The sequence below is a fragment of the Heptranchias perlo genome, chromosome 6 (assembly GCF_035084215.1).
Source record: "Heptranchias perlo isolate sHepPer1 chromosome 6, sHepPer1.hap1, whole genome shotgun sequence".
Lineage (NCBI taxonomy): Eukaryota > Metazoa > Chordata > Chondrichthyes > Hexanchiformes > Hexanchidae > Heptranchias > Heptranchias perlo.
The window spans coordinates 73,243,855-73,388,033 of NC_090330.1; the positions used below are offsets into that span (position 1 = coordinate 73,243,855).

Genomic DNA, 144,179 nt, shown 5'->3' on the forward strand with positions numbered 1-144,179 from the left:
TACCCATTGGGGACTGAGATGGCTCCAATCTAGGTTAGATTTCCGTGCTGAATACACACCAACTACTGCAATTGGTACATATTTATACATCTCGAGGGAGGTGCCTAAGCGCTGTCAGGTGACTTGATCTGAACCTATCAATTCTGCGATTATTGTCATGTGATCCTTATGCATCATATGCTACCGCATCAATCGGTGGCAATGTTGCACCACATATACTTAATTTTGGCTGGAATGTGGATGGCCTCATAAAGATAACTTTACACGGCTGTTAACATTTGTTCTTTTTCCAGGACATCACTATTTTGACCCATACATGCTGTCCCCAAATTAGTCCACAATTCTTTATAAAGACTCTTTGATGAATTTGTTTTTCTTCTTTGCCTTAAACTGACACCTCCTGCTTGCTTGGCTTTGGTTTAATCGAAACTATGTTAGCCTGTATCACTCAGAATAAATTCATAACACAAAGATATTAATACAGACTTGTGTATGATAAACTATTTTTTCTCATTTCACACCGGGTGTTCTGATTTTTGTACCAAATCATGTCCAGTATGTCCCTTCCTCTTTTACTGTAGCCCGCTATTCTAATTATCCCATCATGCATTTATCTATGCCAAGCTGTTAACCTATTATATTATACACTATCCTACATGATCCTATATAATACCACTTGTGCTATCACACCCCAAACACTCTGTTCCTCTAATTACGGCCTCTTGTGCACCCAATTCCCTTTGGCCCACTGTTAATAGCAGATCCTTCAAGCCCCTGGGTCCTTCTCTCTGGAATTCCCTTCCTAATCCCTCTTCCCCCTCACATCTGTCTCCTCCTTTATAAACCTCCTCAGAATGCATCTTGTTAGCAAGGTTTTAGTCATTCTTACTAATTTCTTCTCTCTGGGGGTTTGGCATATGTGTTCCATACGCCTATCTGTAAAATGCCATAGGATGTTGTTTACATTAAAAGCTCTCTATAAATGCAAGTTGTTGTCTCTCAACAGCAGCAAGTGCAAAGGCTCAGCTATCTTTAGGATTCTATATAAATACTCTATTGTAATCCTATTGGGCATATTTTTCTTGTGCATTAATGATGGTGAGAAATTTGGCTGGAGTATAAGGTGGGTTTCACTGTTTTCCACTTGTGTGGACTTTTCTGACAACGGTGAATGGGGGAAAATATACCTCCAATAGCAGATCTCCCTTGGCATTGCTCATGGGGGATCTGGGGTGTCGTGTGTTACGGTGATGTTTCAGGTGGTTACATTCCAAGGCACAAGAGAGGGGGCAGGCTTAGTGCAGGGCACTGAATTTTAAAATTAAAATCACTGGACTTGAAGAGAAATAGATGCTTATTATGGTTTTCCTTCAGGTAACTATTGACTTTAAAAATCTTTGTTTATAAGTGCATTTATATACTCATTTCCACATAATCTTTTTTTATTATTCATTCATGGGATGTGGGCATCGCTGGTAAGACAAGCATTTATTGACCATCCCTAATTGCCCTTGAGAAGGTGGTGGTGATCCGCCTTCTTGAACCGCTGCAGTCCGTGTGGTGAAGATTCTCCCGCAGTGCTGTTAGGTAGGGAGTTCCAGGATTTTGACCCAGCGATGATGTAGGAACGGTGATATATTTCCAAGCCAAGATGGTGTGTGACTTGGAGGGGGACATGCAGGTGGTGTTGTTCCCATGCGCCTGCTGCCTTTGTCCTTCTAGGTGGTAGAGATCAGGGGTTTGGGAGGTGCTGTCAAAGAAGCCTTGGCGAGTTGCTGCAGTGCATCTTGTAGATGGTACACACTGCAGCCACGGTGCACCGGTGATGGAGGGAGTGAATGTTTAAGGCGGTGGATGGGGTGCCAATCAAGTGGGTTGCTTTGTCCTGGATGGGGTCGAGCTTCTTGAGTGTTGTTGGTACTGAACTCATCCAGGCACTCCTGACTTGTGCCTTGTAGATAGTGGAAAGGCTTTGGGGAGTCAGGAGGTGAGTCACTTGCCACATAATACCCACCCTCTGACCTGCTCTTGTAGCTACAGTATTTATGTGGCTGGTCAATAGTGACCCCCCAGTACGTTGACGGTGGGGAATTCGGCGATGGTAATGCCGTTGAATGTCAAGGGGAGATGGTTAGACTCTAACCACGTGATGGTCATTGCCTGGCACCTGTGTGGTGTGAATGTTACTTGCCACTTGTCAGCCCAAGCCTGGATGTTGACCAGGTCTTGCTGCATACGGGTACAGACTGCTCCATTATCTGAGGGGTTGCGAATCAAAATCCTGGAACTCCCTACCTAACTGTGCAATCATCAGAGAATATCCTCACTTCTGACCTTATGATGGAGGGAAGGTCATTGATGAAGCAGCTGAAGATGGTTGGGCCTAGGACACTGCTCTGAGGAACTCCTGCAGCAATACCCTGGGGCTGAGATGATTGGCCTCCAAGAACCACAAACTTCTTCCTGTGTGCTAGGTATCTTTAGCACAGTTGTTACCTAGAATGCTTCAAAAGGGCTCCTAAGCAAGACCTATGTTAGTAGGCTAAGAAATGCCTGTGAGGAGATTAAATAGTGCCTGCCAAATCAATATACTGCAAGCCATATCTAATTATTAGCAGCAGGAACACTACAAATTATGGTGGCAGCATTTCTGAAAGAAATGCGTTTTTCCTGGATTGGATTTGCAGTCAGGAAATGGAGATGCATCTTCCAGGCACCTGAATCTTTCTTTACCCCATGATTGACAGCAACATTGGGCATTCACAGAGCGTGAAACAACTTCCTGTTTAGAACATCCTATAAGTTTGAGGAGAAACTGGTAACCTTATTCAGAAAACACAGTCGGGTGTATTTTATACTGCTGGATCTCCCATGGCATTTGTAATGGTGAGTTGAAGGATATACTTTTTTATATAATAACAGGAGCATTATGCCATTTAATGCACAATAAGGTTAAGCTTTCCTGTAACTAAGGCCAGTTGACTGGGACACGTGGCTAAGATCCATATAGCCAGATCTGCAGCACGTTGGTGGTGATCACGATTTTCCAGCAGGCATTTAGATCTAAAACAGTAGTCTTACTGGAAAAGAACTGTAGATGCACTTAAATATTATAATAGATCAAAACTTGCTGGATCAGGGCATCTCACAGCATGCACCATTAGTTAGACTTATTATACATCCTTCAGGTCAAAAAACGTTCGCTGGAAGTGCGAGCTGATAATGGCGTGGTGAGAGCAACAGGGCCTCAGAGAGTTTAGCGAATGGCAGGACCATCAGTGTATCTCCTTCACCAATGAGATTTAAGGATTAAGAAGTAAACAGAGGAACGACTGAAAAGGGGAGTGAATTAGAATGGGTGAATTAGAGTGGGTGAATTAGAGTGGATGAATTAGAGCCAAATCAGGTACAGAAAGAGAAATAAAAGAGGGAAAGAAAGATTGGATTAAGAGGGAGAGAAAAAAAGAGACAGAAAGGAAAAGTAAACAAAAAATTAAAAATTTAAAATTTGACATTTTTAAAATCTCCAACAACAATTCATTACCTGAAGGAATGAGACTCCACACTTTAAATTGTTCACTTTCTGGGCCAGAGGAGGTTGATTGGCAATCATTAACAATTATCCCATCGTTAAAAGGGTACTTACACTATTAATTACTAAACTTAACTTTCTGTGGCAAGTTTAATGGGCAAATCCAGAAAGTTCTTAAAAATAATGGGGAGGCTAAGGGTGAGATGCTGTTTGTGGGAAGCAAATGGCGAAATGCCGCAAATTGACCAGCAAGTTCTGGAAATTTGCAACTCATGGCATATCTCTTAATCCCCTGAACTTGCTGGCCACTTTGCACATCATGCATGTTCACATGCCATTATTTTTTCAGCAAGTTCCAGCACATTGTGTTTAAATGAAGCCTAGTGTAATTTTCTATCTGCTTAGGACAAGGTTAGGCTGTGCATTGCCTTCAACCATCTGGAGTGGTCCTAAGGGAAGAGATGGTGTCAAAGGTATTTTACTTTCCAGTGAGCGTTGGTCCTCTAGAGAGTGAGTCTGGGGAATTAATAATGGAGAATAAGGAAATTGCGGATGAATTGAACAGATATTTTACGTCCGTCTTCAGAGTAGAGGATACAAATAACATGCCAGAAATAATTGTGAATCAAGAGGTGAAAGGGAGGGAGCAACTTAAAACATTTACAATCACCAAGGAAAGGGTTTTGAAAAAAATATTGGAATTTAAAGCTGACAAATCCCCAAGTCCGAATGGATTTCATCCTAGGGTCTTAAAAGTAATGGCTGCAGAGATAATAGATGCATTGGTATTAATTTTCCAAAGTTCCTTAGATTCTGGAAGGGTCATATCAGATTGGAAAATAGCAAATGTAACTCTTCTATTTAAGAAAGGAGGGAGACAGAAAGCAGGAAACTACAGGCCAGTTAGCTTAACATCTGTCACAGGGAAAATGCTAGAATCTATTATTAAAGAGGTTATAGCAGGCCACTTAGAAAATCTCAATGCAATCAGGCAGAGTCAACACGATTTTGTAAAAGGGAAATCATGTTTGACTAATTTATTAGAGTTCTTTGAGGAAGTAACAAGCAAGGTGGATAAAGGGGATCCTGTGGATGTGGTGTACTTGGATTTCCAGAAGGCTTTTGAAGCCACATCAATGGCTACTACACAAAATGAGAGCTCATGGTGTAGGGGGTAACATATTAGCATGGATAAAGGATTGGTTAGCTAACAGGAAACAGAGAGTAGGCATAAATGGGTCATTTTCAGGTTGGCAAGATGTAACGAATGGAGTGCCACAGGGATCAGTGCTTGGGCCTCAACTATTTACAATCTTTATCAATGACTTGGATGAAGGGACCGAATGTATGGTTGCTAAATTTGCAGAGGACACAAAGGTAGGTAGGAAAGTAAGTTGTGAAGAAGACATAAGGGCCCTGATATTACCAGGGAGGCGGGATGACAGCGGGGGGGGGCGACTGGGCGCGTGGGTAATCTGCCCTGTGAAGTCCATCTGTTCCCCACGCAACCGGGGGTAAATTGAAGCCACTTAACGTGGCTTCCGGGTTTCCCGTCGGAAACCTGCGCAGCGGGCAGACTGCGCACCCACATCACAGGCTGTCAGCTGGAGGAGCTCTACTTAAAGGGGCAGTCCTCCAATGCTGCTCCTGCAGCAAACAACCAAAATTATAGAATGGAGCAGCCCAAGGGAAAGGCTGCTCCCAGATTTACTTATGCCTCACTTCAGGTCTTACGGGATGGGGTGAGGAGGAGGAGGGACATTTCCAACCCGGCGGACGGGAGGAAGTGGCCTGTCTCTGCCACCAAGAGGGCCTGGCTCGAGGTGGCAGAGGAGGTCACCAACAGCAGCAACGTCTCCCGCGCATGGATCCAGTGCAGGAAGCGCTTCAATGACCTAACTAGGTCAGCCAAAGTGAGTACACTTACTCATTCTCCTACACCCCGTCTTCCACATCACTGCCCCCACCCCACAACTCTTTCTGCACTGCCAACACTAAACTATCACATCACTCTTCACACCCACTCAAACCTCATCCTCAACTTACCTGCACTTACTCACCTCCCCAGTATTCATCCCACCACTACCACTCAACCCAATCCTCATACAATGTCATGGCTTTGTCTCATACTCACCCTCTGATTCATCTCTTTCACAGTCAGCCTCACCCAAACCAATGCAAACAGCGGTTGGCCACGTCACCATCCCTCATTCACGCCACTCTACTTTCTCCCCTTATAGGAGAAGAGAGCCCAGAATGCACGGGAGAGGGCGAAGACCGTAGGGGGGCGGCAACATCAGGTTGTCCTCACTGATGTGGAGCAGGAGGCTCTTGAAGTGAGCCACACCCTCGAGTACCTGTCCGTCGGGGACGCCGAGACTGCCACCCGTCAAACGGCTGGTGACAGATCTTTAACATTCAGCACTCACAATAGCAAATGATGTTAACATGCCTTGCCATCTTTAGCACCTCAACATCTGTCATCATGCTTAACATTGCCTTCTGTTCTCTTACAGGGCCTTCAGCGACCCCCATGACGGAGGGCGATTTCTCAGAGGACCTGCCAGTCTCTGAGGGGGCACCGTCACATCTGAGCGAGCCATCCACCAGCACAGATACACACACCTCGGTGGTTCCCTGTCCTCACTTAGTTGGGGTCGCACATGGTGAGTCACCACACACATGTGAGCACGAGCAGACACTGGTGGCAGGGACAGCTGTGGAGAGTCTGCGTCGGTGGGAGCACTCTTCTCCAGGCTCTGCTCAGCTGGACACAGATGCTGAAACCTGGGGGCCATTCTTTAAAATGAGAATGATCGAGGGGCAGCAGCACATTTGCGAGGTGCTGGAACAGGTGCCACATGCACTCTCCACAATCGCGCAGAGGATGGAGAAGTCCAACTCCTACATGAGTGGAATGGTGGCACAGGTACAGGAGGGCCTCTCTGTGATACTGTCACAGGGACGTGAGGGCATCTCTGAGATAGTGTTGTGGGTAGATGCGGGAATGTTTGCGACGGAAGGAAGGCTAGCCTCCATTGAGCTTCAAGCACGGCTCACCAATGAGTCCGTTGAGGCCCTGACAACGGCCCTTCAGACTCAGGGTGAGCAACTTTCTGCCGCCATAAACAGGCTGGCAGATACACTAACACTGGCCTTACAAGGCTTCACACGTGTCCTCCAAACTGTTGTCTAGCAGGGTGGTAGGAGTATGTGGGCCTGACCCAGGAGAGGGATGATGGCGAAAGGGGACTTGGAAGTGGGGACGCCACTCAAAGTGTCTCCACATCTCACCCGTTGCCCCCCTCTCAACCAGTACCCACAATGCTGCCTCCTCTCCAGGTGGTCGAGTCTGCCCCTGCACAGGTGTAGGTGGAGCAGTCTTTGGAGGGGCCCTCATGGGCACCAAAACCCAGAGGGCGTCAGCCCAAAGCATTTAATCAGTCAGGGCATGAACATGAGCAACCTGCCACTACCTCTGCTACAGCCACAGGGGATGCACCACGTAGGAGTAGTCATAAGCGTAAAGCAAAGGTTTTGTGAGCACAAAGGGGATGCACAAGAGTTGCTCGTCCTCGGATGAAGTGATGAATGCAGCCATGGTGCCCCCCATCCTAACGGTGTGAGTTTGAGGGGGTCCGCAAAGTGGGTAAATGTGTCTTCACAGCAGAGTTCTGGGTATAAATTAATAATTTTGAGCGGAAAGGCAAAGGTATTGCAGCCAAAACTTTGTCTGAAGTGACAAAGTGCCCTGCTGCAATTAATGAGGTAATCCCCCACCTGTCAAATAATCCTTTGCATCTCCCATTGGCTGCTGGCTGAAACACGTCTGCTCCAACAGGGAGTGTTTCCCACAGCACGGGAAACATGCTGAAGGTCCTTCAAAATTGCACCCCTGCCAAAATCTCCACTCAATGAGGTCTGCCAAGTACTTCAACTAGCTAAATAACTATCTAAATTATCATCCCACAGGCTTTAATTGCCGGTGGGCGTCCCACATGCTGGAGCTGCGCGTACAACCAGACGCGTCATTGGGGAACCCGGAAGTGAGTGGGATGGAGTCGTGCTCTGAACCTGCTCCAGGATTCCGCCATTTTCGGAGCCCCCTGGCCCCAACGCACCCGCTCGGCCATCCGAAAATCAGCTCCAAGACCTCAGCTAAACAGAAAAAGGCATGTCACAGGAAGTCAGCGGGTACCAGAACCAGACCGTCATCATGCAGTATTATGCTACCAATGCAAGCCCTAGCAAATCTACCTGGCAATGTTGTAGAAACCAGCTTTGCAGCTTTTAGATCAGGATGGAGCCAACTGAGTCTCTGTGTCATTTGCTGTGAGGATACTTACAGCCAACCTGCACCATAGAGATGGCACTACCAATGTTAGTCAAGGTCACCTCCTCCTGGAACTCTTTTGCCACAACATCCTTTCAGGCATGCTGCATTGTTGCCCTCTGGGGAGGGTGTCCTGAAGTGCCAAACAAGGCAACTCTGCTTACACTCAACCAATGCAGTAGCACCTCCACTTTGCTATCCATCTGATAGTGGATTTATGTGCTGTATCGCTCAATCTCTTTCGGACAAATTCTGTTTCCTACCTCCACATTTATTTTGCTTTCCGTTGGGTTTTGCCAGCTACTTCTTTTGCCCCATATACCCTTTGGAAATACTGAAAAATACATCGGGAATATTTGAAGCCCTAAGAAAGACTAACACCATTTTTAAACCCAGGGACCAGGTGGAATGGGTTGGGTGATACCTTTAGAGGGATGGTGGAAGGAACCAAAATGAAGAGGGGTAGGTTTGTTATGATTGATAGCAACAGGTTGGAAATAAGACATTTGGATACAAAAATGGTCGACAAAGCCTCACACAATAATTGAAGCTCCAGCCAAGTACTTCAAATTGATTCTCAGGCTCCTGATACAGAAGTAGGCAGTCCCGAGAAAACAATTTCCAAGGATTTACTACACCAAAGAGGCAATCTATAAGCCAGAAGAAATGTTTCATTTAGAAATGATAATTTTTTATGGGTTCCTTACATTATAAATGATAATTAGTAATTTTTTAGTTGTGTTAAAATTCAAAATTGCAGCTCAAACCAACTTTACAACATATTAATGTCAGTTGTGGCTCAGTGGTAGCACCCTCACCTCTGAGTCATGAAGGATATGGTTTCAAGTCCAACTCCAGAGATTTGAGCACATAATCCAGGCTGACACTTCATTGCAGTGCTGAGAGAGTGCCGTATTTCAGATGAGACATTAAGCTAATGCTCAAACTGCCCTCTCAAGTGGATGTAAAAGATCCCATAGCACAATTTGGACTCCTGGCCAATATTTAACAATATATAGTTCTTTTTTTCATTATTTACTGGATCACTTCCTGTTCCTTTCTGGTTCAGGATTGGTAGCTTTCAAAAAAAATTAAGCAATTTGATTATTCAGTTTTCTACTGCTTATTGATTCCTCGTTGGTAGTTTATCTAGCTTCTCGCAACCTTTTCAATTGTGGTTTGTTGCTGTTTCATGAATATAACATTTAAGCTAATCAGGTCCAAGAATGACACAGATATTTGCATATATCAATATGAAACCCCAAAATGTGACATGAGGAGTGTCACAAAACATATGTGATAAAGGCAGATTATAAAAAAATACACACACTCACTCAAAATCAACCTCCTATAGCATTGCACTGGGAACTCAAAGAATATAGTCACTATCTCACATATCTGATGTGTTTCTGGAGCTGTTTTTCTCTCTGTCTCATAGGAACATAGGAGTAGGAGTAGGCCATTCAGCCCCTCGTGCGTGCTCTGCCATTTGATGAGATCATGGTTGATCTGTGATCTAACTCCATTTACCTGCCTTTGGCCCATATCCCTTAATACCTTTGGTTGCCAAAAAGCTATCTATCTCACATTTAAATTTAGCAATTGAGCCAGTATCAATTGCCGTTTGCGGAAGAGAGTTCCAAACTTCTACCACCCTTTGTGTGTAGAAATGTTTTCTAATCTCACTCCTGAAAGGTCTGGCTCTAATTTTTAGACTGTGCCCCCTACTCCTAGAATCCCCAACCAGCAGAAATAGTTTTTCTTTATCCACCCTATCTGTTCCCCTTAATAACTTATAAACTTTGATCAGATCACCCCTTAACCTTCTAAACCCCAATTTGTGTAATCTCTCCTCGTAACTTAACCCCTGAAGTCTGGGTATCATTCTAGTAAACCTACGCTGCACTCCCTCCAAGGCCAATATTTCCTTCCGAAGGTGCGGTGCCCAGAACTGCTCACAGTACTCCAGGTGCGGTCTAACCAGGGTTTTGTATAGCTGCAGCATAACTTCTGCCCCCTTATACTCCAGTCCTCTAGATATAAAGGCCAGCAAACCATTAGCCTTATTGATTATTTTCTGCACCTGTTCATGACACTTCAATGATCTATGTACCTGAACCCCTAAGTCCCTTTGGACATCCACTGTTTTTAACTTTTTATCATTTAGAAATTACCCTGTTTTATCCTTTTTTGATCCAAAGTGGATGACCTCACATTTGCCGACATTGAATTCCATTTGCCACAGTTTTGCCCATTCACCTAATCTATCAATATCACTTTGTAATTTTATGTTTTCATCCACACTGCTTACAATGCCACCAATCTTTGTGTCATCGGCAAACTTAGATGAGACTTTCTATGCCTTCATCTAAGTCGTTAATAAATATTGTGCATAATTGAGGCCCCAAGACAGATCCCTGCAGGACTCCACTAGTCACATCCTGCCGATGTGAGTACCTACCCATTATCCCTACTCTCTGTCGCCTTTCGCTCAGCCAACTTCCTAACCAAGTCCGTACTTTTCCCTCGATTCCATGGGCTTCTATCTTAACTAACAGTCTCATATGTGGGACCTGATCAAATGCCTTCTGGAAGTCCATATAAATAACATCCATTGACATTCCCTTGACCACTACTTTAGTCACCTCTTCAAAAAATTCAATCAGGTTTGTCAGGCATGACCTACCTTTCACAAATCCATGCTGGATCTCTCTGTTTAACTGAAAATTCTCGAGGTGTTCATTCACCCTATCCTTAATTATGGACTTCAGCATTTTCCCCACAACAGATGTTAGGCTAACTGGTTTATAATTCCTTGGTTTCCCTCTCTCTCTTTTCTTAAAAAGCAGAGTGACATGTGCAATTTTTCAATCTAGAGGGACAGTTCTTGAATCTAGATAACTTTGAAAGATTATAGTTAGGGCATCTGCAATGTGCTCACCTACTTCCTTTAAAACTCTGGGATGGAAGCCATCTGGTCCTTCGGATTTGTCACTCTTTAGTGCTATTATGTTCTTCATTTCTGTTGTTTTAGTTATGTTAATTTTATCAAGTCCCTGTCCCCGATTCAATATTAGTTTTCTTGGGATTTCCGGCATGCTATCCTCTTTTTCTACTGTAAATGCTGACGCAAAGTAATTGTTCAACATGTCCGTCATTTCCCCATTGTCAATGACAATATCCCCACTTTCCTTTTTTAACGGGCCAACACTGCTCCTGACCACCCTCCTTTTCCTAATATAACTATAAAAGTTCTTCGTATTGTTTTTGATATCCCTTTTTCTGCTTCTGTCTGTCTGTTTTCTTTTCACTCCCCTTATCTCTTCCGTTTGCTTCTCTGTGTCTTTTTCTTCTTTCTTTTCAGGTGGGAGGTGGTGGTGTAATGGGGTGGTGTGGCAGAGAAAGGAGCCATGTACAGCAGCATGCCGCATTTGGGGGTTGAGGGGAAAATATGGCCCTTAGCGACTCCCATCCCATCCCCAAACACTCGTGTTCTTCCCTAACCTCCCATTGTGTTCATTGCTCTTCATCTTCCCGCTACCCAGTCCCCTTCCTTCAACACCCTCACTTCCATCATTACCACTACGTCTTCCATTTCCCCTTTAATCTGCCCAATCAACCCCTGCATCCTCCCTCCTCCTTACTCTTCTATTACCTCATCTTTAATCCTCTCTCCATTCTCATTCTCAAGGGCAGATGGCATGAGACCAGAGGCCTCTCCCCCTCAATCAGTTTTTCTTTCCCTCCACCCCCTAACCTCCCTTCCTAGGTGTTTCTCTCAGAGACTTTAATTAGTTTCAAAATTCAATGTAAAAAAAACCAAATGAGAATGAGGAAAGAAATACCAGAAATTACCGCAGTAATAACTGACTCAAAGTGAAAATATTACATACCTTACTGATACTGAAAGACACAACTTCACAGATACAATCTATAATATATTTACTTTCCACTTTACAAAACCTGTCTAAGGTGAAAGTAACTTTGCTCTTCTCTCCCCAAAAACTATTTATTATTTACAATATAATTTGTTTTCCTCTACCTCCCACAGTTGATTTGCCATATTTGCTTAAAATAAAAATACTTTTTTATTCTTCTCTCCTCAAAACCTTTCAATTATTTACATGATATTTTTCCTCATACTTACTTCTTAGTTCTGTAGTTCTATTACTGGTTTATCACTGCCAAGGGAAGGTTTTCCTGCTGTCGAGTCTCCAATGTCCAGCACCCGACCTAGTAGTCATTTGCCATGCTCCAGGACTGCGGCTGCAACATCTAAGGTGGGGATCAGAAAAACTCATCCCAAACAATAACTCATAAGCTTATTTAATTTTTCTGCAAATCACATCTCTCAGTTGTTACTTGTAAATTTTCTACCCAATTCACAGTATAGTGCAAATATTATTGCTCTGCAGGAGCAAAGTGAAACCACAACTCCCATCATGCATCTGCCTGACACACACACACACAATTTTCCATTGAAGCCAGAACACACTGGTCTTTTCTATTTGGTTATGATGTAATGTGAGCTGGTGTACAATGGGTAGTGGAATTCCACATGAGCAGGGTGATTGCAATTTCCATAATGGTTCTTTTTTTCACACACACACACACACAATTTATTCGCAGCAGCTGGAAATTTCAACAACCAGTCCCTCCCAGGTGAAATTCGCAATTCAAGCTGCGGACTTTAGACAGAAGGGTAGGCCAATCTGAGTTCCTGTAATGCTGATTAACCAATTTATGAGAATAGTTTGTGATTTTCTTTTTTTTGATATGTTGGTTATGTTATTTCGAGCATGTACACTTGCCTGCAACAATAATGGAAGAGCGGTGTACTAAACTTGGATGCAGAAGCTATGGGAATAGTTCAGACTTGAAACACCAGTGGCGGGGGAGGTTGTGTCGGTATCGGCCATTTGTGCCCTGAGGGTGCCCTGCTGCAGACTGGCCATCTAGCTTTCTGATACCAGGGCAGGTACTGAGCACTTGTGCTCAGTGAATCAACCAATGCAAAACCCTCTAACTCACTATCAATACCATGCAGGGTGCTGATTCCTATGATAGTGCTTGAAAGTGTGAGATTGAATGACAACTGTGTCTTGAGGAGTGTCGTCCCCTTCAATCTGTTGGACTTCAAGGTCTGATGGATCTATAAAAAAGAAGAGGAACAAGGGCTAGCACATAGTGGCAAGCATAAACAGTAGCAGGAGTGGCAGTGCAATGCACCATCAGCATGTCACACTGAGTGAGAGTGACAGAATTAAGTAGAAAGCCAAAAGGAAGGGAAGATGCCCAAACACCTGTTGTGCTTGGCCATCTCCAATGCTGTGAGCCTCCTCTCTATATCTCCAATACGGTGCCCTCTCACGGCATCTCCAAGTACACCTACGGATTCTCCTGCATTCCGTGGTGCACATCAAACGCCCCCCCACCCCCCCACCCTCCTCACATTCTGCCCTGCCAAGACTACTCCATCACATCACTCCTCACAAGTCATCGTCAACTTACCTTCACTTCCTGAGTACTTCCTCACCTCTCCATTTGTGAACCCACCAATCCCACTCACCCTAATCCTGATCCAATGTGATTTATCTGACTGACAGTCACCCTCTGATGCATCTCTTTCATGGTCAGCCTCACCCAAAGCAATGCATTCATCGGCTGACCACTTCACCATCACTCACTCACACATCTTTTACTTTCTCCCCTTGTAGGAGGAGAGAGCTCGGAATGCACGGGAGAGGGCAGTGATGATTCTTAATAATTGCTTTCTGTTCTCCTCCACGCCCTTCAAGAACAGAAGTGATGGAAGAGGGTGATTCCTCAGAGGAGCTCCTGGCACATCTTAGTGAGCCATCCACCAGCGCAGATACTCACACCTCGGTGGGTCCTAGTGGTCAGTTAGTTGGGTTAGCACATGGAGAGTCACCACACACAAGTGAGCGTGAGCAGACACTGATGGCAGGGGCAGCTATCCTCTTCACTATCAACTACACGGCCAATTTTTGTGTCGTCTGCAAATTTGCACATCATTCAAGTCCAAATCATTAATATATACCACAAACAGCAAGGGACCCAACACTGAGCCCTGTGGCACACCACTGGAAACAGATTTCCATTCGCAAAGACATCCATCGACTTTTACCCTTTGTTTCCTGTTACTAAGCCAATTTTGGATCCAATTCACCACATTTCCCTGTATCCCATGGGCTTTTACCTTTCTGACCAGTCTGCCATGTGGGACCTTGTCAAATGCCTTACTAAAATCCATATAGACAACATCCACTGCATTCTCTCGTCAATCCTCCTTGTCACTTCCTCAAAGAATTCAATCAGATTTGTAAGGCATGACCTTCCCTGAACAAATCCATGCTGACTATCCCTGATTAAACCATGCCTTTCCAAGTGACAGTTTATCCTATCTCTCAGTATTGATTTTAATAGCTTGCCCACCACCGAGGTAAGACTGACCGTCCTATAATTGTTCGGCCTTTCCCTCGTACCCTTTTTAAACAATGGTACTACATTTGCAGTCTTCCAGTCCACCAGTACCTCCCCTGTATCTAGTGACGATCCTCAGAGCATCTGTTATTTCCTCCATGGCTTCCTTCAATAGCCGAGGAAACAATCCATCTGGCCCTGGTGACTTATCAACTTCCAAGGATTCCAGTCCCTCTAGTACTTCCTCTCTCGTTATGTTTACCTTATCCAATATTTCACACCTCTCCTCTTTAACTACTACGTCCGGATCATCCCTTTCCTTTGTGAATATGGAGACAAAATATTCATCTAAAACCCTACCCACATCCTCTGCTTCTACACACAAGATACCCTTATCATCCCTGATAGGTCCCACCTTTTCCTTAGCTATCCTCTTGTTCTTAATGTACTGATAAAACATCTTTGGGTTTTCTTTAATCTTACCAGCTAATATTTTTTCATGCCCTCTCTTTGCTTTCCTTATTTCCTTTTTTACGTCATCCCTGTACTTTCTATACTCCTCTAGGCTTTCTGCAGTATTTCGTTTTCTATGACAGTCATAAGCTTTCTTTTTCTGCTTTATCTTGCCCCGTATACTTCTAGACAACCAGGGGGCTCTAAATTTGGCAGTGCCACCCTTTTTCTTTGAGGGGAAGTATCTGCGTTGTACCCATAGAATTTCATTTTTTAGTGCCTCCCACTGGCTTGCCACTGATTTCTCCTCAAGTAGTTGTGTCCAGTCCACTTCTGCCAAATCACCTCTTAGTTCTGTAAAATTTGCCTTCCCCAATTTAAAACATTTACTCCTGATTTAACTCTGTCCTTTTCCATAATAATGCTAAAACAAAACTGAATTGTGGTCACTATCCCCAATATGATCACCCGCTGTCACTTCACCCACTTGCCCATCTTCATTTCCCAGGACTAAATCTAGAATTGCATCCCCTCTTGTTGGGCTTGTCACATACTGGCTAAAAAAGTTCTCCTGAACACCGATCAAGAATTTTGCGCCCTCTGTGCCCCTCACACTGTTTGAACCCCAGTTGATGTTAGGGTAGTTGAAGTCCCCTACTGCATGCTGTCTCTCCGCATCTCCAATGCTGCATGCCCTCTTATTTTTGCACTCAGAAAGTTGCCCACATATTTGTTCTTCTATCTCCCTTTTGCTATTCGGGGGTCTATAATACACTCCTAGTAGTGTGACTGCCCCTTTTTTTATTTCTTAGCTCAACCCAGTGCTCCAATGCTGTGCCCTATCTCTATAACTGCAATGCTGCGTGCCCTCTCTCTGTGTCTCTAATGCTGTGTGCCCTCTCTCTGTATCTTCAATGCTGTGCCCGCTCTCTATATCTCCAATGTTGGGTGCTCTCTCTATATATCACCAATGCTGCGTGCTCTCTCTCTATATCTCTAATACTGCGCCCCCTCTCCATATCTCCAATGCTGTGTGCTTTCTCTCTATATCTCTAATACTGTGCTCCCTCTCCATATCTCCAATGCTGTGACCCCCTCTCTCTACATCTCCAATCCTGTGCCCTCTCTCTGCATCTCCAATACTGTGTCCCCTCTCTGCATCTCCACTGCTGTGTCCCCTCTCTGCATCTCCACTGCTGTGTCCCCTCTCTATATCTCCACTGCTGTGCCCTTTCTCCACAGCTCCAATGCCGCGTGTCCTGTCTCTATATCTCCAATGCTGTGTGCCCTCTCTGTATATCACAAATGCTTTGAGCCCACTCTCTGTATCTTCAATGCTGTGCCATCTCACTATATCTTCAATGCTGTGCCATGTCTCTATTTTTCCAAAGCTGTGTGCCCTCTCTCTGCATCTCCAATGCTATGTGCCTTCTCTCTGCATCTCCAATACTTTGCGCACTCTCTCTGCATCTCCAATGCGACGTACCCTCTCTCTATATCACCAATGCAGTGCCCCCTCTCTATATATCCAATGCTGTGCCCTCTCTCACTACATTCCAAACGCTGCATGCCCTCTCTCTGTATTTTCAATGCTGTGCCATCTCACTATACTCCAATGCTGTGCTATATCTCTATATTTTCAATGCATCTCCAATGCTGTGCCCTCTCTCTGCATCTCCAATACTGTGTGCCCTCTCTCTGTATCTTCAATGCTGTGCCATCTCACTATATTTCCAATGCTATGTGCCCTCTCTCTGCATCTCCAATGCTGCATGCCCTCTCTATACCTCCTATGCTGCATGCCCTCTCTCTGCATCTCCAATGCTGCATGCCCTTTCTCTATTTTACCAATGTATTGTGTAATCTCTCTGCATCTGCAACATTGTGTGCCCTCTCTCTATATCTCCAATGCTGCATGCCCTCTCTCTATATGTCTAATGCTGCGTGCCCGCACTCTTTATCTCCAATGCCTTGCTGTCTCTATATCTCCAATGCCGCATGCTCTCTCTGCATCTCCAATGTTGCGTGCCCTCTCTCTATATCTCCAATGCTGTACCCTTCCTCTGTAGTTCCTATGCTGTGTGCCCTCTCTCTATATCTGCAATGCTTCGTGCCTTCTCTTTATGTCCCCAGTGCTGTGCCCATAGAATCATTAAGAATCATGGAATGGTTACAACAAAGAAGGAGGCCATTCAGCCCATCGAACTCATGCCGGCTTTTTGTAAGAGTAATTCAGTCAGTCCCATTCTGCTGTTTTTTCCCGTAGCCCTGCAAATTTATTCCCTCCGATTAGTTCTCCAATTCCTTTTTGAAAGCCACGATTCCATCTGCTTCCACCACACTTTCAGGCAGCGCATTCCAGATCATAATTACTCAATGCATAAAAAAGTTTTTCCTCATATTGCCTTTGGCTCTTTTGCCAATCACCTTAAATCTGTGTCCTCTTCAACAGTTTCTCTTTATTGATTTTATCTAAACCCTTCTTGATTTTGAACACTTCAATCGAATCTCCTCTAAACCTTCTCTGCTCTAAGGAGAAAAATCCCAGCTTCTCCAGTCTATCCACGTAACTGAAGTCCCTCATCCCTGGAATCATTCTAGTAAATCTTATCCTCCCCCGGTGCTCAGTGCCCTTTCTCTCCACTCCGCTCCCCTCCCGCTCCTGTACTGATACCTGGGGCTCCTCCCCCGGTGCTCAGTACCCCTTCTCTCCACTCCGCTCCCCTCCCGCTCCTGTACTGATACCTGGGGCTCCTCCCCCGGTGCTCAGCATCGCTTCTGTCCCTTACAGTCAGAAATGGGGGAAATTATAATGGGGAACAAAGAAATGACAGAACAATTAAACACATACTTTGGTTCTGTCTTCACAAAGGAGGACACAAATAACCTCCCAGAAATGTTAGGGAACCAAGGGTCTAGTGAAAGGGAGGATCTGAAGGAAACCAGTATTAGTAAAAAATAGTGCTAGGGAAATTAATGGGGCTAAAGGCTGACAAATCCTCACGGCCTGATAATCTACATCCCAGAGTACTAAAGGAAGTGGCCCTGGAAATAGTGGATGCATTGGTGATCATCGTCCAAAATTCTATAGACTCTGGAACAGTTCCTACAGATTGGAGGGTGGCAAATGTAACCCCATTATTTAAAAAAGAAGGGAGAGACAAAACAGGGAATTACAGACCAGTTAGCCTAACATCAGTAATGGGGAAAATGCTAGAGTCTATTATAAAAAATGTGATGACAGAACACTTGGAAGGCATTAATGGGATTGGACAAAGTCAGCTCGGGTTTATGAAAGGGAAATCATGCTTAACAAATCTACTCCAGTTTTTTGAGGATGTAGTCAGTAGAATAGATAGGGGAGAATCAGTGGATGTGGTGTACTTGGATTTTCAGAAGGCTTTTGATAAGGTCCCACACAAGAGGTTAGTGTGAAAAATTAAAGCGCATGGGATTGGGGGGAATATACTGGCATGGATTGAGAATTGGTTGACAGACAGGAAACAGAGAGTAGGAATAAACAGGACTTTTTCTGGGTGGCAGGCAGTGACTAGTGGGGTACCGCAGGGATCAGTGCTTGGGCCCCAGCTATTCACAATATATATCAATGATTTGGATGAGGGAACTTGATGTAACATTTCCAAGTTTGCAGACGACACAAAGCTGGGGTGGAATGTGAGCTGTGAGGAGGATGCAAAGAGGCTCTAATGTGATTTGGACAAGTTGGATGAGTGGGCAAGAACATGGCAGATGCAGTATAAAGTGGATAAATGTGAGGTTATCCACTTTGGTTGTAAAAACAGAAAGGCAGATTATTATCTGAATGGTGATAGATTGGGAAAAGGGGAGATGCAATGAGACCTGGGTGTCCTTGTACACCAGTCACTGAAAGCAAGCATTCAGGTGCAGCAAGCAGTTAGGAAGGCGAATGGTATGTTGGCCTTCATTGCAAGAGGATTTGAGTACAAGAGCAGGGATGTCTTACCGCAGTTGTGCAGGGCCTTGGTGAGACCACATCTGGAGTATTGTGTGCAGTTTTTGGTCTCCTTATCTGAGGAAGGATGTCCTTGCTATGGAGGGAGTGCAACGAAGGTTTACCAGACTGATTCCTGGGATGGCAGGACTGATGTATGAGGAGAGATTGGGTCGACTAGGCCTATATTCACTAGAGTTTAGAAGAATGAGAGATGATCTCATCGAAACATATAAAATTCCAACAGGACTAGACAGACTAGATGGAGGATGTTCCCGATGGCTGGGGAGTCCAGAACCAGGGGTCAGGATACGGGGCATGCCATTTAGAACCATGATGAGGAGAAATTTCTTCACTCAGAGGGTGGTGAACCTGTGGAATTCTCTACCACAGAAGGCAGTGGAGGCCAAGTCATTAGATGTATTCAAGAGGGAGATAGATATATTTCTTAATGCTAAGGAGATCAAGGGATAGGAGGAAAAAGCGGGAACAGGGTACTGAGTTGGACGATCAGCCATGAATGGCCTACCCTTGCTCCTATTTTCTATGTTTCTCTCCACTCCGCTCCTCTCCCGCTCCTGTACTGATTCCTGGGGCTCCTCCCCTGGTGCCCAGCACCGCTTCTCTCGACAAAATAATCTATTTATTTATAGATAATTACTTTTTAGTCTGCATTGGGTTTTTTTTGCAATTTTTTATTTAGCATCTCCTTCTCCCTCTACACCTAATTCCCACTCTCACCAAATTCCCAAGTTCGTACTCGGTTCATGATCCACTCTGATCGATGTGCTCTGTCTATATCTGTCCACTCTCTATATCTCCAATGCTGTGTGCCCACTCTCAAAATCTCCAGTGCTGTGTCCTTGTTCTATATCTCAATGCAGCATGCCCCCTATTTGCATCTCAAATGCTGTGTGCCCTCTGTCTGCATTTCTGATGCTGCATGCAATCTCTCTATATCTCCAATTCTGTATGCCCTCTCTCTATATCTCCAATGCTGCTTGCCCTCTCTGCATCTCCAATGTTGCATGTCCACTCTCTGCATCTCCAATGCTGTGTGTGTCCTCTCTCTTCATCTCCAATGCCATGTGCCCTTTCTCTGCATCAACAATTCTGTGTGCCCTCTCTCTGCATATCCAATGCTGCATGCCCTCTCTCTATATCTCCAATGCTGTGCCCTCTCTTTGCATCTCCAATGCTGTGTGCCATCTCTCTATATCTCCAATGCTGTGTGCCCAGTCTCTGCCAATGATGTTGAATGCCGCCTCTTCCTTTCATGTCATAGTCAGTATAGAGGCAAAGCCACCTCCTGTTCTCGCGCTCTCCTTTCTGTTGTGTGCCAGCTTCAACTGAAAATAAGTGGGTATGTGCTCTGTTCAGGGGTTTTCAAGATGTACAAGGCAGCAAAGTGCAGTATGCGTGATGACAGAAAGAAGCAGCAAGTGTATCCGTGAGGATGCAGTAATTGGGAGATGAAGGATTATGGACTTTTTAATATCCATTTTAAGGAAACTAAAATGAAATCCTGGATTGCTCAAAAAGCAGAATTTGGTTAAAAGTATTACCAACAAAGGATAGAACACTATATTGTCAACCTAACTGCTTGGAATGCTAACTAAGACAATGTACTTTTGCAAAGATAAGGGATGAGATTGAAGAAGACAGCTGCCCAGCTAGAATTGAAAGACTGTGGGAACATGAGAAACTGTTCTTGCAGGAGAGAGACACAATGGAATTTTACTGAGAAGTTTGGTTTGCCAGCAGCCAGGGTTTGAACCTAAAATTTATAGACATTGGAGTAAAATCCTACAAAGTGGGTAAAATCCTACAAATGGCAGTAGCTGGTTTTGAAGATGTGAGTGCAAGCAGGAAGTGAAATGAAATGTTCTGTGCTGACCCGAGGAGATGTGAGTGAAGTGGGGAAGAAAAGGATTGGTTGTGCTAGGATTAAAGGAGGATCATAAATGGCTGTGTAGAGAGTAAGGGAAGTGTGAAGGGGAGTCTTAGCTTGGCAGTCCTTTTGAAATCTTTAAATTTTTTTCCTGAGCAACAATGGTTGTCCCATTTATATGCTCTGCCACCTCTTTCCATTTCTGATGAGTAATTTGTCAGGATAACATCGGCCATCAGAGGGGAAGATGACCTCCTTCCTGCTGCTCAATTGATCTATGAGTACCTGCCTGCTGCATTGGAGCATCTAGGAACCATGGCTGAAGTTGTGCTGTCTGCTGCTCCACAATATTGCTGTTTGGTATCCCCACTCAAAAAGATGCTGCAGGCTACTGTTTACTGTGCCAGATATCCCCCTTCCCAAACAGCGAGCTGCCTATACGGAGTGCATTTCATGCTGGCAACTCACCGATTTAACTTAAATTAGGCTCGCCCATAAAAATGCAATAGGCCCCATGCCAATTCTTTCAGGCAGGCGGACCACACAGCCGGCCCAATTTATGCTATGTATGAAAGTCACCCTCGGTTTGTAGATTAAAGTGGTGTAGAAAAGGCCTATGAGAGAAAAAGTGTAGGAGCAGTTGGGGACTGGGAATGGAGGACAGGCAGGGGTGGAAACTTTTAAAGGCTTGGAGTGGGATATATATATTTTGGGGGGGAAAGGGGGTGGGGGGGCAAGGAGGGGGCCAAGGGGGTGGGGGGGGCGAGGGAGACAGGACCAGTGAACAGCAAAGAGGAAAAGAGACGTTGAGGCACAGATGTAACAGCTGTTGGGGTCAATAGTTGCAAATATATACTGTGGCAGCAAACAAGACTGTGGAGTGGAGGGAACTCAAGAGGGAGGCCTGTGAACAGCAGACTTAGGAGAGGTTAGAGGTTAGAAGAGGTGGATGAGCAGTGGGAATGGTGAGGGCTAGCAGCCAGAGTTTGAGGTGGGACCTTTTTAAAAGATAAAGCTCTGTGAAATTCCTCCACCCACCCCATCCTCCATGCAGACTGGCAGAACAGGCAGGATGAGCTCATCCATCCGAAATCCTGCCAGTTCCAATTTTTTTTTATTTGTTCATGGGATGTGGGCATCGCTGGCAAGGCCAGCATTTATTGCACATCCCTAATTGCCCTTAAGAAGGTGGTGGTGAGCCGCCTTCTTGAACCGCTGCAGTCCGTGTGGTGAAGGGTCTCCCACAGTGCTGTTAGGTAGAGAGTTCCAGGATATTGACCCAGCGATGATGAAGGAACGGCGATATATTTCCAAGTCGGGATGGTGTGTGACTTGGAGGGGAACGTGCAGGTGCTGGTGTTCCCATGTGCTTGCTGCCCTTGTCCTTCTAGGTGGTAGAGGTCGCGGGTTTGGGAGGTGCTGTCGAAGAAGCCTTGGCGAGTTGCTGCAGTGCATCCTGTGGATGGTTCACACTGCAGCCACAGTGAGCCGGTGGTGAAGGGAGTGCTGGATGGGGTGCCAATCAAGCGGGATGCTTTGTCCTGGATGGTGTCGAGCTTCTTGAATGTTGTTGGAGCTGCAATCATCCAGGCAAGTGGAGAGTATTCCATCACACTCCTGACGTGTGCCTTGTAGATGGTGGAAAGGCTTTGGGGGCTCAGGAGGTGAGTCACTCGCCGCAGAATACCCAGCCTCTGACCTGCTCTTGTAGCCACAGTATTTATATGGCTAGTCCAATTAAGTTTCTGGTCAATGGTGACCCCCAGCATGTTGATGGTGGGGGATTTGGCGATGGTAATGCTGTTGAATGTCAAGGGGAGGTGGTTAGACTCTCTCTTGTTGGAGATGGTCATTGCCTGGCATGTTTCGTGTGCAGTGAACACACGATGCAGGAAAACCTATGTTCCAGGATCAGATCTTGGCAGAAGTAGGGCCCATAAATGCATCAAATGTTGGTTTTCTAAATGCAATCAAAGGCAGAGCTATCACTTGCTGTTAGGTAAGCAGCACACTTAAACTTCAGAAGTTTTCTGCATTTTTGAAAGTATCTTTGGCCGGTCCAGTTACGTTGCAGCACTGTGCCGCTCTGACATGCTTTGTTGCCTGCTGGAGCAATGCTGAAATGTTGCCGCATATGAGAGAGGCAGCTTCATCCTATGCAAATGAGCCCATCCCTGGGAACAGGCTCAAGGCCACATTGGAAGTAACGTTCCTCTGTATTTCTAGCAGTGAAAGAGATCCAGGAACTTTGAGTTCATACTTGCAGTCCTGGACACATTGTGAAAAACCTTCCCCATTGTTATTTACGGAATCTTACAACACCAGGCTATAGTCCAACAGTTTTATTTGAAAATCACAAGCTTTCGGAGATTACCTCCTTCGTCAGGTGAGTGAGTGACGAAGGAGATAATCTCCAAAAGCTTGTGATTTTCAAATAAAACTGTTGGACTATAACCTGGTGTTGTAAGATTCCTTACATTTGTCCACCCCAGTCCATCACTGGCATCTCCACATCATTGTTATTTACATCACTTTTACTCCAGTATTTCTTTGGGTAACTCAATGGGCCGGATTTTGCTATGGGCGGCTAACGAACGATGCCTGGCCATAGAATTTCTATGAATTTTTTCACGGCAACTTCCTCTAAATTAGATAGCCTAAAAGGATGGTGCCTTCTACAAGGCATCTGGGACCTGTATAAACAGGGCAAACAACTGTGTATCCCCTTAACCAACCAGATTGAAGCATTGTTAATAAGCAGAGACTGAACCAGGAAGTGTAAGTTAGAATAGTGAATTCAATGTCAAATAAGGTACAGAAAGAAAAATAAAGAGGGTAAGAAAGATTGAATTAAGAGACAGAGATAAAAGAGACAGAAAGTCCAAAAAACTTAAAGTCTCACAATTAAAATCTGAAGGAATGAGACTACACACTTGTTAAAGTTAATTTTTAGTGCCAGAGAGGTTGTTTGGCAGTCATTGAGACATATCAGGCGATTAAAAAGGTACTTATATCAGAATGGATAAGGCCTAGCTTTTTCTGGTGAGATTAGTTCGTATCTACGACGTCAGTGCAGGAACATCACGCTGTTCCATTCATTTGAACGGGGAGTCAGACAGCGAGATGGCATTTTCGCGGAGCTTAACGCAAGAATATAACGAATAAGCTGATCTTCTATCTCAACTCCACTTTCCCGCCCTATCCCTACATCTCTTGATTCCCTTCGTGTCCAAATATCCATTGATCTCAGTCTTGAATATACTCAACGACTGAACATCCACAGGTCTCTGGGGTAGCGAATTCCAAAGATTCACAATCTAAGTGAAGAAATTTTTCCTCATCTTGGAGGAGGATCGCATCTCGTACAGCAACTTCCGGATTTCTGCGTTTAACTGCGCATGTGCGCTCGCCGGCAGTTGATGTACGATTTGCACAGAAATAACGGTGAGTGCTGTTAGTCTCACTGTTATTTTTACAGCAAAATCTGGCCCATTATTATAGCCCCATTTTACTAATTTGTTTACATGTCCCATCCTTTATCTCCTTTCCTGTTCCTGCAGCCTATAATATACTCCTTATAAAGTAATAGTTCCCTTCTTATTCCTCAACTATAACTAGATTCAGCATCTGCACCATCCCTTGTATCATTCTGATGCTGGAATCTTTGATTAATACCATCATCCTTCCTTCCTATTCTATCGCTCGTGAATACTTTGTTGCCTGGAATATTCATTCCCACCCGAAGCCTAAGCTACGTCTTTGGTAATGCTACTACATCATTCTCCCAATAGCAATAAATGCCTTCAGCATATGCTAAAATAAAATTTCTAACAAGCACAAAAAATTATATAATTCAAAACAAAAATTACCTATGCAGTTTTGCTTTCTGTGATTAAAATAAGTTTCTTCCATAGGCCTATCCCTTTCTTGAAGATATGGAGGCAATCAGACAACTTCCAGAATGCACCAGTGTCACTCTATATCAGAGAATAACGTTGCTGGTTCCAGTTAATAAAGAACTTGGTCTGCATATGGAAACTATAATCTAGTCGTGAATACAGAAAAAATGCTGGGAAAAGCTTGAACTGTAACAATGCATTCTCTAGACTACCAGAGTGATGCGCACAGACCCAGCAAGTTTAAAAAAGAGACTAAAGCTTCCAAATGTTCAAGCTTAAGTGAAGGGGAGGGGCTTGGAATTTGTGTGTGTGGTGGAAGGAAATTTGTCTGTGTGGGGGAGGGTGTCAGAATTTTTGTGCAAGGGAGTTTGATTTTATTTGCATGTGAAAAGAATTTGTGTGTGTGTCTGTGTGCAGATGGAGTGTTTCAAATTTCTGTGTATGAGTGACTTGCAATTTTGTGTATGGGAGCTTGCATTTCTGTATAAGCATATGTGGTTTCCTCACTGGTTGTGAGGTGTACCTGATCCCTAGCTCCAGAAGATTGCCCATCTCTGCTCTAGGGACAGAGATCTCTACTTGCTTGCTCTGGGGATGTCTTCTTTCTTAGGAGGAGGGAGATCTGGTATTATGGTCTTGGTGGACATTAATGTAGTGCATCAAAGTAGCTGCCAATGTTTATAGAAGTTCTTCATTTAAACATAGAATCTTTATTCAATTATTTTGTAAAATACAAGTTATTAATGTTATTAACATGGACAAGAATATCTGTTGGAACACTCAGCACATGTACATAAACATCTACTAACTGTGTACAAATCTAAAAATTCTTTCAGGATAATTTCATTTTACCATTGCTAAAAATACTGACAATATACATCTTAAAATAGAATGAGACAGTTTAGTTTTGAAGCAAAAACAGGGAGAGAAACTCTCCATGGCTTTTTCAAATCTATTTTCTGATTGAAAGATGAGTTGACTGAATTAAATCAGTGGTTATATAAATTAGTCAAAGAAATTAGTTTTCCAGTAGATAGGATTAAAGAACAATTAAAAAATCTAAAATTTTAATAAAAGCATAATAAGCTTACCATAGAGTACCCTCAATTTATGCATCTGTACATTGTTTGCTTCAAAAATGGGGATTAATGTAACTATAAACAATGATAAAGTATCTGGTGTAAAAAGCTGATGGCATGTCACACACATATTACAATAAAAGTAATTTAGCTTTGCAGCAAATCAAGGAGGATATGCTCCAAGTGCTACTATCTACTGGGTTTAACATTCCCCCTGCAGTATTCAATAATTCAAATGTTCTTATGGTATTTAATTGTGTAAATAAATAATTTCATTGTCTAGAAAGAACTGGCACATTTAGAGAGTTTTACACATGTTGAAAGCAGTCTCGTAACAGCACACAGTATAATTGTTAGGATCTTAGCAGTTCTTAAAGTTAGGGACAATAAAAAATAATGCCTTCAACACACTTGAAAACTCCCTCTAAAGAGTTTAGAAATTATTCATTCGGTGGATTGTATACTAAAATGACTTTGCACCAGAATGAGGGAGTTTCTATGTAAAACGACATTTCCTCCTCCACTTTCTCAGTGTTTAGTTTCTGGTGTAATTTATTTTCCTGTCCTCGGTCTGGTTGGCAATGGATTGCCTCACCAACTTCTTGGTCCTTTTCTCTTTACGTCCTGGGTACATTCCTGTCTTCTGTACTCTTTGTCCATAAGGTTGTTTAAAGCCTGTTCTTTGGTTAGCTTGGTTACACACTGCATAGTTGTTATAAGTTTGATGTATATATCATCAGTCTTCTTGCTTCGTTAAACGTCACTTCCAATACTCAAGGTAGTTACAATTTGTAATTTGACACAAGATACCAGTTGAAGTAGTCACTTTACGCAAAAAAAAGTGAATACTTCCTTTCACTAATGACAGGCTAAACAATGACAATAGATTTGGATTATTCACCCATCAACAGTACAGGTTAATAGCTGGTAAGTTCCAAATCAGATGTAGAGAACATTTTAAGTGTTATTACATATTATCTGTGCTAGGATACCAATTTAAAAGGAGAACATTAGCTCCATGGTGATTAAATACAATACTTTGATATTACAATCACTCCAGTGCTGATCGTTCCTACTATTTTAAGATTATTTCTAAAGCCTTGGTTTAAATATAGAAAATTAAGTGCTCAGTCGTCCATAATTACTTTTAGTTTTAAGGATGATGCTTCAAACATATTACTGCGAGACGACCATCACTCAAATTACGTAACTTCTAGATATTGTACACTGGGTGTTAGGGTCTTAGATTCTCATTGTAGTTTTACACACATTAAGAAATTCAACCTTTTTAAAAGGGTGAACTAAAAAGTAAAAACTAAAAAGGAACGGCATAGTAATCTCCATCTGGAATAACCCTTCTGGGTTATGGATCGCTTTGTGTACAGGAGGAAAAATAAGTGAATCAAAACAAGCAGATAAAAATAAACTGCAATTTTTGTGACGAATTGCAGAGATTCAGCCATGCTGAAGTGTTTTGCGGGACGTGGAATTGAACAAGTTTGCGTAAGAACTCTACATTGTCCACTTTAAGAATGGTCCAAGTCTTACTCATATTTCAGTGATTCTTTTTAAGAATCTTCTACAGTAGGTAATTCTTTTCATCTTGCATACTTTGTGCTTTTACTGAATCAGTTACCCATGATTCCACCACAATTTTGAACTTCCTTTTAAATGCTGTCCTGAGCAATTTTAGTTCTGGGACACGATGTATATCATTACCAACGATGGCATGCGAGACACCTTCATCCAAATTTGTGACACATTGTGCCCCATGAAACCGCAGCTCTAAAACCCGCAAATCTAAGCTTGTGCCACGTATCTGTGTACTAGTGTCACCAATTCTAGTGTAGAAGTCTATATAAACGATGCAGTGTCTGAACATACTTAGAGGTGATATGTCCCATAAGTAACGCTGCTCTAAGTCAGCAATAGTTTTAAAGGATAATTTCTGTTCTGGTTTACTCATTCCTTTGAACATCTCCTGCAGATGACTTTTATCAATATCAGCATAATAGCTGTCTCCATTGCAATCATATTCCTGGGCAAAATGGTTTTTAGTAGAAGGTGACATATGAATCATATACTGAGGTTGCCACGGTATAAAATGTTTCTTTTGCAAACACTCCAGCAACCAGTCAGCTTTCACCACATCGTGTTCGTTAGCAGCGACAAGGTTTTTGACACGGACATTAACTGTGCCAACAATAACACAATATGTGTCTGGTCCAGGGTTCTGCACAACCAACCCTCCACATTCAGCTATTCCCTTCTCCAGCTCAGTTTTGGGATGGTGAGGAAGACCATTCAAGACACAGAATTCAACATCTTCAAAAATATTAGAAACTTTGTCAACACTCGATAGATCTTGGGCCTTGAACTGTTCTGCAATGCCAACCAATTTTTTGGCCTTGGTAGGAATTTTACGCTTCTTCTTATCTGGTTCTTCATCATTCATGTCAACGTGTTTGGATGCAAGTTTCCCAGATGCCTTATCGTGCAGTTGATCCAATTCCTGCAATGTCATACACTCATACCATCCTTTATCATCTCTGATCTTTTCAATTCGTGGAAAACGCAAGGTGCAACCTGTTTTATACGCATCACTGCTCACAATTTCAGCTGCCTTGACTTGTAGAATAACAGAATTGCAAGGCTCAATGTAGACCTCTGGTTTTTCAGTGCCACACAAGATGTTTGATGGGGGATCACTTTTGCGGTAAGGTTTCCAGTGATTTGCCAGTTTCAATCCAAGATCATATAGCTCCTTCATTGTGTACCCAGAACCTACACGGCAAAGCGAGTGAAAGACTGATGGCTTCTCACCAGGTGAAGGGGGCTCCGCAACAGCACACAGGAAGTGAGATACCATTCCACCACGATGACCTTTACCAAAGTAACCACCAATAATTAAGATGTCAAGCTCATCCATCAAGCCGTCAACATATTCCGGCTTAATTTTCAACCAGCCTTCACCGCGTTTGTCTGGTTTATAAACAGACAAAGAATTCTTCACCATAATTCCTTCTTCCCTTTTATCTATAGCTTCATTCAGGGCGTCAGCCACATCCTTTTTTGTTTTTATTTCCGTTTTCTCCACAATCTGAATGCGCCCTGGCATTGATGTAAAGAGGGTTTTAAGGGTTTCATGTCTTTTCCGGAGAGTTTCATTTGCCAGCTTTTGGTTATTTACCATTAGCACATCAAAGACACAGAAACAAGTTTGTAACTCTGAATCATCCACCATTCTTTTGATGTCAAACTTGTTTCCTTTCTGCATAAAGGTTTGGGTAATAGGGTTGTAGGCCATCATCTCTCCATCAAGAATGCAGTTCTGCAAAGTGCTCTTGAAGATATTATGAATGAACGGTGTGAGAGACCCTTGCAATGAAGAAGCACCAAACTGCTGGCTGTAATCATATCCATTACGAGAAAAATACTTGTAAACATCTCCATCCTTGTGAAGCTGCATACGTTCTCCATCCAGCTTAATTTCTAAGTAGAAACTCTGATTTTGCAATGATTTTTCAATGTTTTTTATATTGGCAACAGCAGCAAGCATAGGCTTAAAAGCAGAAAACAACATGATGGAGACATCACTGAGGGACACAGCAGGATCATGAAGTTGTCTACAAACTTTCTCTAGATCTGTTGTTACACTGTGAAGCTCTGCCGCATCAGCATGGAATAAGTGAAATATAGTTTGTTGACTAATGCCTAATTTCATGTCTTTCAAGATCATATAAATAAGCCACTTTTGTTCCAGTGCTGAACTCTGACATATTAACCGCAACAGGCTCTTTTTGACCAAATCTTTTCTCTTGGCAGCATTATTAAGTGCAATAGAGTCCAAGTGTTCATTTACCTCCTGAACAGTTAGTGTACCTTTATTTGGACACCTCTGTTTCAGAACAAAATATGCAATCACGGCAAAGTCACCTGCCTCTCCATGCGAGCTGGTCGGAGCTCTATAGTTCAGGAGTTTAAGAGCATCTTTCCCCTCTTTTGGCAAACCAAGAATGTCAATGTAAAGTTTTGCAAGCATTGTCTCTTTGATTCCATATGCCATCCTCTCCCTCTCGAGCTGAGGAAGAATCAGACGCAGTGCTGGGTAGAAGGAATCGTTGGTGTTTAAATCATTCTTGTGAAGGGTATTATGAAAATTTCTCCATGAGTCCAGAAAGTCTTTGAAATACTTGTTTTTATCAGGTCTGGACTTGCTCTTCTGTATTTTTTCCAATATCGAACACAGATCACGAAAAGGCACTTTGGCAGCCACAGTCTTTATCGGTGAATTATCTGATACAGATGTTGCAGACATGGTGAATCCGTAATAATACAGTGCATCAAAGATGCAACCTACCAATTCAAAAGAGCATGGTTTGAAAATTCTAATTTTTACGTCAAAGTGAATAAACACAAAAATCTAATTTAACCATTTTGGTTTTAAATATAGATATACATATTACATTTCCTATGTATGTCATGAATTCCTTATTTGGACATCATGATTTTCATGGCTCTCGGTGACATCTTGATAGGATTTTCCCCATTATAAAGCTACCTGTCACACAGTCATGCCTGCAGCTGCACACTTCTACCACAGCTTCACAAGCTGCCGATCCCGATACCAACTAAAGCACTCAAAGGAAATTTTCTTTGTGCTAATTTTCTGTAAGCAATGCTACAGGAGAAATACTAAACAAGTATTTTTATATAATAGATAGACATTTGGATATAGACCATTAGAACACAGTGCTGGTGGGTGATCAGTGCCATGGTGTTTTTGCTATTTTCAGGTTTGGTGGACCAACTACGTTTTGCCAAAATTTTCAGTTTTATTTCGGACTTGCTGCAGAAGAAGCAGAAATTAACAATCTGACATCAAACTGTCAAATATTAACAGCACCTTATTATAGAATGATATAGCACGGAAGGAGGCCATGTTCTCAACTTTTTGCCCTTTCACCCTCTTAACCACTGGCATGATCTTTTATGTCTTTCCTTCACTTCACAGTGATTTATATAATCCAACAGTTTTCTACTGGCAGCTTGCAGGCATCAAATCCGTTAACTCCCTCTCCGTGACTAGAAGGTCTGTTGATTCTCTCCCTTCTCTATTTTCCACCAACTTTATTAAAATATCCGTTTATCTTTTAGTGTTCAGTTTTGATGAAGGGTATACATCCAAACGTTAACCTTACTTTTTTCCTTACAGATACTATCTGCCCTGTAGTTATTTCTAACATTTTCTGTTTTTACTTTGATTCATTACTAGTTTGTTAATATAAATCTACTGTACATCTTTCCACTGCACTTGCTTTACTAACTTTGAAGTTATATTGCCCTGGTTAGAATTTAGTTTTTTTAAATGGATTTGTTCACAAACATTTCACAAGGCAAACTCCATAAGCTGAAAAAGGGTTTAAAACTTCCAAATGAGGATTGCTGGAAACAACAGGTGAGATTTTATGGGTTCTCAGCAGCGATTCTCACTAAAAGCCTTTTGCTACAGCAAAATCTTGATCGTTCACTTTAGTAAGAACTTAAGAGTTCTTGCAAGGTGGACATAGCAGAATATACTTTTTCCCTTCAAGACTATAGAGAACACTCATACAAAATAAGATGAAGACTGATATGTTTTTAATTAAAAAAATGAGAATTAATATACAACTCACTTATGATTACAGGCTATCTTACTGTATAATAGAACTTTTTTTGGGGGTGGGAGGGAGGGGGTTGAGAACAGACTGCTCTATCCCAGTAAGGTCAATTCGAATTACTTATGGAATACTTTATTACCAGGAAGGGGTTGAGGTTCAGGTCTTCAATGTTCACTTTTCTTTTTCTGTTTAGTCCATTCTTTTCACCCTAGACCAGAAGTATATGACATTTGCCTGCTTGGAACTGTCTTTTTAATACATGCGCAAGTGTCTATAACAGTTTTGTTCAATACACTTTAATTTAGGATATTAAGTTACTTATATAATAGATGGCATTGATCAATATGTTTTAATTTGTTCCACAAATACCAACAATGTATTAAAGCATTGCTTTATTTCTAATTGTTTAATTCAACAAACTGTTGTACTGCATTATCACATTAGCAGATCACATACGAACATACAAAAGTGTCAGACAGGAAAATGTCAACTGGTCCGGCTGGCCTGCCCGATGCAGTCATGATGACTTATGCATCACAATACAGACACTCCCTAGCCACCCAGAGCCATGTAATCTCCTTGGAGAGTCCAAAAAAACAGGTAACAACAGAGGCCAATTAGGATATCAATCAAATGTTAAGTTAAAAAAGCCTATATTTTACAGAAGAAGCAGAAATTAACAATCTGACATCAAACTGTCAAATATTAACAGCACCTTATTATAGAATGATATAGCACGGAAGGAGGCCATTCGGCCCATCGTGCCTGTGCTGGCTCTTTGAAAGAGCTATCCAATTAGTCCCACTTCCTCTGCCCTTTCCCCATAGCCCTGCAAACTTTTCCCCTTCAAAGTATTTATCCAATTTCCTTTTGAAAGTTATTACTGAATCTGCTTCCAACACCATTTCAGGCAGTGCATTCCAGATCACAACAATTTGCTGCATTTCCCGGATATTCTTACGATTTTGACATAAGGACGTCTTTTTTTTTGTTGGTTTCCCATCCGACAGGCCGGCCTGATTGACAGGCTGGTCTTAGTCGGACGGGAGCAGAGCAAGGAAGAGGATGTCTTCAGGTAAGTGTTCAGGTAAGTCTTAGATTGTATGGATGGGAGGGGGTGAGGTACGTGGGACATGGGTGGGCACTGGGACGCATGGGGGTCACAGAGGAAATCGAGGGTCGTGGGGGGAGGAAGGGTGGTCGGGTGTCAGTCACTGAGGGGGGGGAAAGGAGGGATCGGGTGTCATCATGGGGGGTCCACGATCGTTTAGTGCGGGGGGGGGGGCTCCATCGTTGGGGGGAGGGGAAAAAAAAAAAAAAAAAAAAAAAAAAAAAAAAAAAAAAAAAATCGCTGCTGGTAGGCTTGTTGGGCCTGGGGGAAGTGTTCCTGCTCCTCCGGGCCCACAAGCTGTGCCAGAAAGACGCTTACCTGCAGTTTCAGGCCTTCTCACCTCCTCTCACGCGGCATGAAGAAGGAGGCCCGGGAATCCCGGCCCCCAGGGGTTGAAATTGCAAAACCTTTCAAATTGAGGCCCGCAGCCTCCTTGAAAGGTTTTAGTTACCAACCCACCTCCTGAAAGGGTTGGTAACTAAACCCCAACCCACCCGTTTTTCACAGTTAAAATCCTGCCCAAGATCTCTAAGGGTGCATTTACACTACAAATTTAGTGTGGTTACAGCTTGTGTAGTGGAAATCCAGAGTTAAGGTCCATTCTGACTCTGCAGCAGTGGGAGCCCTGCTTTGTATCAATACCACAGTTGTAGCGCTAGTCAAAGAAAAGATAACATGGAGGTCATTCCTCCTTTGAGAAATCTCAAGACATTTTCTAATTTGTTTAACTTCAAGCCTCTGATTTCATGAAAGGCAAGAACTCGAAATCAGAGTTTGCTTTATTCACAAAGCTGACCAATTACTAACACTGCAACTGTGCAGCCTGGGCATTCTCACAGGATTCAAATTTGAATTCTCCTGTGATTGTGAGAACATAATCCAGTATTCAATGATTAAAGGGGAACTTCTTTTTTCCTGGCAATACAATAACAACTTGCATTTATACAGCACCTTTAACGTAGTAAAACGTCGCAAGATGCTTCACGGGAGCATAATCAGACAAAAATTTGACACCGAGCCAAAGAAGGAAACATTAGGACAGATGATCAATAGCTTGGTCAAAGAAGTAGGTTTTAAGCGACATCTTAAAGAAGGAGAGAGAGGTGGAGCATTTGTTACACTTTAGCAATTATTCAGAGGATGGGAGTGAATTTTTTTTAAAAATTGACTGAAAATAGTCAACAAAGCACATCCTGTATACTCAATATTGTGGGTGCTGCTAGGGAATGTCCCTGTTTTATAGCATATTTAATGTAGACTTCAATGCGAAAGAGGGATCTAACTGGAATGTATGGGATGGAGCTATAGGAAAGTTTGGTTTCGGTGAGGAAAATAAAAAAGGACAATGGTTACTTTCCTTCTGTCTAAGTAACAATCTGATGGCAGTGAACACATTGTTCTATCAAAGAAAGCCACAAAAATATGGACTTGGTTGCCACCTGATAGACAGACAAGAAACATGATTAAATTTCAGAAGGTAGAAATCAAGTCTTCTGTCATGCAGATCTTAAGCAGCCAACGTCAGCTCTGACCATGTTAGTTTTGGCATCGGTAAGTCTGAGAAGAAGTAGTGAAGCTGGAATCCAGACAAATTGAAAGAACCTGACATCAGAAACAAGTATAAATATGCTGTAGAAACACTGTACCTGCAATAACTGAAGAAATGGTTGTAGAAGAGATGTGGAATACCATCAAAAATAGATTAAGAACTGCAGAACAAATATTGGGTCACAAAAACATAAATGGATAAACAGAAGTAATCCTGCAGTTGAATTAAAAATGAAGAAAGCTTATGGAGAGCATAAAATGAGGACCGAATGCAACAGGTTAACCAGAGAAATAAAGCTAAAAGCCAAGAGAACTGGATAAATGACCAGTGAAAAGAAGCAGAAGATTATGTTAAAAGAAACAAAATGCAGGAGCTGTATCAGAAGATAGGAGAACTAAGTGAATCTTACACACTTAAAATGGCTACATGCTTGAGGGCTAACAGGTAAAGGGCAAGTGGTGGAAAGAATATTTTAAAGATCTATACAATGTAAGTAGCATGCTGGATGAATCAGTTCTGGAGAAACCATCCTGTATAAACATAGGGGAGTTGATACTGGATTTTTTTGGAAGACGAAGTAAAGATATCTATTGACAGTTTGAAAAAGAATAAGGCTCCTGGCATCTTTAATATAACTGCAGAGCTTGTTGCAGGCGGGTGAGTAACATACTGTGAAAGTAATGCAAAGGCTGTTTAACAAAATTTATGAAGAGCGAGTACTTGAAGATTGGAGAAAGGTGATAATACCAAATCTAAAAGAAAGGAAATAAAAGCAAAAGCAGCAATTACAGAGGAATAGCTTACTGAGTATACCCAGAAAAGTTATCCTAAGACACTGCAAAGGAGAATGAAAAGATTTGTGGAAGTGGTACTGCACGATGAACAAGCTGGTTTTAGACCAGGGCGAAGTACAATAGATCAACTGTTTGTGATAAGATGGATTTCGGAGAAACTTAATAGAGCACACCATCCATTGTTACAACAACTTCACAGATTTTTAAGCAGGCCTTTGACAGTGTATGGTGAGAAGGGACATGGCATGTCTTGATGATGTATGGTATTCTTGAGAAGCTTGTCAAGACTAATCAAAAAATCTATAACAAGTCTTTAAGCACTGCTAAAGTGGATAGGAAACTGATGGAATGCTTTAGAACAGTTGAGGTGAGACAAGGATACACACTGTGGCCTGGTTTATTTAATCTAGTACTGAAAGCAGTAATGAATCTTGCACTAAACGATGATATTGGAGGAGCCTCCTTATGTGGCAAGATTTTAAACAATCTCATATTTACTGGTGACATTGATCTTATAACAACATCTAAAACAGATTTGCAGAGGCTAACTGATAAGGTGTACATGGAGAAAATTTGGATTACAGATTAACATAAAGATGACAAAGGTCAGGTCATTTGGGAAACAGAAGGTAGATGTAAACATTGCAGTTAGAGGGGATGCAATTGAACAGATGGAAAAGTTTGTATACCATGGTGGGTTAGTGTCAGAGAATGAGAGTTATGAAGAAGACATCAAAAGGATTGGATTTACTTCTGCTGCTTTTGGAAAATTAAGCAGGATATGAAAGGACAAAGATATTTTAATAAAAATGAAGGCAAGAGTTTATGAAAGGACTGTTATCCCCATATTATTATACAAATCTGAACACTGGAAAATGAAAAAAGTTGACGAGCAAAAGATACTAACAGCCCAGATGAGTTGGTTGAGGGGACTACTGGGAGTATCCCGGATGCAAAGAATAAAGAATGATATAATAACATGGCTTAGACAAGAATGGAAACAGCTGGAATACCTTGCAATGGCCCTGCTCACAGAGGTACATGGAACAAGAAGCCGAGGAAGACCAAGGAAGTGCTGGGTAGATGATTGTCAAGAGCGACTAGTCACAGAAAGGGATATAGATGGCTGAAGCGGCCAGGCTAATTCAGAACCGACAACAGCGGAGTGAATTCATTGGGCTCCATCGCCACTGCTGAGCCGACAGATGGGAATTTAACAGTAGCAGCGCATTTAGTGCACACAAATAGACAGATCCTTAACGGGGAGGGGGTTTGCTTTCCCGGGTCAGTATCGGTGGCTCCTGGTTATAAGTAAACCTTTGGGAGAAATCCAACATCAACTGAGACCAAGCGCCTTCCCTTTAGAAGAGAGTGGTGATAACACCTTTAAATCTACAAGTACGGAATGACCCAGTCCAACCCAGGCCGGGGAAGATTACCTTGAGGGTCCGGCCCGATGTTGATGCAGGGGCTGCTCCTCGGTCCGCGCGCACTGCCCCCTCCCCTCCAACCGTCCGCGTCGCTCGCGCCGCCTTCTGGGAGAGCGAAAGCTCGCGGTGCGGCTGTGGTCGTCACTTCCGGCCTGTCACTGCCCACCCTGCAAAGATGGAGTTGGTGTGTGTGTGAACTGCCACGGATTCTCTCTGACAGTTATGAAGGTCGGTTGGGTCTTTTTGTTTCAAGCTGGGGGAGGGGGCAATCAGCGAGAAGTGCCAGGCCTTGTCCTTTCCTCTCCCTTCCCCTATCTCCGGTGGTGTCAACGTTGGGGGGGGGGGGGAATGAGTATGCGCGCGCTACCTGTAATCACCTCAACAACGGCAGCCGGCTCCCAGAGCAGCCCCCGCGGCAAGTCGCAATAATTCCAGCGGTACTGGCCCGGGAAAGCAACCCCCCGCCCCCCAACATCACCCCCTTACGTTAAGGAGTGAAGCTGGGATCTTGACCCATTTTGTGAGTCAGCGCTGCATTGTGTTTAATGGTCCTTTTGAATTTTAATTATTGAGAGGATTTTCAAAATGTCAGCCGAGGAACTGCGGGCGGGGGATGGGTTTAGGATCAATATAGAAATGCTTTGAGGTGGGGTAAATTTTATGTTCCAGCTCCCACAAGCAGTAACAGATCACCATGTACTTGCCAGAAGTGCTTTATCGAAATACAAAAATGGTTTTAATTGCCTTGAAGAAATACTGCAGGTTTGTAGTTCTTAGATTTTTTTGGTGCACCCCCTTAATTATCTTCACGAGGAGGACATTGAGATATGAGTATTATGTAATCAGACTTGTTATCAACACTGGTGGTTTGTTGATGCTCACGTGGTGCGAGGGAAGGCTACACAGCCTGGTACAATATTTCAATTTTTTAAGGCTGGAGATGACAGGGCTGGAATTAATTTAGTGTCTTTTTAACAAGACAAGCCCTTCATTTGTACTGTTGGGAATGCAGACCTGGAGCATTCTTTTAAATGATCCTAGCTGAATGGTATAGGTTTTTACAAAGCTGTACCTATCTCAATGTAATGTATTCATTAATTTTTTTTAATATTTTTTTTTAACGTTTCTTACAGGCTGTGTATGGAGACAATTGACATCATGGATTGTAAGATGTGCACGAGTCTATAAATTGGTAGAGTGCAGGTAAGATTGCTGTCTCCATTAAATAATTGCTGTGGGCTTTATGTTCATATGGATAAATCCCAACAAACACATGGGTTTGAAAGTCTGATATCCGTGTTAGTACTCTATTGTAAAATGTGGCATTAGGAAATGCAGTGTTAAGAAAGGATGTAATACTGCTTATGAGCTGCTTATATTCTAGAAATTATTTCTGCATTCCTCCAAGATAGAGAATGTTGTTTAGGTACTTTGTACATGTTAACATGGTACTTCTGTTTGAGCCTTACATTTGTATGAGTAAAGGTTGGTGCATTCTGCTTGATCAGTTATTTTTGTACTGTGGGGCAGCTTTGTGAATCTGGAGGTATATATTTTTTTAAAATTGGTGCTCCAATACTGTAATCAAAAGGAAGAACATACAAGACTTTTAATAGTACTTGAGAAATTTGCACACGTGCACAGGCCAAGGCTGATAAATTCTGCAGGAGTGTCTGATGATCAGTTTTTACTGATAGGACTTGTCTACTCTGATGGCAATTCTGATGGATATAATATGGCATGTTACAGTAGAATAGATAATCTTATTGGAAATTAATTATAAAGAGGTGCAGTATTTCTTGACAAAATGGAAGAATGTCTGTTTTTCTCCATTATTAATCCAGTAACAAGAACGCAGCAACACATGGCTTTGAAATATGCATTTTTAGGTCACTAACGACAGAGAAGAAAAATGGGCCCCTTCCAGTTTTTCATTGAGGAATTTCACACCGTAAAAGTTTATTACTTATGAGAGGTAATGGGGAAGGTAAGGCACATGATTAGTAAAATCTGAGGGGCACCGGTTCCTCAGTCAATTTTCAGACCCTCCTTTACTGTCTCAATGACACCCACCATCACATTCATATTCATTCCTTTTTCCTTTGTGGGAGTCAGTTACAACATAAACCAGTTTACTATCTGCAAAATGTATTACAAAAAGGCTCAATTCATTGCAGGAGCCGTCTATATGGTGATGGGTGCAATACTCTTTGAGACCTTAACCGACTGGTGTATGCTCCCTAGTTTCACCTCTTGTGAATCTGCCACTGAAAATTACTCAAGGCACAATTCTAATAGGATTTTCTGTTGTCATAGCTTGTATAAGTTTTATAGGCTGAAGAGTTTATTAAAAAGACAAAGCAGATGATCTTTTTCTGGACTTAGGCAAGGTTTTCACTATAGTATAACATAGGATGTTTTCTATAGGTAGAAAACCACAGAATATGTGGATAGTTATTGAAGTGGTTTGGCAACTGACTGCATCAAAGCAGACAGAAGATGGTCATGCATGGAGCTGTGTTAGAGTGGCAGGAAAGGACTAGTGGGATGCCCTAATGATCAGTGCTTGGATCTTTGCTGTTGTAAGTCAATGACTTCAAAGTGGGTACAGAGACAAAACTCAATCTTTCAATGATCCAATATGGGGGGAAGGGTTTAAGAACAATCAAGAGCAGATGGATCTAGTTGGATAGAGAAATGATAAATTAATTGTTGACATGTTAAGATGATGACACTAGGGGAGATTTTTTTAAAAAATCTATAAACCAACTTATATTACCATTTCACCACTATGTACTCCTGAAATCTGCAACTATCCTCCCCACCGTTTACTACATTTCCGAGTTTTGTGTCATCTGCAAACTTTGAAATTATGCCCTTTATACCTAAATCCAGGTCATTAGTATATATTAAAAAGAGCTGTGGTCCTAATCCCCTGGGGGAAACCACTGTAGTCTGAAAGCCAACTGTTCACCACTACTCTCTGCTTTCTGTCTCTTGGCCAATTTCATATCCACGTGCCCCTTTAATTCCATGGGCTTGTTATCAGGCTTTCAAAAGGATATCGACAAATTGAACAATGAGAAACTGTTCACTATGACAATGAGAATAACAATAAGGGCATAGGATGAAGCTCAGAAGAGCAAAGGTAAATGGCCAATCAGGTATATCTGTTCCACGCCGAGATGGTGAATATTTGGAATGGACTTCCCAGGCAAGTGATCAAGGCCGATGACATCGGTAATTTTAAGGTGGACAAGCATTCGGTGTGAAATTTAATTGAGCGGTGTGGTGTATATTATGTTATAAAACTCGGGCTGGCCAATTGGACTAAAATAGTCTTGTGGCAGTGTACATTCTTGTAATCAAATTCATAATAAAAATAGAAAATGCTGGAGAAGCTCAGCAAGTGAGGCAGCATCTGTGGAGAAAGAAACAGAGTTAATGTCTCAGGTCAAAGACCTTTCGTCAGAACTGGGAGATGTTAAGAGTTAAAGTTTTTGAGCACGTACAGAGCCAGGGGCAGGCAGGGAGGGAGGGGAGAGGAGGAAAGAACAGAAGGGAAGTCTATGATAGGGTGGAAGGCAGGAGTGATCAAATGACAAAAGGGATGATGGTGCAAGGCAATGAGGGTGGTAATGGGACAGGTTAAGAAACACATTGGTCAAAAGTAGCTGTAAATGGCAGCAGCAGAACCATTACCAGCACTTGCTGTCTGAAAAAATGGGAACAGTGGTTATGATCTGAAGTTATTAAAATCAGTGTTGAGTCCACAAGGTTGTAAAGTGCCTAAACGGAAGATGAAGTGCTATTCCTCGAGCTTACATTGGAACAGTGTAGGATAATTCATCAGGTAAGTTTCTTGGATTAACACTGTTTAAGCAGTTTTGCCTTGTAATGGTGGTATTAACCTGCAGAATTCTTCAAGATAGTTACAAGTGAGGAAGATCATTTGGCCCATCTTAATTCATCCATCCAGAAAGACTGTAAAGTCTCCCCATTGCAGCACCCAGTTGTTTATTAAATAATTCCAGTGGCTCCGGTACTCTAGCTGGAAGTCCATTCCATGTGTTGATCACTCTGTGTGAAGTCCTTAATTTGTATTTTGCTAGCTTGCATCCCCTTAACTTAGAATTGTTGAACTTTACAGCACAGAAAGAGCCCATTCAGTCCATCACTTTCACTCTGGAAGAGCAATCCACACAGTCTCTTTCCCCTACCCTTTTTTAAAAAAAAATCTTTTTCAAATATTTATCTATTTCCTCATTTTAAAGTTCTTATGGATTCTGTTTGCACTACTCTTACAATGTTCTTACATTTTTTCATGATGTGGAGATGCCGGTGATTTTCCACATGCCGGTGATTTTCCACATCGTTCACCTGAGGAAGGAGGTAGCCTCCGAAAGCTTGTGAATTTAAAATAAAATTGCTGGACTATAACTTGGTGTTGTAAAATTGTTTACATTTTTTCAGACAGACTTACCTAGAATCATGGAATTTTACAGCACAGGGGGAGACTATTTGGCCTAGCATGCCTGTGCCAATTCTCTGACAGAGTTATCCATTTAGTCTCATTCCCCATATATCCTTTTACATTTTTCTTTTAAAAATATTTATCTACTTCCCTTTTAAATGCTGTTATGGATTCTGCTTGCATCACTCTTTTTGTTGGGACATTCCTTGTCCTAACAACCCTTTTGTGTAAACAAGAAAAATTCTCCTAACCCCATCCTTCATAACCAATAAGTGTAGGTGACGTTGGACGTTTGTAATACTTATCAGACATAAGTACAAGGTTGAAAACCCCACATTTTTCTATTTTCATAATTCAGACTAAGGATCAGGTTCATAGCTCTTCTCTGCACTGCCTCCAGCCCTTGAATGTTTCCTCTTTGTCTTAGTGACCAGAACTGGACACAGTATTCAAACTGTTCTGGCCAGAGCACTATACAGTTTGATCATGACTTGTATTCTCTCTAGTTTAGCGTTCTGTTGGCTTTGTTGATAAATGTTCTGCTTTGGTTTGACATGTTTTCCATTTTTCTTCCTATGTGCAGTACTTGTCCATTTCAAATTTCATCTGCTGCTGTTCTGACCACTTAATATATTTTTTTGAATTCCTTCTGTAGTTTCTGAGCTGCCTCCTCTCATCCCACTGCCCCTCCTGGTTTGTTATCTTCTGCAAATTTGACCAATTTGCATTTCTGTATCCACGTTATTGATGTAAATTAGAAGTTGCAGTCATCCCAACACTGATCCCTGGGGCAACCCACCCCCCCACCTCTACCTCTTAACTGACATAATTCCTCTGACTTGTTGTTTTCTATCATTCAGTCAATTTCTTATCCATTCCCAAGATTTACCCTGAATATCCATAAGCTTTTTAACTAGCCTTTTGTGAGACTTTGTCAGATGCCTTTTGGAAGTGTATGTACAACATGCAGTAGGGCTTTCCACAGTCCTCTTGGGTTGTCCCTTCCTCACCTGTTAACATACCTGGCTGCTCCTTCATTATTTTCTTACTCATATATCTGTATTGAACCCTTTATAGCCTCTTGTATTCTGTTATTGTTTGCATCTTGAGGGTTGTTTCACCCCAGCATAAATTAGTGCTATCATCCCTGCCTTAATTAGTGCTGTTGATTGTGTTCAAAACTGTTTGCTGCAGTACTTCCCCTACATTACAACTCTTCAAAAGTACTTAATTGGCTGTGAAGCACTTTGGGACATCCCGATGTCATGAAAGGTGCTATGTAAATGCAAGTTCGTTCTTTCTTTACTTAACAGTAATAAATGCATAAATATGTTTCAATAAAATTGTAATTTGTATCCTTTTCTTATTAAGATCTTAAGCATTTTGTCTGCAGTTTCTACTGGTTGCTGTCAGCAGAACAGTTTCACAATTACAGTTTTGCAATTGTCTTAAGTAGTAGGTCAAAGCTACCAAAGATTCAGAGATTGCTGTACTACTTGGTTATAGATTCCTGCTTCTAAATGAGTGTTGACATAACACCAAACCCCTTGGTTACTGAGTTGGAGTACATATATTGAGTTGAATATATTGGTACACCAAATTTTGGCCAATTCCATAGCTAATTTGATTTTGCAATCCTATAGCATTCATGCTAGAAGAGCTAGCACTGGTCTAAGCTTCTTTTGAAAACAAAGGCCTCTTTATATGTGAAATATTTATTTAGAGGCAGAACTGCAAAACATTGTCTTTTGTTCAGGGAGATAAACTCTTTAAACAGCTCTTTAAAGAAGGCAATCTTACAACAGAACTTCTTGCCAAAAACTCTAAGGTGGATATAGTTTAAAGTTTAAGATATTATTAAATTGCAAATGTAATGTTTTAGCCATTTAGCAACACACTTCAAAGATGTTTTGGTTGGGTGCTAAGCTGCCTGAAAATTGTGAAATAGGGCTTGTAATTACAGTCATTAAAGCAACAGACATTTGGATCAGTAACCAACAGAAATCTGCAATATAACCACTAAGCCTCCAACGTAATTGAAAATTGATTTATGTACACAAGTATTATGAAGGCAGTCTGCTCAAAGCTTTGTGAGCATGGGAAGGGAGTGCAATGTAGTGTGTGCATTGGAATTCACTTGAAATGGATAGAAAGAAAGAAGTTGCGCTTATATAGCGCCTTTCACGGCATCAGGACATTCCAAAGCACTTTACAGTCAGTGAAATTACTGGTCCATCAAACCAGTTACACTGCTGTGGCTGCTAGTCTGTTGCTAAGTGTAATGGCCTCAGTTAAGTGATCAAGTACCAATGCGGAGTCTGGTGCATCAATAATGTGCTGAGCTGTAGTATAAATGGAGATGATACAAGTTGGGTAGAAATGAGTGATTTTGTTGGATTCTTTCTTGCTGATCATGGATACAGTAATATAATGGTTATGTTACTGGACTAGTAATCCAGAGGTCTGGACTAATAATCCAGAAGAAGTGAGTTCAAATCTCAGAATGATAGTTGGGAATTTGAATTCAATTTTTTTTTTAAATCTGAAAATAAAAAACTGGTATCAATAAAAAGTGACCATGAAATTTTCAGATTGTCATTATAAACTAACTGGCTCATTAATGTCCTTTATGGAAGGACTCTGGTTCCGCACCAACAAAGTTCACTCTTAACTGTTCTCAGTTGTATCAAACTGCTACAGAGAATGCCTCACTGACTGCAATGATTCAAGAAGGTGGCCCACCACCACCACCATCTTAGGATAACTACGTAGGGGCAACAAATGCTGGCCTTGCCAGTGACGCCCACTCCCCGAGAATGAATAATTTTAAAAAACACATTGAGTTAAAGTTAGCTATCGTGAGAGGAATTCAAATTGCAGAAAATAAGTACAAAGGGGTCACCTAATGCATTATTCATAAGCACTTCTTGACACCTTTCTGCTTAGGTGTTCTATTTAGTCTGGTCAGCTTGACACTTAGGTTGGGTATACAGACTGACAGCCTGAGTCTTCTAGAAGTGGCTGTTAACTTAATGTAGTAATGAGGGATGCAGTTCATTTTAATATCATTTGTTCATATCATTAAAGAATTTTGAATGGTCTGAAGCTAGAAGATATACCAGGCTAAATCAGTGGCTCCGTGTTCAGTTTCACCACATAAGCATGCAACCTTATTTGAGGGATCAATTTTATAGTGAGGGTTAGTGAGGAAAAATGTCTGTTTTGTGAGGAAAGGAGTAAAATTTGTAATTAGAGCATGCTGTTCATACTGAATTTTGTTTGTTTACTTGGTTACTATTAAATAAATTTATCTCTTGGTTGATAGCCTGAGCCACAGTCTGATAGTGTATACTGTCTGATCTACTTACTGAAGACGAGACCATGTGGTGGCGCATGATATATTCCAGTAAGCCAGAATAAAGTGCCAAGAGATTTCTGTTTGATTCCTGGGCCTCATTACATTTACCGAGCTATTGGGCAGATAAAGGCACATTATGGTTCGTAGGGGATGTGAGACCCGCTTACGGGAGTTTCCGATGATGAGAGGAAATCCAAGGAAATATTTAGTGTAAAAATTCAAAAACATCTATTCTGGAAAGCAACAAACCAAGGAAGATTAAGGTTGTACTATTTGAAAATGATTACAGTAGTATCATTGAAGACCAGTAAACCAATTATGTAAACCTACATGCATAATGTGAACATACTTAGAAAAAAATATGGCACTATGCTCTACAGTAGGGGTTGCTGAACACCCATGTAGTCTTCGCTTATTTTTTGACTAATGATAGTTGGTGAAATGATACGCTTGTACATTCAGTACTTGGTTGTTTTAGTATTTTGCATTATTTCCCGTTCCCTCGCCCTACAGGGTGACTAATGGCCACACATTCTGTATCTTGAAAGCTTTGGCTCAAATTACATGTGCCTATGTAGAATTGCAAACATATTTCTACATAAGAAATAGGAGCAGGAGTAGACCATATGGCCCCTCGAGCCTGCTCCGCCATTTGATAAGATCATGGCTGATCTGTTATCTAACTCCATACACCTACCTTTGGCCCATATCTCCTTAATACCTTTGGTTGCCAAAAAGCTATCTATCTCAGATTTAAATTTAGCAATTGAGCTAGCATCAATTGCCGTTTGCGGAAGAGAGTTCCAAACTTCTACCACCCTTTGTGTCTAGAAATGTTTTCTAATCTCACTCCTGAAAGGTCTGGCTCTAATTTTTAGACTGTGCCCCCCCTACTCCTAGAATCCCCAACCAGCGGAAATAGTTTCTCTCTATCCATCCTATCTGTTCCCCTTAATATCTTATAAACTTCGATCAGATCACCCCTTAACCTTCTAAACTCCAGAGAATACAACCCCAATTTGTGTAATCTCTCCTTGTAACTTAACCCTTGAAGTGCGAGTATCATTCTAGTAAACCTACGCTGCACTCCCTCCAAGGCCGATATGTCCTTCCGAAGGTGCGGTGCCCAGAACTGCTCACAGTACTCTAGGTGCGGTCTAACCAGGGTTTTGTATAGCTGCAGCATAACTTCTGCCCCCTTGTATTCTAGTCCTCCAGATATAAAGGCCAGCATTCCATTCGCCTTATTGATTATTTTCTGCACCCGTTCATGACACTTCAATGATCTATGTACCTGAACCCCTAAGTCCTTTTGGACATCCACTGCTTTTAACTTTTTACCATTTAGAAAGTACCCTGTTCTATCCTTTTTTGATCCAAAGTGGATGACCTCACATTTGCCTACATTGAATTCCATTTGCGTCAGTTTTGCCCTTTCACCTAATCTATCAATATCCCTTTGTAATTTTATGTTTTCATCGACACTGCTTACAATGCCACCAATCTTTGTGTCATCGGCAAACTTAGATATGAGACTTTCTATGCCTTCATCTAAGATTATGTAAGAGTCAATAAGATTATGGCTGATCTTCTACTTCAACTCCACTTTCCCCCCCAATCCCCATATCCCTTGATTCTCTTAGTGTCCAAAAATCTATTGATCTTAATCTTGAATATACTCAATGAGCATCCACAGCCTTCTGGGGTAGATAATTCCAAAGATTCACAACCCTCTGAGTGAAGAAATGTTTCCTTGTCATGGTCCTAAATGGCCGACCTCTTATCTTGAGACTATAACTCTCCAGCCAAGGAAACAACCTCTCAGCATCTAGCCTGTCAAGCCCTCTCAGAATTTTATATGTTTTAATGAGATCACTTCTCATTCTTCTAAACTCCAGAGAATATAGGCCCGTTTTACTCAATCTCTCTTCAAATGACAACCCTCATCCCAGGAATCAATCTAGTAAACCTTCGTTGAATTCCATCTAAGACAAGTATATCCTTCCTTAAGTAAGGAGACTAGTTCCGACTGGCTATAGATTTAGGGGTCCAAGTACAGAAATTATTAAAAGCTAGTGGTCAGGTACAAAAACTAATTAAAAAGGCTAATGGAATGTTGGCCTTTATCTCAAGGGGGCTGGAATACAAAGGGGTGGAAGTTATGTTAGTTATATAAAGCTCTGGTTAGACCCCATTTAGTGTACTGCGTTCAGTTCTGGGCACCACACCTCAGAAAGGATATATTGTCCTTGAAGGGGCTGCGTGGCAAATTCGCCAGAATGATACCTCAGCTAAAAAGGTTAAATTATGAGGATATGTTGCATAGACTAGGCTTCTATTCCCTTGAGTATAGAAGATTAAGGGGTGATCTAGTTGAGTTGTTCAATATGATTAAAGGAATTGATAGGGTAGGTAGAGAGGAGCTATTTCCTCTGGTGGAGGAGTCCAGAACAATGGAACATAACCTTAAAATTAGAGCTTGGCCGTTCAGAGTTGATGTCAAGAAGCGCTTCCTCACAAAGGGTAGTGGAAAACTGGAACTCTTCTCCCAAAAAGCTGTTGAAGCTAGGTCAATTAGAAAATTTCAGAACTGAGATTCATAGATTCTTGTTAGGCAAGGGATATGGAACCAAGGCAGGTAGATGGAGTTAAGATACAAATCAGCCATGAATCTAATTGAATGATGGAACAGATTCGAGGGGCTGAATGGCCTACTCTTGTTCCTATGTTCCTGAAACATCAACATTTTCATTTCTTTACAGATGTTGCCGTACTTCCAAACTTTTTCTTGAATCCTGTACAACAGTACAAGAAAGTCCGAACCTTCCCAAACATGGGAGCAGTATTCATGTTTTGGGGAGGCTTGGCTTTAGAGAGAGTTGTTGAGAAAAGAAGCGTTTGACAAAAAGAGGAAAGCAAGCATTTTACGTGCGTTTTTAACGCTGGAGGAGAAATGGGAATTTCATTTGAAGGAGATGGTTTTGGTGGGTGGGGGGGGGGGGGGGGAGGAGGAGAGGGCAAGAATATTGATAGATGAAGAAGAACTACACCCAGATAAGGGATGGAGGAGTAGCTTTTCCTGTTCCTATGCTCGGGACTATTGGATTGCCCAGATGCAGCTCATACAAGACAATTGGGCGGTGTGGAGCACATGACTCCTGATAAGTACAAGATTTTCCTGTGTTCACTGTGCCCACAGAATCCTCTATTCGCCTTGCACAGGTGATCCAGTAGCTCCAGGTGCGGGAAGAAGAAATCTGCCCGGTAACTATTGGTTAGATTATGAAGAAACTTATGAAGAAAGTATCTTAAGAATTGAAAGAAACAGGATTTTGACTCCTCCATGGGTGAGTAGGAACAAAATCAAGATCTAGTAACTACAATGTCGTGATTTGACAACTGCACTGCAGAAGGAAGAATGCAAAAAAGTGTGGGAAGATCATTTTTATGAAGAAGGACTAGAGTGTGAGAGGATAGAGCCTGAGGAAACCCTTGAATTAATGGATGAGTCATCAGCTGCAGAGATATCTAAATCTGGATCAGGTTTAGATATCTGTAGATTTAGATAAATGTAGAAACATTTTTGTTCAAGTCAAGTGAAATTAAGGAGATGGGATAAATTAGCTGTAGAGATCTGTTATAGGCCACCAGGTTAGGCAGAGGGATTAGACCTGGGACTTTATACTCAAATAAGGGAATTGTGTGAGGGATCAAATTTAATTGTTATGTGGGACTAATTTACCAGTGATTAAATATAATGAATAAAAGGAGCATGTTTCTTGTTACACTATCGATCTGGAACATAGCGATTCAAGAAGACCCGCCACTCTCAGGGCAACTAGGGATGCCAGTAAATGCAGCCATAGCAGTGTCGTCCAGTCCTGAAAACAAATGGGGGGAGCATGATTAAAGGACCTACACAGAGGGATGTCACTGGACTTGACACTGTGCAATAACCAAGTGGTGATAGAGGAGGTTATAGTTAGTGTACTTTGGAAACAGGGACCATAGTATGGTTAAGTTTAAAGCTAGGGTTACAATGATGAAGGGGACGTGTATAACAGAGACTTGACTTTAGGAAGGCAGATTTTGGGGGAAGAAGGAGGAAACGGGGTAGATTGGAACACATTGCTGGAAGGGAGGAACACCAATGAAAGGGAAATATTTTCAGGAATACATTATTGAGAATACAACTGAAAAGCAAGAGGAATACAAGAAGGAGGAAAATAATATAGGGACAAGGCAAAAAAAATTCTGAAGTGTTAATCTACAGGTAAAATGAGACACACAAATATAAGAATAAGAAATGAGCGATTTAAGGAAATGGTCGGCCAACTAAAATAGAAAACAAGATTAAGATTATGAAAAATCTAAAATACAACATGAAAGGCTGTTAGAAGGGTGGGAACCCTGAAGAATTCTGCTGGTAACACTATATTGAGTGACCAGGGGATGGCATATTTCTGCATGAACAGGGACACAAAGAAGTTGAAAGAAACCTTTGATTACCAATATGGAGGTAGAATTTGCAGGGCGAAATGAGGAAACATTAGTTGTCGTTCCTATCGTTCTTAAAGAGGTGATGGGCAAGCTGAGGACACTAAAAGAGAGCAAGACACTTTGCCCAGACAGATTGCACCCTAGGGTACTTAGTGGACATAGTTAATGAAATCAGTCACATTCTGATTGATATCTTCAGGGATTCACTAGAAACAAGAATGGTGCTTCAGAAGTGGAAAAGGCAAAAGTAATGCTAAGTTATATGAAGGGGCATGAAAATAACTCTGGGAACTATCAGGGCGATGAGCCTGTCAACTGTAGTAGGTTAGAGGGAATCTTGAAGGAATAGTAAGAAACCTTGAGAAATGTGGATCAATAGAGGGAATAAGCATGATTTTATGGGAGGGAGATCATGCATGACTATTTCTTTGGAGTTCTGTAAAGAAATAACAGACCTAGTGAATACAGGAAGTTTGGTGAATATTACATATTTTGATCTTAAAGCTTGTAAAATAGTACCATACAGGGGATTGGTGCACAGTGATGGGGGAGCTTCAGAAGTGGATCAGAAATTGGCTGAATCAGATGAAATGAGGAGTAGCTGTACATGGAGCTGCATTAATATGGAAGGAGGTAACTAATTGGATGCCTTAGGGTTCAATACTCAGAATCATAATTTAAAATAAAAGTATTATATGTAAATAAGGACATAATATATCACTTCAAAATGGGAACTCAATTGTATCTCTGCTGATCTAATTATCCTCCAGCCTCTAATCCTGCTTCACCCACAGACTCAATTCCCAGCGTGCAGTGCCACAGGAGAATGATTACTGAATATACATGATTTGGGAGTGGGTATAAATACAAAATATCTGTTTGCTGAAATAAAACCTGGCTGCAAAACAAGTTCGATGCGCTTGGCACTCTACCAGATGATGTAGAATCAGCCTGAACAGCCATAAGCACAGCTGTCCGAGAAGCCGAAGGCATCGTCATAGGACCAAAATGCAACAAACGATGTCCTTGGCTGTCTGATGGGATATATCAAATCCTTCAAAAGAAATCCGAAGCCAGGCAGTGCCATGTTGACAGTGAAGGCAAGTGGCTACAAGGCATCTTTTGGATGAAAGCAAAAAAGGGACCGGAAAACAAGACAGAAGAAGGAATCAGAACTAATAATCTACAACCTGCATATAAAGCCATTCAATCAGCCCAACCTAAAACTGGAAACTGCACTGGGTAAACCTGTAAACAAGGCTGGTGGCAACTTAAGAGGAAATCCTGCAAAGAAGGAAAGAACATTATGTATATACACTCAATCACCCTGAAGTGACACCATGCTCAGACCTGGACTCATTAGCAACAGATGCAACACTTGATCCTGAGACCCATGCCGATATTCCTCTTCCATCATGGGTATAATCAGCTATAAAGAAATTACAAAATGGCCATGCTTCTGGACCCAATTGTATAACTCCCGAAGTGTGCCATTGAGCTCACAAGGTTTGGATTTCCAGGAAGGTGCTTGCCGAGTGGAAGGAATGGATCATTGGCCCAAATCTTGCTGGAGTGGGGCATCTCACTGCGTGTGCCATTAGTTAGACTTTTTCCTGCAGTCTTCCGTTCAAATTTTTTTTCCCTGGAAGTGCGAGCTGATAGGGCAGCGGGGCATCTGGGACTTTAATGAAAGATAGAACCAACAGTCCAGCTCCTTAATGATTATACATCATTAAATAAATTTAAAACAGAAATAGACAGTTTCCTAGAAGTAAAGGGAATTAGGGGTTATGGGGAGCGGGCAGGAAATTGGACATGATTTTAGATTTGAGGTTAGGACCAGATCAGCCATGATCTTATTGAATGGCGGAGCAGGCTCGAGGGGCCGATTGGCCTACTCCTGCTCCTATTTCTTATGTTCTTATGAGATTTAAGAATTGAGAAATAAACAGAGGAACAACGGAGAAGGAAATAGGGTGAATTAAAGTCAAATCAGGTACAGAAAAAGAAATAGAGAGGTAAAGAAAGATTGGATTAAGAGAGAGAGAGAAAAAAGGGACAGAAAGGAAAAGTAAGAAAAAATTTTACAGTTGAAATTGTTCCCTTTCTGAGCCAGAGAAGTTGATCGGCAATGCATTAATAATTACCATGTCTGTAAAAGGGTATGTACACTGTTGAGTAGGAGCCCTAACTTTCTGTGGCGAGTTTAATGTGCAAATCCAGCAAGTTCTTAAAAAATATCAGGCTAGTTGAGGGCAAACTACCGTTTATACGAGGCAAACGGCGGAGCGATGTAAATCAACCTGCAAGTTAAGGCGATTTGCAACTCAGTGTATCTCCTCTTCGCCTGAACTTGCTGGCCAATTTGTGCATTAATAACAGCATGCGCGTGAACTCGCCATTTTTCCAGGAAGATTTGCGCCATTGTCTGCCTCTATAAAGGAAAAGGCCTGTGCACTGAGTATGGAGTTATGGACCAATAACACTCCTTTCTGTCCCTCAAAAACTTTCATAGGTCCTACTTGCTCGGCTTCAGCCACTCCTAATGGAACACCATCATCCTGAGCAATCGGGTTTCACTGATGGTTGATTTACAATGACCATTGTGCTTGCTGTCTACCTATTGTCTGCGAGTCATTGCAAATTCGAATGCCCTCTAGCAGTCGCATACGTAAACCTCAAGGTAACCTTTGATTCTGTCATCAGAAAAGCCCTATGGAAGACCCTACAATGCATTGTTGACCTGGGCATCCTCCTGAGGTTAATTCAAGATCTACATAATGACCCACTAGCAAGGGTCTGTCTGGGAATCACAAGTCTGAGGTTCTACACCAGATCTGAAGTAAGGCAGGGAAGCATTGGAGAGCATTCAGAATGAGGTTGCTGATTCCTTGGGAAAAGACAAAAGTTCAGAGTGAAAGTGCAAATGCTGTAATATAAGACATTCAAGTTGATGGACAAAACATGGAGTTGGTGGACAACTTTAGATAGCGAACTCATCAGATTGGTGTAGCGAGCCAGACTTACCAAGCAGAATCGGCTTAACAACTTCAATGCACAGGGTCTGGAATGAAAAGGTGAACATCACACATGAAAGCACGGATCTACCAGACCTGTGTCCTTCCAATGCTTTTGTATGGATCTGAAACATGGATGCTGCTTAAGCAAGACATCAAGACTGGAAGTATTCCATATGTGCTGTCAGAGGTAATTGCTGGGAATTAGATGGTTTGACTTCATCCACAACATAGATGTAACAACGAGAAAAGATTGAAGTAGTCATTAATCATCACCGCCAGGCACTCTTCAGTCACATCGCCCATCTCGGAGATAAAGTACCCGTAACCGGGCACTGAGGATTGGAATCGAGGTCAGCAAGAGACACAGCCTGCTCTGAGATTGGAAGCGACAAAGGGGTGTCCTGAGTTATATCTGGCTATATTAGATCAGTGATGATCCAGTGGAACACTAACGCTTGGAATGAACGCTTGGGCAGTCAACTCTACAGACCTCTGCTGTCTAAGCATAATTGCTTACTTGCTTGATACAAAACCTGGAGTTTTGCGGGGTGGGGGAGGGTAAATGACATGGAGCAATTAAGTGCAATACAGAGGAATTTGGATACATTAGGAACTAGCTGATGTTTAATATTGATAAAGACAAAGTGATGTGACTAGGAAAGGGAAATAAACAGTAGTAATATAAGCTGAACAATATAAGTCTACAAGATACATCACTATGATCTGGGTATATTTAAGCACAGTTCACTGCAACTATCAACAGTATGTGGCAACAGTAAAGAAGCAAGCAGATGCTATGTATAATTCAATGCACTGAGCATGTCTTGAATAGGAATAATGAGTTGTATTGATCCAGCCTCACTTGTAGTGTGCACAATTCTGGTTACCATATTATAGTAGAGACATCTTGGCTTTGGATAGGATACAACAAAGGACAAGTAAATTGATGGCTTAGATCAGGCAACTGAGCTACAAGGAGAGGCTATGGAAACGGGGAAACCTCACATTGGAGAAAAAGGTGGTGCAGGGGAGATTCAATTAAGGTATTTAAGGTGTTGAGGGATTATTTGTCCAATATCTCTACAATTGTAGTGAGTCTAGGGGTTGTATGGAAACCTGTGTCATTGTATTTGGATTACAGTATTTATCACTCGTGCTCACATGATCTCCTTGGCTTCAGAATGTGCAAAAGTAAACACTCAGACTGTGGCTTAGAATATAAACCACCGTACGGATTTATTAACAGGAAATAGATTAATAAACGATAGCAAAGACAAACAGTTTTACAGTAATATGCAGGACTTAACTATTCCTCCTCCAGAATATAGAAAATAATAAACAGTTGCATCTGCTGTGTTAAAACTCAATGCAAAACTGGACCAGTAACTTGGTCCCTGACCATAACTTTACGTGGGAGATTGGTACTCTCTTTATACAGAGCTGCAACTCTTTCTCTTTGCTAGCCTGTTTGAGATGTGCATTTTATTTTTTTTGAAGTTCAACTAGTGAACAAAGCAAATTAGATATACATTGCTCCTGATTTTATGAGGCTATCAAACATCCACAGGATGTCATTGATAATGGCTGAGCTTCCCAGAAATTGTCTCCGAGGTGATAACTCTGGAATCCCCATGTAAACTGTTTACCAGAAATATCTGCAAAATGCACCAAGTCAAAGAGCATGAGTTAGCCACCACCCACCTAATGCATGTCAGCCTTGGCACAGTGGTAGCACTCTTGCCTCAATCAGCAAGCCGTGGGTTCACGCTGCACTCCAGAGACTTGAACACATAACCCAGGCTGACACTTCAATGCAGTACTGAGGGAATGTTGCACTTTGGAGATGCTATCTTTCAGATGAAACGTCAAACTGAGGCCTCATCTGCGCTCAGGTGGGTGTAAGTAATCCCATGGCACTATTCAAACAAGAGTAGGGGAGTTCTCCTGGCCAACCAACATCACTAAAACAGATTATCTGATCGTTTATCTCACTGCTGTTTGTGGAGCCTTCCTGATTGGCTGCCATATTTTCCTACATTACAACAATGACTACACTTCAAAATTACTTTGTTGGCTGTAAAACACTTTGGGCATCCTGTTATATAAATACAAGTTTTTTTCTTTAAGAGCTGTTAGAATAATCCACTAGTTGCAGCAGTTTCCTTTCAACTCGCAGTACAAAGCAAGTAAAGAAAAATGAAAAAACTTGCAATTATATAGTGCCTTTCATGACTTTGATGTGGAGATGCCGGTGATGGACTGGGGTTGACAATTGTAAACAATTTTACAACACCAAGTTATAGTCCAGCAATTTTATTTTAAATTCACAAGCTTTCGGAGGCTTCCTCCTTCCTCAGGTGAACGTTGTTGGAAATGAAATCCTCGAAATGAAATCGCATTTATAAATCACAGAACAATGCTTGGTGATTACAGACAGTTTTTTCAACTGCCCGTTGCCAAGGCAATCAGTGTGCAGACAGACAGGTGTTACCTACAAGTTCTCTGAATATACAAATCACCAAAAAAACCCAAAAAAACAGAGATAGAGAGGTAGAAACATAGAAAAGACAGCAACTGACCCGTTATATTAAAAACAGATAACATTTGTTCGCTGGTGGGGTAACGTGTAGCGTGACATGAACCCAAGATCCCGGTTGAGGCCGTCCTCATGGGTGCGGAACTTGGCTATCAACTTCTGCTCGACGATTTTGCGTTGTCGTGTGTCTCGAAGGCCGCCTTGGAGTACGCTTACCCGAAGGTCGGTGGCTGAATGTCCTTGACTGCTGAAGTGTTCCCCGACTGGGAGGGAACCCTCCTGTTTGGTGATTGTTGCGCGGTGTCCGTTCATCCGTTGTCGCAGCGTCTGCATGGTCTCGCCAATGTACCATGCTCTGGGGCATCCTTTCCTACAACGTATGAGGTAGACAACGTTGGCCGAGTCACAGGAGTATGAACCATGCACCTGGTGGCTGGTGTCCTCTCGTGTGATGGTGGTATCTGTGTCGATGATCTGGCATGTCTTGCAGAGGTTACCGTGGCAGGGTTGTGTGGTGTCATGGACGCTGTTCTCTTGAAAGCTGGACTATAACTTGGTGTTGTAAAATTGTTTACAATTTTCATGACTTTGGTATCCCAAAGCACTTCGCACCCAATGAAGTAGATAAGCAGGATTGCAATTATATGATTCGCATACTTATGTCTTCTTAGCTACATCAGACATCTCATCAAAAGCAAAGTACTGCGGATGCTCATCTCATCAGTTCCTAGGCTGTTGTGTATGAAAGAGACTGGGCTATTTAAGTGACCTTGGTTTTAATCAGAAAGGCATCATAATAAAATGAGACAAAACAAACAAAAAAACACTATGGACAGCGAGACACTGCATTTTGTTAGTGATGTGTATGGAACAGACTGCTCAGGGAAGCACAGGGGGCATATAAAGTTGACAAATTGAAGAGGGAACTTGCAGGGAAAGGGATTGAAAGACAGAGTAGTGTATGATATTTCTTGAACTTTGGCAACAGCAAGATGGACTGCAATACAGAGAGCAATTTAAGGAGCGACAGGCAGCAATGAACATAACTTTTGTGGAAGCCATAGGTATGTAATTTGTTTAGAAGTGCATGGCGATTAAAGGCCATTGATGTCTATTTTAATTATCTAGATCACTCTTCTCAACTTTCTAATAAAGCTAGGACTATGGACTGGACTTGGCACTTGAGTCTGGCTGATGGTTTGTGTTTGCTGTAATATAAACCATAAGTTAGCTTGAAGTTGAATCACAGGAGTTAACGTAAATTCCTCACCTGAAATTATTGTAAATCATGGCTCAGTAAACATCCCATAAACCATCATTTGTGTATCATCATTACTGAATAGTATTCTCACCCTTAAGATCTGTGAGTCAGATGGTGGTGTAGATATTTGTATGTATATTGTTAGTGTCATATTCTTATGTTCTATAAATGCACAACAAAATCCTAGAATGGAGATGTTAAACGTGTTGATACTGCAATGTTCTTTTCCTATTCCTCAGCTGAAATTTTCTACAACTTCAGTTTTTGCTAAATGTGGTAATAACATTCTTACTGCAGTGTCCATATAAAACTACAGCTGACAGAAGCCAGAGGAGAGAAAGGGACCAGTGTCAAAATTGCCACGCACTGAAATGTAACTTCTATGTAAAATCAGTGAGGTATTTGTGTAATTCATACTACTTGAGTGGAAATTACAAGATATTTACAAGTTTTGGAAAGGCAGCTTCTCATTTTGGAAAGTTACACCGCTCCCTACCAGGGATGAACATCTAACCCAGAGTTTAATTTTCTGACTTGCAGGGCAGATATGAAAGAGCTCTGGTGTTATCTCCCTGTGATTCAAGAATGTTCCCTTTCCTGTGGGAGGCACCACCTTAAATGAAAAGCTACTGGGGAAAAACTACTGTTAAGCAAAAACCAACAAGTTCTGTTGCTGGAGTGTCCATACTACGGCTTGTAGGCCATGTGCAGCCAACTCATCAAACCCTGGCAATTTGGTTGTTTTGCTTTGTTTGAATTTTGTGAACCTGGAGATTTGAAAAGGACTATTCTAAGTTCTGTCGCCTCATTTGTGCATAAATCCTAAATTAGATCACTTTAGGTTTGTTAGTATCAACCATGTGGTACTTTCAAATTATTGGAAACATCCAAGATCTGCACCTAACTGGCTCACAAAGACAGAAAGCTTAGACACTTCTGTTACTGTGATGGCAGGGTTTTACTTCATGGAAAATATTGCATCTAAAGACTGCAGGGCTGCACTCTGTTTCTTTCTACTCTACTCTTCACTTAAATCTATTGCAAACTTCCCAATGACACTAATTTGTAAATACAGTGCATTTATTATTGAAACTTTGGGAGTGCCTAAGTACTATTATAGAACTGCAACTCTTCTCTGCTTGCCAAATCTAGCCCTCAAAAGTTTTGACATCCTGGAGTGTGGTATCTCCCCATATTGTCGCATTTATTTCAAGTGCACTTTTATGCTTTTGAAAGTGTTCTTTGATTAAACAATGTAGCAGTAAGTTTACAGTTTAAATTTCCATTTGTGTATGTTTTCATTTGAGTTTTCCCTGATTTTTCTAATTTGAAAATATACATTTGTATTCCTTGTCATGCTGGTAATATAAAAATATTTTATTTTTTAAAAATTAAAGCTGATGTAAAAGCAAAATTCCTTGTGGCATAACCCAAATACTAAACAACAAAGTGTCCAATATGCTTTATAATCACCTGTGACCTCGGTACTTAACTTACTAGTGGATTTAAAATTTAATTTTGTAGTACCCTCTGCATTCTGGGTACACTCAACAATATTAGCTATAAATTGATTTTAGTCTTTCAAAGGATGATTGTGTAGTAAGCATTGAAGGCGATGAACTGTCTGATTCATGTTTGTGTTACTTTTTTATAGAACAGATGTACATGAAAAGTTACTGCCTCTGAAACAGACTATGATGGAAAAAACATGGAAGTCATGGACATATGCCAGGAGATGGCTGATTGCCTTGGTCTCGTGGTCCTGGAGTTTGTGCCGAATTTCTCTGCTAGCTTTGATTTTAACCTTTCACCTATATGGAGGCATCCTTTTGCTTCTCTTGATACTTGCATCAGTAGCAGGTATATTGTACAAATTCCAAGATGTACTCCTTTACTTTCCAGAGCAACCACCCTCGTCACGTTTGTACATTCCTGTGCCTACCGGGATACCACATGAAAACCTCTTTGTTAAAACCAAAGATGGAATCCGACTCAATTTGATTCTGTTGAGGTACACTGGAGATAATGCACCATATTCACCAACCATAATTTATTTTCATGGGAATGCAGGTAATATTGGTCACAGGATACAAAATGCTCTGTTGATGATGGTCAATCTGAAAGTTAATGTATTACTTGTAGATTATAGAGGTTATGGAAGGAGTGAAGGTGAACCGAATGAAAAAGGCCTTTACTTGGATTCGGAGGCTGTACTGGACTATGTCATGACTAGACCAGATCTTGACAAAACAAAAGTAATTTTATTTGGCCGTTCCTTGGGCGGAGCAGTGGCTATTCACCTGGCCTCGGAGAATCCACACCGGATTTTTGCAATAGTTGTTGAGAACACGTTCCTCAGTATCCCACACATGGCCAGCACTTTGTTTTCCTTCTTTCCCATGAGGTATCTTCCACTCTGGTGCTACAAGAACAAATTTCTGTCCTGCAACAAGATTGCACAGTGCAGAATGCCTTCTCTTTTCATCTCTGGATTGTCAGACCAGTTAATTCCACCAGTTATGATGAAGCAACTGTATGAACTGTCAACGTCACGGACTAAAAGACTAGCCATTTTTCCAGATGGAACTCACAATGACACTTGGCAGTGCCAGGGCTATTTTGCTGCTCTTGAACAATTCATCAAAGAGTTATTAAAAAACACTTCACATGAAGAAATAAAAACCACATCTAATGTAACAATAATATAATTTTTTCTTTCTTCTGTAGGTGATGTAACTTTTAAATGTGTAAGTACGCGAAAGGTGAACATTAACTTGGAAAGTCCTTATTTGCTACTTTTATCACCAATTGTAAATCATTTTTACCTGTTTGAATGCATGAGATAAGTATACTGATGTTTCATAAAGAGCTTTGTTGATCTGATCAACTGAGTTGTTCAATACTGTAATGTAAAATGGTTTCTTTTTGAGAGCACTATATGTAATTGACAATTATTTCCCCTTCTGAATTCACATTTTTGTTTTAAATTTGTGAGATATATTTTGAAACTAGAAGTCTCATTACATTTGTTGTTTATACAGCACATGTATTTTAGCTTTCCATTTTAGAAAATAATTGCACATGGACCACGAGCTGTTAAGTTCAATAGGCCAGTTTATCCTGATTGTTAATAGTTATTGCATTTCAGGACATTACTTTGCCGAATTAAAAAATTATGCGCCATTTGAAAAATATCACAGAAATGATTATGCATTTTGAAATGTCATGTTTCCTTAACTATTTCGCTGACTTTTACCTTATGAATGTTTGAGCTCTATTCTGGATTCTGTGCTTTACACCTCATTCAGAGTCTATCATCTGGAGTTGTAGTTAACTGTACCTATCAGATATTAATACTCTAAGTCAATTTCTCTTGAAATTTTGAATAGGCTAAATTGATGTGGATTCTTATGGAACCAAATTGACAGGTCACCGATCCAATTTTAAAAACATGACCTGTAAGAAACCGTTTGTGTAAATTCTAATTTCAGCACTACCCAGTGCCATATTATAGCCTTTGAAATGCCATTTTCTGTGTAATAACAATTGTAAGGCTTATCTACTGTGTTGGTACTTAGATAGTTTAATTGTTAATATAGTTTTTAAGCCATGCATTTGTTTCAACTTTTGAGCTTAATCTGACATTTACAACATCACTTTTTTTTGTTCCTCTTATTCCACAAAGTTACTGTCTTCTATCATCTAGTTTACTTGCGTATCTTCCTTCTCCTAAATCCTATAATGGCCAAAAAGGGCTTCATTACATAGAACCAAATTACTAAGTACTGTACTGTATATAAAAAAAATAAAGAAAAAGTTGCATTGAAACCCTCAACCCTCGAACATATTAAATTCAGAAACACCAGAGTTGAAAACTACTGCTCCATTCAACAGATTTCAGGACAGTATTATATAACCAGGTAGCGTATTCTGAATGTATCACATCTGGGAATTTAAAAAAAAAAAATTTTGCCTTTGTTTTATCCACCAATTCCAGTAAAATGAAGGCCCCTTGCGCAGAAAAATTGTAACCTGTAGAGTTTCTCATAAGAAAAACTAACAGTAGAGTGAGAATATGATCAACCAGAGCTTTATTAATAGATGACAATTGTCAAAATTTCCCATTTTTAGGGTTGAGTTTCTTGATGTTGCTGTTATCAAGTAAATACTTTGAAAGTTACCTGTGTCCTACTCTAGGTAAGGGACTTTAAGTCAAGGGCATAATACAAATAGACTCCACAAGCATTGGAAAAAAATTCCCTGATGAGCGAAGTGGTGATTTGGAATGTGCTTTTGGTGCTGAGTGATGACAGTGACAAAAATTAATTTATGTTGGAATAAATGTGTTCAAAAAGTGCATCACATTTTTCTTACATCTGCATTTTGTTGTATTAACTCTGCAAATGATGACCAGCAACCTTTAAATGATTGGAAATAGAAGCCTTATGATATGCAATATTTTTACTGTGGGTTAGAAGTTCAACCTCCATTGTGCAATAATGTCTCTTCAACTTTTGGTTAACTTAACAACAGTATTGTGGTCATTGAAGAAAAAGACCACTTCACCTATTTATAATGGCTATTCCCATTGAAAATTAGTTGGGACCTTGTTATATCGTCACATATTTAGTCACTATACCAGGAGTATTGCTAAATTTAAATGTGATTTCTTATTAGTATATGCAGTGCAGTATGCAAAAGACAGATCTCACTTTGAAAACTTCAGAAACTGTTTTCTGTAGTTCTGCAAAATAGTTTTTTGTTACAAATCGATATCTCTCTCAAATGATGCTCGTAACTTTTCTGGCAGACTTTAGGATGCCCAGTGTTCTGCCAAAAGATTTGATTGAAACCACAGTTCCCTAGTCTCTAAAGTGCACAAAAAATAGTTGGTCATGGCAATAAATATTATTTAGTGTCGTGTGGAACTGAAACAATGGGATTATTTGTGAAGTTTAGCAAAACCTGGTACTTCTGCTTTTACATATCTAATTCTTGGTACAGTAAGTCTACATGTGTTCTAAAATTTTCTGAGATCCTGCATATTCATAAAATAAACTTTTTTGTCTTTGCATTTTAATCTTAAATTATTGTATTTTGTTCTTTCCCCACAATTGCAACTGTGATCTTGATGACCAAAATAGCTTTAGTTATCAAGATGTAAAAAAATACTCAAGCCCTGAAGGCAATACAGATAAAAGCTGCAGGGCCGATCCTGAATGTCAAAAGATTGAGTTATGAGGAAAGACTGGAGTAACATGGGCTCTTTAATCACATGTAACTAATGTAGAAAAGGTAAATGTGGAGCACTATTTCTAAGTAAACTTTGACTGGTAGGCAGAGTTATATGTTTAAACTAGTGAAAGGCAAATTTAGGACTGATGTCATCATGCAAAGAGTGATTAGCACTTGGGATTAACTTCCAAGTAAAATATCACAGGCAAAAACCTTGGAATTATTTAAAAATCAGCTGGGTGCTACAATAGGGAGTGTAGGTTTTTCTGGATGGATGAGTTAAGATGGGCCTTTCTTATCAATATTTATCGTGATCGTTCTAATTTCACATTAAATGTGCAACTTTCATATTGCGTTTTGTCATTGCATACTCAGAGCTAAAAGGGGTTTACTTTTTTGTGAGACAAGGGTACTTGCAAAGATAGAAAAACATAGGATTTTAGTATTCCACAAATGTCCATTAGTCCTTGTCGTCCTCCATTAATTCCTAATTTTGTACAAACTTAGACAAGCATTTCTTAGCCTAACATCTTTTATCAATAATACACCTTTAATATATGGATGTAAGTAATATAACTGTTACTAGAAAAGTTACAAGTCACTAATCCACTGGGGGAGTGGACATTTCAGTTTATCATAAAATTGAAATTCATTATAAAATCTTCTGCTGGCAGCAGCTTGTCAAGATTATTGGGGGCTCTGGACCATAGCCCAGTATATTGATGAATTTTTACATTTTTTTTCCTCTGTGCTTTACGTAGTACTGAAACCAAAGGATGTCTAAAGATCTGATGTTCCCGAGAGGGTCTTCCTGTGCAAAGCCGTCAAGATTAGCACAGGGCATCGCAATTTATCTGCAAATAGTTTTTTTTAAAAGAAGCAAAACAAAGCGTATGCAACATAGCCACTGCTCTAAGCACTAGGAATAACTACCATGCTCCCTGCAGTAGCACCCCCCTCCCAGATGCTGGCAAAAGCATCCATCTATCTCTCTCTCTCTCTCTTCCCGAATCTCTCCTTGCTGCTGCGGCTTTAATTCCTCTCCCCTAACATAAACCAAGGGGCCGACTTTCCTCTTGACTCCTGTGGTGGCATAACTTCAGCGGGTTGGGCCTTTTACCCGCCCTGCTCTGCCTGCGCCTGATTTCAACCGATTTCTCAGGGTCGTTTTCGCGGGCTTCTGTCCAGCTTTGTTGAGCGGGGTGTAGTGAAACATTAAAATTTTCTACCAAATGTTTTTAAATGTCCTTCTTTGCACTAGGCAAGGCAGTCCTTTAAAGTTTAAATCCTGCCGTGTTAGCAACGCTGAACCCTAGCAGCGCACCAGCATTTCTAGCGCAAATAACAGGAAATGCGTCGTATGATGAATTTTCCATCATTTGCGTCTTATATTCTGCCTATATTTGGTTGATGTCATTGCCGGCAGAAAATCGCAAAAGCGGCATAAGGTGGCACTGGAACAGCGACCCGAACGATTTTTTTTCCCAGTCAAGTTTTGCTGGGGAGCTGGTGTAACCACAGAGGACAGATAGTCTTAACCTCCATCTGCAGCCAATCAGCCCAATTTATCCTCGATAAGAGCACAGATGTGTTGTTGATACTACTATGGGAAGATGCTAAAAGAGTTTAATGCTGCTGAGGGAGACCAAGATATATAATTGTCTACATTATCAGCTAAAGCCACACAGCATTCCAAACGCCAAGGGACCTGAAGTACTGATAGGGGAATGGGAACTCTGGTCATCAAGATATCTCTGAAACCATGGAGTGCTGAATAACCTCTCTGCAAACTTAGAAAAGATACAGGAATATACCACAGGAAAGTAGTTTGAGCATGGAAACTAGCCTAGAAACCTCCTGCTGTGCACCATGTGCAAGCAAAAGCAAAATCAAGTTTTTGTAAGAAGGCACGTTAACAACAAAAACTAGTGGCGATCCTTTGCTAACTACTACACCCCTCCCCTCTATACCTTGGAGGTATGGGCCTCACGGCTAGACACACATCATTACCCAGCTGACCTCGCACAGCTTCCCTTCTCAGGAGAAATCTCAAGCATTTGATGTGCCTATCTCAGAGCAATCAAAATGACTAATAAAGACCTGCAATCTGGTAAAGTCACAAGACCTGACAGATTGCCCACCAAAGCGGTACTTCCACAAACCAAACCCTGTGCTGACATTTTTTTAAAAATCGCATAGACTGGATATAGGAGCTTTTTCAGATTTCAAGTCAGCCACTCACACTCAGACACAAAAAAGTAAAAAACCCCAACACTAGTGAGTTCTATAACAGTGCCTATAATCGCCTAGATAGTACTTTAACACATAGGACCTCATCTACCAAAACCAAATTGACTCCACAAAAGAAAGCTTCTGGGGGTCCACTTGAACACGGTATCTCACAATTAAAGCACATGCACACCTGTCCTGGCACACTCACTGGATGCAGGAAACATTTTAAACCAGGTGGTGGAACTTCCTACTTCCTGTGCTGAAACAAATGGGCTTTGGTGGTAGATTCAGAGAGGGTATCAAAATCCTCCTACACCTCACTCTTGATAAGCACTAACTACATAAAATTATATAGAACTTACAGCAGAGAAACAGGCCATTCGGTCCAACTAGTCAATGCCACACATGAGCCTCCTCCCACCCTACTTCATTTAACTCGATCAGCATAACTTTCTATTCCTTTCTCCTTCATGTACTTATCTAGCATCCCTTAAAATGCATCTATGCTATTTGCCTCAAGTCCCACATTCTAATCGCTCTCTAGGTAAAGAAGTTTCCCTTGAATTCCATATTGGATTTATTATTGACTATCATATTTATGACCCCCAGTTTTGGATTCCCCCACAAGCAGAAATATTTTCTCTATGTCTGTCCTATCAAACCCCTTTATAGTTTTAAAGAACTCTATTTGGTCACCCTTCAGCCTTCTCTTTTCTAGAGAAAAGAGCCCCTGCCTGTTCAGTTTGTCTTGATAGCTAAAACCTCTCCGTTCTGATATCCTTGTAAATCTTATTTGCATCTTCTCCAGTGCCTCTATGTCTTTTTTGTAATATGAAGTCCAAAACTGAGCACAGTACTCCAGATGTACTCTAACCAAGGTTCTATGCAAGTTTGACATAGCTTCTCTGCTTTTCAATTCTATTCCTCTGGAAATGAACCCCTGTGCTTGGTTTGCCTTTTTTATGGCCTTATTAACCTGCGTCGCTACTTTTAGTGGTTTGTGTATCCGTACCCTGAGATCCCTTTGTTCCTCTACCCCATTTAGACTCTTATTATCCAAGCAATATGTGACCTCCTTATTCTTCCTACCGAAATGCATCACCTCACACTTATCTATATTGAAATTCATTTGCCATTTACATGCCCATTCTGCAACTAGTCCATAACTACTTTATCTTTGCCTCATTTCTCCACAGAGGACCCAGACAGGGATGCCCCTTACATTCACCGTGTTGACTGAATCTGTTACAACAGTTATAAGAGTAAACCCACTGTGTGCAGGTTTGAGTAATGGAGTACAGAATATCACCCACACAGATGATAACTCCTATGTCACTAACCTACCTCTCCAATATTTTCCTCTCAGGTTCAAGGTTACCAAAATGAAGGGCATGCTGAAATAAAAACAAGAAAGGCTATCACTTTGCATGGATGAAGGTCGGTGTAAAGTGGTCAAGAGAAAAAAAGGATTTGAGAGGTGCAGGAGTGAGAAGGACCCAGAGCAGCCAGTGAATTTATGTCCTTTTGTTATTTACATTATTTCTATATATATATAGGGATGTGGTATCTGAAGGGGAGGAGTCCTTCAAAGGAGGTGGAGTCAACTCATTAAAGTTAGCATTTTGAAGTTAGGTTTCTCTACACAAAGAAACCATCATATTAACACAATGTTTAGTTTTAGTTTCAGAGTGTGAAGTGTTATATTCTCCTAGCCTAGTGCCATAGTTGAAAAAAAAAGTACAAATTACAGCTCGTGCGAACAGCAGCTGACAGGAAATGTTATGCACCAATGGCAATCTTGTTCTGGATGGGTTGTTGTACCAGTGAGGCTGAAAAGTGGTATTTGGGATGAAGATGAGAATGTTACAACAAGAGGCAGGTTTCAATACACAATACAGATGTTTGATTTACTCAGCCTTCATCATCATTTTAGCAGCTCTTATGTCGGCTTATGCAGCAGCAGTTGCTCTACACCATGTTCTTGTACTGAAAGCAGAAATCTCATCCATGAGACAGGAGTTGGGGACATACAAATTCCAACTGGATCGCTTGGAAGCATTGGCGAGGGTGACCAAGAGCCTGTCAACCAACTGGAGCAGTTCAGTAAATCAGGTACTCTTTTGGCAATTGAATCCAATAGAATAGCAGTTGCTCATATCAAATTACTTTCCAGCAGGTGTGCTGAATTTGCTTTTTAAAAAATTACATATTTCATTTTATCAGGTTAGTGAATTTCTTGAGAAAAGACTGCACAGTGGGGAGAAACAGAGAGAAGAAAAAGTAAAATTTAGAGGAAGGAGATCACTTCCTGAACAAGGTTTGTGTATGTCTGTGTGAGATAGAGCTTTTAATTTCTTTAGATTATATACAGTTTGTATTATGTATAGTTTGTGTCATAACACATTACTGCGTGAAAACTTAGAGGATAAAATAAGTTTCTAAATGTTGCTTGTTTGCATATGTCTTTTTAGGCTATATTTGTAGTGCAACTTTAGCATCACATTATAACATTGGGGTGGGAACATTATCCAACTCCAGACCCCAGTAGTATGAGACCTCTTGAGGCAGTCTCTTAACTCTTGGGTTTGACACCACATGGAGTACAAAGTACACTGTCAAGTTTAGTGTAAAAAGTCCTCAAGGTTCCCCTGAGCACATTTTAAATTTAACTGGAGTTAGTTAAATGTTTGGAGAGTGTGAACGCTCCTGTCAGTGCTCTCAAAACATTTAAATTGTAATTGCCTGGCAGACATCAGAGCACTGTCCTGATCAGGCAGTATAAGCAAGGTTCTGCCTATCTGGAATTGATGGTGCAGCTACTGGTGTCAGATTGGCACCTACTGTATAAATGCAATATTATAGTGAAAAAAGATAGAACTAGTGATCTGAAAATTTATACAGAGTTTTAAAATGTGGGAAGTAGCCTGAGCAGTATAATTCAATGAATTGGTTTATAGGTCTGAAGGTTATTCTTAATTAATATTAAAAAAAATAAAACTACACAATAGATGCTCAGCTTATTGCACTAGTGAGAAAGATTTTATAACTCAAATTATACTCAACAGAGTGGAATATTCTGTTTAGTGATAATTTTTTAAAACTTTGTTGGAATGGATTTTTTTTTACAAGCAGATAGAGTTTAACGCTGCCTATTGTGGGAATTAAAGGTTTTTTTTCCCCTCAATGTGACTTAACAAAATTTTGAAAATCCCCTTGGGGTGTGAGGTAATTTTGTTTGAAATACTTATTTTGTGAGTCATGGAATTCGTGGAACTCTTTAGCTACTTCACTAAAGCAATCCAAAAAAATACCATTTTTTTTAATGTCCAACAGTATGGAAAGAATTCATAGCAGTAATCATAGAATAGAATCATAGAAAGGTTACAGCATGGAAGGAGGCCATTCGGCCCATCGAGTCCACACCGGATCTATGCAATAACAATCCGATTAGTCCCACTCCCCCACCCTATCCCCATAGCGCTGCAAATTTTTTCCTTTCAAATACTTATCCAGTTCCCTTTTGAAGGGAATGATTGAATATGCCTGCACCACCCCTTCGGGCAGTGTATTCCAGATCCTAACCACTCGCTGTGTAAAAAGGTTTTTCCTCATGTCACCTTTGGTTCTTTTGCCAATCACCTTAAATCTGTGTCCTCTGGTCTTTGACCCTTCTGCCAATGGGATCATTTTCTCTCTATCTACTCTGTCTAGACCCTTCATGATTTTGAATACCTCTATCAAATCTCCTCGCAACCATCTCTGTTCCAAGGAGAACAACTCCAGCTTATCTAGCCTATCCACGTAACTGAAGTCCCTCATCCCTGGAATCATTCTAGTAAATCTCTTCTGCACCCTCTCTAAGACCTTCACATCTTTCCTAAAGTGCGGTGCTCAGAACTGGACACAATATTCCAGTTGTAGCCGAACCAGTGTTTTATAAAGATTCATCATGACTTCCATACTTTTGTACTCTATGCCTCTATTTATAAAGCCCAGGATCCTGTATGCTTTTTTAACCACTTTCTCAACCTGCCCTGCCACCTTCAACGATTTGTGCACATATACCCCCAGATTTCTCTGTTCCTGTACCCCTTTTAGAGTTGTGCCCTCTAATTTATATTGCCTCTCCTCGTTCTTCCTACTGAAATGTATCACTTCGCATTTTTCTGTGTTAAATTTCATCTGCCACGTGTACGCCCATGCCGCCAGCCAGTCTATCTATATCCTCTTGAAGAATTAGGGATGGGCGATAAATGCTGGCCTTGCCAGCGACGCCCACATCCCATGAACGAATAAGAAAAAATGGCTATAAACTACAAATCACATTTATTAAAAATAAAAAGAAGACAACAGAGGAATATCAATTGAGCAGATTTCACTTAATTCCAGAACATTTAACTTACATCTCAAATATAAAAATGACAAAACAGGCAACACTTTGCTAAACATAGACCAGCATTCGTCGAACAAAACTTACATGACTTTTTGTCTAACTACTGCAGTCTTTAGGTAATTGTGGCTATCTCAATAAACTTATAAAAACTGAGGCACTCTGGCAAGCTGCCAAAATGTATTCCTCTACCTGATAGTGGCAATTTTAGAAGTAGGTCTCCTGTACATTTAGGGAAGGTCGTAGGGATCCTTCTCCAGCAAATTTTCATTTTTGACACTTCATTTAGTGTATATTGAAATGAAAAGAAAGACTTACATTTATATAGCATCTTTCACGATCTCAGAAAGTCCAAAAATGTGGCAGCCAAGTCATGCATTAGCAAGTTCCCATAAACAGCAATGAAATAAATAATCATATAATCTGTTTTAGCTGTTGGTTGAGGGATAAATGTTGATCAGAACACCTGAAGAACTCCCCTGCTCTTCTTTGAATAGTGCCGTGGGATCATTTACGTCCCCGGGAGGTCAGACGGGGCGTCGGTTTAACGTCTCATCCAAAAGACGGCACCTCCATCAGTGCAGCACCCCTTCAGTACTGCACAGAAGTCCCAGTGTAGATTATGTGCTCAAATCTCTGGGGTGGAACATGAGCCCACAACCTCTGACTCAGAGGCGAGAGTACTACCATTGAGCCAAGACTGCCACCTATTAAATTATATGTTAAAGTAGTGTGTATTACATTCTTTAGCAGCAATTGTGGAAATGCAAAATGCAGTAATAGTTGCACTGCTTGAGAGCCAGGGAGAAAACTTGCTTACAGACAAATGACTGAACCCAATGCTATCAGTGCTTTCAGGACTGACTCTTGAGTACAGCACCACAGATGGATTAGCCCACGAGGCTGCTGCTTATAGGTGCCAAGAGGGACAAGCCCTCTTTCCCTTTTGTTCCTCCCAATTTCGAAGTCAGCGCTCCCAAAGAGCATACATGCCTATCTAGAAAACAAGCAAAAGCTGACCAGCAGCTTCAAACCAGCTGACAACTCAATAGCAACCCTGTTTGTAAATCTCTAACATGTGAAAACAAGTCGCTACTTAAGCTGTATGTATTTCCTTCACTTAGAAGGAAACATACATGAAAGACCAAGGAGAGAAATCCAATACGCAACATTGATGGTGCATTTCTACCCTGGCCCCAAGAAATTGGCCAAGGTCAGCAAGTCTTGCTGATCCTGTGATGCCACCCAGGGAACAAATACTTCTCAGAACATTTGATCTTTGGAGTATCGTATTTGCATTATGATTTCTTGAAAATCCACATCCTGGAAACAAAAATATATTGCAATTGGAAAGGTTAAATTCTGAACACAATTAACTTTAGGAACAGTGAATTTTCCAAATAGTTTTGTGGTGCACACGCATGAAGGCATAGGTTACTTTTCAGGCAGGATTTAAGTGGCCACTTGTGGCAATAAAGGCAGTGGATTACAGCAGCATTGCATCTGTGCTTTGCTCCTCTCAGTGGCCATCTCTTCTCGGATGTGGAAGAGGACAAACGAGAGCGGCAAGTATAAGACAAAAGGTAATAGAATCCCCATGAGGCAGAGGGCATTACAGGTCCAAATGTTTAGCCTGGGTCTAACTGAAAGTAGTGTATGCAGAGGTTGAGGGTCTCTATTGTAGATTGGGAGAAGGGGTCATGTGTCAAATGCCACTTCTCACCACAGTTTCCTCCACTATTAATGCAATTTTTTGTTCTGCAAAACAAGGGTTCCTCTTTTTTTGCACCATGTTTTTCAAAGAGCACCAAAGGATTAGCGCCCACCTGCTGTGTTACAGTGGTCAAGTGCTCCATTTCCTTCTTGTTATGATCCTAAACCTTGTGATCTGTGCATTGATGTGTGTCTCAACTAACCACAGGAAGTAAGATATTGATTGTCAGAAACTGCAGCCTTCCTGATTAGGTAGTAAGGAAAGACATTTACCACCTAACTTAAAAAAAACTTTTGCACCAATAATTTTACAGCACACAAGGAGGCCATTCAGCACATCATGTCTGTGCCAAGCCTCTGAAAGAGCTTTCTGCTTCGTCTCATCTCCCTCCCCTTTCCCATATCCTTTAATTAAAAAAAATATTTATCCACTTCCCTTTTAAAATCTATTATGGATTCAGCTTTCATTGCTGTTTCTAGTAGGATCACAAAGGGAATTCAAGACTGAGAAATATTCTGTTCAACAATGTAATTGTATTAATGCAAATTTTAATGGATTTTTTCCCCCCATTGGCTTAAAGAATGTCCCCTGAAACATCACAAATTACCTATCCCAGTTGCGGTTTCATTAAAGCTGTAGCACTATTTTAAATAGATTGGATTATAATAGTTGCATTCTAAGAAGCTGCAAGACTACTGCCCGGTGAATTCTCTGTTTTTAGATACCGGAATTTGTACATATCTAGGAGTTATCTTTGATAGCTTGGCTCAAATGGTAATGGCAACTTGACCCAATCGCTACTAATCTTACCTTTGAGGGAGAAGCTGGCAGGTTCAAGTCCTGCTCTGGGACTCGAACGCACAGTCTAGGAATAGATCTCAGTGCAGTATTAAGAATGTGCTGCATTGTCAGAAAAGCCAACCTTCGAATTAGACATTAAACTGAGGCCCTGTTCCAATGGTGGATTCCAAGGCACTACTTGAAGAAACACAGGGAAGTTCTGGTGTCCTGGTAACATCCATCCCTTAACTACACCAACAAAAGCAAATCACCTTGCTGTATGTGTAATGGCTGCCACTTTTGCCTATATAACTATAGTGACTACACTTCAAATAATTCATTATTATTTGAAGCACTTTGGGACATTTTTGAGAGATGTGACAAAGGGCAATATAAATGCAAGTTCTTTCCTCCTTTCTGTTTACATATACTTTTGTAGCCACCTAATAGTTGCTGTTCCTGAATCAGATCAGACAATTTCAGTAGAAAAAAATCCATTACCAAAGGATCATCCTGGAGAGCAAAGATAACCCCGGCTTCTTTTCTCCACTACCAACTGTTTCCTTAAATCTCACTCCCCTGCATTCTCAGTCCTTACCTCCAACAACAAGTGCAAAGAGTTCATGGACTTCTTTGTCACTAAGGTTGAGACCATCCATTCAGCTGCCTCTGCTGCTTCCCCCTTCCCCACCAAGCCAAACCTCCCCTGAGGCTCCCGCTGCCCTAGCCCTGAACTCGCATCTCTCTCTAGTTTCTCTCTCATCTCATCTCGTGCTCTCACCAAGCTCATACCATTCGTGAAACCTACCTCCTGCTCCCTTGACTCCATTCCTACTAAGCTGCTGACCACCTAACTTCTCTTCCTGACCCCCATGCTAGCTGACACTGTAAGTGGTTCCCTCTTTTCAGGTAACATCCCCCTCCCATTTCATAACCCACCATTATCACTGCCTCTTCAAAAAATCCAAACACGACCCTTCTGTCCTTGCAATCTGCCACCTCAACTCTAATCTTCCTTTCCTCTCCAAAGCCCTTGAACGAGTTGACACCTCCCAAATCCGTGCCCATTTATTCTGCAACTCCATGTCTGACACTCTTCAGTCAGGTTTCCGCCCCTGCCACAGCACCAAAACAGAAGTCGCAAATTACATCCTCTATCACCGTGATGAATTTTCCTCTACAGCCTCAATCTCTCTGCAGCGTTTGACATGGATAACCACACCATCCTCTTCCAACGCTTCATCTTTGTTGTCCAGCTCATTGAGATTGCCCTTGTTTGGTTCCACTCATACCTATCTAGTCATAACTAAAGTATCTCTTCCTGCCCCTGCACCATTACCTCCAAAGTCTCCCAAGGATCTATCTTTGGCCCCTTTCTCTTCCTCATCTACATGTTGCCCCTTGGCAACATCATCTGCAGACATGGAGTCAGCTTCCACAAGTATGCTCAGGACACCCAAATCTAACTCTTCACCTCCTGTCTTAGACCCTTCCGCTGCTTCAATGCTGTCGGGTTGCTTGTCTGACATCTAGGGGTCGATTTTAGGATGGCTGAGCGGGTGCATTCGTGGCGGGAGGGCTCCGAAAATTGGGGATTCCCAGGGCAGATCCGGAGCCCGGCTCCAACCCGCCCACTCCGGGTTCCCCAATGATGCGCTTAGATGCGCGCGCAGCCCCCGCATGCGGGACTCCCACCGGCAATTAAAGATGGCGGGATCCCAATTAAACCAATTATTTTGATACTTCAGGTCGTTAGCAGACCTGATTGGGAGGATATTTTAGGAGGAGTGGGATTTTCATCCAAACTGAGCGTGTTTCCCGTACTGGGGGAAAGACTCCCAGTTGAAATGGACGTGTTGCAGCCACCAGCCTGTGGGAGCTGCAAAGGTCCATTTGACAGGTGGTGGGGGTGGGGGAGACCCTCACTCATTGCAGGAGGCCACTCTGTCACTTTGGACAAAGTTTGGCCTGCAACACCCTCCTCCTAACACTAAAATTCACCAACTTGGAACCTCAACCCCGGTGTGCGGACACATTTACCGACCTTGCGGACCCCCGCAAACGTACATCTTCCGGATGGGGGCCGCCGTAGCTGCAGTCATGACCTCCTCGGAGGACGAACAGCATCACCAGCCTCGCTGGCCACCTCAGACACGTGGAGCTCCACAACACAGTGCTGTGACACATCCACCTGCACAGCAGGAGGGAGGGCAACCGCAGAGAGAGATGCGTCGCAGAGGGCACTACCCTCGCCACAGGGTCCACAGACCGAGGCTCAGCTTCCTGGACCTCTCTGAGGAGCAGTGCATACGGAGGCTCAGAGTCAGTCGCCAGGTAGTCCCGGACGTCTGCAGACTCCTTAATAAACGAGCTGCTCCCGGATGGACCCAGCAGCATCATCTTACCTGTCACTGTCAAAGTCACCACTGCCCTCAACTTCTTCGCCTCAGGATTGTTCCAGGGTGCCCCCGGTAACATCACCGGGGTCTCTCAGTCGTCTGCACACAAGTGCATAAGGCAGGTCACCGACGGCTTGTTTTGCAGGGCCTCGCACTATATCAACTTCCCCATGGATGACCTCAGCCAGACGGAGAGGGCAGTAGGATTCCACACTGTGGCTGGCTTCCCACGGGTGCAGGGTGTAATCGATTACACCCATATAACAATACGAGCACCTCCACATTAGCCAGAACAGTTCATCAACAGGAAGGGGTATCACTCCATCAACACTCAGCTCATCTTTGACCACCGCAAGAGATTCCTTCACGTGTGCGCCAGATACCCTGGCAGCTGTCACGATTCCTTCATCCTCCAGGAGTAGAACGTCCCGCCCCTCTTCCACGCACACAACACCTGCAAGGGCTGGCTCCTCGGGGACAAGGGATACCCCCTGCACACGTGGCTCATGACACCTCTGAGGAACCCCACTACCTAGCCACAGCGTCGATATAATGACAGCCACATCGCTACCAGGTCTACAATTGAGCATGCTATAGGGCTGCTCAAGATACACTTCAGGTGCCTTGATCGTTCTGGGGGAGCGCTTCAATACGCGCCACACGGAGTGGGATGCTTTACAGTCGTCTGTTGTGCCCTACACAACAATGCACAACTGAGAGGGGTGCTGCTGGAGGAGGCCCCATCCACATCTGCCACCCATATTGAGGAGGAGGCCGAGGAGGAGGAGCAACCCATGGGCAGAACAGCGGCTCACCTGACTGCTCACGAGGCCAGGGAGTCACTGATATGTGAACGATTCTCCTAACATCAGACAATGTGAAGAGTCCAGTCCACATCACCTGGACAGAGAGGCGGCCACACCAGCCCTTTCCTCTGCCTCTGCAAAAAACAGTAGTGTAACTACACTTACACCCCATGTAGAATGACCCAATGGGTGGCATCAAGTGTGCGTGTTCACGGTGAACCTCATGAAAAGGACTTATTGCACAAGCCAGTCAAGAATGGGCAAGACGTGGCAGTAGTGGTGATGATAATAATAAGGTTTATTGTGAATGTGAAAGAAAACAAATATATATAAAAAACATGACAAATCGTCAAGCACCCTTGTGCATCCCCTTTGTGCTCACAAAAACTTTGCCTTACGCTTCCTACTACTTCTACGTGGTGCTTCCCTTGTGGCTGGAGCAGAGGTAGTGGCAGGTTGCTCTTGTTCATGCGCTGATCGATTAGATGCTTTGCGCGGATGCCCTCTGGGTTTCGGTGCCCGTGAGGGCCCCTCCAAAAACTGCTCCACCTGCACCTGTGCAAGGGCAGACTCGACCACCTGGAGAGGAGGCAGCATTGTGGGTACTGGTTGAGAGGGGGGCAACGGGTGAGACGTTGAAGCGCTTTGAGTGGCGTCCCCACTTCCATGTCCCCTTTCGCCATCATCCCTCTCCTGGGCCTTCTGGCATCTCTTCTCCTATTAAGGCAAAACGCAGAGAGGCATGATTGAGCGATGGTTGCATAGTGACCCGCTGAATGCATTGGTGTGGGTGGAGGTGACCGTGAGGGAGATGCATGGGACGGTGCGTGTGAGACATAGCCATGAGATTGTATGAGGATTGGGTTGCGTGGTAGTCTTCGAATGGGAACTGGGGCGGTGAGTAAGTGCAGGCAAGGTGAAGATGATGGTTGAGTGGATGTGAGGAGTGATGCCAGGGCATTGTGGTGGCAGTGCAGAAGGAGTTGTGTGGTGGTGGAGGTGATGTGGAAGACAGAGTGTGGGGGAATGCGTAAGTATACTAATTTTGGCTGACCTGGTTAGGTTATTAAAGCGCTTCCTGCACTGGACCCAGGTTTGGGAGATGTTACTGCTGCTGCTGACCTCCTCTGCCACCTCGAGCCAGGCCTTCTTGGTGGCAGAGGGAGGCCACCTCCTCCCATCAGATGGGAAAAAAATTTCCCTCCGACTCCTCACCCCATCGAGCAGCACCTGGAGTGAGGAGTCAGAGAACCGTGGAGCAGCCTTGCTTCTGGCCTGCTCCATGCTCCCAAAATGGGTTCTTTGCCGCAGGAGGAGCATTGGAGGACTGCCACTTTAAATAGGGCTCCTCCTGCTGACAGCCTGTGATGCGGGTGCGCATTGCACCCGGTGCGCAGGTTTGGAACGGGAAACCCGGAAGCACGCGTAAGTACATTCAATTAGGCTGCGATCACGTGCGGAGCATCCCGATTTCACTGGACGCATTACCCACGTGCCCAGTCGACCCCCTGCTGCCAACCCACCTCCCTCCTAATATCGGGCTCCTAGTCTTCGATAAGGAACAATTTCCTCCAGTTAACTTGATTGAATATTTTGAGGAGGTAACAAGTAGCTTTTCACAAGATCCCACATGGCAGACTGGTCAAAAAAGTACAAGCCCATGGGATCTAAGGGAACGTGGCAAGTTGGATCCAAAATTAGCTCAGTGGCAGGAAGCAAAGGGTAATGGTTGATGGGTGTTTTTGCGACTGGAAGGCTGTTTCCAGTGGGGAAAGCTGAAGACTGCAGGAAGATATCAATGGACTGGTCAGGTGGGCAGAAAAGTGGCAAGTGGAATTCAATCCGGAGAAGTGTGAGGTAATGCATTTGGGGAGGGCAAACAAGGCAAGGGAATACATAATAAATGTGAGGATAATGAGAGGTGTAGAGGAAGTGAGGGACCTTGGAGTGCATATCCACAGATCCCTGAAGGTACCAGGACAGGTAGATAAGGTGGTTAAGAAGGGATACGGGATACTTTCCTTTATTAGCTGAGGCATAGAATATAAGAGCAGGGAGGTTATGTTAGAACTGTATAAAACACTAGTTAGGCCACAGTTTGAGTACTGTGTACAGTTCTGGTTACCACATTACAGGAAGGATGTAAATGCACTAGAGAGGTTACAGAGGAGATTTATGAGGATGTTGCCAGCACTTAGCTATGAGGAAAGATTGGATAGGCTGGGGTTGTTGTCTTTGGAACAGAGGAGGCTGAGGAGTGATTTAATTGAGGTGTACAAAATTATTCTGGGCCTAGATAGAGTGGATAGGAAGGATCTATTTCCCTTAACAGCGAGGTCAATAACCAGAGGGCATAGATTTAAAGTGATTAGTAGAAGGATTAGAGGGGAGCTGAGGAAAAATGTTTTCATCCAGAGGGTGGTAGGGGTCTGGAACTTACTGCCTGAAAGGGTGGTAGAGGCAGAAACCCTCATCACATTTAAAAAGTACCTGGATATGCACCTGAAGTGCCATAACCTACAAGGCTACGGACCAAGTACTGAAAAGTGGAATTAGGTTGGGTGGCTCATTTTCGGCCGGTGCGGACATGATGGGCTGAATGGCCTCCTTCTGTGCCATAAATTTTCTATCATTCTATAAGTTAATGCACATCCTGTCACAGAAACTTTTCAGCTACCAAAATGCACTAGCTATCTTCAGTTCTTTCACATCAGGTGGAATTTTGATGGATGTGAAAGTTGTGTCAGCCTCTCCAGTTCCAGCACTGTGAGACTACCCTTAAAGACACGATGGTCCCACTATGAGCATAACTTGTACATGCTGAGATGTGAACCTTCCAGAATTGGGTTCTTGGATCAAAATCACAAATATTCCACACTGGGAATGGATTTATCCAACAGATGAATAGGCATAGTAGTATATCTTTGGACTTCACTATTTACGGTCGGCTTTGCACTGTTTTACTCAACCAGGTCAAGGGCAGGCATGTTTATAATGTAGCAGTCTCTTACAACCTCTTGTGTTAAGGGCTGAACTTGATATATGGAAAGCCAGTTTGACACCATATGGTATCACATTAGTCCAGAACTCCTCTAAAGATTGTGCAAGCATCACCATTGGCTACATTTGAAAACTAGTAGTTGTACTGTCTTAGGATGTGCTGCAGTAACTCCCCAAGGCTTCTTTGGAAGCACCTCCCAAACCTGCGATCTGCACCACCTGAAAGGACAAGGACAGCAGGTGCATGGGAACATCATCACCTCCAAGTTCCCCTCCAACTCACACACCATCCTGAGTTAGAATCATAGAAAAGTTACAGCACAGAAGGAGGCCATTCAGCCCATTGAGTCTGCGCTGGCTCTATGCAAGAGCAATCCAGTTAGTCCCACTCCCCTGCCCTATACCCTGCAATTTGATTCCTTTCAAGTACTTATCCAGTTCCCTTTTGAAGGCCATGATTGAATCTGCCTCATCCCCCCCGCCTCGGGGAGTGCATTCCAGATCCTAACCACTCACTATAAAAAAGTTTTTCCTCATGTCACCTTTGGTTCTTTTGCCACTCACCTTAAATCTATGTCCTCTGGTCCTTCGCCCTTCTGCCAATGGGAACATTTTCTCTCTATCTACTCTGTCTAGATCCTTCATGATTTTGAATACCTCTATCAAATCGCCTCACAACCGTCTCTGTTCCAAGGAGAACAACCCCAGCTTCTCCAGTCTATCCACGTAACTATATTCCCTCATCCCTGGAATCATTCTAGTAAATCTCTTCTGCACCCTCTCTAAGGCCTTCACATCTTTCCTAAAGTGTGGTGGACACAATACTCCAATCATGACTTGGACATATATCGCTGTTCATTCATTGTTGCTAGAACAAAATCCTGGAACTCCCTACCTAACAGCATTATGGGAGTACCTTCACCACATGGATGCAGTAGTTCAAGAACAAGGGCCACCACCACCTTAGGACAACTAGGGATAGGCAATAAATCCTGGCCTTGCCAGCAAAGCCCATATCCTGAGAATGAATTTAAAAAAAAAATTCTGGTCAGAAGCATGTCTGTTGACTTGTAATTCTGATGCGAACAGATAAGCTTACAGAAGTTTCACAGATCAGCATTCTCTGAACAGGTGAATGGTCCTTTAGTGAGTATCCTTGTTCTGGTCAATAGGAATGGTTTCATCATACGTTTAGAAGTTGTCTAAATTCTAATGGTCTTGGATAGTCCTTCCTCAGGGAATCATCACACCAAGGGATCGGTGCTGGGTCCCTTGCTGTTTGTGGTCTACATTAATGACTTGGATATGAATGTAAAAGGTATGATCAGTAAGTTCGCTGATGATACAAAAATTGGTAGGGTGGTAAATAGCGAGGAGGATAGCCTCAGTCTGCAGGACGATATAGATGGGTTGGTCAGATGGGCGGAACAGTGGCAAATGGAATTTAACCCGGAAAAGTGCGAGGTGATGCACTTTGGAGGGACTAACAAGGCAAGGGAATACACAATGAATGGGAGGACCCTAGGCAAGACAGAGGGTCAGAGGGATCTTGGTGTGCAAGTTCACAGATCCCTGAAGGCGGCGGAACAGGTAGATAAGGTGGTAAAGAAGGCATATGGGATACTTGCCTTTATTAGCCGAGGCATAGAATATAAGAGCAAGGAGGTTATGATGGAGCTGTATGAAACACTGGTTAGGCCACAGCTGGTGTACTGTGTGCAGTTCTGGTCGCCACACTACAGGAAGGATGTGATCGCTTTGGAGAGGGTGCAGAGGAGATTCACCAGGATGTTACCAGGGCTGGAGCGCTTCAGCTATGAAGAGAGACTGGGAAGATTGGGTTTGTTTTCCTTGGAGCAGAGGAGGCTGAGGGGGGACATGATTGAGGTGTACAAAATTATGAGGGGCACAGATAGGATGGATACTAAGGAGCTTTTTCCCTTCGTTGAGGGTACTATAACAATTGTAAACAATTTTACAACACCAAGTTATAGTCCAGCAATTTTATTTTAAATTCACAAGCTTTCGGAGATTTTCTCCTTCCTCAGGCAAATGTTTCATTAAATGACTGGTGTGGAGATGCCAGTCCATCACCGGCATCTCCACATCAGTACTATAACAAGGGGACATAGATTCAAGGTAAAAGGCGGGAGGTTTAGAGGGGATATGAGAAAGAACTTTTTCACCCAGAGGGTGGTTGGAGTCTGGAACTCACTGCCTGAAAGGGTTGTGGAGGCAGGAACCCTCACAACATTCAAGAAGCATTTGGATGAGCACTTGAAATGCCATAGCATACAAGGCTACGGACCAAATGCTGGAATATGGGATTAGAGTAGACAGGGCTGATGGCCGGCGCGGACACGATGGGCCGAAGGGCCTCTATCCGTGCTGTATAACTCTATGACTCTATGAGATGACAGCTGATGCTGAGATTCTTTGACCGTGACAACCTATAAAACTTTTTTTACCTCGTTTTTAGATGGTGATGCCTCTCATTGAAATTTTTAATATGGAAAGATTTACCCTGATTATCAAAGACTTAGCTTCTTAAGAGCTCCATCTAGTATTGGCATTAGCCTCAGCTTTGTCTGTCACAGCAGGCCCATCAACATTGGCATCTATGAGGCCTTCAAAAATCTTCTACATCAATCCACTTTAATTGCCACACTCAGATTCTGAGGTATTTTGTGATTCTGATACCTCCTGGACTTGTGGATTGAGATCAATGGCAATAAAGCCAAGAATAATATGAAACCGAGACTCATCCTGTTCCAGATTATGGAATTTAAACTGATTCCTCAATGAGTGCTCCCGTCATGGAATGGTGGTCACAGGGAGCACAAGTCAGAAAATCATAGGCTCACAGTTGGTGATTTTCTAACCATTAATTTTAATGGATGGAAAATCATGGGCTGTAGACCCGTGACTTCTCAACCTGCCCTCCCAGCAAAAAATTGGTTTAAATTTCCAAGAAGCAGTCTGTTATATAGGCTCCCATTGTGGTCCTAGTAACAACTATCTTTGCTTAGTTGGGCTAGTTTATAGCTCTGATACTGTCACCCTACAATTTGTTTTGTTTAGTGCTTTAATGCATTCTTAGCTTGTTTTAATGTCTGTTTTAGTTGTATGTCCTCAATTTCTGCTTCATTGGATAGTGCTGTCCAGTGGATAGCTGTGGTAGAGGGGTTACTGTTCTGTTAATTTTGCTACCTCTAAGCTTTAATACTGTCTCCTGCTCTGTATCTGTGATGTTTTGGGTCTCTGATTGACTGCTCCTAGTTCTTGTTACCTTATGTCTGTCATGCATTCACTTCTATGTAACTGTAATCTCATTCACCAGGTTTTTGGGGAATTTCAGCTCCTCAAATTGGTCTTGATCTTGACTATATCTATAGTCTGAGTCCTGTAGCTTTTGCCTGAAATATTTAATCTCTGAAACTGATTCCTTTAACCTAGTTTCTGTGTCATCATACCTCTGTTCAAGGTTTAGGTATTCTCTCCATGTTTGATTTAGTTCTGTGTCATTCTGGGTGAGTTTATCTTGGATCCAGCTTTATTCTCAACCTCTTTCTTCGAGTTCTGTATCTTTTTGATTAAATCTTTGGGTGACATCGACACATCCCTCTTTCTGTGAAATTTCTTTGGACTTGGGTGTACAGGGCACAATTTCAAAATTTGCAGATGACACAAAACTTGGAAGTGTAGTGAACAGTGAGAAGGATAGTGATAGACTTCAAGAGCACATAGACAGGCTGGTGGAATGGGTGGTCACATGGCAGACGAAATTTAATCATGAGGGGTCTAGACAGAGTAGATAGAGAAAAACTGTTCCCATTGGCAGAAGGTCGAGAAGCAGAGGACACAGATTTAAGGTAATTGGCAAAAGAAACAAAGGTGACATGAGGTAAAACTTCTTTATGCAACGAGTGGTTATGATCTGGAATGCACTGCCTGAAAAGGTGCTAGAGGCAGATTCAATCGTGGCTTTCAAAAGGAAATTGGATAAGTACTTGAAGGAACAAAATTTGCAGGGCTAAGGGGAAAGGGCAGGGAGTGGGACTAGCTGGATTGCTCTTGCAGAGAGCTGGCATGGACTCAATGGGCTGAATGACCTCCTTCTGTGCTGTAACCATTCTATGATTCTATGACTTTGTAACTCTGTTTTGGCTTTGTAATAGCTGCTTATCTTTTTCCCTACATTCTGTTTCTTTTTTGGACAAGCTGCTGTTTAAATTCCTCCTGCCCTACTTCCTTTTAAGTTACTTGCCATCCTAACTCCTCGTTCCTTCCTCTCTCTGGTTGCAGTTCACGGTTAACTGTTTTTTTCTTTTACCAACCTCTCGGCCATGTTCCACTTAATGGCTAAAAATTTTTAATCATCATCTAATTTCTTCCACTTTATACCATGGGTAGGAAATTAGTTAGGATGCAGGAAACAGAGTAGAGATAATGGGTATGCCTCAAATTGGCAGGATGTGACTCGTGGTGTCCCCTAGGGATCCGTATAGGGGCCTCAGCTTTTCATTATATTTATAAATGATTTAGATAAAGGAATAGAGATCCATATATCCAAGATTGCTGATGACACCAAGTTAGCTGGCACAGTAAATAGTGTAATTGAGAGCAGAAAGTTGCAACGGGACATTGATAGATTAAGGGAGTGGGCAAAACTGTGGCAGATGGAGTTCAATGTGGGGAAGTATAAAGTCATCACTTTTGACCTAAGAAATATAGATCAGAGTATTTTCTAAATGGTGAGAAGCTAGGAACTGTGGAGGAGCAGAGAGATTTATGGGTCCAAGTACAGAAATCACTAAAAGCTAGTGGACAGGTACAAAAAATAATTAAAAAGGCTAATGGAATGTTGGCCTTTATCTCAACGGGGCTGGAATACAAAGGGATAAAAGTTATGTTACAGTTATATAAAGCTCTGGTTAGACCCAATTTAGAGTACTGCATTCAGTTTCAGGCACCGCGCCTAAGGAAAGATGTATTGGCCTTGGAGGAGGTGCAGTGCAGATTCACTAGAATGATACCAGGGCTAAAAGGGTTAACTTATGAGGACAGTTTGCATAGATTAGTTTGTATTCCCTTGAGTATAGAAGTTTAAGGGGTGATCTAATTGAGTTGTTCAAGATGATTAAAGGAGTTGATAGGGTGGATAGAGAGAAACTATTTCCTCTGGTGGGAGAGTCCAGAAAAAGGGGGCATAACCTTAAAATTAGAGCCAGGCCTTTCAGGGATGAGGTCAGGAAGCACATCTTCACACAAAGGGTAGTGGAAATCTGGAACTCTCTCCCCCGTAAAGCTGTTGAGGCTAGGTCAACTGAAAATTTCAAAATTAAGATTGATAGATTTTTGTTAGGCAAGGATATTAAGGGTTAGGGAACCAAGGAGGGTAGGTGGAGGTAAGGTACATATCAGCCATGGTCTAATTGAATGGCAGGACAGACTCAAGGAGCTGAATGGCTTACTCCTTTTCCTATGACCCATACTCTCACAGGCACTTGGTTCTCTGCTTGTCCAGTATATTTATAAAGGACATTACCAAATTATCAGATTAGGCAGTATATGTGCCAGCGTGGATGTTTGCCAGCCATGAGGCTTGAATATTAATCAAGGCAATAAACCACTGTTTGTTTTCCCTTATTTTTAGCTGCTAAAGTACTCTTAACAGCCCACTTATAGGGCCCGATGTTAGCAGGGCTGCGGGTTCTCGGCGGGGGGGGGCTATCGGGCGCGTGGGTAACGCGCCCGGTGAAATTAGTCAGCTTTCCGTGCGATTGTAGCATCCAATCCACTAATTGGATCCACTTACCTTCTCCTCCGGGTTCCCCACTGCTGATCTGCGCGTCGGGCGGGCTGCGCACGCGCAGTAAGGTCTGTCAGCTGGAGGAGCTCTATTTAAAGGGGCAGTCCTCCACTGACAGATGCTGCAACAAATAGCAAAAATTACAGCATGGAGCAGCCCAGGGGGAAGGCTGCTCCCAGTTTAATGATGCCTCACTCCAGGTATCAATACATGGGGTGAGGAGGAGGGGGAGGACAGAGATCTTCCTCCCGGCGTGTGGGAGGAAGCGGCCTGCCTCTGCCACCAGGAAGGCCTGGCTCGAGGTGGCAGAGGAGGTCACCAGCGCAACCAACATATCGCCCACCTGCATACAGTGCAGGAGGCGCTCCAATGACCTCAGTAGGTCAGCCAAAGTGTGTACACGTAGTCTTTCCCCTACACTCCGTCTGCCACATCACTGCCCCCACCCCACATCTCCTTCAGCACTGCCAACACTACTCTGTCACATCACCCCTCATACCCACTCAAACCTCATCCTCATCTTACCTGCACCAACTCACCTCGCCAGTACTCATCCCGCCACTACCACTCAACCCAATCCTCATACAATCTCATGGCTCTCTCTCATACTCACCCTCTCGTGCATCTCTTTCACGGTCAGCCTCACTCAACCTGCCACTACCTGTGCTGCAGCCACAGGGCATGCATCACATATGTGCAGTAGGCAGCGTAAGGCAAACGTGTCGTGAGCATGAAGGGGATGCACAAGGGTGTTTGAGGGTTTGTCATGGGTGTTACCTATATTGAATTTCTGACCAACTCACGTTACATATTATATTGGCACCACTACTGCCATGTCTTCGCGAATCCTGTCTGGTTTGTGCAATAATGCCCTCTCCTGAGGATCACTATGAGGACCCACCCATTGTGTCACTGCAGAGTGGGTGTAGGTGTATTTGCAGGGCTCTTTTGCGCAGATGACTGAGAGACATCGGCGATGTCCCCGGTTGCACCCTGGAAGGATGCGGAGGAGAAGTTGTTGAGGGCAGTGGTGACTTTTACAGCGACAGGTAAGAAGATGGTGCTCGGGCCAGCCAGGAGCAGCTCGGCATGAAAGAGGCTGCAGATGTCCACGACTACATGTCGAGTGACTCTGAGCCTCCGTGTGCACTGCTGCTCAGAAAGGTCCAGGAGGCTGAGCCTCGGTCTGTGGACCCTGTGGCGAGGGTTGTGCCCTCTGCGACACATCTCTCTCTGCGGTAGCCCTCCCTCCTGCTGTGCAGGTGGATGTGTCACAGCACTGTGTTGTGGAGCTCCACGTGTCAGAGGTGGACGGCGAGGCTGGTGAGGCTGGTGATGCTGTTCGTCCTCAGAGGAGGTCATGACTGCAGCTACGGCGGCCCCCATCCGCAAGATGTACATCTGAGGGGGTCCGCAAGGTAGGTACATGTCTCCGGACCCCGGGGTATGTGTGCAGGTTGGTGACTTTGACTGTCAGGAGGAGGGTGGTGGAGGCCAAACTTTGTCCCAAGTGACAGAGTGGCCTCCTGCAATGGGTGAGGGTCACTCTCTCCCCACCTGTCAAATGGACCTTTGCAGCCGCCACAGGCTGATAGCTGCAACACGTCCATTTGACCTGGGAGTGTTTCCCCCAGTGTGGGAAACAGTCCCAGTTTGCTCTAAAATCCCACCCCTTTTCACATAATCCCTTAATCAGGTCAGTTAATGACCTGAAATACCTAAATAAATACTTTCAAGTGGCATCCCGCTGGCTTTAATTGCCTGCGGGATTCCCACCAGCGGGGGCTGCGCGTGCACGCCGGCGCGTCAGCAGGGAACCCGGAAGTGCGCGGGTTCGGGGCGGGCTCCGGTCCCGCTCCGGGATTCTCCGATTTTCGGAGCCCCCCACCAGGAACGCACCCGATAGCGGGTGCTAAAATGACGCCCATAATCTCTAACACCTTGGTGCTGCAACAGGCTCCACTTTTTTTTCACATATTTTAAAAGCAGCTCGCTTAAGTTAACCCTTAACAGTTTGTAGCTGCTTAGCACAGCCTACTGTACAGAGCCAAACACTTAAATCCCTTATCTTTTTCACACAAAGCTTCTGGCCACTTAATCACTTCACTCCTCGATCTCTCAGCAAGTGTCCAAATTCACTGTTACACTTTAACAAAGTTCACTCCCACATGTATTTAGCTGATTTACAATGACATCATTAAGGTTAATTCCCAGTTTATCAACTCCTCAATATGTAGTAAAGATGGGGTAATCCTGCATACCTGCCTGTCTGTTCTAGGAACAGAAAGTGCTAGAAAATCTCAACAAGTGAGGCAGCATCTGTGGAGAAAGAAACAGAGTTAACATTTCAGGTCGAAGACCTTTCGTCAGAATTGGAAGATGTTAAAGAGTTAACAGTTTTTAAGCAAGTACAGAGCCAGGGAAAGTGGGGGGGGGGGGAGGGGAGGAGAGAACAAAAGGGAAGGTCTGTGATAGGGTAGAAGGCAAGAGTGATTAAATGACAAAAGGGATGATGGTGCGAGGCAAGGAGGGTGGTAATGGGACAGGTTAAGAAATAAAAGATCGGTCAAGAGGAGCTGTAAATGGCAACAGCAGAACCATAACCAGCTGCAGTCCAACAATAACAAAAAAAAATGGGAGCAGTAGTTATGATCTGAAGTTATTGAAATCAATGTTGTAAATGAAGGTTGTAAAGTGCCTAAACGAAAGATGAAATGATGTTCCTTGAGCTTCATTGGAACAGAATAAGAGGCCAAGGAGAGAGAGGTCAGAGTGGGAGTGGGACGTGGAATTAAAATGGCAAGCAACCAGCAAGTCAGGGTCACACTTGCAGAGGTGTTCAACAAAATGATCACTCAATCTGCGTTTGGTCTCCCCAATGTAGAGGAGATTGCATTGTGAGCAGTGAATACAATATAATACATACTATAGTCTGTCTGTTCTGTCCTTTTTGCCTGTGTGCCTGAACACTGAGGTCAAAAGTGCATAAGATTTAAGCACTAATATGATAGAAAAAGTTACAGTACTTGTCAGTTTAGCTAAGTTAGGAAGACTGAAGGAAGAAGCTGATGATGGTTCACCACTGAGATGTCCAAAAGTGACCCCTGAGCTTCACCAGGTGGAGCAACACTGTCCGGCTCCACAACCAGTCTGCTACTCAAAGGGAGGTTGTATGTTTTTTATGTTAATGTCATTAAAAGGCAGCCAATATAATGGAGGCCTACCAGTGACACACTAAATATAGACTTTGAACTTAAACTCACCAAGACCGTAATGTAATAGTTAGACATCCATGTAATTCTGCTATAACAACAACTTGCATTTATATACTGCTTTTAACGTAGAAAAACATCCCACAGAGCTTTACAGAGGCATAATTAAACAAAAATGGACGCCAAGACAAAGAAAGTGATATTAGCAGGGGTGACCAAAAGCATGGTTGAAAAGGTGGATTTTAAGAAGGGTCTTAAAGGAGGAGAGTGAGGTGGAGTGATTTAAAGAGGGAATTCAAGAGTGTGGGGCCTAGACAGCTGAAGGCACGGCTGCCAATGGTGGGGTAAAAGGATGCACAAAAAAAGAGTCAGAAGAAGAGAGACTTTGTTTAAACACAAGGATGAGAATTTTAAATATGAGGCATTGGGGGATTGAGAGCCAGTGCAGGTCAGCAAGGACAAGGGTGCTGCATGAGCAGGACTTGGTGAGGGATAGGATGTGGGCATGAGCTGAAGTTTAACGTCTCATCTGAAAGACGGCACTTCCGACAATCAGCATTCCCTCAGTACTGCACTGGAGTTTTGGCCGAGAGTATGTGCTTCAGTCTATGGATTCTCAAATTTGGGCATATTGTTGTGAGAGGGAAGAAGAGTCGTCTAATAACCAAGCACTAAAGTAGGCTACCAACTGGGATTAGTCAATACAGTACTTCCAATACATTTTAGTATTGTGTAAGATCCACTATACATCTACAGTGACTCCACTTCAAAAGTATTTCATTGGTTGTAAAGCGCTTTGGGACATCCTGAGGTCATAAAAGATGCTAAATAAATGCAAGTCTTTTTTCTTTTCGATAAAACCCCAGGTGTATATAGGTAGAAGTAGGGAGTATCTACAACGACAACTTCCATTTATACAGTGCTTTTAACATAGAATAACATCCCACCGTGCTTTTCAGAGATGTAATCAAGCAAAAATGCACACCAATCGAAAGGAGGAGATATTAGGAGGGGTGACGAAAAGCATGGTCAAAGAGGTGGGTTTTAATGAGTGTCTTAAAGGAGGAGATGGGATGGAGAAGTATAGGGCGTGAATTCCAAAGCATCAGGCCTAGATGACTGAAGGTACAGTTGCCAGTGATGACGCAAGGTGGGGGGAGGGAAGCACAAGAGGCTAGAGTCAGAGGAGTGGAGAACTCGGTTGGGGGGGGGGGGGGGGGGTGGGGGGGAGGATCAGGCTGGAGAAGGTTACATAGATAGAGCCACTGGAATTCTTGTGGCAGTAACTAAGCTGGTAGATGAATTAAGTTTATCGAGCTTTTGAAAAGGCAAAGTTTCGAGCGTGACTAATAGGGAAGGTTAAAGAGGATGGAATAGACATATTGTGCAAATGGTTTAAGAATTTTGCTCAGCAGCAGAAGACAGGGTGGTGATCAACGGAAAATTCTCTATGAAGGATAAAAATTTTAAATTGAGTGACGGAGACCCAGTATAGGTCAACAAGGACAGGGGTGATGGGTGACTGGGACTTGGTGCACAATAGGATATGGGCAGCAAAGTTTTGGTTAAGCTGAAGTTTATGGGGCATGGAGAATAGAAGGCCAACCAGGAGAGCATTGGAATAGTTGAGTCTGGAGGTAACAAAAGCATTGGATCTTGAAAGACTGAGAGATAAGTTTACAAGAGGAATACAGTTTTATCAAAGGAGGCCTGTAGACAAACTTAAATCTTGTAAATGGGTTCAGACAGTCCATAAATACTGGAATCATACCTGAGAATAACAAATGTAATTCTAACATTCAAAAAAGGAACACTACACTGCACAAGTGGAATAGCCTAACATCCTATGGAAAAAAAATTCTTGAGGGCATTGTATGGGAACCTATAAATGAGCATTTAAAGAGCACAAGTACCATAGAGGCAATTAGCATGGTTTAGAAGTAATAGGCCATGCCTAATAGACCCACTGGACTTGTTGTGGCGGTAACTAAGCTGGTTGATGAAGATAATCCAGTGAATTAAGTTTATTGAGCTTCTGAAAAGGCATTTGGCAAAGTTTCTCGTGTTACTAATAGGGAAGGTTAAGTGGTTGGAATAGTCATGTTGTGCAGATGGTTTAAGAATTTTGATCAGCAACAGAAGACAGAGGATGATGATAAATGGAAAATTCTCTGCCTAAGAAAAATTAATGGGTTATGTTCCACAGGAATCTGTTCTAAAACCTTTGCTATTTGTGATGATATGGATTAAGATGTCTGTAGTATTATTAAATTTGCTGATGACATGAAGATCTGTGGGCAGATAATGAGTAGAAAGAAGATTGATTGTCTTCAGAGAGATTTGGATCAATTATGGAGATGGGCCGCTGCCTCAGCCCAGCTGCTGCTGAAATCCTCATCCATGCTCAATTATTCCAATGCTGTCCTGTCCGGCCTTCCATCTCCATAAACTCGAGCTCATCCAAAACTCTGCTGCCTGTATCCTAACCTATACCAAGTCCCACTCACCCATTACCCTCGCTGATCTACATTGGCTCCCAGGACATCAAAGGCTCGATTTTAAAATTCTCAACCTTGTGCTCAAATCCCTCCATGGCCTAGCCTCTCCCTACCTCTGTAATCTCCTCCAGCTTTACAATCCTCCACGAGCTCTGCATTCCTCCAACTCTGGCTTTTTGTAGGTCCCCCATTCCCTTCACCCCACCATTGACAGCCATGCCTTCAGACGGTTAGGCCCTAAGTTCTGGAATTCCCTCCCTAATCCTTTCTGCCTCTCTCCTCCTTGAAGACCCTCCTTAAACCCTACCTCTTTGGCCAAGATTTTAGTCACCCATCCTAATATCCTAATACCTCCTTTTTTGTCTTGGTATCAATTTTTGTCTGGAGCGTTTTCATAGAATCAGAGAATCATAGAATGGTTACAGCACAGGAGGAGGCCATTCGGCCCATTGAGCTCATGCCAGATCTTTGTTAGAGCAATCCAGTTAGGTCCCATTCCCCTGCTATTTCCTCGTAGCCCTGCAAATGTTTTCCCTTCAAGTATTTATCCAATTCCTTTTAAAAGCCATGATTGAATCTGTGTCCCCTACCCTTTCAGGCAGTGCATTCCAGATCATAACTACTCGCTGCGTAAAAAGTTTTTCTTCATGTCACCTTTGGTTCTTTTGCCAATCACCTTAAATCTGGGCCCACTGGTTCTCAACCCTTCTGCCAATGGGAACAGTTTATCTTTATTTAATTTATTTAAACCCTTCATGATTTTGAACACTTCTGTCAAATCTCCTCTAAACCTTCTCTGCTCTAAGGAGAACAGCCCCAGCTTCTCCAGTCTATCCACGTAACTGAAGTCCCTCATCTCTGGAACCATTCTAGTAAATTTTTTCTGCACCCTCTCTAAGGCTTTCACATCCTTCCTAAAGTATGATGCCCAGAATACTGTGGCCGAACCATTGTTTTATGAAGGTTCAACATAACTTCCTTGCTTTTGTACTCTTTGCTTCTGTTTATAAAGCCCAGGATCCTGTATGCTTTTTTAACTGCTTTCTCAGCCTGTCCTGCCACCTTCAAAGACTTGTTCACATATATCCCACAGTCTCTCTTTTCCTGCACCCCCTTTAGAATTGTATCATTTAGTTTATATTGCCTCTCCCCATCCTTTGCCTTTAAAGGCACAATATAAATGCAAGTTGTTGTTAAGGAACCAAGGTGTGAAGAAATGCCCAAGCAACTAAACTTATTTCTGTTGAACAGAAGACGACTGAAGACCGACAATATAAGCCTTTAAAATAACGAAAGGCTGCATTAGTGGAATTGAGAGTTATACAAATGAAAACAGTACTGGCTGATTTTTTTTGAAGGGATGTAGGGGAAGTTTCTCAAAGTAGGAGAGCAAAGTTGGTGATGGAACAGGCAGCTCATAATAGAGTAGAATCATAAATAGATTCTGGAAGAAATGGGATGATGGGCAGAATGACTATAACTATAATTTTAAAAAGGATATAGAGGCATATCTGGAAACTATGAACTGGTAGGTTTAACATCTGTTGCAGGGAAAGTTTATGAAGTGATTTTGAGAAATCTAATGACTGCTGTATCTGGGACTAATGTGTCAACATCAGATTACCCTAGCAAAGGAATCTAGGAGTTCCATCGATGATCTTGTATACAAACATCACAGCAATGATTTTCAACAAATGGAATTATCCAGTAATAGATCTGCTGGCCAATTTTCAGAAACAGCTGAGGAGATTTGGAAAAACTTCAGACCTTTGAGCTATAGATATCATCAACCATTTGCTCTCTTGTAAAGAAATGTTATTTTTCATTCTTCGCCTCTTCTAGCGCTTTAACAAAAAAACTTTTTTTCTTCCTTTCAGGTGTCAAGGACTGCAAGCTTTAACAACTCTTAGATACCAACACCCCTCCTGATTCTTCTTGCCCTTCACTTTCCTCTGACTCCATACCTCCCTCCAATCTCACCCTTTGTCATGTTTTCACTATCCCCTCTGACCCTGAACAATCAGTTCTCTGCAAAGGCCTTAGTCTTATGCCCTTACACCCCCACCTCAATGAATTTAGAGCTCAAACACAATGCTGAGTTCTTCTTCCATTGCCTTTGCGCCCCCTTCTTTGGCCAGGAGTCTTCACCACCTCCCCCCCCCCCCCCCCCACCCTGTACAGCAGACCCTTTCTCCCATCTTCAGAATTCTCATTCCACCTGGAACCCTCCCTCTGGCCTCTTACCCTCTCTTGATCTTTTCATTGCTAATTGCTGGCATGACATCAGTCATCTCAATTTCTCTACTCCTCTCACTCTTTCTAACCTACCTCCCTCTGAACTTGCACTCCATTCTCTCAGGTTCAACCCTGACATTACCTTTAAACCTGCTGACAAGGGCAGCGCTGTTGTTGTATGGCAAACAGACTTCTACCTTGTGGAGGCTGAGCGCCAACTCTCTGACAGCTCCTCCTACCTCTTCCTGGACCATTAACCGCACTGCTGAACATCAAGACATAGTTTCCCAGACTGACACAGAGCTTATCTCACTCTGGAGATCTTCTCCCCCACAGCCTCCAACTTCATTGTCCCCCAACTCTGCACAGCTCACTTCTACCTCCTTCCCAAGATCCACAAAAAGGACTTTTAAAAAATTTGTTCATGGGATGTGGGCGTCGCTGGCGAGGCCAGCATTTATTGCCCATCCCTAATTGCCCTTGAGAAGGTGGTGGTGAGCCGCCTTCTTGAACTGCTGCAGTCCGTGAGGTGAAGGTTCTCCCACAGTGCTGTTAGGAAGGGAGTTCCAGGATTTTAACCCAGCGACGATGAAGGAACGGCGATATATTTCCAAGTCGGGATGGTGTGTGACTTGGAGGGGAACGTGCTGGTGATGTTGTTCCCATGTGCCTGCTGCTCTTGTCCTTCTAGGTGGTAGAGGTTGCGGGTTTGGCACGTGCTGTCGAAGAAGCCTTGGCGAGTTGCTGCAGTGCATCCTGTGGATGGGACACACTGCAGCCACTGTGCGCCAGTGGTGAAGGGAGTGAATGTTTCGGGTGGTGGGTGGGGTGCCAATCAAGCGGGCTGCTTTGTCCTGGATGGTGTCGAGCTTCTTGAGTGTTGTTGGAAGCTGCACTCATCCAGGCAAGTGGAGAGTATTCCATCACACTCCTGTCTTGCAGATGGTGGAAAGGCTTTGGGGAGTCGGGGTGAGTCACTCGCCGCAGAATACCCAGCCTCTGACCTGCTCTTGTAGCCACAGTATTTATGTGGCTGGTCCAGTTAAGTTTCTGGTGAATGGTGACCCCCAGGATGTTGATGGTGGGGGATTTGGCGATGGTAATGCCGTTGAATGTCAAAGGGAGGTGGTTAGATTCTATCTTGTTGGAGATGGTAATTGCCTGGCACTTGTCTGGCGCGAATGTTACTTGCCACTTATCAGCCTGGATGTTGTCCAGGTCTTGCTGCATGCGGGCTCGGACTGCTTCATTGGAACTGAAAACTGTGCAATCATCAGCGAACATCCCCATTTCTGACCTTATGGAGGGAAGGTCATTGATGAAGCAGCTGAAGATGGTTTGGCCTAGGACACTGCCCTGTGAGGCCCATCATTTCAGCCCGTTCTTGCTCCACGGAACTTATTTCCTCTTATTGCGACTCTTCTTTCTCCCCTTGTCCAGTCTCTTCCAACCTACGTCTGCAACTCTTCCGACGCGCACTGCCACTTTAACAGTTTTCAGTTCCCCGGCCCTAACCTTTTCACTATGGTTGTCTAGTCCGTAAATTGCCCAGCTGCCGTGGCGGGATTTAAACTCGTCTCTGGATTATTTGTCTAGGGGTCTCGAATTACTAGTCCAGTAATATAACCACTATACTACCGTACCCTGACTTGACAAGTTGATGTCAGTTTCCTAGCTGTACTGGAACAGCTTGGGGAGGGGAGCAGCTAATTCTTGTGTGCAGGTCTTCAGCGCTATTGCTTGTATGTTGTCACTCAGCCACTTCTTTATGGCACCTTGAATAAACCAAATTGTCTGAATACTAGCATCTATTATGGTGGGAATCTTGGGGGGAGGTTGAATAGGATCGTCCCTTTGGTACTTTTGGCTGAAGAAGCTTGCACTTACGGTGCTGGGCTGCACCATGGTTGAGAATTGGCATATTCATCGAAAATTAAAATGTTAAGCACCAGGAATTCAGCCACTTTTAAATTCTGCAAAGCTACTATTCAAAAGTACCATTCCCAGCAAAACTTGAGATGTCAGGTTAACTGGCTAGTAATTGGGAAAAAATTTAAAAGAATATGGGGCAATTATGAGATTGCATTGCATCTCATTAAACAGGCACAAAATATCAGTCCTGCTATATTAGGCAGAGAGGCATTGAAAATATTGATGGTCTTCAATTTGAGACAGATGAAGACTGGAGAAGGTGTAAAAAAGATTAACTTAGATGATACCAGAACTGAGAGGTTATACCCATCAGGAAAGATTGAACAGGCTGGAGCTCTTTTCTCTAGACAAGAGAAGACTGAGGGGTGACCTGATAGAGGTCGTTAAGATTATGAAAGGGTTTGATAGGGTAGACGTAGAGAAGATGTTTCCACTTGCGGGGGAGACAAGAACTAGGGGCTATAAATATAAGATAGCCACTAATAAATTCAATAGGGAATTCAGGAGAAATTTCTTTACCCAGAGAATGTGGAAGATGCTACAACATGGAGTAGTTGAGACGGCTGGCATAGATGCATTTATGGGGAAGCTAGATAAACACATGAGGGAGAAAGGAATAGAAGGATTTGTTGATGGGGTTAGATGAAGAAGCGTGGAAGGATGCTCGGGTGGAGCATGAACATCGGCATGGACCAGTTGGGACGAATGGACTATTTCTGTTTTGTGGACTCAATGTATCTTGATGAAAGGTCATTGACCTGAAACGTTAACTCCATTTCTCTCTCCACAGATGCTGCCTGACCTGCTGAGTGTTTCCAGCATTTTCTGTTTTTATTTCAGATATCCAGCATTTTGATTTGGTTTGGTTGGAAAATCAAATTGTTTCTTCAGACTGTACCACTAGCATGAATCTCATTATTCTTAAACATATGGGTCTTTCTCTTCATGCGATATAAAGTTCTTCACTAATAAAACACTCACTCACACTTTGGGTTCTGATCCATAGACCAGGCATAATTTATTCTCTCATGTATCTTATTCCATTTACTCAGCATACTTGGGTCTCTAATGTCCTATGCCCATAAGAATGATGATGGAGTCAATTTTTCAGTCCTGGCGCTAAAACAACAGGCCCGACCACAATGTGGTTAATGTCTGATGACGACACACTGAAGAACCTGGCAGGATTTTCTGAAGTCAGCTCAAATGAATTATTCTGGGCAAGCTGCCAGCCCATATTAACAGGTGAGTCATACGCTAACCAAGCCAGCTTGACCTCATGGCAATGGACCATTCGCACATGCATTGATACCCTGGAACTGGAGCCAACCAGTACTACCAGTGGCTCAGAACAAGATAGCACCTCACAGCATTCTGTTTCTTTCACACCAACATTTGCGAGCACCAGCATAGCTACACAAGTAACAGAGGATGCAACTAGTATGCTTGACAAAGTAGCATCAGGTGAGTCACAGTGCACATGTGAGGAGCAGCTAGAACCAATGCATTAGTCACCTGTTTGATAAGCACATTGCCTGTTACTGTCAGGTTGGAGGTTGGTTGCAGGTTTGCTTGCAGCTAATGGCACAGAAGAACAAATGGCTCCATGCTGACTTTAGATGCTGAGAGGTTGTTTCCCCTGGCTGGAGAGTCTAGAACTAGGGGGCATAGTCTCAGGATTAGGGGTTGGTGATTTAAGACTGAATGAGGAGGAAATTCTTCACTCAGGGTTGTGAATCTTTAGCATTCTCTACCTCAGAGGGCTGTGGATGCTCGGTCGTTGAGTATATTCAAGGCTGAGAGGATAGATTTTTGGACTCTAAGGGAATCGAGGGATATGGGGATTGGGCAGGAAATTGGAGTTGAGGTTGAAAATCAGCCATGACCTTATTGAATGGCGGAGCAGGCCCCATGGGCCGTATGGTCTATTCCTGCTCCTATTTCTTATGATCTTATGTTCTGATCCAAAATCTGGGAAGCCAATTATCATCGATCATTGCTAGGAACGTGTCCAAGGCCTGCAAATATGATTAATAGCAAAATGGTGGGTGCGGCTAGTCCAGCTCTGGTGCCTGTTGATCTCCCTGACATGCTTTATTTCATTTTGTACCACTTCAATTCTGAAATAACGCAATTGGAGCATTTTAAAAGTAAACCCGTCATTAGTTTTAAATTGTCCTGCCAACCAACACTGGATTATGTAACATTTATTAGATAGTTTGATGCCCCCATGATCATTTTTTTTTGTTTGTTCTCAGGTCATGGGTGACATGACAAAGCTGCATGTATTTCCTATCCCTACTTGCCCTGAGGAAATGGGCCTTCTTTTTGCAATTGTTCATCCCAGCAGCTTAATAGTACCCTTCAGAGGTCATTAAGAGGCAACCACATAGCTTGGACTAGAGTTAAGTGTAGGTCGGACTGGGGAGGGGTGGTAGGTTCCCTTTCCTGAAGGACATTAATGAACCAATTGGGTTTTTATGACAATATAGCAATTTTCATTGTCATTTTTTTTTCTGGTGCCAGCCCACAAATAACCGTATTTATTGAATTTAATCTACCACTTGCCATTGTAGGATTTGAACGCATAATCTCTGAGTTGGAAGTCCAGTGGAATACCTAAATATTTGTATTGTAATAGCTACTTTGCATGGGCATTCTTTTACCATTTTTTCTGTTCTACTGAACTCTTATAAATGTTTCAATTACTGTGGGCTTCCCAGGAACTTTCTAAGCTATTTTTATTTACACACAAACATTCTGAAAATGTTGTGATGTAAAATGGGGGCCAAAGAACTGTGGCAAAAAAAAAACAGTAATATAATATTTTTAAAAAGGCATTAAAAAAAACATTACATGTGGCATTTTAAGAGCTTTAGTGTACAGTCACTGCAGACTGGTAGCTTGAATGCATAGCGCAGATTGGTAAACAATGGGAAATTGTGTGTGCTCCAATTTGCATACATTTAGGATTTATGAGAATGCAGTTCTCACACAAAATGTATGAGCAATCTATGCAGGTCTTTGTAGAACATGACAAGCTATTTCACCTTGTCCAGAACAATAGAACCAGAGGACATGGCCTGCGCTCGAAGGAGGACAAATTCAAAACTAATCTGCGGCAACAATACCTCAGTGAGTGAATTGTCAATCTATGGAACAGACTCCCTAGGGAGATGGTGGAAGCAGTTAGCATTGATTCATTTAAATGCAAAATAGATAGATTTCTTTCAGAAAATAACATTTTGGGATACAGTATATGAGTCATTTGAGATATATGTGGTAAATGCAGCATGCTTGGGAGAAAAGACGTGACTTTGGACCTATGGTTCCCAAAGCTTTCCACCACTAGGGTTTTCCTTGTGTCATTTCTCGATCTGTTGTAGAGATTGCCATGATTAGTCAACAACTCCATTATCAATGTATCATGCGATTACCAGGGTGGTAGAAGGCGAACTAGATGGATCTTGGTCTTTTTCCATCTAGTAATTCCAATGTTCTTAATCCATCGCATGGGCTTAATGCCTGTTTTACAGCACAGACTGGATGGATTGCTCACCGCCAAATATCCTGCTCCCAGGTCACACAAGTCAAGCTACCAGGAGGATCTGGCCGGCCAGAAAATATAAACTCTACATAGTTTTAAGCAACTGTTCATTTCTTATCATACTAAAATATTAGGAACACCCATCATTTCTAAATAAATGGCAGATAGTTGCTGATTATGTTACCAGTTGGTTGACTAAGAACTAGTGGGGAAGGTCAAAGTCCATATCCCTTTCAGAACTTCCTGCTATGTGCGTTGATCTTAATCAAGCAATCTTCTCCACTCTGGGGTTTGTTTTGGGCCACACCTGTAACCACTTTTTTCTTTCCCATCAGCAAGTCATACTGTTGTTTCCCACTCCAGGAGAAAGTCTTTTTTTCCCGCTTTGTTTATGGGTTGTTTGCTTCTGTTTATCTTGTTTTTTGCGATGGTCCAGGAAGACATCTGTAATGAACTTTCTGTTGAGTTTAACTTTTTGCATAACTGTTTCTCTTATCATCAACTCCAATTTTGGCCCTTAGTATCGAACTGGTTTCTGTTCAACCTCTGCTCGTTTTAAGATTTGTATCAGTGACCAACTCACATGACTATTGTCTTGCATTCTTCATCATTGCACAAGATCATTCACTAGAAGGCACTCGGGGCTGCAAAAATGTTTGAGCTCAATTCCTGTAGGTACAGAGAGACATCTCAGATTCCAGCTGTATGCAGAAGGACACTTCCAGATTCAGGGTAGACAGAGAAGCATATGTAAAGCAGACAGGGCACTTAAGAAAGATTTTCTAAGGAGCACTCTGCATCAAGTTGTGGTGTCAAAGTCCTTAGTTACATTTGTGGCCAAAACTTGGACTTGGAAGTCCAGTGACAAGAGCATTCAGGTAATTTTTAATCACTCCCATCAGAGTTTGTTTCCGGCACCAATCCAGGATAATATGGATAGCTAACACGCAATAGGATGAAGCAGCAGCATCTGTTAAATCCTCCCATTGATCTGTAGATAGTGTCAGATTGGCTCAGTTGGTAATACTCTCATCTCTGAGTTAGATTGTTATGGGCTCAAGCCTTGAAGACTTGAAAATACAATGTAGGCTGACACATAAGTGAAGTATTGAGGCGGCATCTTTCATTTGAGATGTTAAACTGAGGCCCCATCTGCCTGCTCAGGTGGACATTAAAGATCCCATACAATTATGTGAACAAGTGCAGAGGAGTTCTCGTGGTGTCCTGGCTAACATTTGTCCCTTAATAATCACTACCAAATTAACACATCATCTGGTTATTCATCTGTTATTTGTTGGACTGTGCCATGTGCAAATTAGTTACCCTATTTGGTAAAGAACAACAGTGACTGCACTTCAGAAATAATCCATTGGCTGCAAAGTGCTTTGGACATCTGAGGATATGATAAGGTGATGTACAAATACAGGTTCTGCACTCTCTTTCTTTCCTTCCTTATTTCTTTAGACCACCCTCACTAGAGGATTAATAAGGCATGAACCTCAACACCCCCCCACAAAAAAAATCATCAACTATCAAACATTTTCTTTTCAGTTAGCCATGTCATCAGTTACTGACAGCTTGTTTTAGCATAGAGGTCTTTTTATTAAAATAGCTGACATAGCATCACTTCCAACTTGAGGTGCCAACTCAGTCAGTATTGAGGTGAAAGGCTAGTGTCTAACCCATTTCACCACTCAGTTCCCCTATGAAACTCTTATCAATTCCCATGTTTTATCTTGACTGTCTGAAGTTTTTAATTTTAGTAGATCTCTTTCCTGTAAAATCTTGTCAAAGGCTTTATCAAAATCAAAATAAACCATCATAGTGAGTGCCAGCATTTATTGTAATTGTAACTTCCTCAAACAAGTCAAAGGTTTGTCAAGGAGGTACTTTCTTCTTTTCTAAGTCCATGCCAGCTGTTTCTTATTAAATAATTTGTATATAGGTACTCTTGCAGCTTACTCCTTAGAATGATTTTCACTATTTTACTGGCTGTTGATGTTCTTATAATCGGCCGGTAGTTACCTGGATTAGAAGTGTCCATTTAAAAAAATGGTGATACTATAATCATACTTGCAAATCTCTCCAGTACTGTACCTATTTCCCAAGAACAAACTTCTTCATCTTTAGTTATTCTGTCTTTCCATTGCTCCATATATTAAAGAGCTGATTTGCCTTATTGAGCACCTGACAGACATAGCGAGACGTGCGGTGTCTGTCATGAGAGAGGATTCCATAATTTTACTGTTGGAGGCTTTGTTTTACCTGGCTGATGCCCATCCCCTGGCTTGGTCTTGTGCCAGAAAACAGACTCCAGCAGCAGTCATAAGGCCCCAAGGGATTAAGGTTATCCTGGAATAGTGGGGTGAAAATCCAAAATTAAAGTGACTTTGCCTCCAATATTCACCCTGTCCATGAACACCAGCAGGCCCTCTACAGGCCCTTGTGCCAGATTTATTCAGGCACCCTTTCGCTGGGGTATCCAATAATTATGGGATGAGGAAACTGAGCCAGGAGGCCATGAATAACCCTTTTTACCTCATTAAATGTTTACACCGGGCCTGTGTCTTCTCCAGGTGCAAGCCAAGTTCAATGGGGATAGAGATCAGACTTAATGGGTCTCTACCCCTTTTTTCTCTTCATTGCACCAAGGTGCAGCAAAGAGGAAAATCCATCCTTAAATCTTTACAAATTGAGTATCTTTTCACTAATCCAGAAATGAAGGATACATAATGAGTCAGCTGATCTGAAGTAAATGATATCCAATATGCATTTTGCTTATACCATACACAGAGAAAATATTTAAAAATAAAAATTGTTGTAACTTATAAATCGAAATAAAACTGATGAGTTGTAAAATGGTTCTGGTAACATCACCATGAAATTGTTTTTCCTTTGAGAGTGCTACAATTAAAAACAATATATATATGTGTATATATTATACATACTAGCAGATTACCAGTCGTGTTGTTCATTGTAGCTCATGTTATGGTGTTGCAAGAATCTCTTTTGCTTTCTCTCGGTCTTTGTCTTAAAATTAACCACAGAGCTGGTTTCACTGATGCTAACCCATCACTATCAGCTACAAGATCAAACTGGCAAAAAAGCAGATGTAAAAATCTACATTTATCTGACTTGTATAAATGAGCTAAAAAAAAAAATTAAGTTACAAAAGCAAAGGATTCTCCGTGGATCCAGGGAATCAGAAATAAAAACAGAAAATGCTGGAAATACTCAGCAGGCCAGGCAGCAACCGTGGATCATAGATGTTGCCTGGCCTGCTGAGTTTTTCCAGCATTTTCCGTTTAAATTAAGTCACATCCCTTTTCTAACCAAATTTTTCTAAACATAGCTTTACAATTCCTTTTATGTTACATTATGGTTAGAGGGATACATTATAATTTTTTGAGTAAAAATACAAATTGTACTTCCTTTTCAGAAATAGCTTTTCTCTACTATATTAAATATGCAGATTGTGCCATGTATTTAGATTATGAGTTTTATATTGAGGACGAAGAAAAAAAGATAAAATGAATTTTCATTTTTTCTTATTTACCAACTAGGTTTTGCACAGTCTTTAGCTTACTAAGAGGTTCTACTCAAATAAATATTTAAAATTAGGATTTTTGTTCCCAATCTCCCCCAAACTTAAATAATTGCACTTGATAAAATATCTAAAAATTAAATGCTGCTAAAAGGGCACACACATATAACAACTTTATTTGCGAAATAAACTACCCCTTGACTTACATCAAGTTAAAGGAAATCAAGGGATATGGGCGGGAAAGTGGAGTTGAGGTCGAAGATCAGCCATGATCTTAATGAATGACGGAGCAGGCTCGAGGGTCCGTATGACCTACTCCTGCTCCTATTTCTTATGTTTCTTAAGTTTCTGTGAAAGTTACCTCACTGAATGATTGTTGTTTTGACAGTTTTACATACAAAAACCCAAACTGAAAATACCTTAAAATACCTTCTAAAAATGTTTTCAGTCATCAATCCTTCTCAATTAGTGAATAGCAGGGAAGGAAGGATAGGGTTTGCATGCAACATGTCCTAACCTGCCCTGTGAATGGTCAGTCTTGCTGTCAATCAGAAAAAAGAATTCTGGAGCTGTAGGTACAGAGGCATGTTGGGAATTGTAGCCTACAATCTTGTCACAGACAGACACCAGCCCTTCAAAGGAAAACATTGTTAGGCACATTTTAAACACAGAAAATGCTACTGTTTAGGTAGGTGTAATCATTTTCTTGTACTTTTTTAATGTCTTTATTATGTTACAATCCTTATTTCCCCTAGTAAGTGCTCAACTTGGAGAAATCTAGGTGGTGGCTCAAAGGATATATAAAAAAAATATTTGGAGCAATTCCATTGGCTCTCCTTTTGGTAGATTTTACTGACTGCTCATGCTTAATCTATTGTTTTCGTATGTCCTTAGTAGTTCTTCTTTGGTACTGCATTCCTCATGTTTGATTTGTACATTTCCTACCTATTTATTAATGCTTTTTTTTGCCGTATATGTGAGTACAAAATTTGAGCTAATTAGATGTAAACATGCTACACATATTTTGCATGTGTAAAGGTGTGATGCTGAAATATGCTACCTGATCATGCTCGGCAAAAGAAAATATATTATTACCAATTCTCCTGTGATGTGGCTCACAGTAAGTCAGAGAAAATATTGTTTATACTGATAGGAGTTTTATCAAGTAATGCAGAATGTATTATTCTGGTGCTAAGTCCCAGTTTGAGGCTAGAAGATTTAATTGTTAAGTAAACAAATTTCAATCAGATCGATCAGATTGTAATTGTTTGGTGAAAGAACTGTGCAGGATTAAGTCAATCAGAGTTTAACTTCTCTTCAGACAGCAAGTTACAGCCCAGGATGAAATGTGTGGCTTTCTCTTTTTTAAGTGTGCTGATTGCTTATTTGTAAGTCATAGGCCCCGATATTACCAGAGAGACGGGATGGCAACGGAGTGGGGGGGACTGGGCGCGTGGGTAACCCACCCAGTGAAATCGGTCCGTTCCCCACGCGATCGCGGGTAAATTGAAGGCACTTACCGTGGCTTCCGGGTTTCCCGTCGTCAACCTGCGCAGCGGGCGGACTGCACACCCGCATCACAGGCTGTCAGCTGGAGGAGCCCTATTTAAAGGGGCAGTCCTCCAATGCTGCTCCTGCAGCAAACAACCAAAAGTGCAGCATGGAGCGGACCAGGGGAAAGGCTGCTCTCAGATTTAACGATGCTTCACTCCAGGGGTGAGGAGGAGGAGGGAGATTTTCTACCCAGTGGATGGGAGGAAATGCCCTGCCTCTGCTACCAAGAAGGCCTCGCTTGAGGTGGCAGAGGAGGTCACCAGCAGCAGCAGCAACATCTCCCGCACTTGGATCCAGTGCAGGAAGTGCTTCAATGACCTAACTAGGTCAGCCAAAGTGAGTACAATAACTCATTCTCCTACATTCCGTCTTCCACATCACTGCCCCCACCCCCCAACTCATTCTGCACTGCCAACACTACTCTATCACATCACTCCTCACACCCACTCAAAGCTCATCCTCAACTTACCTGCACTTCCTCACCTCCCCAGTATTCATCCCACACTACCACTCAACCCAATCCCCATACAATGTCATGGCTCTGTCTCATACTCAGCCTCTGATGCATCTCTTTCACGGTCAGCCTCACCCAAACCAATGCATTCAACGGTTGGCCACGTCACCATCCCTCATTCACGCCTCATTACTTTCTCCCCTTATAGGAGAAGAAAGCCCAGAATGCATGGGAGAGAGTGAAAACTGGAGGGAGGCCGCAACATCAGGTCGTCCTCACGGACGCGGAGCAGGAGGCTCTTGAAGTGAGCCGCACCCTCGAGTGCCTGTCCGTTGGGGACGCCGAGACTGCCACCCGACAAACAGCTGATGACGGAACTTTAACATTCAGCACTCACAATAGCAAATGATGTTAACATGCCTTGCCATCTTCAGCATCTCAACATCTGTCATCATGCTTAATATTGCCTTCTGTTCTCTTACAGGGCCTTCAGTGACTGCTGTGACGGCGGAGGGCGATTCCTCAGAGGACCTGCCTGCCCCTGAGAGGGCACCGTTACATCTGAGTGAGTCATCCACCAGCGCAGACACACACACCTCGGTGGGTCCCCATCCTCAGTTAGTTGGGGTTGCACATGGTGAATCACCACACACATGTGAGCACGAGCAGACACTGGTGGCTAGGGGCAGCTGTGGAGAGTCTGCGTCGGTGGGAGCACTCTTCTCCAGGCTCTGCTCAGGACACAGATGCTGAACCCTGGGGGCCATCCTTTAAAAGGAGAATGATTGAGGGGCAGCAGCACATTTGTGAGGTGCTGGAACAGGTGCCACGCGCACTCTCCACAATCGCGCAGAGGATGGAGGAGTCCAACTCCTGCATGTGGGGAATGGTGGCACAGGTACAGGAGGGAATCTCTGAGATACTGTTACAGGGACATGAGGGCATCTCTGAGATAGTGTCGTGGACAAGTGCGGGAATGTCCGTGATGGAGGGAAGGCTAGCCTCCATCGAGCTTCAAGCATGGCTCACTAATGAGTCCATTGAGGCCCTGAAAGTGGCCCTTCGGACTCAGGATGTACAACTTTCTGCGGCCTTAAGCAAGCAGGTAGATACATTGGCACTTGCCTTACAAGGCTTCAGGCGTGTCCTCCAAACTGTCATCCAGCAGGGTGGTAGGAGTATGTGGGCCTGGCCCAGGAGAGGGATGATGGCAAAAGGGGACATGGAAGTGGGGACGCCACTCAAAGCGCTCCCACGTCTCACCCATTGCCCCCCTCTCAACCAGTACCCGCAATGCTGCCTCCTCTCCAGGTGGTCGAGTCTGCCCCTGCACAGGTGCAGGGGGAGCAGTCTTTGGAGGGACCCTCATGGGCACTGAAACCCAGAGGGCATCGGCCCAAAGCATCTAATCGGTCGGGGCATGAACAACAGCAACCTGCCACCACCTCTGCTGCAGCCACAGGGGAAACACCATGTAGGAGTAATCGTAAGCATAAGGCAAAGGTTTTGTGAGCACAAAGGGGATGCACAAGGGTGTTTGACGCTTTGTCATGTTTTTTATTTATATTTGATTTTTGTTAATGGTACATTAAATATTATTATTTTCACCACTACTGCCACGACTTGGGCATTCTTGACGGGCTTGTGTAATAAGTCCCTTTCATGAGGTTCACCATGAACACCCACACTTGATGCCATCCATTGGGTCACTCTACAGTGGGTGTATGTGTAGTTGCACGACTATTTTGTGCGGAGGGCGGGGTGGGGAGGGGAGGCTGGTGTGGCCGCTTCTCTATCCAGTGGTGAGGACTGGACTCTTCACACTGTCTGATGTTAGGAGAACTGTTCACATATCAGTGACTCCCTGGCCTCACGAGCAGCCAGGTGAGCCGCTATTCTGCCCATGGGTTGCTCCTCGTCCTCGTCCTCCTCCTCCTCCTCCTCAATATGGGTGGCAGATGTGGATGGGGCCTCCTCCAGCAGCACCCCTCTCTTTTGTGCCATGTTGTGCAGAGCACAACAGATGACTGTAATGCATCCCACTCTGTCTGGTGCGTATTGAAGCGCTCCCCCAGAACAATCAAGGCACCTGAAGCACATCTTGAGCAGCCCTATAGCATGCTCAATTGGACACCTGGTAGCGATGTGGCTGTCGTGATCTCGACACTGTTGCTCGGCGGTGTGGTTCCTCAGAGGTGTCATGAGCCATGTATGCAGGGGTATCCCTTGTCCCCGAGGAGCCAGCCCTTGCGGGTGTTGGGTGTGTGGAAGAGGGGCGGGATTTTGGACTCCCGGAGGATGAAGGAATCGTGGCAGCTGCCAGGGTATCTGGTGCACATGTGAAGTAATCTCTTGCGGTGGTCACAGATGAGCTGAGTGTTGATGGAGTGATAGCCCTTCCTGTTGATGAACAGTCCTGGCTCATGTGGAGGTGCTCGTATTGCTATATGGGTGCAATCGATTCACCCTGAAACTGTGGGAAGCCAGCCACAGCATCACCAGCCTCGCCAGGCACGCCGTTCACCTCCGCCACGTGGAGCTCCACAACATCTCCAGCCTCGCCAGGCATGCCATCCACCTCCGCCACGTGGAGCTCCACAACACAGTGCTGCGCCACAGGCACCTGCACAACAGCAGGGAGGGCAACAACAGAAAGAGCAGCATCGCAGGAGGCTCTACCCTCGCCACCGGGTCTACAGACTCAGGCTCAGCTTCCTGGACCTCTCTGAGGAGCAGTGCATGGAATCCCACTGCCCTTTCTGACTGGCTGAGGTCACCCATGGGGAAGTTGATATAGTGCAAGGTCCTGTGAAACAAGCCGTCGGGGTGACCTGCCTTATGCACTTGTGTGCAGACGACTGAGAGACCCCGGCGATGTCCCTGGTGGCACCCTGGAACGATTCGGAGGCGAAGAAGTTGAGGGCAGTGGTGACTTTGACAGCGACAGGTAAGAAGATGCTGCTCGGGCCAGCCGAGAGCAGCTCGGCATGAAGGAGGCTGCGGATGTCGGGGACTACCTGGCGACTGACTCTGAGCCTCCGTATGCACTGCTCCTCAGAGAGGTCCAGGAAGCTGAGCCTGAGTCTGTAGACCCCGTGGTGAGGGTAGTGCCACCTGCGACGCTGCTCTTTCTGTTGTTGCCCTCCCTGCTGTTGTGCAGGTGCCTGTGGAGCACTGTGCTGTGGAGCTCCACATAGCGGAGGTGGACGGCGTGCCTGGCGAGGCTGGTGATGTTGCTTGTCCTCGGATGAAGTGATGAATGCAGCTATGACGCCCCCCATCCTGATAGTGTGAGTTTGAGGGGGTCTGCATAGTAGGTAAATGTGTTCGCACAGCAGAGTTTAGGGTATAAATTAATCATTTTGAATGGAAAGACAAAGGTGTTGCAGCCAAAACTTTGTCTGAAGTGACAATAAATGAGGTATTCCCCCCAACTGTCAAATAATCCTTTGCATCTCCCACTGGCTGCTGACTGAAACACGTCTGCTCCAACAGGAAGTATTTCCAATAGCATGGGAAACACACTGAGGATCCTTCAAAATTGCACCCCCGCCAAAATCTCCAGCCTATGAGGTCTGTCAAGTACCTCAACTATCATCCCGCCGGCTTTAATTGGCGGTGGGAGTCCCGCATGCGGGAGCTGCGGAAACACACGAACACGTCATTGGGGAACCCGGAAGTGAGCGGCTTGGAGCCGGGTTCCGAATCCGTTCCGGGATTCCGCCATTTTCGGAGCCCCCCCCCGCCTCCAAAGCCATCCAAAAATCGGTCCCATAGGCTCCTGACATTCTACCCCTCCTAGTTTGATATCATCGACAAGTTTGACCAATTTGATTGGTTGAGCTTCTGATTCTAAGTCATTGATGTAAATCAGAAACAGCAAAGATTTCAGCGCCAATCCCTGGAGCAACACACTCAGCACTTTCTCCCAGTCCTGACATTACTCCTTTAACAAGTATTCACTCATAGGTAGTTATCAAGAGCAGAAGCTTAACTATTTTGATTTTTTTCTTTCCTTTTCCTCCAATTGCCCGCAGTCACTAAAGCCAATCTCACCATCCCTAATGTTGTCCTAGCTGTGATCAACTCACTTAGAATAGGCTGGAGATCAAACCCTGGGACTTGCTAATTTGATCATTTAGTTAGGACAATGTTGGATGCCATTTTTGTTTACCTTTTATCTATTGAGTCATGTTGTCTCCTGTTGGGGATAAGGTTGTTTGCTTTACCTGAAAGTGTTACACTCAGAATATCTACTACTACAATACCAAAATTTTGCACTTGATTGCATATATCTCCATTGAACCATCAGCAAAACTTTTTGGTCTCCAATAACCAGGATAGGTCTATTTTATTTCTTCAACCATCTGCTCCCAATATATCTTCTGTTTTGTTACGTATTTCAATAGAATTTTCACAGGTTTGGAGCAATTTCACATGATGTGATCTTGTGGATTACCCCAAATAGCCTCGCAAGACTTCACACTATTAAATTGGTCCTGAAATTTTCCAAAATTAAGTACAACTTATTCTGTCTTTTAAAAAAAATCTAATGTGTTCTTTAATTAGAATGCTCCTCAGGGACCAGTGGTATATGTGAAATGAACCACTCGCCAGCACACTGTATTTATATCTGCATGACCATGAGTGTATGTGGCTGACCCTGCTTTGTATTCTGTTATGTGTAAACCCCCTAGTATGGATCCTCTGTTCATACCCATAATGTTCTGAATTATTAGTTGTTCAGTTAAAACTGCATTTAATGCTCAAAATGTTGATCAGTGAAATGCGCTTTAATGCTGTTTCTGAATTTCATACTTACCAGGGAACTGGTAGTCTGTCACTGATTAATGTGTTACTTTATTTTTATTCAGAATATTGTCAAAAAAATCACTGCAAATTAATGTCTGCTCGTTGGCATCTGATTTCAACAGAGATTTTGCATTGGGAACACAATTAGCATGTATTACTCACCACAGAAACATCCCTCTGTAGCATGGAGTTAGAAGAGGCAGCAGCGTTAACTATATAGTGATTCAGACTACTGTTACTTTAGTTAAAGGTTTATTACGAACTACCAAGCCACATATTAAAATATCTCACTATATTAGATCGAATCGGGCCAGAACCTACTCCGTTAATGGTAGGGCGTTGGGGAGAGTTATAGAACAAAGAGATCTAGGAGTACAGGTTCATAGCTCCTTGAAAGTGGAGTCACAGGTGGATAGGGTGGTGAAGAAGGCATTCGGCATGCTTGGTTTCATTGGTCAGAACATTGAATACAGGAGTTGGGATGTCTTGTTGAAGTTGTACAAGACATTAGTAAGGCCACACTTGGAATACTGTGTACAGTTCTGGTCACCCTATTATAGAAAGGATATTATTAAACTAGAAAGAGTGCAGAAAAGATTTACTAGGATGCTACCGGGACTTGATGGTTTGACTTATAGGGAGAGGTTGGATAGACTGAGACTTTTTTCCCTGGAGAGTAGGAGGTTAAGGGGTGATCTTATAGAAGTCTATAAAATAATGAGGGGCATAGATAAGGTAGATAGTCAAAATCTTTTCCCAAAGGTAGGGGAGTCTATAACGAGGGGACATAGATTTAAGGTGAGAGGGGAGAGATACAAAAGGGTCCAGAGGGGCAATTTTTTCACTCAAAGGGTGGTGAGTGTCTGGAACGAGCTGCCAGAGGCAGTAGTAGAGGCGGGTACAATTTTGTCTTTTAAAAAGCATTTGGACAGTTACATGGGTAAGATGGGTATAGAGGGATATGGGCCAAGTGCAGGCAATTGGGACTAGCTTAGTGGTATAAACTGGGCGACATGGACATGTTGGGCCGAAGGGCCTGTTTCCATGTTGTAAACTTCTATGATTCTATGATTCTATATTAAAAACTACTCGTAGTACCTGCATTCAGCACATATGAAGAAAGCCATTATGCTCCAGTTCACGAACATTTCTACCTCTTCAGTTCACAGGGAAGTCATACCTTGCTTTCTTAAAGTATCAGCTAATGATGGATCTTCTGTTAGCGTTAGCACTTTTACATCTAAGTAGAGCAATGTCTGATCAATACAGATGTTGTTTTCTAAACAGATTGCAAATCCAGTGCAACTCTGTATCAATCTTTGAACAAATTCCTTTTAGTCTCCATTTCTAGGATTCACTTCAGTCTACACATGTGTTGAAGTCAATGAATATCAGTGTATTTATTTGACTTTTTTTCCTTTTATTTTAGTGCAGCAGTCCTGCGTGCAATTGATTGCCACACATGACCGAAGACCACTAGTAAAAGGTAATATTACTTAATAAGCCCTAATGATATAAACGTTTCCTATATTTTAACCTGGAATTCACCACTTTGTCATCTTTGTGGTTTGTTAGTGAATGGTTGTCAGAAGTGTATACCTGGAAAGCCACAACCAACCTGTCGAATTGAACGACGATCTGTTTCAAACCAGAAGGGTAAACGTAAGTGTATAAATTGAATGAGATCATATAGATGTTACTACATGATATGGTAGTGATAAAATTTAGACACTTACACCATGCAATAAAAGATTTTGTAATTTTGAATATGTATGTGACCAGTTGGAGTTGAGTTCAAAACTCAATGAAACTAAGCCCCACTCAAAATAACATTTTAGATGATTTATACTATTATTAAGGTATGAAGTCATCTTCTGACATTCAGACAAATGATGTGAGACCACATGCAGAAGCTAGTCTTGTAGGTTTTCAGCTTCATGCCAACTACTGACAGTGGAAAGCAAAGTTTAAAAACTTCCTAACTGGACCATTGGACTGTTGGAAACTTTTTAAACTCAATTTTTATTCTCTCTATTGTTGGGACAGTCAGCTGTCAGCTAACATTGACTTTAACTGACATTTTAATGTCAGTTAAAGTTCCTCCTTCGTCAGTTCACATCGTTCACCTGACGAAGGAGGAAGCCTCCGAAAGCTTGCAACTCCATGTTTGAATCCCTCCAATCAGGTTTCCGCTCCTACCACTGTACTAAAACGGCCCTTATCAAAGTCACAAAAGACATTCTATGTGACAATGACCGTGATAAATTATCTCTCCTCATCCTTCTTGACCTGTCTGCAGCCTTTCACACGGTTGACCACACCATCCTCCTCCAATGCCTCTCCTCTGTCATCCAGCTGAATGGGTCTGTGCTCGCCTGGTTCCATTCTTATCTATCCAGTGGTAGCCAGAGAATCACCTGCAATGGCTTCTCTTCCTGCTCCCGCACCGTTACCTCTGGAGTCCCCCAAGGACCTATCCTTGGCCCCCTTCTATTTCATCCTACATGCTGCCCCTCAGCAACATCATTCGAAAACACAATGTCAGGTTCCACATGTACGCTGACGACACCCAGCTCTATCTCACCACCACCTCCCTCGACACCTCCACTGGCTCTCATTTGTCACACTTCCTGTCCGACATTCAGTACTGGATGAGCAAAAATTTCCTCCAACTAAATATTGAGAAGACCGATGCCATTGTCTTCGGTCCCCACCACAAACTCCAATCCCTAGCCACTGACTCCATTCCTCTCCCTGGCCACTGTTTGAGGCTGAACCAGACCGTTTGCAATCTTGGTTTCCTATTTGACCCTGAGATGAGCTTCCAACCACATATCCGCTCTATCACCAAGACCGCCTACTTCCAACTCTATTACATCACCCATCTCTGCCCCTGCCTCAGCTCATCTGCTGCTGAAACCCTCATCCATGCCTTTGTTACCTCTGGACTTGACTATTCCAATGCTCTTCTGGCTGGCCTCCCATCTTCCACCCTCCATAAACATGAGCTCATCCAAAACTCTGCTGTCTGTACCCTAACACGCACCAAGACCCGTTCACTCATCACCCTGTACTTGCTGACCTACATTGACTCCCGGTCCGGGAATGCCTTGATTTTAAAATTCTGATCATTGTTTTTAAATCATTCCCTGGCCTCGCCTCTCCCTATCTTTGTAACCTCCTCCTGCTCTACAACCCTCCATGATCTCTGCGCTCCTCCAATTCTTGCCTCATGCGCATCCCCAATTTTAATCGCTCTACCATTGGTGATCATGCCTTTAGCTGCCTAGGCCCTAAGCTCTGGAATTCCCTCCCTAAACCTCCCCACCTCTCCACCTCTCTCTCCTCTAAGACACTCCTTAAAATCTATCTCTTTTACCAAGCTTTTGGTCACCTGTCCTAATATCTCTGTATAACTCAAATTATGTTTAATAATCGCTCCTGTGAAGTGACTTGGGATGTTTTACTACATTAAAGGAGCTATATAGATGTGAGTTGTTGTTGTTGTTGTTGTTGTTGTTGTTGGAAATGGTGAACAGAAAGGGGTCCTAGCTCAGCCCACTAAATGTGATTATCTTATGACCAAATGGTTATGAAAAATAACTACTTACCATAGTAATTATTATAAGGTTTCCTTTTCTTTTAAGTTGGTAACAGTTATACAATTTCACCTACAGACCGATTTACCATGACAAGTACAGCAACTATTGCCAAGTTTCATTTCTGGGGAATATTATAAATGTACAAATGATTGCGACAAGGAAGTAAGAGAGACCAAGAAGCAATGTGAAGTAGTGTATACTTGTCCGCAGTCCCATTAACATTTCAGCAGCATATTGAGATTGCGTTTGTGAAGGTGCCTTATGTAGGATTTTTAATTGGTTTTCTTTTAGATTGCAGGTTGAGACTGAGTTTGCCGTGGTCCATATCAGCTCCTACCAATTTTAGATTATAGCATACTGTGCATACAGTGTAATTAAAGTATCTGCGGGCACTTCTGAATAAATGGGTTATATTTAGCTCAAAACCATCTCTATTTAGCTACCAATACATTTACATTTATCGAGGCAGAAATAGGCAATGAAAAATCCTTGTTTTTTTTTAACATTAGCTTTCTTAAAAAAAAATCTCCTTGTTTTCTTCCCACCCCTCCTAAAGGAACTGACCTTTGCCGGGTTATGTTTCATAGGGCAATAGTTGCCTTCCAGTAGCATACCCAGGTGGCCATTTATCATGTGAGCCTATATAATAAATGTCAGCAGCCGATTCGACTCTAGTGGGACGAGGGTGGGGAAGACCAGAATCAAGTCTGATGCTGTCCTCGCCCAGCATCCACACATGCATTTTCCAACAAGGATCACAGGATAGTGATCAGGGGTGGGAACCCTGACTGAACTTTCCCTCCACTACAGCTCAGGGAGCGCTGAGACCAATCACAATCTCTCTACAATTACCCCAACTGAGATCAGCTAATGCAGCATAGACCAAGGATCAAACCTGTCATCTTCCTCAGTTTCTTCATTTATTTTCAACCTTTAAAAAAAAACAATTCTTTGACCAAAACGCTCACTGATAAGCTTTATTTGAAATTGTATTACAGAAGAGACAACTGTCCCATGGATTCTAAGTTTGAAAAAAGGAAGTGCTCTTGACAAAAAGGATAACAAGATCTTGGTCAAAGAGGCTGGCTACTTTCTGGTGTACAGTCAGGTAAGTTAAGTTTTTTTTAATCCTGCGATTTGTATTGAAACGATTGGCAGAGTGCTGGATTTACTTTGTGCTCGAATTTATAGGTGTGGTATAAGGACAATACTTTTACCATGGGACATTTTATCCAGAGAGAAAAGGCCACCATTGTTGGCAATGAGCCACGTACTGTAACCCTGTTTCGGTGCATCCAAAACATGTCTGCCTGCTGCCCAAATGATTCTTGCTTCACTGCTGGTAAGGATTTATTTTAGTGTTCGAGTTGGCTTGTTGAAACATTGTTTATTTTTGTCACAATTTCTGATCAACTATTTGTTTTCAATCAGGTATTGCAAAACTTGAAGTGGGAGATGAGCTTGAACTTATAATACCTCGAATTCAAGCACAAATTGCACTAAACGGTGATGGGACATTTTTTGGGGCAATAAAACTGCACTAACTGTTGGTTAAGGAAGTAAAGGCAAAGTGGTTTCTGCCATTTAAAGAAAAAGAGAGAGGGGAAAGAAGAGTCCTGTCAGCATCAACTTCTCTTTTGGTTTGCGGTCGTGGACATATGGTGTAAAACACTTCTGTTTCAGATAATCAAATCGGATTTCTCGCTCTCTGTGCAAACAGGAAATTGAAAAGAACTGAAAATAGAATTGCTACAGTTGTTTTCATAATTTTTTTAGTTGTGTATGATGCTTTTTTGATTTTAGCTGTGTAATGCCTCAACAATTGTTTCCCTTTTAAGGTAGTTTCACACAATAAACAAAACAGATGCTGAGAACTGGTGGGATTTGGGAGGAAGAAGTGGCTTATGTGTAATGGTATGGTACTGCTTTTAATTATGGTGAACACCGCTGATCTGCAATATTGGTGACATGATTGCTTATAACTGTTTAATGAAGTATATAGTCTATTAATAAGATCAGTCACACTTGTGTTCACAAAGCCAACAATGACACGCAAACCCTTAACACAGATGTTTGAAAATGCAGCTGAGATGTGGCATGATGCTGTTGAGTATCAGAGCTCAGCAATGTGGATTAGGACAAACATTAAATTCAGCCTCTAACCTGAGTTCCAGATCTGAAGGTGTTGAGTGGAAGACTACAGTGTCTCTAGGGGCAGCGAGAATGAAAACCAGAGGGAAGAATCACACTTGGACAGCACCTAATGCTTGCTGGTGTCAGGCTATGGGGGGTACTTTGGCAGAAGTCTGGGAGCAGGCTTGTCCTTTCAGCAGCAGAGGCATGAAGACCAAATAGACCAGCAAACAGTGGATAACTTATAATGAGAAACCACATTTTAAAAAGTAAACCCAGTCCAGATTTTGTAAATTTGGGGATGCGTTTTTGGTCTGTCTTTGGTCAAGAAGATGCTTGTTATAGAACTGAAAATGAAGATTGTGCAATATTTCCTCTGATATGTTTTATAAAAGGCAATAAATGTGCACTTAATTTCACTAGAACATGCAATAGTGTGCATGCTTTCAGCAACTAGGCTATTATTAAGTGTTAAAGCTTTAGCATCTAGTAATATTATTACATCAAAATAATAAAGTTTATTTTCAGGACTCTGAATTAAGAAATATTCCATAGTTCTATAAATCATTCTAATTTGATTTTGTAATTAGCATTACCAATGTCTAGAACTAATTTTAAATGTGTTTTAGAACAGAATGCATATATGTTTTGAAATTGAAAAAGATGCATTACTAATGTAGTAGGCTTAGTTCAGTAGACCCACTTTGTAATACTGTCCTTGAAGCATGTAAGACAAACACTGTATTTTGTAATGATATACAAGTGGAACCAAATAGACAATGCAAGGGACCAAGGGATGTATATTGTGTCCACGGTGTATAAAGATGTTCAACAATAACTCATCACCCCAGTATTTACTGCTATACCTGTGTTCTATTGCACTGTGGGAGATAACATTTAATCCAATTTTAGAACTGATACATTGTTCGGGACTTAGCAGATGGGTGGGGTTTGAAGATCCTGTACTGTGAATGGGTTATATTTACTCATTGTAATTTTGGAGGTTTCTGTTTTTATTTGTGTTTTGTAGAATTTTGGTAGTTTTTTAATTTCTGCAGGTTCTTTGGATTGCCTGCCTTTTAGTTTTTCCTCTAGAGGTGTCTGGAACAAGATTTGATATATATCTTCATTGAGTACTCTAGGAACTCCTTTTCTGTTTAAAATCTACAACATAGCTTGAGTGCAGAAAAGCAGGGAATTCTCTATTTCCTGGCCAATGTTCCTCCCTCGACAAATGCTACTTAGTTGACTGGTCATTCATCTCAGTGCTGGTTGTGGGAAGCTGTTGGCACAGAATGGAACTTGTGTTTTCTTACATAACAACAGTCACTTCACTCTAAAAGTAATTTGTTGTATGAGACGCTTTGAGTCATTTTGACGATGTAATAAGGCCTGATATCTGATATTATTTCTTTCAATCCCTCAGCAGAGTTCATGGTCTCTTGAAAGTCACAACCCAGATTGATAAATTGTGACAGTAGGGCTCTTGGTTCTATATGCTGAACAATACAGAGGGGACTGCACAGAGTTACATTGCTACCTATTAGATTTATTGGGGCAGTTCATGACCAGATATGATATATCTGTTTACCCAGCACAACCTCAGGTCTCAACCTGAGATTTTTCAATTTCTCCATTAAGAGCATAAGCATCTGAAGAAATACTACTCCCATAAAATAACAAACACAGAGGACAATAGGGAAGAACATGTAACTTATAACGTAATTCGATGAATGACTACCACCCAGCTAGGCTCAGTAGTTGCACTCTCGCCTCTGAAGCAGAAGATTGTAGGTTCAAGCCCCACTCCAGAACCAGAGCACATAATCCAAGCTGGAACTTCAGTACAGTACTGAGAAAGTGCTGCATTGTCAGAGGTGCCATCTTTCATTAAACCAATGCATTATTTGCCTGTTCAATTCATTGTTATGAGATGCCAGAGTGCTATTCGAAGGAGAAGAAGGAATTTGCCTGCTGGCCTGGCTAATATTCTTCCTCAAGCAAACACCACCAAATAACAGATTAACTGCTCATTTATTTCATTAGCTGCTTGTGGGACCTTACTGTATGCAAAACAGCTGCCACATTTGCCCACACAACAACGGTGACTACATTTCAATAAGTACTTCATTGGCTGTAGAGCACTTTGGAACATATTAAGTATGTGATAAGACACTATCTAAATGCAAGTTCTTACTTTGCCTTTCTTACCCCTTAAGTTGACTAATATGACCTTTCTTCATTCATGCAGCGGAAACGTGTGCACAATAGTATTTCGCACCTGTTGGTGTCTTGTGATGATTTTGATATTGGAAGTCAGGACATCTTGAATATTCACAACGCAGAGAAGAAGATTCCTGAATCTCAGCTGAACCAGCAAACCTAGTTCTGGTTTGATTTGATGAGAATTTCAAAAAGCCCAACCAATATTCTAATAGAAGCAATAAAATCTGGTTCTCAGTGGGGTTCAAATGAGCCCCAGGCTCAGCATAAAAAGCATTTGAACCCCCCTCCCCTTCCCTATTGAGCCAATGATGCCATGTCACTACCTCCTCCACCACAAGTCAAGCAGTTAAAGTGAGATGGCATATTGAGGATTATGAGCAAATAGAAGAGCTTCACCAGCTATGCTTGGGTAAATACTGCAGACATATTAAAGTGACAAAGTAGAAAACTCATTCTCATCGCTGCGTAATACATTTGGGAACCTTGCCCTGCCAGCTGCTGCTGAGGTAGTGGTACAGATTTGAATGCTCTAGGTTTTCTGTAGTCATCCACACTACCCCCAGTGGGGTAAATTAGGCACTTTATAATGTCTTGCCACTATCTTGCTAGAATGTGATGAATGGCTAACTCCTCAGTATTGCATTACGGTGAGATGATACAATATGGAATATCCAGGGAAAAATAGAGACATATAAAAGGACAGTTTATTCAAAACCTATTTTTGCCTCTTAATGGTAACAGTGAAAGTCCATTCCAATCATATAAAACCATTTTTCAGCAAACTGTTCTTGTGTATATCCTGGATTGTAGTTTTGCTAATATACTGAAAAGTTTTAAGTTTTTATCACATGAACTTCTGTGAATGTTCCACAGTGTAAAGTCAAAAAGAATTAACTCCCTTCCTGAACTACTTTTAAGCACATTGGTTAAGGCATATATGCAAGAAACAGTACTGCTTATGGTACTCAATTTGCAATCCAGAGGCTGAGTTCAATTCCCACGATGGTAAGCTGTGAAATTGAATTAAATAAATCTGGTAATTTATGGGCTGGCATGAGGAAAAATGACCATTAAAGCTACTGGATTGTAATAAAGATCACTAGTTCACTAATGTCCTTCAGGGAAGAGAACCTGCCACCCTACCTGGTCTGGCCTACACATTTTTAAAAAAGACTTGCGTTTATATAGCACCTTTCATGGCCTCAGGATGTCCCAAAGTACTTTATAGCCAATGAAGTACTTATGAAATGTTGTAATGTAGGAAACATGGCAACCAATTTGCACAGGGCAAGGTTCCACAAACAGCAATGAGATAATGAGCAGATAATCTGTTTTAGTAATGTTGGTTGAGGGATACATATTGGCCAGGACAGCTGGGAGCCACAGCTGACACAGACTCCAGTCCCAAACTAAGTGGTTGAATCTTAATGCTTGCTGAAGGCCTAGCAACCACTTAAATCAGGGCAGCGGCAACCACGGATGGACAATAAATGTGACCTTGCCAGCATAGCTCATCTTATGTGAACATATTTTTTTTAAAATCCTGTTTCTAAATTTTAAAATAAATGAGTTGGCAATAACATTGAAATAAAATAATAACAGAAAATATTAGAAATACAAGGCACGTGTGTCAGTATGAGAAAAGACAAATTAACATTATGGACGCTAAATTGGGCCATGTAGCGCCCGTTGTTTCGGCGCGAAACGACCTCTCCAACATCCAAGATGGTGTCTTGGATGCGCACACACGTTTCCTGCGTGACGTGCGCCAAAAGCCATCTTGGTATAGGAGTTTGCGCAGGCTCAGATAAGAAACGGTGGAATCATGTAAAGAAGGGAGAAAATGGCTTCAATCAGTGTGCATCGCTGATTTAAAGTGATAGACACCATTTTGGGACTTAATGCTCAACTCAACGCATAGTCTTAACCTCAACCATCTGAACGTGTCTTAGGGTTCCTGGAGGACTCCCCACCAGCTCTATTTAAAGGGACCATGCAGGGTTTACAGGTTAGTGCCTGGATTGTTGCCTCTGGCTACCGAGGCATTTGTAACCGTTTTTGGAGGTCTCCTAGACTTCAAAACTAGGACGCGGGGACATAGCCTAACATTTAGAGCCAGGACGTGCAGGAGTGAAGTTAGGAAACGCAAAGGGTGGGAGACCTTTGGAACGCTCTTCTACAGATGGCAGTTGATGCCAGCTCAATTGTGAATGTTAAATCTGAGATTGATAGGTTTCTGTGAACCAAGGGTATTAAGGTATATGGGGCTAAGGTGGGTATATGGAGTTAGGTCACAGGTCACTGAATGGTGGAACAGGCTCGAGGGGCTAAATGCCACGGCCACTTGCTGCCTCTTGATATGTGCCACCTTCTCCTGCAAGAAAGCGAGGCATGTGCCTGGGTGATGTGCCTGTCATGGTTGAATAGCTGCCAGTGTGTGTGTGGCCTGTGAGTTGTGGGTGGGCGGCTTGAAACAGTGGTAATGTGTAAGGGTGGGAGGAAGCATCTGATGGGAGGAGTTGAGTACTGATGGAAAGAGTCCTTTGGTATGTGGGTGATGGGGGGTGTTGTGCGTGGTGCAGTTGATAGGAGACACCACTTGACAGTTGACCTCACTCACCTTGCCCACTCATGTCAAAGCATTGAACTTCTTCCTGCACTGCATCCATGTTCATGATGCAGTGCGCCTGGCATTGACTTCGTCCCCTACTGCCTCTCACTGTCTTTTAAGTATCTTTCTGGAGGGCCTCTTGCCACCCCCCACCCCCCCACTGCGGACATAAGTTGTCCCTCCTTCTGTCCACCTCTTGCACCTAAGGTCTCTAGTGCATCAGCAGAGAACCTTGGTGCACGTACTCTCGCAGGCCTGGTACAAACTCAGATTGGCAGATTGGTGAGGTCTGGTGTGCAGATTGGAGGATGTGGGATTTAGTAAAGTGCAACCTTTATTCAATGTTTTAACATAACTCTGATGTGGAGATGCCGGTGATGGACTGGGGTGGCCAAATGTAAGGAATCTTACAACACCAGGTTATAGTCCAAGAGTTTTATTTGAAAATCACAAGCTTTCGGAGATTATCTCCTTCGTCAGGTGAGTTTCACTGTTGGACTATAACCTGGTGTTGTAAGATTCCTTACATTTAACATAACTCATCAGTGTGTAAACATAGGGATGGGATCTGCATCTGTGTTTTACGTGTGCGATGTCTGATCTCTGTTCAGACTCCATGCAGACAGTAGACTGTTATTTTCAGCAAATGACAGGTACAAGCTACCTTTAAGAGATTTCTAAGAAACATCTTCCCTTTAAGAGATGAAGCTCCCTCTGGTGGTGAAAAGTGCAAATTGTATTAATTCCACGTGCAAGGCCTGGAAAGGAGCGCCAATTGCAGGTAAGTGCTCCCTTGGGACCAAACTTGCGTCTTGCCTGCCCAGGGTCCGTCGGGTGCGGGGTGTTAGCGCATCGTGCTAACATCGCCCAGAACAGATATGCCACTTTGGATGCTGTTGTGGGGGATGACTTATCAGGGGAAGGCAGCAGCAGCCAACTTCCTGGCACCACGGGTAGCTCTGCTGCACAGGCTGGGAGGAAAAAGAGTGAAAGAGCTATAGTGATAGGGGACTCAATTGTAAGGGGAATAGACAGGCGTTTCTGCGGCCGCAACCGAGACTCCAGGATGGTGTGTTGCCTCCCTGGTGCAAGGATCAAGCACGTCTCGGAGCGGCTACAGAACATTTTGGAGGGGGAGGGCGAACAGCCAGCTGTCGTGGTGCACATCGGCACCAACGATATAGGTAAAAAAGGGGATGAGGTCCTAAAAGCAGAATATAGGGAGTTAGGAGGTAAATTAAAAAATAGGACCTCAAAGGTAGTAATCTCAGGATTGCTGCCAGTGCCACGTGCTAGTCAGAGTAGAAATAGGAGGATATTTCAAATGAATACGTTGCTAGAGGAATGGTGCAAGGGGGAGGGATTCAAATTCCTGGGACACTGGAAACGGTTCTGGGGGAGGTGGGACCAGTACAAACTGGACGGTCTGCACCTGGGCAGGGCCGGGACCGCTGTCCTAGGAGGAGTGTTTGCTAGTGCTGTTGGGGAGGGTTTAAACTAAAGTGGCAGGGGGTTGGGAACCTGAGCAGGGAGAGAGAGGAAAGCATAACAGGAAGGGACAGAAGGTATGGAGTAATAGGTAAAGTGTTAAAAAAGGAAAAAGCAGGAACTAAGCGTCACAAAACAGATTTGAAAGTTCTTTATCTGAATGCATGTAGCATTCGTAACAAAATGGACGAGTTAACGGCACAAATAACTACGTATGGGTATGATCAGGTGGCCATTACAGAAACATGGCTGCAGGGTGACAACGACTGGGAATTAAATATGCCAGGGTATTTAACAATCAGGAAGGACAGGCAGGAAGGAAGGGGAGGTGGGGTGGCTATGTTAATAAAGGAAGGAATCACTGTAATACAGATAAATGATATTGGGACAAAGCATCAAGATAATGAAACAGTTTGGGTGGAGATAAGGAATAATAAGGGGAAAAAAACATTAGTGGGCGTAGTATATAGGCCTCCTAATAGTTGCAACTCTGCTGGAAGAAGTATTAATCAGGAAATAGTCGGGGCATGTAATAAGGGAACAGCCATAATTATGGGGGATTTTAATTATCATATTAACTGGACAAATCAAATTGGGCAGAGCAGCCTTGAGGACGAGTTCATTGAGTGCATCAGGGATGGATGTCTTGAGCAGTATGTAACTGATCCTACTAGGGGGCAGGCAACCTTGGACCTGGTCCTGTGTAATGAGTCAGGATTAATTAATAATGTCCTAGTTAAGGATCCCCTTGGAACGAGCGACCACAACATGGTTGAATTCCATATCCAATTAGAGGGTGAGAAGGTTGATTCTCAAACAAGCGTACTGAGCTTGAATAAAGGAGACTATGATGGTATGAGAGCAGAATTGATTAAAGTGGACTGGGAAAATAGATTAAAGGGTAAGATGGTACATGAGCAGTGGTGTTCATTTAGGGAGTTATTTTACAACTTTCAAAATAAATATATTCCACTGAGGAAAAAAGGGTGTAAAAGAAATGACAGCCATCCGTGGCTAAGTAAAGAAATCAAGGATAGTATCCGACTAAAAACAAGGACATATAAGGTAGCCAAACTTAGTGGGAGGATAGAAGATTGGGAATTCTTCAAAAGACAGCAAAAAGTAACTAAAGGATTGATTAAGAAAGGGAAGTTAGATTATGAAAAGAAATTAGCAAAAAATATAAAAACAGATAGCAAGAGTTTCTATAGTTATATGAAAAGAAAAAGGGTGGCTAAGGCAAACGTAGGTCCCTTAGAGGATGAGACCGGGAAATTAATGGTGGGAAACATGGAGATGGCAAAAATGCTGAACAAATATTTTGTTTCAGTCTTTACAGTAGAGGACACTAAGAATATCCCAACACTGGACAAACAGGGGACTCTACGGGGGGAGGAGCTAAATACGATTAAAATCACTCAGGAGATGGTACTCAGTAAAATAATGGGACTCAAAGCGGATAAATCCCCTGGACCTGATGGCTTCCATCCTAGGGTCTTGAGGGAAGTGGCAGTAGGGATTGTGGATGCTTTGGTGATAGTTTTCCAAAATTCCCTGGACTCAGGAGAGGTCCCGGCAGATTGGAAAACTGCTAATGTAACACCGTTATTTAAAAAGGGTAGTAGGCAGAAGGCTGGAAATTATAGGCCAGTTAGCTTAACATCTGTGGTGGGTAAAATTTTGGAGTCTATTATTAAGGAGACAGTAACGGAACATTTAGATAAGCATAATTTAATAGGACAAAGTCAGCATGGCTTTATGAAGGGGAAGTCATGTCTGACAAATTTGCTTGAGTTCTTTGAGGATATAATGTACAGGGTGGATAAAGGGGAACCAGTGGACATAGTGTATTTAGACTTCCAGAAGGCATTCGACAAGGTGCCACATAAAAGATTATTACTTAAGATAAAAAATCACGGGATTGGGGGTAACATTCTGGCATGGGTGGAGGATTGGTTATCGAACAGGAAGCAGAGAGTTGGGATAAATGGTTCATTTTCGGACTGGCAACCAGTAACCAGTGGTGTTCCACAGGGGTCGGTGCTGGGTCCCCAACTCTTTACAATCTATATTAACGATTTGGAGGAGGGGACCGAGTGCAACATATCAAAATTTGCAGATGATACAAAGATGGGAGGGAAAGTAGAGAGTGAGGAGGACATAAAAAACCTGCAGGGGGATATAGACAAGCTGGGTGAGTGGGCGGAGATTTGGCAGATGCAATATAATATTGTAAAATGTGAGGTTATGCACTTTGGCAGGAAAAATCAGAGAGCAAGTTATTTTCTTAATGGCGAGAGACTGGAAAGTACTGCAGTACAAAGGGATCTGGGGGTCCTAGTGCAAGAAAATCAAAAAGTTGGTATGCAGGTGCAGCAGGTGATCAAGAAAGCCAATGGAATGTTGGCTTTTATTGCAAGGGGGATAGAATATAAAAACAGGGAGGTATTGCTGCAGTTATATAGGGTATTGGTGAGACCGCACCTGGAATACTGCATACAGTTTTGGTCTCCATACTTAAGAAAAGACATACTTGCTCTCGAGGCAGTACAAAGAAGGTTCACTCGGTTAATCCCGGGGATGAGGGGGCGGACATATGAGGAGAGGTTGAGTAGATTGGGACTCTACTCATTGGAGTTCAGAAGAATGAGAGGCGATCTTATTGAAACATATAAGATTGTGAAGGGTCTTGATCGGGTGGATGCAGTAAGGATGTTCCCAAAGATGGGTGAAACTAGAACTAGGGGGCATAATCTTAGAATAAGGGGCTGCTCTTTCAAAACTGAGATGAGGAGAAACTTCTTCACTCAGAGGGTGGTAGGTCTGTGGAATTTGCTACCCCAGGAAGCTGTGGAAGCTACATCATTAGATAAATTTAAAACAGAAATAGACAGTTTTCTAGAAGTAAAGGGAATTAGGGGTTATGGGGAGCGGGCAGGAAATTGGACATGAAGCTGAGTTCGGATCGGTCAATGCCCTGTGGGTGGCGGAGAGGGCCCAGGGGCTGTGTGGCCGGGTCCTGCTCCTACTTCTTGTGTTCTTTAGATTTGTGGTTGGGATCAGATCAGCCATGATCTTATTGAATGGCGGAGCAGGCTCGAGGGGCCGATTGGCCTACTCCTGCTCCAATTTCTTATGTTCTTATGTTCTTAACCAATTTTTCCCCCAACGGGTGCAAACCCTGTCAACTTTATCTTTGCTCTTACACAATCTTGTCACATACATTTTTTTTTCCTTAATCAGCTTTACTGTCTCATCTGTTAAATGGACACTTTTGAATGGCAAAATAATTGGCCCAGAATTTCGTGAAGACTTTCAACATTGGAATAATGCATCTACGGCATTAGGTTCGTTTTCCAGTGCAAAAGTCCTAGGAAATTATAACATACATGAGTCAGACCATTACTCATGGTGCGCCACAATTTCCTGGAACTTTTGTGCCGCTCCGCCAATATCCTCGCTCAAACTGTGAGAAGTTGGTTATCATAGCTCCATGCCCCCACTCAAGTCAATGGGAATTTCCTGGATTTACACTAGTTTCCTCGCCATAGCCACTTAGACTCAAAAATAATGACGCAGGTGCGCCCTTGGTCACCTGGTATCTATGCGTTTAAAGGCTTTCACATTATTCTCAACCTGGGAGGACCATAAAAACTGTGGAGCTTCATCTCTGCAGTCTCGAATCAAGTGAATGGACTTTTATGTATATACAACAAAAGTAGGCTTTGACTTTTCACTACCAGAAATAAGTTATCATTGTGTTCATTCTGAACTAGAGCTCTCGAGGTAAGTGCAAAATCATTAAATCAATTTATTTGATCTGTGAATGTATTTAAATTCATGTGTTCAAAATAATTGATTATCTCTGCTCCTTCATGATATATATAATTCTGAGTTAAAGCCCATCAAAACACTTCTTCAATGTGTGTTAGGTGTACACGATGTAGGGCATTGAAGATCCTGCACATGCCATTGATGAAAGTGAGGATTTGTTTAATCTGAGACTTTTTAGGTAGCTTAAATTACTAATGTCATCTTCTAAATAAATGGCAAAAAAATCTCTAACTTAATATGATCCTGATTCCTGAATACAGCAACTGAGCGAGTCCATAACTCAAACAATTTTCTGCAAGTGATCAAGTTCAGCATCGTGAAAGGATTTGAAATCCAGAATTTTATGACTCCGGTCATGCCCATATTGATCTGCTTAATTAGTTCATTGTGCAGATGGGGTAAGAAATTGGCTGTGCCAGAAGGGAGGGCCCTGCTTTGCCATTATGCTCACTGCGGCATATTCAAATTACTTTTCCAGGAACATTTGGCATAAGTTCACAACTGTAGGATTGATGCACAAAATGGTGTAATTTACAGTGTATGTCACCAATTGTGCCATTCCAGGACATTCTGGACCAATACTTTTCCATTTTACAGAAAGATTTAGACACAATCAGAAATGCTTGATTGCTTTTGGTTGATCTACTGCATGACAATATAAATAAACGGGCTAATTCCATGATCCTGCACTCCCATTGCAGGGCTTTGCTTACACGAAGTGCAAGCTATAACCCTATCTCCAACCCACGCTCCCTTCAAGTTGGCTTTCCCACTGGGAGTGCAGGATTATGGAATTACCCCTTTACTTCTACCAAGAACATTACAAGTTCCATACTTTTGAGTGAAATTTTCATAATTTTTGATTATGAGGCCATATTTATTAAATTGATTTATTTCATATAAAAGTTGAAATGAATATAGTAAGACTATAATCATTGTGTTTTACACACTAGAAATTTATCAGTTGACCAAAATGCACAAATAAAATGTTTAGGGCTCACTAAATCAAAAGCAAAATACTACGGATGCTGGAAATCTGAAATAAACACAGAAAATGCTGGAAATACTCAGCAAGTCAGGCAGCATCTATGGAGAAAGAAACAGAGTTAACATTTCAGGCCAATGACTTTTCGTCACAACTGGAAAAAGTTGAAGATTTAACAGTTTTTAAGCAAGTACAGAACCAGGGAAAGGGGGAGGGGAGAGGAAGGGGAGGAGAGGAAAGAATTAAAGGGAAGGACTCTGATTGGATGGAGGATAGGAGTGATTAAATGACAAAAAAGATGATGGCAAGGAAGGTGGTAATAGGACAAATAAAGAAATAAAAGACGGGTCTAAAGGACCCTGTAAATGGCAACAGCAGAACCATTACCAGCACCTGCTGTCCGAAAAAATGGGAGCAGTGGTTTATGATCTGACGTTATTGAAATCAGTGTTGAGTTCAGAAGGTTGTAAAGTGTCTAATTGAAAGATGAGGTGCTGTTCCTCGAGCTTCCGTTGAGCTTCATTGGAACAGTATAAGAGGCCGAGGACAGACTGGGAGTGGGACGGAGAATTAAAATGGCAAGTGAAGGACTCCCATAGTGCTGTTGGGTAGGGCGTTCTGGGATTTTGACGCAGTGACGATGAAGGAACAGCAATATATGTTCAAGACAGGTTGGTGTGTAACTTGGAGGGGAACGTGGAAGTGATGGCGTTCCCATGCGCCTGCTGTCCTTGTCCTTCTAGGTGGTAGAGGTCGTGGGTTTGGGAGATGCTGTCGAAGTTGCAGTGCAGCCTGTAGGATAGCGCACAATGCAACCGCAGTGCACTGGTGGAGGAAGGAATGGATGTTTAAGGGGATTGATGGGCTGCTGATCAAGCGAACTTATTTGTCCCGGATGAACTTTGTCAAGCTTCTTGAGTGTTGTTACAGCTGCACCCATCCAGACAAGTAGAGAGTATTCCACCAAACTCCTGATTTGTGCCTTGACTTGTTTCTATAAACTATTGGCCTCAATGGCAGTTATTCAGCAGTCCTAAGAAAGCTACATCCTCCACTGCTCCTCTCCTGTCTGGTCAACGTCTCTAAACCCTTGCCAATATCTCTATGATTGATCCCTCGGCCTTTTAGTGCCTTTGAAACACACCCTCTATTTGTAGACACTCCGCCTGTTTTTCCCGAGTGGGAAATTCCTTCTTCCTCCTGTCCATTCACAGGGGAATTCCACCTTGGTTGTGTAGCAACCTCCCCACCTATAATGTTGCTAGATTCCACTGTAAGATATTCTGCAAAGGTTGGGCTTTCCCAGTCTCATTAGATAGCCCTGTTTATTCCACCTTTAAAGTATCCAGGAGCTGATGGCATCTTAAATTTAACAGCATTAAAAAAAATTGTCAATACTTAGTTTGTGCACTTAGTTTCTCCAAAGCCTAGAAATTACACAGTGCAAAGTTACTGTAACATATTTATATCACAATTCTTTGTCTGCTATTTCAGGCAAGTGGAGAGTATTCCATCACACTCCTGACTTGTGCCTTGTAGATGGTGGAAAGGCTTTGGGGACTCAGGAGGTGAGTCACAGCCACAGAATACCCAGCCTCTGACCTGCTCTTGTAGTCACAGTATTTATATGGCTGCTCCAGTTAAGTTTCTGGTCAATGGTGACCCCCAGGATGTTGATAGTGGGGGATTCGGCGATGGTAATGCCGTTGAATGTCAAGGGGAGGTGGTTAGACCCTCTCTTGTTGGAGATGGTCATTGCCTGGCACTTGTCTGGCGCGAATGTTACTTGCCACTTATGAGCCCAAGCCTGGATGTTGTCCAGGTCTTGCTGCATGCGGGCTCGGACTGCTTCATTATCTGAGGGGTTGCGAATGGAACTGAACACAGTGCAATCATCAGCGAACATCCCCATTTCTGACCTTATGATGGAGGGAAGGTCATTGATGAAGCAGCTGAAGATGGTGGGGCCTAGGACACTGCCCTGAGGAACTCCTGCAGCAATGTCCTGGGGCTGAGATGATTGGCCTCCAACAACCACTACCATCTTCCTTTGTGCTAGGTATGATTCCAGCCACTGGAGAGTTTTCCCCCTGATTCCCATTGACTTCAATTTTACTAGGGCTCCTTGGTGCCACACTCGGTCAAATGCTGCCTTGATGTCAAGGGCAGTCACTCTCACCTCACCTCTGGAATTCAGCTCTTTTGTCCATGTTTGGACCAAGGCTGTAATGACATCTGGTGCCGAGTGGTCCTGGCGGAACCCAAACTGAGCATCGGTGAGCAGGTTATTGGTGAGTAAGTGCCGCTTGATCGCAGTGTCGACGACACCTTCCATCACTTTGCTGATGATTGAGAGTAGACTGATGGGGCGGTAATTGGCCGGATTGGATTTGTCCTGCTTTTTGTGGACAGGACATACGTGGGCAATTTTCCACATTGTCGGGTAGATGCCAGTGTTGTAGCTGCACTGGAACAGCTTGGCTAGAGGCGTGGCTAGTTCTGGAGCACAAGTCTTCAGCACTACAGCCGGGATGTTGTCGGGGCCCATAGCCTTTGCTGTATCCAATGCACTCAGCCGTTTCTTGATATCACGTGGAGTGAATCGAATTGACTGAAGACTGGCTTCTGTTATGGTTGTAAACAATTTTACAACACCAAGTTATAGTCCAGCAATTTTATTTTAAATTCACAAGCTTTCGGAGGCTTCCTCCTTCGTCAGGTAAAAAAGAGATCTTGAAACATTTGCCTGAGGAAGGAGAAAATCTCCGAAAGCTTGTGAATTTAAAATAAAATTGCTGGACTATAACTTGGTGTTGTAAAATTGTTTACAATTGTCAACCCCAGTCCATCACCGGCATCTCCACATCATAAAAAAGAAGGGTGATGGGTGGCGAGAGACTAGAGGTCTCTTCACACTCAACTAGATTTCCTTCTTTCCTATGTGTTTCCCTCAGGCTTTTTGCATTCAAAATTCAACTTGTTTCTTTTAAGAAGGGAAATCAAATTAGAACGAGGGAAGAAAGTACCTATGTCTTTCTCTTTCTTTGTGTCTTTCTCTCTCCCCCTCTGTCCCACGGGAATGAGCGATTAGCATCGATCTCTTCTAACTGTCACCAAAACACAGATGAGATCATCAGTCGGCTTCGAAATTAAACTGGTATTATTTTCAAAAATGTAAGTAACATGAAGTGAAGAAAGACACTCTCTCCCTCTGCCACATCCAGTCATGAATGGTGGTGAACAATTAGACAACTAACGGGAGGAGGAGGCTCTGCAAACATCCCCATCCTCAATGATGGCGGAGTCCAGCACGTGAATGCAAAAGACAAGGCTGAAGCATTTGCATCTACTCAGCACTTCTGGCTGAAGATGGTTGCAAATGCTTCAGCCTTGTCTTTTGCGTTCACGTGCTGGACTCCGCCATCATTGAGGATGGGGATGTTTGCAGAGCCTCCTCCTCCCGTTAGTTGTCTAATTGTCCACCACCATTCATGACTGGATGTGGCAGAGGGAGAGAGTGTCTTTCTTCACTTCATGTTACTTACATTTTTGAAAATAATACCAGTTTAATTTCGAAGCCGACTGATGATCTCATCTGTGTTTTGGTGACAGTTAGAAGAGATCGATGCTAATCGCTCATTCCCGTGGGACAGAGGGGGAGAGAGAAAGACACAAAGAAAGAGAAAGACATAGGTACTTTCTTCCCTCGTTCTAATTTGATTTCCCTTCTTAAAAGAAACAAGTTGAATTTTGAATGCAAAAAGCCTGAGGGAAACACATAGGAAAGAAGGAAATCTAGTTGAGTGTGAAGAGACCTCTAGTCTCTCGCCACCCATCACCCTTCTTTGCCGGGAAATGGGTAGTAGTGGATGGAGGGTTAAGGATGAGGTGAATGACAGCGGAGGAAGGGGGGAGGAGGATATAGGGGTTGTCTGAGTGGTTCAAGAGGAGAGATAGAGGTAGTGATGGAAATGAGCGTTAGTAGGAAGGGAAGGGATAGGGGACACTGGGATTTTTTAAATTTTGTTCTCACGATATGGGAAACACTGGCAAGGCCCCATTATGGCCCATCTGTAGTTACCCTAAGAAGATGGTGGTAGGCCTTCTTGAACTGCTGCAGTCTTTGTGCCGATGGTGCTATCATGATGGCATTAGGTAGGAGGCCAGATTTTCCCCACAACTCCCACCACAAATGTAACCTGTAGCCATTGGTGGCTTTTTTCTCTGCAACACCATGTCACCCATCACCTTCCACCCGTAAGCAAAGAAGAAAATAAAAAGATAGAGAAGCTAAAGTGAAGGATTCAGACTTTTCAATATGGATTTTTAATACCAGTTTTAAGAAAACTAAAAGGATAGGCTAGAAGCCCTGGATTACTTACCCAAATAGCAGAATTTCGTTAAAAGTATTAACAACAAAGGATAGAGCACAGAACTGTTAAGGTTCATATTGGAAAGGTGACCAAGTTTGGAAAGGATATTATTATTGCTTCAGCCTGTTGAAGGCTAACTGACTTTCGTGGAAATAAAGATGAGGTTAAAGATAAGACAGCTGCATTGCTAGGCCTTGAAAGTCTGTGGGAAACTATCCTGCACATTAGCAGACTGCTTTTGCATCAGAGAGAATGGAAAACTACCAGCAGTTTGCTTTGCCAGCAAGAACAATATAAAACCAGCGATTTTAGTAAGTTAATGGAGACAGTTCAGAAGAAGACCAGAGACAGTCCACGAGACAGACCACAAGAACACCAAGGAGGACATCAACGAAGAATTAACCCCTCAGACTCCCGAAGCAGAAGAATTTAACCATTCTGAGCTTCAAGTTGCATTACTAACTAAGGTTGTAAGCATCTCTATTTGTAAAACTGTTGTGCTAATAAAACCAATTGTTGGAAAAGTTTAAAGCCCTGGTTGATCTTACATCTGGATTACCCTAAAGAGTAAAGAGAGAGTTAACAGAGATAGAAGCAAAAGAAGTTGAGAGGAGAGAAGTAGAAGAGAAGAGAAAGAGAAACATCATCACAAAAAAATTAGAGAAAAGTAAGCAAATCACCATATTCTCTGACTTACCATGTGCAAGGCGACAGGATATCAACTACCATTTTGTTAAACATTTTGTGTATATGTGTACTTCCTGTCATCATATTTGTCACTGTTATGTCAATATTTAACATTAAAATTTCCTATATTAATATTTATAATTGAATTTACCTATGTAAATAGTTGCTGTAATTCTTTGTTGATAAATCACTCAAAATGCTTTTTAGGATGATATTCATTCACCATTTTCCTCTCACTCAAATTTATAATATCCATAATAAGGAGTTAAACAAATTAAAAATTACATATTTACATTAACAATTTACCCATTGAATTGTCTTTTAATACCTTTATTAATGTTTTTTTTACTAGGCCTCAACTTCTTTCAAAAGCCTGGGCTTTGGATATTTTGACTTCACAAGAGTTTTCCAGAGCTTCCAATCACATCTGTGCTTTCTGAGTGTATGCAGTTTGCAGGATTTCCCAGCAAGGGATATGGGGATAGGGCGGGAAAGTGGAGTTGAGGTCGAAGATCAGCCATGATCTGATTGAATGGTGGTGCAGGCTCAAGGGTCCGTATGGCCTACTCCTTCTCCTATTTCTTACGTTCTTATGTGTATCAGCAGGAGTTAAGGTTAGAAGAGCGTGGCCTCTCATTTTGTGAGGATTTGAAAATGTCTTTGTTTTTTTCTAAAATAAACTGGAAATTAAATTCCCAAAAGTTTTATTTCAGGTCGGTCTCATTTAAACTATTAACTCTCAATTATAAAGTGCGCAGTCAGACAAGACCCATGATTAACATACTGTGTGATTGGCAGCAGTTGTGGTTTCCTTTCTGTCAACAAAGATTGTGTCTGGAGGAAGGATTTCTTCTTCCTCAACTGAAAGGTTGAAAATTCAGTTTTTTTTTCTTAACTGAACCATTTTTGGGGATTAAAGAGGTCCCCCTCACCTCTTAAAATCTGGGAAACTGCAAACAATGAACTTTTGAACATTTTATGAGATAACTTTTGTTTATGGTGTTCACAGCCTCCTAGAATACATTCCCAGTGCTCAATGATCCCAGGATGAGCCCCAATGTTTCAAAACTCTGGTGCCTCCCTCCCTCCTCAATGCTCACAAATCCCAGTACCCTTCTTCAACAACAACAACAACGTGCATTTATATAACATCTTTAACGTATTAAAACGTTCCAAGGCACTTCACAGCAGCGCTATCAAAGAAAATTTGACACCAAGCCATGTAAGGAGATATTAGGACAGGTGACCAAAAGCTTAGTCAGAGGTAGGTTTTAAGAAGCGTCTTAAAGGAGGAGAGAGAGGTAGAGAGGCGGTGAGGTTTAGGAAATTCCAGAGCTTAGGGTCTAGGCAACTGAAGGCATAGCCATCAATGGTGGAGCGATGAAAATCGGGGTTGCGTGAGAGCCAAGAATTGGGGGAGCGCAGAGATCTCAGAGGGCTGGAGGAGGTTACAAAAACATGGAGGGATTTGAAAACAAGGATGAGAATTTTTAAATTGAGGTGTCGCCGGGCCGGGAGCCAGTGTCGGTCAGCGTGCACAGGGCTGATGGGTGAACGGGGCTTGGTGCGAGTTAGGATATGGGCAGCAGAGTTTTGGATGAGCTCAAGTTTACGGAGGGTGCAAGGTGGGAGGCTGGCCAGGAGCGCATTGGAATAGTTGAGTCTAGAGGTAACAAAGGCATGGATGTGGATTTCAGCAGCTGATGAGCTGAGGCAGGGGCAGACACAGGAGGTGGAAGTAGGCAGTCTTGGTGATGGAGAGGATATGGGCTCAGAAGCTCATCTCAGGGTCAAATAGGACACCAAGGTTGCAAACGGTCTGGTTCAGCTTCAGATGGTCATCAGGGAGAGGGATGGAATCGATGGCTAGTGATCGGAGTTTGTGGCAGGGACCGAATTCAATGATTTCTTCCAGCGATCCCAGAACCTGTGTTCTCCGAACCACAGGATCCCACTTCCAAATCCTTCCAGTTGCTACCCTTTAAAGTACTGCTAGACTCCCCAATGTTGATAAGTAAGTGTCCTGAAAATACAGTTTGGCATAACACCACTGTTTTTATAAAACATCCAACTGACCATGAGCAACTGTATGGGAGATTTGCTCTTCATAAAGGAATTTGATATGAACACATGAATTATTCTTACAATAATATCACATGGTGCAGTTTCCAGGTTCATAACCATTTGGTATTCATCTCTCTTGTAAAATTTCACCTCTATCACCTCACCTGTCTCACCTACTTTCGTCTGTAAATTTTAAAATATCACTCGATGAGCCCTCCTCCATATGATCAATGAATTTTACAAGCATCAGGACATCCAGAAATGTTATGCAAACAGTCTAAAATGACTGTCCACCCTCCCACAAGGGAGTTTTGATTGTTAAAAGTCAACTCTATTTTCTACTGCTGAACGATGGTTTCATTGTTAATTAAACTGCTACTAGTTCCATGCAATGTTATCTTTTTAAAAGCCAAAGCTGTGCAACTTGCCGAATGTTCACTGAAAATCCTAGTAACTTATATTCACCAGCTAGCCCTTGTCCATGAATTTAATTACCTTCTTAAAGAATTCCAATAGGTTTCTGAGGCATGGCTTATTGCTTCGAAATCCATGCTGACTACACTTTATCTTCTTAGTTGTCCTCAAACATGCTTTCATAACATGTTCTTTGTATGTTCTCAATCATATTCATCGCTGCAGACTTTACTGCTATTCTTTAATATGGATAAAGAATTCTGTGTGCAAGTGGTGTGCGACCTTATTTCAATTACGACACCCAGTTAGAGCTGTACTTCAGGGACTCTATTGTGAAAATGCATTCCATGCAAATTGTATAGCTCTATATTAGGGCTAATCAAACAAATGTGTTCCCAGAGAAGAATGTCACTTGCAGCTAGTACATCTCAGGAAATCACAGGATGCATTCCTTCCTAATGCCCCTCTACACTGAAGTGATGGATCATGGAATCACCCTTAATATACATGCATATTCCTCCTTTGTCATTTGTTTAATAACCATTTGTCCAATCTATATCAAATATTTGTATAGTGTTGATCTATTTACATTATTTAAATGTTACCTGATTATATAATGAACTTTTACATCTAGTGGATGGAATAAAAGCAGCAACTGGAGGTACTGCAGCCAGGGCAGGTGCATTATGAATTTGACTCTGAGGTACAAAAAGAATGAGCAGCAGTTGCATCAAGGCAGCAGTGGGAATGTTGTGATTGACCTCAGGTTAGGGAGGGAAAAATCAAGCAGGGTTCCTATTCCTGATCGTGATCCAATCACTCCGAATGGAAGTGCGCAATTGTTTTAGCTGAGTATAAAATCAGGCTTAGCTATTTTGCTCCCTGTGGTCAAATAGTCCACCAGACTCACTGACTAGGCTCACATGTAAAGAGTAGTTACTTGGGCAAGGTACTGGACGATACTCAGTGCCTGTAGAACCGTACCCCAGCAAGCTCTCCTGGCCTTCTGGAGAGAAAGAGAAGGATTGGCAGAAAAATTAGGAGAAAACAAGCAAGGCTGACTTGTCATCAAAATGTGTACAATGCCCAAAGTAAAAAAAAAACAGGAACTTGTAGATGCTTTGTACATCACCAGATGGCAGTAACATTCTATAAATACAATAATGATTACAGCCAGAATCTAACAACAAACCACAATTACTTTTTGATGGGGAACCAAATGCTTCCCCATCCCTGGGGGTTGGTGGTTCAGAGGGAATAATTTGTTACAGGCCACACTCTTGCATCTTCCAGGTGCTAACTATTAAGCAGCAATGCCAAAAATCCTCATGTCTCCAGCTCATTATGGTGACTGGAGTTTACGTTGAGAGAAATAACATAAAGAGAAAAGCAGAGAGTATCCATTGTTCATAATGGGCATTGTGGGCTGAACAACGCAGCTGATGCCATAACATCACATTTTTGCAGTTTAGGACTCTTTAGTATCACTTTCTCGTTCAACTGTCTAATGACAGTGAGTGAACAATCTGAAATCTTTTCATTTTCTACCCCCACTGCGTGCATGGGCCTGGGCAATAAGAATTATCCCAGTGGTTGTACACTACTGGATTAAACACAGCCTTGTGCCTTGCATTGCTTTCACTTGCATTTATATAGCACCTTTCACATCCTCAGGTCATCCCAAAACCCCTCACAGCCAATTATGTACTTTTGAAGTGTAGTCACTGTTGTAAAAGTAGGGAAATACAGCAGCCAGTTTGTGCACAACAAGGTCCCACAAACAGCAGAGATAAATAGCCAGATAACCTGTTTTGGTGATATTGGTCGAAGGATAAATGTTCTTCAGGAGACCAAGAGAAATCTCCTGCTCTTCTTCAAAAAATGTCATGCCACCTGAGAGAGCAGACAGGGCCTCCGTTTAACATTTCATCCAAAAGGTAATATCTTCAATGGTGCAGCGGATCCCTCAGTGCTGCATTGAGGTATCAGAACTGGATTGTATGTTCAAGTGTCTGGGGTGGGGTGAACCCACAGCCTTCTGACTCAGAGGTGAGATTGCTACTACTGAGCCAAGGCTGACAGCTTAATAACTGAAAAGTGTATAGTAAATGTAGGTTAGTCTTCGCAAGTACAGTTTGCTTGTCTGCTTAAGAGTTTGAGGCCAGGTAACAGAGTAGGTTATAAACAGCTAGTAATGCACTGAATAGCTTTGCTCAGTTCTACTATGTTAGATGGGGTTGGTGTCCTTCGCTTTGGGCAGTCTTGTATCATAGTATCATAGTATAGTACAGCACAGGAGGCCATTCGCCCATTGGACCCCTGGCGGCTCTTTGAAAGAACTATCCAATGTCATGGACAGAGTGGTTGTAGACTGCAATGTAATATTCAGCTGTTGAATAATGATGTTGTGGTATCTGCACCCTATCCTGAATCAGTTAGTTTAAATAGGATGTTATTGCATGTCCAAACATTCATTATGTTTTCAATTTGTATGTTAAGGACCAATCCAGTGTTACACTAAGGACACTGGACGATTGCAGTTTCCCAGATGCCAAACTCTCCATATGGCGTTCAGTTGACAGTGTAATTCTCTGTTACATAGATGGAGTGCGTTTTGGCCAGGTTCATTCTGAATTGCCACTTGTAGTAATAAGTAAACTATACTTTCAATGTGCCCTACCCCCACTCACAATTTCCATGGAACTACAGATTGCTTTGCAGTGCAGAGGAAGTGGAGACTCTCAGTAGCATATGGCTTATGATTTGTATTGGACAGAAATGGTATCAAAACAAACTGTTACAAATTTTGTCTTTGCATTATATTTTCTCTTTGGTTCAGCATCACCAGACATTCCTGTAAGCAGATATTGTGTCCCTTACAATCAGGAGTTTACCTTTATTGCCCAAAATGGTGACCGGGGGGAGGGGAAAGGGGTCATGGTAATGGAGGAAAAGGGGGATCATGGTAATGGGGAAGAGAGGGGTAATGGTAACAGTGGGAAGAGAGGGGTCATGGTAACATGGGAAGAGAAGGATCATGGTAACATGGGAAGAGGGGGTCATGGTAACAGGGGGAAGAGAGGGGTCATAAGAACATAAGAACATAAGAAATTGGAGCAGGAGTAGGCCAATCGGCCCCTCGAGCCTGCTCCGCCATTCAATAAGATCATGGCTGATCTGATCCCAACCACAAATCTAAAGAACACAAGAAGTCGGAGCAGGACCCGGCCACATAGCCCCTGGGCCCTCTCCGCCACCCACAGGGCATTGACCGATCCGAACTCAGCTTCATGTCCAATTTCCTGCCCGCTCCCCATAACCCCTAATTCCCTTTACTTCTAGAAAACTGTCTATTTCTGTTTTAAATTTATCTAATGATGTAGCTTCCACAGCTTCCTGGGGCAGCAAATTCCACAGACCTACCACCCTCTGAGTGAAGAAGTTTCTCCTCATCTCAGTTTTGAAAGAGCAGCCCCTTATTCTAAGATTATGCCCCCTAGTTCTCGTTTCACCCATCTTTGGGAACATCCTTACCGCATCCACCCGATCAAGACCCTTCACAATCTTATATGTTTCAATAAGATCGCCTCTCATTCTTCTGAACTCCAATGAGTAGAGTCCCAATCTACTCAACCTCTCCTCATATGTCCGCCCCCTCATCCCCGGGATTAACCGAGTGAACCTTCTTTGTACTGCCTCGAGAGCAAGTATGTCTTTTCTTAAGTATGGAGACCAAAACTGTATGCAGTATTCCAGGTGCGGTCTCACCAATACCTTATATAACTGCAGCAATACCTCCTTGTTTTTATATTCTATCCCCCTAGCAATAAAAGCCAACATTCCGTTGGCTTTCTTGATCACCTGCTGCACCTGCATACCAACTTTTTGATTTTCTTGCACTAGGACCCCCAGATCCCTTTGTACTGCAGTACTTTCCAGTCTCTCGCCATTAAGAAAATAACTTGCTCTCTGATTTTTCCTGCCAAAGTGCATAACCTCACATTTTCCAATATTATATTGCATCTGCCAAATCTCCGCCTACTCACCCAGCCTGTCTATATCCCCTTGCAGGTTTTTTATGTCCTCCTCACTCTCTACTTTCCCTCCCATCTTTGTATCATCTGCAAATTTTGATATGTTGCACTCGGTCCCCTCCTCCAAATCGTTAATATAGATTGTAAAGAGTTGGGGACCCAGCACCGACCCCTGTGGAACACCACTGGTTACTGGTTGCCAGTCCGAAAATGAACCATTTATCCCAACTCTCTGCTTCCTGTTCGATAACCAATCCTCCACCCATGCCAGAATATTACCCCCAATCCCGTGATTTTTTATCTTAAGTAATAATCTTTTATGTGGCACCTTGTCGAATGCCTTCTGGAAGTCTAAATACACTACGTCCACTCGTTCCCCTTTATCCACCCTATACGTTATATCCTCGAAGAACTCAAGCAAATTTGTCAGACATGACTTCCCCTTCATAAAGCCATGCTGACTTTGTCCTATTAAATTATGCTTATCTAAATGTTCCGTTACTGTCTCCTTAATAATAGACTCCAAAATTTTACCCACCACAGATGTTAAGCTAACTGGCCTATAATTTCCAGCCTTCTGCCTACTACCCTTTTTAAATAACGGTGTTACATTAGCAGTTTTCCAATCTGCCGGGACCTCTCCTGAGTCCAGGGAATTTTGGAAAACTATCACCAAAGCATCCACAATCCCTACTGCCACTTCCCTCAAGACCCTAGGATGGAAGCCATCAGGTCCAGGGGATTTATCCACCTTGAGTCCCATTATTTTACTGAGTACCATCTCTTGAGTGATTTTAATCGTATTTAGCTCCTCCCCCCCGAGAGTCCCCTGTTTGTCCAGTGTTGGGATATTCTTAGTGTCCTCTACTGTAAAGACTGAAACAAAATATTTGTTCAGCATTTTTGCCATCTCCATGTTTCCCATCATTAATTTCCCGGTCTCATCCTCTAAGGGACCTATGTTTGCCTTAGCCACCCTTTTTCTTTTTATATAACTATAGAAACTCTTGCTATCTGTTTTTATATTTTTTGCTAATTTCTTTTCATAATCTAACTTCCCTTTCTTAATCAATCCTTTAGTTACTTTTTGCTGTCTTTTGAAGAATTCCCAATCTTCTATCCTCCCACTAAGTTTGGCTACCTTATATGTCCTTGTTTTTAGTCGGATACTATCCTTGATTTCTTTACTTAGCCACGGGTGGCTGTCATTTCTTTTACACCCTTTTTTCCTCAGTGGAATATATTTATTTTGAAAGTTGTAAAATAACTCCCTAAATGAACACCACTGCTCATGTACCGTCTTACCCTTTAATCTATTTTCCCAGTCCACTTTAATCAATTCCGCTCTCATACCATCATAGTCTCCTTTATTCAAGCTCAGTACGCTTGTTTGAGAATCAACCTTCTCACCCTCTAATTGGATATGGAATTCAACCATGTTGTGGTCGCTCGTTCCAAGGGGATCCTTAACTAGGACATTATTAATTAATCCTGACTCATTACACAGGACCAGGTCCAAGGTTGCCTGCCCCCTTGTAGGATCAGTTACATACTGCTCAAGAAATCCATCCCTGATGCACTCAATGAACTCGTCCTCAAGGCTGCTCTGCCCAATTTGATTTGTCCAGTTAATATGATAATTAAAATCCCCCATAATTATGGCTGTTCCCTTATTACATGCCCCGACTATCTCCTGATTAATACTTCTTCCAGCAGAGTTGCAACTATTAGGAGGCCTATATACTACGCCCACTAATGTTTTTTTTCCCTTATTATTCCTTATCTCCACCCAAACTGTTTCATTATCTTGATGCTTTGTCCCAATATCATTTCTCTGTATTACAGTGATTCCTTCCTTTAACATAGCCACCCCACCTCCCCTTCCTTCCTGCCTGTCCTTCCTGATTGTTAAATACCCTGGCATATTTAATTCCCAGTCGTTGTCACCCTGCAACCATGTTTCTGTAATGGCCACAAGATCATACCCATACGTAGTTATTTGTGCCGTTAACTCGTCCATTTTGTTACGAATGCTACGTGCATTCAGATAAAGAACTTTCAAATCTGTTTTGTGACGCTTAGTTCCTGCTTTTTCCTTTTTTAACACTTTATCTATTACTCCATACCTTCTGTCCCTTCCTGTTACGCTTTCCTCTCTCTCCCTGCTCAGGTTCCCAACCCCCTGCCACTTTAGTTTAAACCCTCCCCAACAGCACTAGCAAACACTCCTCCTAGGACAGCGGTAACTGTGGGTAGAGAAGGATCATGGTAACATGGGAAGAGGGGGTCATGGTAACAGGGGGAAGAGAGGGGTCATGGTAACATGGGAAGAGGGGGTCATGGTAACAGGGGGAAGAGAGGGGTCATGGTAACATGGGAAGAGAAGGATCATGGTAACATGGGAAGAGGGGGTCATGGTAACAGGGGGAAGAGAGGGGTCATGGTAACTGTGGGTAGAGAAGGATCATGGTAACATGGGAAGAGGGGGTCATGGTAATGAAGGGGGAGAAGAGAGGGTCATGGTAATGGGGGAAAGAGAGGGGTCATGGTAACGGAGGGGATAAGCTGGATTGCTCTTGCAGAGATCCGGCACAGGCTCGACAGACTGAATGACCTTCTTCTGTGCTGTAACCATTCCATGATTCTATGATAATGCGCTATTACAGGCACAATTCACCTGCTGTGACCAAGCAAAGGATTCTGTCCTCACAATTTTAGATGGGGTTGGTGTCCTTTGCTTTGGGCAGTCTTGTATCATAGTATCATAGTATAGTACAGCACAGGAGGCCATTCGGTCCTTTGGACCCTTGGCGGCTCTTTGAAAGAGCTATCCAATTAGTCCCATTTCTCTGCTCTTTCCCCATAACCCTCTAAATTTTTTCCCTTCAAGTATTTATCCAGTTCCCTTTTGAAAGTTACTATTGAATCTGTGTCCCCCACCCTTTCAGGCAGTACATTCCAGATCATTACAACTCACTGTGTAAAAAAATGTTTCCTCATGTTGCTTTTGGTTCTTTTGCCAATCACCTTAAATCCGTATCCTCTGGTTACTGACCCTTCTGCCACTGGAAACAGTTTTTTATTATTTACTCTATCAAACCCATTCATGATTTTGAACACCTCTATCAAATCTCCTCTAAATCTTCTCTGCTCTAAGGAGAACAACCCAGGAAACTGAAGTCCCTCACCTCTGGTACCATTCTAGTAAATCTCTTCTGCACTCTCTCTCGGGCCTTGACATCCTTCCTAAAGTGTGGTGTCCAGAATTGAACACAATAAGCTGAGGCTTAACCAGTGTTTTATAAAGGTTTAGCTTAACTTCCTTGCTTTTGCTCTTGCTCTACGCCTCTAATAAAGCCAAGGATCTCATATGTTTTTTTAACGGCCTTCTCGACTTGTCCTGCCACCTTCAAAGATTTGTGTACATACACCCCCAGGTCTCTATGTTCCTGTACTCCCTTGGTTTATATTGCCTCTTCTCGTTCTTCCTACCAAAATGTATCATTCACACTTCTCTGCATTAAATTTCATCTGCCATGTGTCTGCCCATTTCACCAGTCTGTCTGTGTCCTCCTGATGTTTGTTACTATCTTCCACATTGTTTACTAAATTTCTGAGTTTCGTGTCATCGGCAAACTTTTAAATTATACCCTCTATACCCAAGTCCAGGTCATTAATATATGTCAAAAGCTCTCAGAGGGTTGTAGGGCTGAAGGATGTTTCACTTGGAAGAGTGATTCAACTCACACATAACCCTCTGCCAAATGCTCCGAGCCACATAGACATCCTGTGGAATAATCTCGTGCCAGATATTTTTCACCATCATTGCTTCTCTTCCACACATATCCTGAGAAGCAACTTACCACAGCCGGCATGCAGTTATGCTAGAAAATTTCAGCTCATAGGTTTAACAGTTTAAAAAAACACACCTAATTTTACAGCCGGAGCAGCACACACCAGCCACTATAATGTGATCCCTCTGAGAAACTATAAAGTAAGGCGTTCTGATTTCCTTTAAAGATGATATCAAATCTATTTTGGTGGCCGCTAGCAACACTGCGCACATCAGCAACAGCAGACACTGTCTGACTCGACCAGCTCCCAACCCGTTAAATGCATGACCTGCAAATGGGCCCCTTTTCACCAAAGGTTCAGTGATGAGTGGAGTCTGACACCAGCCTCTCTAAGCAATAGCAGGAGTTACTGGATTCTTAGGATCCCTTCCAGTCTGTAGCGAGCTCAGCCTCCCAAATGCATTGCAGCCCTGGATTGCAGACTGTTCAATCTGCGCTCCGCAGCAAGGGAATCTGCCCAGGATCCACTTATATCCCCAGGCTCTAGCCTTCCCCCACACCCCCAGGAATGCACAGACAGCCCCTGCCCAAGGATCCATGCATATTATGTCCCAGAAATTACTTTAAAAATAATGGTGAGCTCAACAGTGCTCACCATTGATAAAGGCAAAATCAAGGAGCAAGTTCCAGCGGTCGCATGCAGTCAAACGCAGAAATCCAGAACTTGCTCCTCCTGGTGCACCAGCAATATGATAGCTTCGAATTGAAGGGATATTGCCGGCTGGAATCAGTGGAATCAATGTACCAGCGCCAACTTGCTCATCTGCCCAGCTGGAAAGTAACTAATATCGCCACAAAACAGGTATGCTTAAAAATAGGTCTAAACTAAGTTTTTAGCAGTGTAGCAAGTCTTAATGACTGCCAAAGAACTAAAAATTAACTTTGAAAAATGTGGAGACTCATTACTCCTTATTTTAATAGTTTTTGATCATTAATTTTGTTTTTACTTTTCCTTCTGTCTCTTTTATTTAATTTGATTATTTCTTACCCTTTCTTTTTTGTTGTTGTCTATAACTGTTTTTACAAATGATTTGAGTGTTGTACCTTTCACTTCCTGGATTTTACGTTCCAGCTTGCAGAAACGGTTCGCAGCTGGTCAAAAATGCTGCAATCTGATTGGTCAAGGCGAGAGAGTCATCCTTTCACTTCTCCCATGGGTCCTAGCTTCACTGGAGCTAACGCTGGGCTCTCCTCTGCTTCTTATTACAGGAAGTGCACCCAGTAAAGACCACGTTAAGTTAGTGGGTTACTATAAATCCATGGAGCGGCGAGCACTGTTGATTCGCCACTCCAAGCAATTTCTGGTCTATTGTGTTCCAATCCACTGCACTTGCACTGGTGTAGTCGGTCCATTGGAATTATGGGAATAGTTCCTCCTAATTTGATCAATTACCAGTTAAAACAATTTGTTTTGTTATCCCACGGAAGATCGCATTTGTTTTCTGCAGGTGATCTCAAAAGAGAAGAAACTTCTTTTACTTCAAAATGAGCCTGTTCCCAAAAATTATTTGCCTATTTGCTAGAGATTATAGGTAACTAAAGAATAATGGAAGAAATATGTAATACCGTAATTGTTTAATTTCAACCTTGCTCTGTCATAATTTATGTGTTATGGTTACATCTGTGTCCAACTATTGTATATTAAAAAGGGTAAGTGTTCTTAAAATTTTAAAGATATTGCGCCTGTAGGTACTGTAAATGTAACCTTACTTGACCAATTGATTACAACGGGGCTGGCCCTGATGTTATGTGATAGCCCTCGCTTGAATGTAATCAGGATTCCCAAGCATCCTCCATTCAGGTAAAAATCGTGGTAGTGAGAATCCATGAATTCTCTAAGTGAGCAGGATGAATCTGTCACTAAGCAGATCTATTGATCAAGTCCCCCCCCCCATCAAATGTGTAAGATTTTGCCCTCCCTCCCACCCCTAGCTGAGCAAAATTACCACCGTCCCCCTGACAAGATTTAGCACCCTACCCTCCCCTCCTGAACAAGATTTTGGGCCCTCTCTTCCTTCCTCCTTCCCAAACTAGCTGCTATTCCCATTGCAACCCACCCACCAGCTGCCACTCCCCTCACCCCAATCCCTTACTGGCTGCAGTTTCCCTCCTAGGCTACCCCTACTGCATTTCCTCTTTTACAGTAACCACTCCCCCAACTGCATTTGCTATTTACAGCACCGTTCCCATACCTTCACTGTTTGCTGTTCTTCTCCCCCAATGGCTGGCTATTACAACCTTCAATTCCCATACTCCTGCTGATCTGAAATCCTCTTCCTGAGCACTCCTTTCCTCTCTTCTTCTCCTCTACTTTTCTTTCCTTCTCCCCTTCCCTTTCCCCTCTCCTTCCCCCTCATTCTCAGCCCTCATGTCCTGTCCCTTCCCCACTGTCCTTCCCTGCCTCCCCCTCTCATTTGTCCCCTCCTCTTCCCACTTCACTCCTTCCCCACTCCCCAACATTGGTTCTATTATTTCCCACCCTCTACCTTTACTTGATGTGAAAAATTCAAACTGGTCTTGACTACCCATGTGCAATACCATGGGAGATCAACTTGTGAGTTAAAAAATTCCTAATATTTCACCCTTTGTGTGTGAATCTTGAGTTCTTTTCTGTCCATTTTTTTGGTTATGCATAGTTCGATACGCTGCTGATCAGCTTTGATCGGTAAAACAAAACGGCTTCTTGATTGGTAAAACAAAAAGACAGCTCCATTAAAATATAATGAACTCTACACCTCAGGGTGCTGACATTTATCAATGATTTCACTGGGCCTTGGAGGCACATTTCAACATTCAGCATTTTTACATTTTTATTGCGCGTGGTTAACCCGCCCAATAAAAATGTCCGTTTTCCATGCAATCGTGATTCAATTGGTGCCACTTAACGTGGCTTCCAGGTTTGCCGTCTGAAAGCTGCGCAGCGGGCGGACTGCGCACCCACATCACAGGCTGTCAGCTGGAGGAGCTCTATTTGAAAGGGCAGTCCTCCAGTGGCTTTTCCTGGAGCGAACACCCAAACACCACAATGGAGCAGCACAGGGGCAAGGCTGCTCCAAGATTCAGCGATGCCTCACTCCAGGTGCTACTGGATGGGGTGAGGAGGAGGAGGGATCTGTCTTACCCAGCGGATAGGAGAAGTGCCCTGCCTCTGCCACCAAGAAGGCCTGGCACGAGATGGCAGAAGAGGTCAGCAGCAACGTATCCCGCACCTGGATCCAGTGCAGGAAGAGCTTCTATGACCTAACTAGGTCAGCCAAAGTGAGTACACTTACTGATTCTCCTACATTCCGTCTTCCACATCACTGCCCCCACCCCCCAACTCATTCTGCACTGCCAACACTACTCTATCACATCACTCCTCACATCCACTTAAGGCTCATCCTCAACTTACCTGAACTTCCTCACCTCCCCATTAGTCACCCCAACCACTACCACTCACCCCAATCCTCATACAATGTCATGGCTCTGTCTCATACTCACCCTCTGATGCATCTCTTTCATGGTCAGCCTCACCCAAACCAATGCATTCATCAGTTGGCCACGTCACTATCACGCACTCATGCGTATGTACTTTCTCCCCTTATAGGAGAAGAGAGCTCAGGATGCACGGGAGAGGGCGAGGACCGGAAGGGGGGCTGCAACAAATCGTTGTCCTTACAGATGCGGAGCAGGAGGCACTGGAGCTCAGCCGAACCCTCGAGTGCCTGTCTGTTGGGGACGACGAGACTTGCACCTGAAAAACGTCTGGGGCCACAACTTTAATGTTCATCATACACAATATGAATTGATGTTAACATGCCTTGCCATCTTCAGCACCTCAGTATGCTCATCATAACATGACACATCTTAATATTATTATTGTCACCACTACTGCCACGTCTTGGTCATTCTTCACTGGCTTTTGTAAGAGGGCACTTTTATGAGGTTCACCATGAATGGCACCCGTTGGGTCACTTTACAGTGGGTGTATGTGTAGTTGCAGGACTGTCTCGTGCAGGGAAGGGTGGGGGTGCTGGTGTGGGCACTGCTCTATCCAGGTGGTGTGAGGACTGGACTCTTCACACTTTCTGTTGTTAGGAGAACCGTTCATATATCAGTGACACCCTGGCCTCACGAGCAGCCTGGTGCTGCTCTGCCCTTGGGTTCCTCCTGCTCCTCCTCCTCCGCTCCCTCCTCCTCCTCCTCCACCTCCACCTCCTCCTCCTCAATGTGGATTGCAGATGTGGATGGGGCCTCCTCAAGAGGCACCCCTCTCTGTTGTGCCATGTTGTGAAGGACACAACACATGACTCTAATGTGTCCCACTCTGGCTGGTGCATATTGAAGTGCTCCCCCAGAATGATCAAGGCTGCTAAATCGCATCTTGAGCAGCCCTATAGCATGCTCAATTATAAACCTGGTGGCGATGTGGCTGTCATTATATCTGTTCTCTTACAGGGCCTTCAGCGATCGCTGTGATGGCAGAGGGCGATTCCTCAGAGGACCTGCCGGCCTCTGTGGGTGCACCGTCACATCTTAGTGAGCCATCCACCAGCGCAGATGCTCACACCTCGGTGGGTCCTAGTCGTCAATGAGTTGGGTTGGAATCTGGTGAGTTACCACACACGTGAGCACGAGCAGGCTCCGGTGGCAGGGGCGGCTGCGGACAGTCCGCGTCGGTGGGAGCACTCTTCTCCAGGCTCTGCTCTGCTGGACGCAGATGCTGAATCCTGGGGGCCATCCTTTAAAAGGAGAATGATCGAGGGGCAGCAGCACGTTTGCGAGGTGCCGGAACAGGTGCCCCACACACTCTCCACAATCGCGCAGAGGATGGAGGAGTCCAACTCTTGCATGAGTGGAATGGTGGCACAGGTACAGGAGGGGATCTCTAAGATACTGTCACAGGGACATGAGCAACTCTCTGAGATAGTGTCACAGGTAAGTACGGGAATCTCTGCGATGGAGAGAAGGCTAGCCTCCATTGAGCTTCAGGCACGGCTCACAAATGTGTCCATTCAGGCCCTGACAATGGCCATTCGGACTCACAGTGAACAACATTCTGCGGCCTTAAACAAGCAGACAGATACACTAGCACTGGCCTTACAAGGCTTCACACTGTTGTCCAGCAGAATGCTAGGACTGCTGTGGGCCTGGCCCAGGGGAGGGATGATAGCGAAAGGGGACATGATAGTAGGGATGGCACTCAAAGCGCTCCCACGTCTTACCCATTGCCCCCCTTTCAACCAGTACCCGCAATGCTGCCTCCTCTCCAGGTGGTCGAGTCTGCCCCTACACAGATGCAGGTGGAGCAGTCTTTGGAGGGGCCCTCACGGGCACCAAAACTCAGAGGGCACAGGCCCAAAGCTTCTAAGCAGTCAGGGCATGAACAAGAGCAACTTGCCACTACCTCTGCTGCAGCCACAGCTAGAGTGAGGGACTTTCAGAAGTGAAAGGCGAAGGTTTTGTGATCACGAAGGGGATGCACAAGGGTGTTTGACGGTTGGTCGTGTTTTTTATTTATTTTTGCTTTTTGTTAAATTGACATTAAATATTATTATTGTCACCACTACTGCCACGTCTTGGTCATTCTTCACTGGTTTTTGTAAGAGGGCACTTTTATGAGGTTCACCATGAATGGCACCCGTTGGGTCACTTTACAGTGGGTGTATGTGTAGTTGCAGGACTGTCTCGTGCAGGGAAGGGTGGGGGTGCTGGTGTGGGCACTGCTCTATCCAGGTGGTGTGAGGACTGGACTCTTCACACTTTCTGTTGTTAGGAGAACCGTTCATATATCAGTGACACCCTGGCCTCACGAGCAGCCTGGTGCTGCTCTGCCCTTGGGTTCCTCCTGCTCCTCCTCCTCCGCTCCCTCCTCCTCCTCCTCCACCTCCACCTCCTCCTCCTCAATGTGGATTGCAGATGTGGATGGGGCCTCCTCAAGCGGCACCCCTCTCTGTTGTGCCATGTTGTGAAGGACACAACACATGACTCTAATGTGTCCCACTCTGGCTGGTGCATATTGAAGTGCTCCCCCAGAATGATCAAGGCTGCTAAATCGCATCTTGAGCAGCCCTATAGCATGCTCAATTATAAACCTGGTGGCGATGTGGCTGTCATTATATCAACGCTGTTGCTCGGTGATGGGGTTCCTCAGAGGTGTCATGAGCCATATGTGCAGGGGGTATCCCTTGTCTCCAAGCAGCCAGCTCTTAAGGGTGTTCGGTGCATGGAAAAGTGGCAGGATGAAGGAATCTGGTTGTTGCCAGGGACTCTGGCGCACACATGAAGGAATCTTTTGCGGTGGTCACAAACGAGCTGAGTCTTGATGGAGCGATACCCCTTCCTGTTGATGAACAGTCCTGGCTCATGTGGAGGTGCTTGTATTGCTATATGGGTGCAGTCAATTACACCTTGCACCCGTGGGAAGACAGCCACAGAGTGG

General features: G+C 42.9%; 3 protein-coding genes across 5 annotated transcripts; 2 read left to right on the top strand and 1 right to left on the bottom strand.

Annotated features, from left to right (window-relative positions):
• Positions 1–25,212: 25,212 nt before the first annotated feature.
• On the bottom strand, positions 25,213–36,239 carry lig4 (ligase IV, DNA, ATP-dependent). The gene is made up of 2 exons (XM_067986458.1): positions 36,158–36,239; positions 25,213–29,960 (listed from the first exon to the last, which is right to left on the bottom strand). The coding sequence occupies exon 2, from the start codon at positions 29,920–29,922 to the stop codon at positions 27,184–27,186; it is 2,739 nt and encodes a 912-aa protein (XP_067842559.1). The 5' UTR covers positions 29,923–29,960; positions 36,158–36,239; the 3' UTR covers positions 25,213–27,183.
• Positions 36,240–36,305: 66 nt separating this feature from the next.
• abhd13 (abhydrolase domain containing 13) lies at positions 36,306–59,656 on the top strand. Of its 3 annotated transcripts, none has more exons than XM_067986461.1 (3): positions 36,306–36,376; positions 37,282–37,351; positions 56,952–59,656. In XM_067986461.1, the coding sequence occupies exon 3, from the start codon at positions 56,992–56,994 to the stop codon at positions 58,003–58,005; it is 1,014 nt and encodes a 337-aa protein (XP_067842562.1). In that variant the 5' UTR covers positions 36,306–36,376; positions 37,282–37,351; positions 56,952–56,991; the 3' UTR covers positions 58,006–59,656. The 3 variants fall into 3 exon arrangements, with proteins under 3 accessions (XP_067842562.1, XP_067842560.1, XP_067842561.1); XM_067986459.1 differs by lacking the exon at positions 36,306–36,376 and adding an exon at positions 47,203–47,327 and having other exon boundaries at positions 37,294–37,351; XM_067986460.1 differs by lacking the exon at positions 36,306–36,376 and adding an exon at positions 38,038–38,135 and having other exon boundaries at positions 37,305–37,351.
• Positions 59,657–64,597: 4,941 nt separating this feature from the next.
• tnfsf13b (TNF superfamily member 13b) lies at positions 64,598–111,666 on the top strand. Its single transcript, XM_067985476.1, has 7 exons — positions 64,598–64,876; positions 64,988–65,081; positions 106,883–106,939; positions 107,029–107,115; positions 110,054–110,163; positions 110,247–110,397; positions 110,487–111,666. Exons 1-7 carry the CDS (start codon positions 64,613–64,615, stop codon positions 110,597–110,599), a joined length of 876 nt encoding a protein of 291 aa, XP_067841577.1. The 5' UTR covers positions 64,598–64,612; the 3' UTR covers positions 110,600–111,666.
• Positions 111,667–144,179: the final 32,513 nt, after the last annotated feature.

Excerpts from the sequence above, each read along its gene's own strand:
- lig4 (XM_067986458.1), bottom strand. The coding sequence starts at position 29,922 with ATGTCTGCAACATCTGTATCAGATAATTCACCGATAAAGACTGTGGCT.
- abhd13 (XM_067986461.1), top strand. The coding sequence starts at position 56,992 with ATGATGGAAAAAACATGGAAGTCATGGACATATGCCAGGAGATGGCTG.
- tnfsf13b (XM_067985476.1), top strand. The coding sequence starts at position 64,613 with ATGAAGATGAGAATGTTACAACAAGAGGCAGGTTTCAATACACAATAC. Across the intron at positions 106,940-107,028 it reads CCGAAGACCACTAGTAAAAG|TGAATGGTTGTCAGAAGTGT; the intron begins GTAATATTACTT and ends GTGGTTTGTTAG. Across the intron at positions 110,398-110,486 it reads TGATTCTTGCTTCACTGCTG|GTATTGCAAAACTTGAAGTG; the intron begins GTAAGGATTTAT and ends GTTTTCAATCAG.